The sequence below is a fragment of the Anolis sagrei genome, chromosome 6 (assembly GCF_037176765.1).
Source record: "Anolis sagrei isolate rAnoSag1 chromosome 6, rAnoSag1.mat, whole genome shotgun sequence".
Classification (NCBI taxonomy): Eukaryota; Metazoa; Chordata; class Lepidosauria; order Squamata; family Dactyloidae; genus Anolis; species Anolis sagrei.
Genome location: NC_090026.1, coordinates 40,869,370 through 41,013,548, shown reverse-complemented (window position 1 = coordinate 41,013,548; position 144,179 = coordinate 40,869,370). Strand labels below are relative to the sequence as shown.

Genomic DNA, 144,179 nt, shown 5'->3' with positions numbered 1-144,179 from the left:
AAATGCAATCCCCAATACACAATATATATGTAGAATTCCATCCATCCTTCCACATTCTAATCACGAAGGCCACATCAGTGTGAAACCATCTAATTCAATATAGGCACTTTAAAATTGGCAACATGCATTACTAAGGTAGGGAATACAAAGTCAGTCAGGCCCCTTCTACATTGGCATATAAAATCCAGGTTATTTGCTTTGAACTATATTATATGGCAGTGTAGAGGCATATACTCCAGTTCAAAGCAAATAATGTGGATTATCCTCTTTAATAATATGGATTATATAGCACTGTAGAAAGGGGCTCTATTGAAGTGTATTTGATTAAACAAACTGGGTCATTATACTACCCATTTCACATTTTTAATTAAATTTATTATTTATTTATTTCCCATATTTATACCCCGCTCTTCTCACCCTGAGCAGTTTACAGATTGGCCACTTCAGTGCCACATTATAGTACAAAATATATAAAATACAACACATTAAAACATCAACAAAATAAACATACAAATACATAAATAGTTAAAACCTGTTAAAACCAGATAGCAGGCCCGTAGCCAGAGGGGGGGGGGGGCTTGAGGGCTTCAGCCCCCCCCCCCCCGAAATTCTCAGGGTGGTCTGCAAGAAGGCCTTACTGGTACATTATTTAAACTGTTATGTTCATTCATATCATAATCTGATCACCATGCTCAATATATCCCATATGCATGGGAGTATTGGGACAATGATACAAAAGGTTTGCTCGGGTAGATCCTGAACCCCTCCCGAATCAAACTCATCCCCCCCAAATCAAAATCAGCCCTCCCCCCCCCGAAACAAAATCCTGGCAACGGACCTGCCAGATAGCTAAAACCATGGTCATCCTTTATGTTGCTGGACGTCAATTCTGTGTTGCACTATTCCCGAATGCCCGATCCGAGAGCCAGGACTTAACTTTTTTTCTGAAGACAAGGAGGGAGGGAACCAAGCTAATAACATTGGGGAGGGATTCCCACAGTTGAGGGGCCACCAGCGAGAAGGCCATCTCTCATCCCCACCCGTCGCACTTGTGATGGGGGTGGGACTGAGAGCAGGGCCTCCCAGGCAGATCTAAATGTTCTAGCTGGTTCATAGGAGGAGATACGTTCGGACAGGTAAGTTGGACTGGAACCATGTAGGGCTTTATAGACTAAAGTCAGCACTTTGAATTGTGCCTGGTAGGAAACTGGCAGCGAGTGGAGCTGACGTAACAGGGAAGTTGTATCTCACTGTACATTAGTCCAGTGAGACCTGGCTACAGCCCGTTGGACTTCTTGGAGCTTCTGAACAGTCTTCAAAGGCAACCCATGAAGAGCTTGTTGCAGTAGTCCATTCAGGATGTAACAAGAGTATGAACCATCATTGTCAAGTCAGACTTCCCAAGGTATGGGCACAACTGGTGCACAAGTTTTCATTGTGCCAAAGCTCCCCTGGCCACCGCCAAAACCTGGGGTTCCAGGCTCAGTGATGAATCCAGGAGAATGATTGGTCCCACAAAACCCTCTTATAGTGCCAAGGAAGGGGAGAGGCTGACTACCCACAAAAGGTACAACAAGCTTCCTGACTGCTGCTTTTCCTCCTCCTCCCTCCCACTAGCACTTGGAAGTGGGGGTGCCTTGGTGTCTTTAGGTCTTCTCCTGGGGTTATTTGGGATGCTGATTCAGAAAATTGCATTGGATAAACTACATCAGCTCTAGATTATTAAATATGGTTTTCTCTGGATGAGCAGATGGTAGCTACTGTATGGCATATGTTCTGTATCAGAAACTAGAGCTGATGTGGTCTAGCCAATGCAATTTTCTGAATCAGCACCACAAATAACCAAACTGAATCTGAAGTTGACCAGAACTTGATTAATAGCCCTTTTGGTACTAATGGTGGGAACGAGAGAGAGGGCCTTCTCCGTGGTCGCCCCCTCTCCTTGAACTTTCTCCCTAAAGAAATTAAGCTGCCCACCTTCTTCCTCTCCTTCAAAGAACAACTGAAAACCTACTTATGCTCACTAGCATATGGAGAGGGGGAGGATTAGATAATGAGAGATTATGGTAAGAACTATTTATTATTTTTTTATTTATTTCGGGTATTTCTACCCGCCCTTCTCAATCCCCGAAGGGGGACTCAGGGCGGCTTCCAACTGGCATACGTTGATGCCTACAATTCACACAGTAAAATACATTTATTTATTTATTTATTTATTTATTTATTTATTTATTTAGAAGTTTTGTATACCGGCCTTCTCACCTCTCTTGAGGGACTCAGACCGGTTTCCAACCATAATATCACATACAATCAATAAAACATCATAATGCATATTACAGTAAAACATTAAAACAGCAATTACAATCAATAACTATAATGGTCAGTCGTCACACTAAAATCGTTGCTCATCATCCTCCATCCATATCTCAGGGTGTTGGCTCACTCGTCGAATGCCTGTCTCCATAACCAAGTCTTCACCTGTTTCCTAAATGTCAGGATAGAAGGGGCGGTTCTGATCTCCAGTGGGAGAGAGTTCCAGAGTCGAGGGGCCACCACCGAGAAGGCCCTGTCCCTCGTCCCTACCAGACGCACTTGCGAGGCCGGTGGGACCGAGAGCAGGGCCTCTCCAGACGATCTTAATAATCTTGATGGTTCATAGGGGAGAATACGTTCGGAGAGGTAAACAGGGCCGGAGTCATTAGGGCTTTATAGGTTAACACCAGCACTTTGAATTGTGCTCAGAAGCTAATTGGCAGCCAGTGGAGCTGGTGTAACAGCGGAGTGGTGTGCTCCCTGTACCCAGCACCCGTTAGTAGTCTGGCTGCCGAGCGTTGGACTAGCTGCAGCTTCCGGGCAGTCTTCAGAGGCAACCCCACGTAGAGAGTGTTGTAGTAGTCTAAACGGGATGTAACCAAAGCGTGGACCACCGTGGCCAAGTCAGACTTCCCAAGGTATGGGCACAGCTGGCGCACAAGTTTTAATTGTGCGAAAGCTCCCCTGACCACCGCCGAAACCTGGGGCTCCAGGCTCAGCGATGAATCTAGGAGAACTCCCAGACTGCGTACCTGCGCCTTCAGGGGGAGTGTAACCCCGTCCAGCACAGGCTGTAACCCTGTGCCCTGTACATAGTAACAATAAATTATAACAGTTAAAACATTACATTAATACAATAAAAATACAATAAAATGCCAGCCTGGTGGCCATCGTTTTGCCAAGTCTGTAATTAAGTCTGTAATTAATTCCGCTTATCATAGTCAGTTTCCAAAGCTTTAGTTGTCATTGTCCATTTGTCAGTCTGCCAGATTATCCAAAGGCCTGGTCCCATATCCATGTTTTTAATTTCCTTCCAAAAGAGAGGATGGATGACGATGATCTAATTTCCCTGTTTTTAATGGGATGAATGTATTAGGAAATAAAGCAAACCCACTGAAATAAATCGGGCTTGAATTAAATGTGTGATAACCTGCTGAGTGGACAGGTGACTTTGACTTGGGCTCCTTCTACACTGCCATATAATCCAGATTAGTAAAATCTGCTTTGAACTGGATTATATGAGTCTACACAAGATACTCCACTTAGGCAGAAAAAAACAAAATGCAAAGATACAGAATGGGGGACAGTGCCTGGCTTGAGAGCAGTACGTGTGAAAAAGACCTTGGAGTCCTCGTGGACAACAAGTTAAACATGAGCCAACAATGTGATGTGGCGGCAAAAAAAGCCAATGAGATTCTGGCCTGCATCAATAGGAGCATAGTGTCTAGGTCCAGGGAAGTAATGCTACCCCTCTATTCTGCTCTGGTTAGACCACACCTGGAATATTGTGTCCAATTCTGGGCACCACAATTCAAGAGAGATATTGACAAGCTGGAATGTGTCCAGAGGAGGGCGATTAAAATGATCAAGGGTCTGGAGAACAAGCCCTATGAGGAGCGGCTTAAGGAGCTGGGCATCTTTAGCCTGAAGAAGAGAAGGCTGAGAGGAGATTTATTTATTTATTTATTTATTTATTTATTTATTTATTTAAAAGTTTTGTATACCGACCTTCTCACCTCTCTTGAGGGACTCAGGGCGGTTTCCAACCATAATATCACATACAGTCCAAAAAACATCATAATTCATATTACAGTAAAACATTAAAACAGCAATTACATACAGTCGTCACACTAAAATCGTTGTTCATCATCCTCCATCCATATCTCAGGGTGTTGGCTCATTCGTCGAATGCCTGTCTCCATAACCACGTGTTCACCTGTTTCCTAAATGTCAGGATAGAAGGGGCGGTTCTGATCTCCAGTGGGAGAGAGTTCCAGAGTCGAGGGGCCACCACCGAGAAGGCCCTGTCCCTCGTCCCCACCAGACGTACTTGCGAGGCCGGTGGGACCGAGAGCAAGGCCTCTCCAGACGATCTTAATAATCTTGATGGTTCATAGGGGAGAATACGTTCAGAGAGATATGATAGCCATGTATAAATATATGAGAGGAAGCCACAGGGAGGAGGGAGCAAGCTTGTTTTCTGCTTCCTAGGAGACTAGGACGCGGAACTATGGCTTCAAACTACAAGAGAGGAGATTCCATCTGAACATGAGGAAGAACTTCCTGACTGTGAGAGCCGTTCAGCAGTGGAACTCTCTGCCCCAGAGTGTGGTGGAGGCTCCTTCTTTGGAGGCTTTTAAACAGAGGCTGGATGGGCATCTGTTGGGGGTGCTTTGAATGCGATTGTCCTGCTTCTTGGAAGGAGGTTGGACTGGATGGCCCATGAGGTCCCTTCCAACTCTTTGATTCTTTGATTCTATGATTCTATGACTGCGCTCCATGCAGTCATGCTGGCCGCTTGACCTTGGAAGTGTCTACGGACAATGCTGGCCCTTTGGCTTAGAGTTGGACACGACTGAACTTAATGTCAGTGGAAAACCTTTTTTTATCTTTACACTGTCATATAATCCAAAGCAGTCATGCTGGCCACTTGACCTTGGAAGTGTCTACGGACAATGCTGGCCCTTCGGCTAAGAATTGGACACGACTGGACTTAATGTCAGTGGAAAACCTTTTTTTACCTTTACACTGTCATACAATCCAAAGCAGTCATGCTGGCCACTTGACCTTGGAAGTGTCTACGGACAATGCTGGCTCTTCGGCTTAAGAGTTGGACACGACTGGACTTAATATCAGTGGAAAACCTTTTTTTACCTTTACACTGTCATATAATCCAAAGCAGTCATGCTGGCCGCTTGACCTTGGAAGTGTCTACGGACAATGCTGGCTCTTCGGCTTAGAGTTGGACACGACTGGACTTAATGTCAGTGGAAAACCTATTTTACCTTTACACTGTCATATAATCCAAAGCAGTCATGCTGGCCGCTTGACCTTGGAAGTGTCTACGGACAATGCTGGCCCTTTGGCTTAGAGTTGGACACGACTGAACTTAATGTCAGTGGAAAACCTTTTTTTACCTTTACACTGTCATATAATCCAAAGCAGTCATGCTGCCCGCTTGACCTTGGAAGTGTCTACGGACAATGCCGGCTCTTCGGCTTAGAGTTGGACACGACTGGACTTAATATCAGTGGAAAACCTTTTTTTACCTTTACACTGTCATATAATCCAAAGCAGTCATGCTGCCCGCTTGACCTTGGAAGTGTCTACGGACAATGTCGGCTCTTCGGCTTAGAGTTGGACACGACTGGACTTAATGTCAGGGGAAAACCTTTTTTTTTACCTTTACACTGTCATATAATCCAAAGCAGTCATGCTGGCCGCTTGATCTTGGAAGTGTCTACGGACAATGCTGGCCCTTTGGCTTAGAGTTGGACACGACTGAACTTAATGTCAGTGGAAAACCTTTTTTTATCTTTACACTGTCATATAATCCAAAGCAGTCATGCTGGCCGCTTGACCTTGGAAGTGTCTACGGACAATGCTGGCTCTTCGGCTTAGAGTTGGACACAACTGGACTTAATGTCAGTGGAAAACTTTTTTTACCTTTACATTGTCATATAATCCAAAGCAGATAATCTGGATTTTATATGGCGGTGTAGAAGGGGCCCTGAAGGCAGATGTATATAGATATTCAAATTAGATTTGTCCTCAAAGAAAATTTACCAGAATCCCAGCCTAGTAAGCCTTCCCCCTCCTAGCTTATTATAACAAAAAAAAAATGACACCCTTTTTTCCCCTTTTCACAATTAATGGCCACACCTTTCACCTTCGTTGGAATTTCCTCAAACTCCATTATAAATACCCCTCATGGCCGAGGAAGGCTTTCACAGTCGCCTTTGGACACAGCCAGGGCCAAATCTCTCTCCTCTGGCTTCCCAGCAGTTGCAGAGCCAAACGTCAGAGGCAGCCACCTAAAAAGAAAAAAAAGAAAAGGAAGAAAGGGAGGAGGAAATCCGCAGCCAAGAGAAGGATGAAGTCAGCAGCACAAAGTAAGTAGTAGGACTTTGGCCAGTTCCCTTCTCTCGCAACAGCGGGTAAGTTCTCTTGTTCTCTTGCGGCTCACTTTTGGAAAGGCGCTTTCCCAAACTCTTTGGGCACATCTGGATTATTTCCGACTAGGGTTAAAAAGCCAGGAGAAGGTACCTTTTTGGTCCACATTCAAAGACTTCATTGCTGAGTTACTATATAGAATATCAGCATGCAAACTTAGTAGTGCAAACTTTCCTAAACTTTAGACTGTTGCTTCAGTTGTGCTTCTCTCCCAGGCTCCAATGTGCGACAAGATCTCTTTGGCAGGCTCTATCTTCATGTTTGCAATAGAAAGGAAGGTGTTTTGTTGTGTTTTGTTAGACAAATAAGGTTTTAAATGAAAGGAATGATGTCTCCAGACACATGCCATCCCTCCAATGGGGGAAATAGGCCAGGCTTTATTGTGGGAAAGGTGCTGAGCTGTCCCAGCTGGTTTTAAAGGGTCATAAAATCATTGATTCTCTTGTTTGGCTAGTTCTTCTTCACTAAAGGGCTGATTCTTCCTTTAGTGTGAAAAAACCGAAAGGTTTTTGGAAGAAAAACTTTTCTCTCTCTTCGCAGTGCAATCTTGTGCCTGCCTTAGGAAACATCTACAGTCTAGAATAAATGTATTTTGGCTTCATTTGCCATAGTTAAACAGTATGGAATCATTGGAGTTACAGTTTTACAAGGTCTCGAGACTTCTCTTCCAGAGAGTGTTGATGCCTCACTACAAATCTACAAATTCCATAGCATTGATTCCATAGTGCAGTGTTTCTCAACCTTCCTAATGTCGTGACCCTTTAATACAGTTCCTCATGTTATGGTGAACCTCACCTATAAAATTATTTTTGTTGCTACTTCATTACTGTAATTATGAATCATAATGTAAATATCTGATATGCAGGATGTATTTTCATTCACTACTCCAAATTTGGCACAAATACCTGATATGCCCAAATTTGAATACTGGTAGGGATGAAGAGGGGGTTGATTTTGTCATTTGTAAGTTGTAGTTGCTGGGATTTATAGTTCACCGACAATCAAATTTGGCATACAGAACTCCCATAACCAATAGAAAATACTTGGTGGGCACTGACCTTGAGTTTTGGAGTTGTAGTTCACCTACATCCAGAGAGCACTGTGGTGTCAAACAATGATGGATCTGGACCAAACTTGGCACAAATTCTCAATATGCCCAAATGTGAACACTGGTGGGGTTTGGAGAAAATAGACCTTGATATTTGGGAGTTGTAGTTGCTAGGATTTATAGTTCATTTACAATCAAAGAGCATTCTGAACTTCACCAATGATGGGATTCAACCAGACTTGGTACACAGGACTCCCATGTCCAAAAGAAAATACTGGGCACTGACCTTGAGTTTTGGAGTTGTAGTTTACCTACATCCAGAGAGCACTGTGGACTCAAACAATGATGGATCTGGACCAAACTTGGCACAAATACTCAATATGCCCAAATGTGAACATTGGTGGACTTTGGAGAAAATAGACCTTGACATTTGGGAGTTGTAGTTGCTGGGATTTATAGTTCACTTACAATCAAAGAGTATTCTGAACCCCACCAATGATAGAATTGGGTCAGACTTTCCACACAGAACCCCCATGACCAACAGAAAATACTGTGTTTTCTGATGGTCTTTGGTAATCCCTCTGACACCCCCTCACAACCCTCCCAGGGGTCTCAACCCCCAGGTTGAGAAACGCTGCCATAGTGTTTTGAACTGTATTCATCTTGCAGTATAGCTGGCACTTTCTGCCATTGATAGGTCAACATGCCAGAGTCAGATATAAAACCTCTCTCTTTGCATTGCATCTAGTTTAAATATTTTGATAGACTTGTAGTTTTATAAGGTTTGGAGCCTTCTCTGGCAAAGAGTGACAAACCACAACTCCCATTATTCCATAGCATTGAACCATGGCAGGTAATCTGGTGTCAAACTGTGTTAATTCTACAGTATGGATGCATCCGTAGTTGTTAATTGCTGTCTGACCAACTTTGACTTCTGAATACAAGCTCTCCGAAGTCGTCCTATCATCAATGGTTCAATGGGGCTTTGTATCAAATGAATTTCTCTAAAAGTGTAGCCTAATCTCGTTTATATGCCTCTCCAACAATATTTTTGGACATCTTATGTTTTATGTAATTCATCTTCACACTTGTTTTATACTTGTGTATCTATGCCTTCAAGCCACTTGTCCACCTATGAATTTCATTGGGTTTTCTTACGCAAGGAATACTCCAAAGTTGTTTTACTAGTTCCTTTCTCTGAAGCCTATTCGCTTGCAGCACTTGGTATCTAGTAGCTTGGCACACTCCCATCCAAATACTAACCAAGGCTGATCCTGCTTCCAAGATCAGACAGAATCTGGTGCCTTTAGGATATTTAGGCTTGAGGCTACCAAAGTCTTGATTTGCCCAAAGCTGCCCAATCAGGCCAAAGCCACTCCCAAAACTTAACCGCATGTCTGTGGTTAAATCATGCCTCACATTGAGCTTTTAAAAGACGAAACAGAATCCCAAGGCTGGAAGTTTCACGGAAGTTGTGGAGCAAGTTATTCTTTGCTCACAAATGAACCCAGCTTATTTGCAGCAGTCTGCAGAAGCTTGAGTGGGCTGTGCTAAGTAATGGGTGACCTTTACACATGAAAATATTGGAGGGTTGATTCCAATTTCCTTTCTGCTGTACGCAAACTGCTTCAATTTTTTTAAGTGTCAGGGAGGAAAGAAGGAATCCTGTGGCACTTTTGAAACTTAGACCAAATCTGCACTGCCATTTAAAATCCAGATCATCTGCTTTGAACTGGATTATATGAGTCTAATCCAGCTCAAAGCAAATAATCTGGATTTTACATGTCAGTGTAGATGGGGGCCTTACTTTATTTCCATATAAGGTTTCTTTAGGCATCTACATTGCCATGTCATGCAGTTTGAACTGCGTGGTATGGTCAGTGCAGACCCATATCATGCAGTTAAAACTGTATTGTATGGGACTACACTGACTATATAATGAAGTTCAAACTGAACTGTAGAGCCAGCCATAGACTACAGCCCACATCTTCAGAGGCATTTGAAAAGGTGTCCTTATGCAGCCTTTCTTTCCTTTATTTATTTGTTTGTTTGTTTGTTTATTATGTTTATATTATATTTATTTATACCTGGCTTTTTCTATCCACAAAGGAGATTCAAAGCAGCTTAAATTAAAAGCATAAGGTTTATCGGTTGTTGTAGGTTTTTTCAGGCTGTATGGCCATGTTTTAGAGGCATTCTCTCCTGACGTTTCGCCTGCATCTATGGCAAGCATACTCAGAGATAGTGAGTTAGTGCCATAGATGCAGGCGAAACGTCAGGAGAGAATGCCTCTAGAACAGTGTTTCTCAACCTGGGGGTCGGGACCCCTGGAGGGGTCGTGAGCAGGTGTCAGAGGGGTCACCAAAGACCATTAGAAAACACAGTATTTTTTTTTTGGTCATGTCTGGGAAGTTTGGTCTAATTCTATCATTGGTGAGGTTCAGAATGCTCTTTGATTGTAAGTGAACTATAAATCCCAGCAACTACAACTCACAAATGTCAAGGTTTATTTTCCTCAAACTCCACCAGTGTTCACATTTGGGCATATGGAGTATTTGTGCCAAGTTTGGTCGAATTCCATCATTGTTTGAGTCCACAGTGCTCTAGCTGGAGGTAGGTGAACTACAACTCCAAAACTCAAGGTCAATGCCCACCAACCCCCTCCAGTACTTTTTGTTGGTTGTGGGAGTTCTGTGTGCCAAGTTTGGTTCAGTTCCCTCATTGGTGGAGTCCAGGATGCTCTTTGATTGTAGGTGAACTATAAATCTCAGCAAGTACAACTCACAAATGACAAAATCAATTCTCCCTCCAACCACACCAGTATTCAAATTTTGGCATATTGGGTAAGGTAAGGTAAAAGCTTTCCACCGACATTAAGTCCATTAGTGTCCAACTCTGGGGGTTGGTGCTCAGTTTCTAGGCCAAAGAGCCAGTGTTGTCCATAGACACCTCCAAGATCATGTGGCCAGCATGACTGGATGGAGCGCCGTTATTGGGTATTTGTGCCAAATTTGGTCCAGTGAATGAAAATACATCCTGCATTTCAGATATTTACATCATGATTCATAACAGTAACACAATTAACATTAGGAAGTAGCAACAATAATAATTTTATGGTTGGGGGTCACCACAACATGAGGCACTGTAGAAAGGGGTCGCGGCATTAGGAAGGTTGAGAACCACTGCTCTGGACCATGGCCATATCGCCCGAAAAAACCTACAACAACCCAGTGATTCCGGCCATAAAAGCCTTCGACAATACATATGGTTTATACTATATGTTAATGTTTTAACTATATTTTATGTTGATGGCGGCATTGAATCATGCCGATTGTAAACCAGCCTTCGGGTTGAGAAAGGTGGTATATACATATGGTAAATAAATAAAACTACTTAAAATCTACAAATATACAAACATTGTGAAACAATGGAATAGCAAGCATTTTTAAAAAAATATCACCGTTAAAATCCATGAAAACTGATTAAAAACAAAGCTAAAAGCAGGTAAAAGGTGGAACAGAGTCAGAAACCTATACTGAAACAGGTAAAAGTTGTTATCTTTTAAAAGAAAATCATACCAGTATTTCTTAAAGTTTTGCGCAATTTTTGATCACGTGATGAAAGATTTTACTAGGAAAATAAATAGAGGCATTCTGGACACACCATCACTGATTGGTGAAGTGAAGTGAGATGGACTTCACAAGAATTTGCACTAGAATAACATTAAGGCCCCTTCTACACTGACAGATAATCTAGGTTATCAAAGCAGAAAATTCACATCTGATTTGAACTGGATTGATTATCTTAGTCTACACTGCCATATAATCCAGTTCAAAGCAGATAATGTGGATTTTATATGGCAGTGTAAAAGGGGCCAAGGGCCCTTCCACACAGTCATATAACCCAGAATGTCAAGGCAGAAAATCCCACAATATCTGCTTAGAACTCGGTTATCTGAGTCCACACTGTCATATATCCCAGTTCAAAACAGATATTGTGGGATTGTATTCAGCTGTGTGGAAGAGGCCTTCCAGACAGGCCCTATATCCCAGGAGCAGATCCCAAGTTTTCTGCTTTAACCTGGATTATATGAGTCCCCACTGCCAGATAATCTGTGATAAATAGAAAACCTTGGGATGAGATGGGATATAGGACCTGTCTGGAAGGTCCCTTAGAGGACAATTGATGCTTGCCTGGGATTTAAAGAACTTTACTAGGTGCATGAAATGACTTCTATTCAATGAGAACATTATGGAGCCTCCGGTAGCGCAGTGGGTTAAACCCCTGTGCCAGCAGCACTGAAGACCGACAGATGGCAGGTTCGATTCCGGGGAGAAGCGGATGAGCTCCCTCTATCAGCTCCAGCTCCTTATGCGGGGACATGAGAGAAGCCTCTCACAAGGATGATAAAAACATCAAATCATCCGGGCATCCCCTGGGCAACGTCCTTGCAGACGGCCAATTCTCTCACACCAGAAGCGACTTGCAGTTTCTCAAGTTACTCCTGGCACGACAAAAAAAATGAGAACATTTGCAACAACCAAAAAGTGTCACAAATACTTAAGATGTCATCCTTGTGTTTGTTTATTCTGTTGCTAGATTCAAAACTGAACATGTTGTATTTCACATTCATCTGCAAACCTGCTTCCTGCAACTTAAATTCATTATTATCTTCATATAGTAATGGGTGACCTAAGGTCCCTTAAGATGTTTCTGAACTGAACTGCAGCGCCCACACTTCACTGTTCTAATAAACTCCTCTGATGTGAGCTGCAGTCAATGAAACCAAGGGCCCCTTCTACACTGCGATATAAAATCCAGATTATCTGCTTTGAACTGGATTATATGGCAGTGTAGACTCATATAACCCAATACTCCAAAAAGATAAATTCCCTGTCCCTAATTCTTCTAGAGAAGACAATTATGCTGGGGGAAATGGAAGGAAAAAAGGAAGAGGGGCCGACCAAGGGCAGGATGGATGGCATCCTTGAAGTGACTGGCTTGACTCTGAAGGAGCTGGGGGAGGTGACGGTCAATAGGGAGCTCTGGCGTGGGCTGGTCCATGAGGTCACAAAGAGTTGGAAATGACTGAATGAATGAACAACAATTCTAATGGATATTAACATGGTTGATAGTTTTATGATTTTTTTGTAATGCCACCACCTTTTCTTCTTCCAGGTGGTATTCTTTCTCTCATTTGCATTGCACTTTGGTCATTCTTGACGTGCTCGGCTGCACCCTTGCCCGAGTCCTCTGGGGACCCAGAACTCATCCAGTTTAAATGGAAAAACAAAGAATTTGTCGCCAGGATGAAGAGCGAGATCAGTGACTTGAAAGAATCGATGGTAAGCTCATACTGCCTTGGACTTGAAGTTGAAATCCAAAAAATCTGATGGATCAAAGGGTGAAAAGTAGATCTGAACACTACTGAAATCAGTCCTGGAAAAAACTGCCATCTACTTATATTACCTATTGACATCTAATTGTTAGGAAAGCAACTACATATAAAGAGGTCCTAATGTACTAATCTTGATTGGGCAAACATGATTTAAAATGGCTCATTCTTGCCAAGTTGAGTTCTCAGATAAACAAAATAGTTGGCAAGCCATTCTGCCGAGGGACTCCTCTTCTAGCCATTTCCTCTAAATTACAGTTTGCTCCTCCAAGAACTCTTAATCCCATATAGAGTGTCGCTTTCACTTTTCCTAGTATTGTGAATTTGGTCAAGCCCCGATTTAATCCCTACAAATTTATTGGTTTCGAACTTCCCGGCATCTGTGAGTTTTTGCCAACCCGGAAAGGTCACCATTCACTGACAAAAGGAGCAAAATGGTTTGCAAACATGAACTGGTAAAGCGTTGGCCTTCTCATTCGCTTCCTTTTGGGGGCCAGTTTGACTAGATCTGTCAAATCAAAATGAAATGTATTTCATATTGCTCTTTATCTGTTAATCTGAAAGAAAAATTACACCACAAGGGGAGTTGCTTGCTACTCATTTTGCAACCATTTAAATTCTTTAGTCTGGATGGTGCAGGTAGGTTGGCAAAGGCCTTTGGAAGGAGCCGGCATAATGTAGTAGTCTGAGCATTGGATTTCGACTCTGAATTTAGCTCTTTATGGGAAATAAACCCCAATATATTGTTCAGACGATCTAAACTCAGTACCCAGAAAGCTGTTTTCTGTACAGTGGATAAAAATTGTATAGTTCACAGTTTTTCGGTGGTCTTGGGGAATCCTCTTATTCACGCACTTTTGCCATCTTTGCAAGTGCATTCCAAATTATTCCACAGATAAAGCTGAGCATCATTGAGATATACACTCCTCCAATATGAACATCTTGTTCTAGTTGGGATGCTGAGTTCTGGGGAGAAGGACAACTCTGTTTATTCGAAACCTAACCTGTTTACTTAGGATTTGTCAAGACTTCCTCATGGCACCACGACAACTAAAAGAATTGCCAAAAAATCATGGGTGTTGTCTGGTGGAGAGAAGGAAGTCTGATTCCATTTTAATATTTACCCTTTGTCTGTTTTTAATGGCATTGCTTTTGAAGTATGGGTTGCTTTGGGTCTCAATGTCGAGAGAAAAAAGGGCAATGATTGTATAATAATAATAATAATAATAATAATAATAATAATAATAATTTGAAGGGTTTTTTATTTTGCGTCAAAAGCATTGCATAAATAAATAAGTTTAAAACTGATAAAATAAAGGGAGCTAAATAAGTTTAGACCAAAAATGGGTAATAGCGACTGAATTGTCTGTAGCTTTAAAGAGTTTTTCCTCTGTGCATGAGGCAGGGCATTATGAGCAAGCATACAGATGTTTGTTCTGCTCCACAGCCACACAAGGCGGAGGATTCTTCTAGTGCTATTTTGGTAGGTTGTTTTTTGATCTGCCAACTCCACTTCTAAGTCTGTTCAGGGACTTCCACATTGCCCATTCTTGGTTTGTCCCTGGAGGCAGACCCTTTTGAGCATCACCCAGTTGGAATTGCCTGATTTTGCTGTCCACAGCTGGAGGAACATTTAGAGAAGTGGTGGTTCTCACGAAACGTTTCCTTGATTTAAGTCTACTGGGAGGAGGCTGATAGCCATACAGTGGATGGCTTTCACAGTGTTCAACCTTATTTCTTTGCGATTAGCAGCAACTTTCTGTCGCACATTGGGGAGGAGTGGGGGGGGGCAATGCCAGCTACCTTATAAAGTCTATCAGCAGGTGTAGGTTTGAGACAATAATTTGAAGTGTGATATGTTGAGCACGTTATACATTTGTACCAGGCAATTGCTCGTTCTGACTACAATTCCTTGTTTATTCCTCTGTCTTCTAGCGTACAGATTTCAGCCTCGGCACCGATGATCAGTTTCTCTTCATGCAGGATTTCCTGAGCATTGAGCAAGTGGATCATTCCCATTGCCAGAAAGCAACCTGCGATCTGGTGAGTAGCAGTTACTATTTATTTAAGCCCATTTCCCTTAATGGACAGAAAGTTCTTGGTTAACATTTTACTTTCCCTCGTGTGCAGTTACACTTGAGTTGGTTCATAAAACAATACTATACTAGTAGGTATAAATAACTAGGGATAAAGCAGTGGTAGTTCCAGAACTTCAAAACTACTTCTCTGGACTACAAGTGATAGAATCCAAAGATAGAATGGACACAGACAATGGTGTCTGCAGGATTCTGGGAGTTGCTGGCCAAACATAATGTTTCCAAGTTCTTGTTTTCGCATGCTATTTAAAAGCACCTTTTTTCTCACAAAGGATTTGGTACTTGACCTCTAATTTAAAAGCTGGCTACTTTCAGTCATAGGATCAAATCCAGCCAAACTACTCTATTGCAAAACAAACAGCAGTTTATTTAAGTAGCTCCTTTGGGTTAAAGCACCATTATATCCCCTGAACATACCCAGTCTCATATGATTTCAAAAGCTAAGCAAGTTTTGGGCCTTGTTCTTACTTGGATGGGAGAGCAACACAGAATGCTGCAGATCTACAGGTAGGGCTAGGAGGCATGGTGTGAGTCTAAGCGCCACACTTTTAACTTATCAGTGTGATGATAGCCATACATTAGTTTTCATAAGCCACCCATAACAAGAAGCCAACTATGATTCAGGTTCTCCAGTAGCAATGATCTATGTATTAGATAAAATTTTAGCCAGGCCTCATTTACACTGCCATATAATCCAGTTTCTGAATCCAGATTATCTGCTTCGAAATGGATTATCGAATAGATCCAGCTCCATTCCTCATAAAGTTCACCATAAATTACTCATTTTTGTTTCCTTCCCGGTAAATCCAGCACAGTAAAACTTGGAACAAGAGAGAGGGAATAATTGAGTGTGTGCCTTTTGCAAGCCTTATTCGTTTATTTATAAACACATCTTGGATAATGACAGTTCATGTGATTCAGTTTCCTGACCTTAGTTACCAAAATTGGGGGCAGGGGAAGGGGTTCTTCTTGGTAACCAAACTCAGAGGGAAATGAATCGACTTGGAGATGGAATTGTGTAATCCTTGTTCAGCACTTTTGAAAGTTTTAAGATACACGTTAGCAAGGTTGAAAGGCATTCGGAGAGGAGATTAGATAAGGAGCACAGTCGAACAGAAGAGGCTGGTCCAACTGGAGAAACAAGACTCCGGATCTGAAATTGTCTTTTCCCCCCTACAATACCTATAAGATGGGAATTGGTGGGATTTTTTTGGAATATTGTTTCCGAGTGTCATTTTGACATTATCCATTTTTAAAAAATGTAGTCCTACTACTTCAGAACAGAATAGGTTTAATGTAGCGATCTGAGTGTTGAACTAGGATTCTGGAGACCAGGGTTCAAATCCTCACTTGGAACCTCATCACACTAGAGAATGACTCCACTTTAAATCCAGTTGCTGCCTTCTGCAGAATTCTGGGTTTTGCAGTTTAGGAAGGAGCCTTTAACAGTCTCACTAAACTACAAACCCCAGAATTCTGCAGGAGGCAGAAACCGGATTTGAAGTTTATTCATTCTCTAGTGTGATAAGGAAACTTACTCTTTTGGATTTAGAGAAAGTCAAAGATTCACCTTGTCTGAATAAATCTTAAGATCTTCTGGAGAGGCCCTGCTCTTGGTCCCACCATCTTCGCAGGCGTATTTGGTGGGGATGAGAGACAGGGCCTTCTCTGTGGTGGCCCCATGGCTATGCAACTCTCTCCCTGGCAAGATTAGGTCTGCCTTCTCTCTCCTGTCATTCAGGAAGCAGCTAAAATCTTGGCTTTGGAGGCAGGCATTTGCAGATTGATGAATGATTTGATATAGACAGTGTTTGGGGCTGAGTTGGATGTTGTTTTTAATGTGATGAATTGTTTTTATATGTATTTTAGAACTTATTTATTGTATGTTGTTTTATGACATTATTTATTGTATAGCATTGAATTTTCGTGTTAGCCGTTCTGAGTCCCTCCACGGAGGTACAGAAGAACAGGATACAAAAGTTCTAAATAAATACATTATGCGTTCACCAACTTTAAAATGCATAACCAAACTATTCCAAAATGGTAACTATGAAGCAAAATAGAAGCAAATACTTCACGCCCTGCTCCCACCTGCCTTGGCTATGTCCTCTCATTCAAAATGCATTTAGGTTGAAACATCATTCATAATGGGTTTTGTGTCTTATTTCGAGGAAGTGTAGTCCATAGGCCAAATGCATCCAAACCTACATTAGCTTTGAATGCATTCGCCCCATGGACTACATGATTTTGTGTCTCCAGTAACCAACTCTACAATGATCATTATGGAGTCTAACATCTTGCAGTATATTTCATTCAACCCTTCCAAAGGAAGATTACCAAACAGCTAAATAAATATTGGTGATAACAGCATTCAAGGGAACTCCCCTTATCTGTTTTCCCAGCAAATATTTCTTAATGATCTAACAACTCCTAGCATACAAAGTGAGTGCTGGGAGAATTGAGAAGGTCGGAGCATTAACAGAGCTACCCGGATTTTTTTTAACAAAATCAAATTCTTGGTGCATATGGGGAAATCCTCTCCTTGCTTTCACCTCGTATAACCTAATTAATATATCCGTCCTTAATATATCAATTTATAGCTTCTTTTTAAGTTGTTCTTTGATACAGATGGAAGCTGAGTGTCCTAAAAGTCTATAGTATTCTCTTTTAATTTCTGTGTTCATCCCACTCAATCACAACCCAAACATGTAATACATATCTGTCCCAATTGGGCCATGTCTCATGTCTGTGGAACTCCCTGCCTAGGGATATTAGATCACCCCCCTTCCTCCTGACCTTTAGAAAAAGAGTGAAAATCTGGCTCTTTGAGTAAGTGTTTGGAACCATGGCATGACCAAAAACTCAAATCGGAAAATAAATTAGGAATGGCTAAGACGATGGAACGGTTGAGGATTTGAACAAGAAGACATAGTTTTTATAATTTCTATTATTCATTGTTTTTGTGGTTTTTAAATGTATTTTGATTTTTTTTCTATTTACCGATGTATGTATTTTTATATATGGCATCTAATTGTTGCTGACTTGTACGCCGCCCTGAATCGCCTTCAGGCTGATATGGGCGGGATACAAATGTCGTAAATAAATAAATGTCTCGTATTTCATCCTAGGAAGTCAGTGTGGTTGGTTAACTACTCGCCCCTATATCACATATGTCGTATGTAAATATCTGACTGATTTAAAACCTAAAACTATTTTGAGACATCACTTTGCATGCTAAATTACATGTGCGCACACATTTCTCTCTCCTTTCCTCTCCCAATACCTCGCATGTATTCCCACCCTCTTGTCAAAACTGCTATGATTTTGAAACAACACCAATCCCTTAGAATATGTCTGTCTACTGTCCTTTGTTTTATTTATTTAGTGTGTTCTATAAATATACTAAAATAAATATCTACGAAACCAGCACTCCAGGAAGTGTGTGCAGTTATGCTCTCCAGCCTAAATAGTGTTGCCAATGGGCCGAAAACTGAGGTGGAAGGAGAGGTCTGGCCACATGAAAGACTTATTTTTTCTTTCTTTCCTTTTTAAATCTTTTCCTTGCAGGGAAATTGTTTCAAGCAATTGCGGGCAGGCCTGCACACCTACTATGGCTACCTCTCACACATTAAACAGATCCTGCCAAATTACATGAACAGAGTATCCAGTCTCCAGCTGGACACCTCAAACCTCTCCACCAACATCCAACTGCAGGTGAGAAACTGGTGTATAGCTTGCTCCAACCATGTTGGGGAAAGGAAAGAATATTATCATGAGTCACAGAGTAAATGGAGAGACTTTGAGCCTTTCCACACAACCCAGAATATGAAGGCAGAAAACCACACAATATCTGCTTTGAACTGGGTTATCTAAGTCCACACTGCCATACATTCCAGTTCAAAGCAGAACATGTGGGTTTTTATTCAGCTACGTGGAAGGGGCCTTTGCCTCTAGCAGAGGAACAGAAGTGTTGGAGCAGGCAGTGTGAAGGAGCAGTGGCTTGCTATGATTAGGACCTCATCACAAAGATCCTGGTGAGGATCATGGAGAGCCTGTCACTTCACGTCCTGCATCGTGCAAATTAGCAGGGACCCCATCTTATGGGGGAAGCATTGCTATCTGGCTTCTCCCCATTGTCCTAAAGGCAACACGGGAAGCCTCCCATGTACTTGCCGCGGTAGCGGCATACGCCGCTTACTCTCCCCTTTCTGGATGGAGTCTAGCTGAAAGTACGCATGGGTCGTGTAATGGGCTTCATCGGGAAAGAGGAGAGGAAGCAGTATATGATGGGTAAAGGAGCTTATCTGATAACATACTTAGTGCATTGAACTGAATATAAATGTTATTGAGGACTTCATCAGAGTTACCAATTTAAGCATCCTAGGACGCTTGCCAGCCAGTTGAGAAACAGATGGGCATGCAGCTCATCATATGATGTCCCGGCAGAGCCTCCCCTCTCCAACCAGCATGGAAGCACCCTAGGATGCTTCCTGTTCAACACGGGAAGGATGCCCTGGTTGAGTGACATGCCAGAACAGTGCACGGGGCAATTTCACCATGTTTGCTGACAAAGCGGCACATGTGTGTGTGTGATAAGGTCCTTAATTGGTTAGTTGCTTTCTGTCCTGATAGCAGATAATCTGGATTTTGTATGGCAGTGTAGATGGGGCCTTGATCAACGGTATGCAGAGCTAGAAGTGTACCAACTATAAAAATAGTGTTTTTGTCCTTGTCCTTCATGATGGCTAAGAGGATCATGTGCCCTCCAGACATCCTAATTAAGCCTCTCTCACCCCACTTTTTCATATGTTATTATAATTTCCCCGTCTCTCTTCTCAGTCTCCTCTCATGACCTTAATTCTCTCATGACTTTAATTCCTGTAAACCGAGTCCAAAGTGCAAAAGTAGTTTGTGCTCAGCAAGAAGAAAGGAGAGTGAAATCTTATCCTTCCCAGTTGGCTCAGGCAAAAGCAAACTGCTTGCAAACGTGTCCTGATTTGTGTGTTCTTCCTTGGGTAGTCACTTCTGCTGTGTCCTGGTTTTCATGTGTGAAATGTTGAAGGGGATGGCAGCACTGCCTCAAAAGACATATCTCCTTAAATAAAGGAGTATGTGACTCCTTTCTTTCCTTCCTTCCTTCCTTCTTTCTTTCTCTTCTTCTGCTTCTTCTTCTTCTTCTTCTTCTTCTTCTTCTTCTTCTTCTTCTTCTTCTTCTTCTTCTTCTTCTTTCGGAGACCTTATCAAACATCAAGTGTTCTTTTCGCCACCAAATGAGATAAAGTGGATGACTTTAGATCACATTAATGTATTTCTAAACTTCGGGAATTAGGGTCTCTATTCAGATTCAGGTTAAAAACTAATATGAGGTTTTTCTCTTCTTTCTCTTCTGCAGTTTGAAGAAAGTAGCCTGCCTGTTGTCACCTATCCACAAGCAGAAAACCAGTCCAACATTTTTCAGGCACAAAGAGAAATTGGAAGCTATCTTGTCCTCCGCAAATTCATGCTGTTCATGGATGTCATTACACGAGCGCTAAACCATTGCATTGTGTAATTTGAAGGGAGGCGTGAAGGATTCTCCCGGGAGGATGCTCCTGATTGACTTCTCTTTGACCAAAGATGCAGACTGAAGGGAGATGGATGCCCTTTTCCTGACAGAATTGCTTAGACTGACAGGGCCGCTGAATTTTATTATTTATTCATTTTTAAACACGTCAAAATATATTTTATTTAAAGTGGTGGTAGAATAAAACAGGGTTTTAATACAGGCAGCAACCAAAGGCCATTTTTACTGGCTTATTGGGGTTCTCCTCTGCCGTTTTCTTTTGACAGGAAATAATGTGGATTATATTTTTGCTACTGAACTAATCCTTTTTATCATTGTGCCCACAACTTCATACTGAATTTTAACCCAGTTGGTGAAGTTCTTCCAAACACATGTTTGAAACTTTGATTGGCAAAAATACCCAATGAACAATGCTGTAATGGTAGTTCTTGTAATTTTCAAACTCTGATGACCTCAGAGGCTAAAATATAATGAATCTTCTAGCAGCATTTTCTTGATCATAAAGTATTAACTCTTTCCTCTTTCTGCAAAAGCGCAGGTTGTATACAATCCATATAGGTACTTGGAGCCGTGTGGCGCAATGGGTTAAAACTCTTGTGCCGGCTGAACTGCTGACCTGAAGACCTTAAGGTTGGCGGTTCGAATCCGTGAAATAGGGTGAGCTCCTGTCTGTTATCCCCAGCTTCCCATATGGGAACATGAGAGAAGCCTCCCGCAGGATGGTAACACATCTGGGCATCCCCTGGCCACATCTTTGTAGATGGCCGATTCTCTCACACCAGAAGCAACTTGCGGTATATTCTCAATTCCCTTCTGACACGATTATATATATACACACACACACATACATACGTAGGTACTATTTGAATGTCGGGCATTTGGATTTGAGTCATCTAAACATTTCTTAGAAATTCTCACTTCAAATATTTTGCTACATGACAGCTTTGGATGAACTTCAGCAAATGTATCTGTGATTGCAACTCAACTTTTGCATGGAAAACCCTTAAGTTATTTTCATTGCCAAATTTCTAATGGTTTAGCCTTTTGGCAATCTCTTCCTAAGTTATTTGGTTTTTTTTTAATTTATTAGGTTTATTTATTTGTATTTATTGTATGTGTTATGTGTTAGAAACATGTCAAATCTTCAGTTTGGACTATAGAGCTTTAATGTCATTGGTACCACAGTATTTATCACTTATTTAATATTTATAACAGTGCTAGCAATACAATCCTTAGGTTTTTTAAAAGTGATTATCCAAATACACTTTCGTCTTGGCAAGCCATAGACATGCAGGGTGTGATTTCCTGCAATTTTGCTGTGGCGTGTATGTTGAGATGTGCAACATTAAACTACTGTTTAATATTTAAACATAAAAGTACTGCCTGTGTTAGTAGGTAGACTAAATTGCAAGGTGACGAACAAGGGAGTTCCATGTTCTCACCTCTGAAAATCTCTTGAGCGCACTATGTAATGCATCTCTTTCGTTACACATAGAATATACTTAATGTGGGGCTGCATCCTGATTTAGTTGTACTTACAACAGACTCATCACAAAAGTTGCTTTTTGAACTATTTCCACCTTATCTTGCATCAGTCAGGCTGGTTAGGGATTTTGTCGTGCATATTTTGCCACTGACCCACTGATTCCAAAAGTGGCATCAATTTCCCCCATCAGCTCTAGTTTTTGAGATACTGAACATATGTTATATACCAGTCTTAATCTATTTGCACACAAAAAATCACAAAGACCATATCTAAGGAACTAGAGCTGATGCTGCCTCTCCAATGCAATTTTCTGAATCAGTGCCCCAAATAAACCCAGGAATAGCCCTAAAAACCAAGCCAATGAAAGTCCCCAATGTGATGAGATCTTGATCCACCCCCTGGATTGCAAGCATACATATGCTGCATGTTTAGAAAGGGTTAGTACAGAGTTATTTTGAAATTACTTGCTGGTATAGTATTTACCTTTTGGACTCAATGCATTCTTCCATCTGCAAATAGCAATACTTTATTGTTAAGCAGAGATGGTGAACCAGGGATTCTTGATGTTGTTGGGCATCAACTCCTATCACTTCCTGGAAGTGCTGCCTTAAGTTGATGGGCATTGCAGTCAACCAGCATCTAGGGCAGTGGTTCTCAACCTGTGGGTCCCCAGATGTTTTGGCTTACAACTCTCAGAAATCCCAGCTAGCTTACCAGCTGTTAGGATTTCTGGGAGTTGAAGGCCAAAACATCTGGAGGCCCAAAAGTTGTGAGCCACTGTTCTAGCGGCTATTTGTTTCCATGTCTAAAACATTTGTTGCCTTGGCTGTAATCAGTTGCTATCTTCATCAGTCTAAGGGCAGAGAACCACGGGCTTCTAGATATTTTGGCCTATATCTCCCACCAATGTGGATTGTAGAAATAGTCTAAAATATCTTGGTGGAGCAAGATTCTTATCCCTTTATCTAGCAACCCAAGAATATTTCAAGGTTTTAGGTGGCAGTGGTGGTAGACCAACAGGCTTCACTATTTTGAATGGCATTTTCACATAGGTGTGTCCATCTGGTATTGAGATATATAAGTCAAGCCTTAAAAGACATAGATGTACAAGTCACTAATTTTCTGTTGCCAGAAAAAAATATCAGTTTTATTAAGTCCAGTTTGTGTGATTACCTTGTGTTTTTTATGTGGAATGGTCTTATTTAATTTTTGTCACCTGTGATTGTAACTTATTAAAATCAAGAATTGTGTCAAATTGGTTTGAATAGAATTCCACTCTGTTCCCAAATTGCTTTGCCTCAGTGGTTCCCAACCTTTGGACCTCCAGGTGTTTTGGATATAAATTCCCACAAATCCTTTCAGTTGGTAAGATGACTGGGATTTCCGGGAGTTGAAGTCAGAAAACACCTGGAGGCCCAAAAGGTTGGGAACCACTGTGAGATGCTAGTCCAGTGGTTCTCAACCTGGGGTCCCCAGATGTTTTTGGCCTTCAACTCCCAGAAGGATCCCCCAGTGGCATAGTGGGTTAAACCCCTGTGCCGGCAGGACTGAAGACCGACAGGTCGCAGGTTCGAATCCGGGGAGAGGCGAATGAGCTCCCTCTATCAGCTCCAGCTCCTCATGAGGGGACATGAGAGAAGCCTCCCACAAGGATGATAAAAACATCCAATCATCCGGGCATCCCCTGGGCAACGTCCTTGCAGACGGCCAATTCTCTCACACCAGAAGCAACTTGCAGTTTCTCAAGTCACTCCTGACACGACAAAAAAAAAAACAAACTCCCAGAAATCCTAACAGCTGGTAAACTGGCTGGGATTTCTGGGAATTGTAGGCCAAAAAAATCTGGGGACCCAAGATTGAGAACCACTGTGCTAATCCTTCAAGAATAACAATGGCCAACACACATTTTGGTGCCTCAAATGTTTGACCTGTTTCTGAGTATATTTGACCTGCTGATTCCAAAAATGGTACCAGTTTTCTCCAATCAGCTCTAGTTTTTGAGATATAGTACATATGCCATATATCAGTCTTCAACAGCTTGCCCATAGAAAATCCTGATAAGCATATCTAAGAAACTAGAGCTGATGCAGTGTATCCAATCAATTTTCTGAATCAGCGCTCCAAATAACTCAAAGAACAGGTTAGACTCCAAGAACATTGTTGTTGGGCTATGTAATGCTTCTTCCATCCAAAGCTTGCAGAGCACTCTTAGCTTCACATCCCAATATCGGCAGCAGAAGGCTGTTCGAGTCATCTATCTACAACACAATCAAGCAAAACGATTGAGAAATAGCTGGCATCATCCTCAGAACATATTCGGGTGAAATATTTTGCAACTTTCCATCTAAATGCGGTTTCTTTCATGTTTGTATTGAACGGCTATGTGAATATTTTACCAGATTTCAGTGCTTCTGTTATATCAGTGAACTGCCTCAGTTACAACCGATCTGCTTGGATGGAAGAAGTAAAAGAATAATGATAGAAATACCAGCAACTAAAACTTTTGAAAGTGTTCTGTGTGGCCACTCAGTGAATATGACAATGCAACATTTAAAGGAGAAGTAATAATTGGATTGTTCAATGGAGACTGTTAGTGTTTACAGTCTCTACTTCTGTTGTATGACCTATCCGTTTTTTAAATCATGGCTAATGTTAAATGTTTCTCTAGTCCCGAAAATGTAATGTATGTATGAATTCATAACTACACGAACAGAAATAAAATGCATCCTTTTTATGCCATCAAACATGTGTTATACTTGTGAATGCGTCAGGATCAAGTTCAACATGAATGAGAAGAAATCAGAAATGGGAGTAACCCTTATGGAAAGTGGAATGCTCACTTGATAGTTGCAAGTATAAACATGGAAATCCCAAAGTGGCTGCAACGTTAGGACAACTATTCTGACTCATTTCCCTCCTCTGCGGAAATTCAGAGAAAACAGGTCAGTTTACAGAGCTGCTTAAACAAATAGTTAATGGCTTGGGTCCAGATTCAGGTAGAGGAACTTGGTATTGGAGTCAGCAGCAAAGAGGTCAAGTATCCACACATGGGAAAGTCCAGAGCTATTGAGGTTAATGCAACTTGCTACAGCAGAGTTTCTGTTACAATCACTTTTAAGGAAACCTATGATAGCAGGTATTGCATTTATTTAATTTATATGATGTCATTCTCCCAGCATGGGACCCAAAGAGGCTTACAGAAGCTAAAGCTATAAGGTTAAAAACATTTTAAAAGTATATCTCTATTTTTTTTAAAAAATATAGTTAAAACTACCCCTCTATTCTGCTTTGGTTAGACCACACCTGGAATATTGTGTCCAATTCTGGGCACCACAATTCAAGAGAGATATTGACAAGCTGGAATGTGTCCAGAGGAGGGCGACTAAAATGATCAAGGGTCTGGAGAACAAGCCCTATGAGGAGCGGCTTAAGGAGCTGAGCATGTTTAACCTGAAAAAGAGAAGGGTGAGAGGAGATATGATGTATAAATACGTGAGAGGAAGCCACAGGGAGGAGGGAGCAAGCTTGTTTACTGCTTCCATGGAGATTAGGAAAAGGAACAATGGCTTCAAACTACAACAAAAGGAGATTCCATCTGAACATGAGGAAGAACTTCCTGACTGTGAGAACCGTACAGCAGTGGAACTCTCTGCCCCGGAGTGTGGTGGAGGCTCATTCTTTGGAAGCTTTTAAACAGAGGCTGGATGGCCATCTGTCAGGGGTGATTTGAATGCAATATTCATGCTTCTTGGCAGGGGGTTGGACTGGATGGTCATGAGGTCTCTTCCAACTCTTTGATTCTTTGATTCTATGACTGCGCCCAGAAGATCTTAACCTCCGAGTTGGTTCATAGAGGGAGATACGTTTGGACAAGTAAGATGGGCTGGAACTGTTTGTGGCTTTATAGGCTAAAGCCAGCACTTTGAGTTGTGCTCAGTATCAGACTGCCAGCCAGTTGAAGTGGCATAGAAGGGGGGTTGTATGCTCCCTGTAAAGAGCAACTAGCAACCAATTAATCATGAAAATTGGTTTGAGAAAACCCTGAGGCTTCTTGGAAGGTTTATGTAGGGAGATGAAAAATCTCCCAAACAAAAATGCCTTATGTTAAGGTATAACTGTTAAAGACAAAATTGATAACTCCTGAAGACAAGGAGACAACTAACAAAAGAAATAGTCCCACTGTCCGTTTGGATGCTTCCATGGGTTCTGCCAGGTTTCCTAGTTCCTACTTGATAGAGTATTGTTGCTATGTGCCTTCAAATAATTTCCAAATTGTAGGTACTTTAGATAGGGCTTCTTAATCTTTTCTGCTCATCACCCTTTTCTTCTCATTTTTTATATGACTCCAGGTATATGGATAGGTAAAATATATATAAAAAACAAACATTTACTGATAATAAATAAGTGAAGCAATGGGTTAAACCCTTACGCCGGCTGAACTGCTAACCTGAAGGTCAGAGGTTTGGATCTGTGAGATGGGGTGAGCTCCTGTCTGTCAGCTCCAGCTGTAGGGAAGGAGAGGCAGGTAATGCAAAAGGAGCAGAAATTAAATAAATAAATAAAGAGGAAGGAAACTCGTGGACCAGATTTTTGTTCTCGTAGCCCACTGGTGGTCTGTGGCCCACAGTTTAAGAACCAGTGATCTACATGATCGATTATTATTATTATTATTATTATTATTATTATTATTTTAAACTTTTATATCCCGATCTTCTCACCTCCATAGAGGGACTCAGACCGGCTTACAGCAAGGATTCAATGCTACTAATACAAGTTAAAACATCATACAATACAAGATTAAAATACATATAGATAAAATACATAGATACCAAATCGCCAAGGTAAAATCATGTTCAACTCAGTCCGCAGATATGGTCACTCACTTTGGTCTGTAACCAGTCTCAGCCATTATTCTGGGTATGCTTTGTTCCATAACCAGAATTTCACTAGCCTCCTGAAGGACAAGAGGGAGGGGGCAGATTTAATCTCACTCGGGAGAGAGTTCCATAGTTGAGGGGCCACCACAGAGAAGGCCCTGTCTCTCGTTCCCACCAAACGTACTTGCGAAGGTAGTGGGACCGAGAGCAGGGCCTCTCCGGAAGATCTTAACGTCCTTGATGGTTCATAGGGGAGAATATGAACCATCAAGAATCAATGTAGTTTCACATCCCAGGTCTCAATGCTATCAATTCAGGGTGTCTTGTAGTTTGAAAAAGCACCAGCACTCTTTGGCAGAGAAGGCTAAAGACCTTGCAAAACTACATCCCCCATGATGTGATAACATTGAGCCATGGTAGTTAAATTGGCAGCAACTGCATTAATTCTACAATATAGATCTGGCATGGGCAAACTTGGGCCCTCCAGGTGTTTTGGACTTCAACTCCCACAATTCCTAACAGCCTGCCGGCTGTTAGGAATTGTGGGAGTTAAAGTCCAAAACACCTGGAGGGCCCAAGTTTGCCCATGCCTGATATAGTTGCACCCACAGCCAAAGGGGCCCAGAGTCTGGCAATGTGATATGAACATGACTATTGATTAGCCTTTCTGCCATTCTCTATCTTTCCAGGAAGAAGGCTTAAAAAGATGTTTGTGTCATTGCTTATGTGTTTGTGTCATTATGTATTTGAGCTCCCCTCTCCTGGGCCAGATTTCACATTTCAGGCTTTCAAATACATACTTTTGTTGTTTGAGTTCTCATGGGCTGTAACTCACAGGTGGAGATTGTGAAATACCTGTCTGTCTTTGTGATTTTAAAATCCTGTTCAGCCTCTCCAAAGTTGTGGCTGTGGTTTTGACTTCCTTATGGGTAGTTCAGTATGTTAACAACTGACTCACTATCTGGATGATGGAGCGTCAATGTATACCAGGTGCTGGAAGCTATATTTCAGAGGAAGGAACTGGCAAAACCACCTTGCCTAGGAAAATACTTTCAAAGTCACGAGTCGCCATAAATCAACAGGTGACACACACACACTTTCTTGTTTAAAAATCCCGAGACTTGTTTGGAAATGGTGCAGTGCTTGGGCTTCCTTAAAAATGCCCTTCGGTCTTTGTTTGTTTGTTTATTTATTTATTTCACGCATTTCTACCCCGCCCTTCTCAACCCCCGAGAGGGGACTCAGGGCGGCTTACAAAAAAGGCACAATTCGATGCCAACACAAACAATAAAAGAAAAACATATATCAACAACAATTATAAAACAATTAAACCATCAATTATACATCACAATCAATAAAACCAGTCTAATGCTCAATGTTCGCCAACTCAGAATCTGTAAATTCATTCCACATTGTCAAATCTTATCAATTCTAGTCGTCGTTGTCCTTTATCTATCTGCCAGATTACCCAAAAGGCCTGGTCCCATATCCATGTTTTTAGTTTCCTTCTAAAAGAGAGGAGGGATGCCGATGACCTAATTTCCCCGGGAAGTGAATTCCACAGGCGAGGGGCCACCACTGAGAAGGCCCTGCTCCTCGTCCTCACCAAACTCACTTGTGATAGAGGTGGGGCTGAGAGCAGGACCTCCCCAGAAGATCTTAAACTCCGAGGCGGGATGTAGAAGGAGATGCGTTTGGACAGATACGCTGGGCCGGAACCATATAGGGTTTTGTAGGTCAAAACCAGCACTTTGAATTGTGCTCGGAACTGGATCGGCAGCCAGTGGAGCTGACATAACAGAGGGGTGGTATGCTCCCTGTATGACGCTCTGGTGAGTAATCTGGCTGCCACCCGCTGGACTAATTCAAGTTTCTGAACAGTCTTCAAAGGCAACCCCATGTAGAGTGTGTTGCAGTAATCTATTCAGGATGTAAAAAGAGCGTGGACCACTGTGGTGTTCAGTTTCCATCAGATCTTTCGCAGCGAAAATCGAAACGTATTTAGATTAAAAGGTCCATACCATGAAAAGAATATATTCTACAACATTTCACTGATGGTAAATGTGAGCAACATCACAATGAGCTCAAAATGGCAAAAGTTATTGAGGAAGAACATACAAGCTTGGAGGGCAAGGTTCTCCCCATTCCTCTCCTGCTACTGAGACCCCTTCTAAGTACTATCTGCTTTGAAATGGATTATATGGCATTGAAGACTCATATGATCCAGTTCAAAGGTTGTCCCTACCATATTAGGAAGACTAGGTAGGTATGGTAGGATTGGTAGGTATGAATGACGCTAGAAGCTAGATAGCAGATGGTAGATATGTATGTATGTACACACACACACATATACAAGGGTTATCTGGAAAGTAAGGTTACAAGGCATGTAGCTCTCATGGGAAATTTCTCAGGGGAAGTTGGTATCACTGCTGTGTAGTGGGAAGCCAGTGGAAACGATCGAGCAGTGCCAGTCATCAGTAGCTCATCAACTGGCTTTGTAGTGAAGGTTAGAGATGAGCATCCTCATTCCGTTTCCCTCCAAGTGCACAGTTTGTGCAGTAATATGCTACCTAAATGCTAAGGGCATGACCGCCACTGCAATTCATCACTAAATCGTTTCAGTATATGGAGAGGGCGTAATGTCAAGAAACCATATAACAAAATGGGTACGGAATATATTGTGAGACCATGAAGAAACTTCGCAGAACCATCCAAAACAAATGTCATTGGATGCTGATGGCAGGAGTCAGTCTCCTTCATGACAATGCGTGTTCGCACACCACTCATGCAACACAAGAGTTGTTGACTTCATTTAGTTGGGATGTTTTAAGCCACCCTTCTCACAGCCCCAATCTCACACCCAGTGACTATCATCTGTTCACTAAATTGAAGGAATGCCTTGGTGGAAAACTCTTTTCTGATAATGACAAGGTGAAAATCAGTGATGAACTGGCTGAAAAAGGTGGAGGGAAAGTTCTATGACACAGGCATCAAAAACTCATCCCACAGATGACAAAATATATTGAACTGAATGGTGATTATATGGAAAAATAATGTAATACCTATGCTACAATCCATGTAAGTTTTATTAAAATATTTTCATTCTTTGTATTTTAAAAATTGCAACTTTACTTTCCAGATAACCCTCGTATATATTCATTTCTTGTGTGTTGGATTAGGACTGGGAGAGGAGAATTCGAATTCCAGCTCAGTCAAGGAATCCAGTGACAGACCTCAGACAAGATATTCTCTCTTGGCTTAAGAGGAAACCCATGGCAAAAAAAAAAAAACCTGAACAAACTTTCCCATGGTTTCTTCACCATGAGTCAGAAACAACATGGAGACACCCAACATCATACTTTTATATATATGTACTAGCTTATGTGCACAGCATTGTCCTGGTTAGGAATTTTGTGATGCTATTTATTAGAATAATGTAACAGTATAATGCTACTAATGTAACAGTATAATGTATCCTGAAAATGTAACAGTATCCAGAAGTCCAAGGCTCAGCCAGCTCCCCGGGCATAGCCCAACCAATCAGCTTTGTGCATCTTATTTTACAGTTCTCACACACACATTAACTGATTTTTTTTTTACATGCTTCAACAAAATATACATATTAATAAACATATTTGAGTTTTATATAGAGAGATTTGATTATTGCGTTCCTATCATTCCTCACAAAAAGGTCAAAGTAGTGTGATACCATTTAGAATTCCACGTTTAAACCCAAAAATATTGGAAAGCTGTAGTCCAAAAATAAAAAATAAAAACCCCTTAAATTTTCCTAGTTTTGTTGTGTGTTTGTGGAGCGTTCAATATAACCAGAAAGGAATCCAGTTCTACCTGGAAACTGCTGACACTTTTTATGCCAAGATGGGTATGAAAGATAACAGAGAACGTGGCTGCATTGCTAAAAGGAGAGGGACGGTGAGGAAGAGATGTCTAAAAATGCTTCCAAGGTGTAACACTAGGATTACATCGCATCCAGCCGCAGTGGCTGGGTCACAAGATTAGATCTCTGTTGAGGCTTGTTGGTTGGTATCTGCTTTCCCACTTCCCAATCTTCTCACCATGACGTCATAGCCCTTAACAAGAAAGCTTTCCAGCATTGCCTCATTGATGGGCGGCACTTCCTTTTCCTTACCTTACTGAGTAACACAGCCAAAGACATGCAGAAGTATTTATTTTTTTTAAAAAACAGAAGATTTTGTGATCATGATTGGTCAGAAATGAGCCTTATTTGATTCAATGGGGCCAACTCCTAGGGAATTCTGTATTACATTATAGACATATTCTTCCAAGATACTATGTGCATATAATCAAAGAGATGGCATTGTCAAACATCATCCCACTCAGCATTTTGTATCTGCCGTCTTTCTTTAGTGAATTTCCCTTCTCAAGCTTTTTGAATAATATTTAAGATTTGGGTCCATTTCAATCTGATGACCCAATAGGTTGTAGAAGCAAGATAATTTTGAATAAATCTGGCACTGCTTTATTCATTTTTATTTCGCTAGATGTTTTATTCCTATTTATTAGGGGAAAGGTTGGGCATAAATCAAATCAAATGAATGGATAGATGCTGAGATAGAAGTGGAACTCTCTGCCTCAAAGTGTGGTGAAAGCTCCTTCCTTGGAAGCCTTTAAACAGAGGCTGGATGGCCATCTGTCAGGGGTACTTTGTGCTTTTCCTGTATGGCATGGGGTTGGACTAGATCAGTGGTTCCCAACCTGTGGTCCGTGCACCACCAGTGGTCCCCAAGAACTAAAATATGGTCTGTGGCCTCATTGTTACTACACCATTGCAATGAGAGTGACAGGTCTCATGGAACACTCTTATAGTGCCGAGGCAATGAGGATGTCGGGAGGGGAGAGGCAGACTACCCACATAAGGCATAACAACAAACCTCCTGACTGCTGCTTCTCCTCCTCCTCCCGCCCCCTGAAGGGAGCCATTTTTTGCAGCACCTGGAAGTAGAGGCACCTTGGTGTCTTCATTTTTAAGCCTGTTCCTGAGGTTATTTGGGGTACTGATTCAACAAACTGCATTGGATACAGACCACATCAACTCTAGATTATTAAACATGACATAAACTTGATTACGGTCCATGGATCTGCAACTGCTAAACAAATAACATACAGGAGTTATCACTCATAACCGGGGAAATATGTATACAGACACATACTACCCTGTGTCAGGTAATGCCCTGATCGGAGACTAGGCTCTTTCTCAGCCTTGCTGCCACTGCAAGGAACTGTGCCACTGTGAGGGTCTCCACGTGGTGCTTCTCCTCCATAAGATGTCTGACCTTTGCTTGCGGGGAATGGTCAGCCAATAGGGACAGGATTGGGTGTAAGAGTTGGCCTTGTTGACCTGAGTAATAGCGACACTGGAACAAGATGTGCTCTAATGATTCTATTTCATTTCCACCGCACAGGCATGTAGCTGGGGGGGGGGGGGGGGGCTTGAGGGGCTTCAGCCCCCCCCCCCCCCGAATTCTCATGGTGGTCCACGAGAAGGCCTTACTGGTACATTATTTAAACTGTTATGTTTATTCATATCATGATGTGATCACCATGCTCAATATATCCCATATGTATGGGGGTATTGGGGTAACAATACAAAAGGTTTGCTAGGGTAGACCCTCTTTCACTCAGACTCAGTCGTGTCCCGTCCCCCCCCCCCCGAATCAAACTCAGCTCCCCCCGAATCAAAATCCTAGCTACGGGCCTGTGCACGGGCATAATCTTTGGGAGTAGGGCATACCAGATCGTCTGTCATTTAGCAGCTCTGATGGAAATACATTTAGTCTCGCTTTTGTGAAGAGTATGAAGTAATTAGACACTGCAAGATCGTTAAGATATTTACATGACTTGAATGGCTCCGTGTAAAGTAAATTCAAGGATCTAGGACAGGGTCCTCAAACTAAGGTCCGAGGGCCGGATACGGCCCTCAAAGATCATTTACCTGGCCCTCACTCAGGGTCAACCTAAGTCTGAAATGACTTGAAAGCACACATCAACAATCCTATCTCATCAGCCAAAAGCAGGGCCATGCTTCCCATTGAAATACCAATAAGTCTATATTTGTTAAAATTGTTCTTCATTTTAATTATTGCTTTTAAGTGTTTTTTGCACTACAAATAAGATATGTGCGGTGTGCATAGGAATTCGTTCAAGTTTTTTTTTTCAAATTATAATCTGGCCCTCCAACAGTTTGAGGAACTGTGACCTGGCCCTCTGTTTAAAAGGTTTGAGGACTCCTGATCTAGGGGAACAAGATGAATTTGAGCGGGCTCTGAGCTCCCCCAGGGCAATGTCCCTCATCCATTACTTCAGTGATTCCTGTGCCATTTTGAAACCTAGGTGCAGCAAAAGGGGCGCTGATAGACCAATTGAGGTTGCTTTCTGATTGGCCCTGCTTGCCCAAAAGGCTTGAATGGTTTCGGAAGGGATAAAATGTGATAGGCTCGTTCCTAATTTGAATACAATTGTTTTCAGCCAGAGATTCATTTTCAGAAAACAGGCCCTTTTGCTTAGTGGGCATTCACCCGTTTCTAGTAACAGGACCACATTAGGAACACAGTATGGCACATTTAACAGGTCTTTTTTAAATATGGTTTTCTATGGGTGAGGCAGATGGCCACTACTGGATGGCATATGTTCTGTATCAAAAAGTTGATGTGGTCTAGCCAATGCGATTTTCTGAATCAGCACCCCAAACAACCAAACTGAATCTTAAGTTGACCAAAAACTGATTCGTAATCCTTTTGGTACTAATGTTGAAGAGTCATCCCCAGTCAAAGTGGTCCCTGGTCAAGTAGTCCCTGGCCAACAAAAGTTAGGGAATCATTGGACTATGTGGTCTTTTCCAACTCCATTATTCTATTATTATTATTATTCTTTGATTCTAAGTGGTCTCGGTTGGTTCTGCAAAGTGGCCAAACTAATAAGAATTTTCATTTAAGTTAGGGGTGGCGATACAGCTATTCTCCAAGTATAGCTCGTTTGACTCGGGCTGGAGCTAACAAGTCCAGATTAATTACTTTTAACTGAGTTATATGAGTCCAAACTGCCACACAATCAAGTTCAAATCAGGTAATCTAGATTTTATATGACAGTGTACACTGTCATATAAAATCCAGATTATCTGATTTCCTTCTTTCTCACCATTGAGAAGGAAAATCCCTTCTGGTTGGAGAGATAAAGGAAGCTAAATTTCTCACATTTGAGTAACCACCGGTTCGTCTCCCTCATTCTTTCCTGTTAGTTCCTCCTCCAAACGGTCACATCCTGGCACTCTCCCACACCCCAAAGCCAAACTCCTTCCCTAAGCATGAATGAACATGCCATCTCATCTTGCCTCGTGCCTTTTCTGCATCCAGGGCTTTTCTATGGTTTCCTCTTTTTTACCAAGCTGCAATATGCTGACATGACTTGGCTAGACTAAGTTCTTAGAAAGCAAGAGGATTTCCTTTTGCTTTCAAAAGGTCCTGGTGATGCCTGCTGAGTGCACATTTCCTGGGCAACACAACTCACTTTCCACAAAGCAGGGCCACATTTCCTGCGCCACACAACTCAATGTAGACATGACATATGATTGGTTCTAAAGCATAAGCACTGATTCCAGCCATTAGTCAATCACAAGAAGAATCACAAGGTCCTCTGGAGCTTCCCAGTAACTCCAGCATGACCACAGTGTTTTTAAGGTGTGGACAGCTGGGCTTGGCCCCATCCAGGACAATCCAGTGTCCAGATATCAAAAAGGCTCACTGCTGTTTTGTCGACCAGAAAACAGCTCCATGGCAGACCTTTACTGGCAACGTTGCTTCTGGTGGTGTCCTGATGAGACCTCAACATTAGCAATGTTGCCAGCAAGGCTCTACCAGTGGTTCCCAACCTTTGGTCCTTCAACTCCCAGAAATCCCAGCCAGCTTACCTGCTGTTAGGAATTGAGTGACCTGAAGTCCAAAACACCTGAAGGACCACAGGTTGGGAACCACTGCTTTACACAGAGCTTCTTCTGGACATGAGAGGACAGTTTGCTGGTGCTGATACACTGTTGGCACAGCTAATTGTATAGACCAGGGGTCCTCAAACTAAGGCTCGGGGGCCAGATACGGCCCTCCAAGGTCATTTACCCAACCCTCGCTCAGGGTCAATCTAAGTCTGAAATGACTTGAAAGCACACAACAACAACAACAACAACAACAACAACAACAACAACAACAACAATCTTATCAGCCAAAAACAAGCCCACACTTCCCATTGAAATACTAATGTTTTTATTTGTTAAAATTGTTCTTTGTTTTAATTATTGTATTGTTTTAAAGTGGTTTTTTGCACTACAAATAAGATATGTGCAGTGTGCATAGGAATTCATTCATGGGTTTTTTTTCAAATTATAATCCGCCCCTCCAACACCTGGCCCTCTGTTTAAAAAGTTTGAGGACCCCTGGTATAGACTATAAGAGAACTCTGTGGTGTATCTGTTGCAGCTCCAGAGCAGACTACTCCAGAATATTTTGCCTGGTGTAGACACCATCTAAAATTTCCTGAAGAAGTTCACATTCTAGGCTATGATTGAGGAAAAATCTCAGATTGCAAGATGGTGGAAAACTAAGGTTACCAAGAGCCTCTTATTGCAAGGTAAATGTCTCTTATTTGAGGGTTGGAAAAGTTGTCACTTTTTGCACAATTGTTCCTTATTATTACGGGCCTCCCCTATTTGAGGATTAGGAAGCTTTCCCTTTATATAAATGCAAAAAACCCTGAATTTTCCTGGGTAATTTCATCAGAAAGATGGTCATGTGCACACCATTCTTGTTATACATGTGGACAGACTGTCAATTTATAGAGAACTCCATCTTAGATCCCAGTTTTAAAGAAAAGACAAGGTATACCGCTAAGGGCTCTGCGGAGCACACTTTGAGAACCACTGCTTTAGAAGATTACTATTTGCACATGATCCATCACTTTGGCCAGTTTAGGTCGCAACTGTTTCTGTGACAACTTTAATCAAGCTTTTGGAAAACCAAAATCAGGGTACCACAGTGATGACAAGAGTTATGTGTTTCCTAAAAACTTCAAAAGACACTCTTATGCTGACTAGTTGTGTAACAATTCCATAGAAAGTCAGCGTAAGAAGGTAATGAGAGTTCACTTGTGGCATTTTCTTGTTCTATCTGGAATAAATAGAGGAGAAGAAATGGGGCAAAGTGCATCTCATATGTCCTTTGAAGGCTCTTTTAGTATTTCCAATTGATGCCATGCAATAGTTGGACCACTTACTTACTGTCTGTTTGCCTTTGCTATTGGTTGATAAAATGCATGCTATGGCAAAAACAACATATGCATTTCCCTTTGTACTCCCACTGATGAAGGGCAAGATACATGTGTGATGAAATAAATTAATAGTTTTTTTTACTTTTGGGAGTAGGAAAGAAATTCATATTATTTAGAACCTTTTAATGATGATATCCAGTGAGCAAGCTGTGAGACTATCAGCAAAAATATAATAATAATAACAACAACAACAACAACAACAACAACAACAACAGGATTGAAGAGAAACAACTGGAAAAGCTGACATGAGGATTAAAGATCGAACTGCAAAGACTCTGGCACAAGCCAGTCAAGGTGGTCCCAGTGGTGACCGGCACACTGGGTGCAGTGCCTAAAGACCTTGGCCTGCACTTAAACATAATCGGTGCTGACAAAATTACCATCTGTCCACTGCAAAAGGCCACCTTACTGGGATCTGCACGCATTATTCACCGATACATCACACAGTCCTAGACACTTGGGAAGTGTCAGATGTGTGATCCAATACAACAGCCAGCAGAGTGATCTTGTTTGCTGTGGACTCATCTTGTTGTGTTTCAAATAATAATAATTTATTTCTCATTTTGAAGGGGCTCAGGACAGTTTACAGACACAAAACAAAAAGCAAACAGTCAATGCCTCAAAAGAATACAAACACATCAAAATAATACAAGATAATGCACAGAAACAACAGTAAACTTACAATAAAGAATTAAACATCAAGATGAAAATAATAAAAAACGATCCAATAAGACATAATAAACTAAGACATGAGTAAAACATTACAACATATACACTAAAATCAATTAGAATACAATAACATTAAAATGGCTTTAAAATGGCTAATATCAGTATTCATTTAAGATGTATCATAGCAGCCATAGAAGTGGGTTAGCCAGTGTACCAATGGGTTAAAATTTCCTAATCCTCCTCCTCTCCATACGCCAATGTACATAAGTGCGTTTTCAGAAGTTTCTTAAAGGAGAGGAGGGTGGGGACTGTTTTTATTTCTTTAGGAAGGGAGCTTCAGAGATGGGGAGCAAAAACAGAGAAGGCCCCATCTGTCTTTTAAAAAATACTGAGTTTGCCATTTTAATGGCTTTGAAAATATATGGTGAGTGGGGCCAGCAAAGGCTTTCTTAGAGGAAGTTGTGCAAGTTTCACGCATTGGATTCTACGAAAATGTTTAACAAAGAAACGTTTTCAAATTCCAATTATGTAGGATATTGTGACAATTTAATGAAAGGATGTGGTTGGAGACCTAACTCTAAATTTTGTAGGGATTACTACTCTATGTTTAGAGATGTGAAACATGTTGGACTTGTGGTGGTAACTGACTTAGCTTAAATATTTTACTAGAGAGTTTATCTTCACAATTCTATCCCTGTTCTAGATCTTTTCACTTTAGCTAACCCAGAACATTTGAACCAAAACATGGTAGCTAAGCATGGATAATAGAGATTTCTTAGTTAAGACAGTTGAGCATCCATATAACATATTGAGTATCTAACTCAGTGGATCCCAACTTTTTTGTTGACCTGGGACCATTTGACCTGGGACCACTTTAGCCAGGGACCACTTGGCCAGGGACTACTCTGACAAGGGACCATTTGACCAGGGACCACTTTGACCAGGGACCACTTTGGCCAGGGACCACTTGACAAGGAACCACTTTGACAAGGGACCACTTGACCAGGGACCACTTTGACCAGGGACCACTTGACCAGGAAACACTTTGACCAGGGACCACTTGATCAGGGATCACTTTGACCAGGGACCATTTGACCAGGGACCACTTGACCAGGGACCATTTGACCAGGGACCACTTTGACCAGGGACCACTTGACCAGGGCTCACTTTGACCAGGGACTACTTGACCAGGAAACACTTTGACCAGGGACCACTTGACCAGGGACCACTTTAACCAGGGACCATTTGACCAGGGATCACTTTGACAAGAAACCATTTGACCAGGGACCACTTTGGCCAGGGACCACTTGACAAGGAACCACTTTGACAAGGGACCACTTGACCAGGGACCACTTTGACCAGGGACCACTTGACCAGGAAACACTTTGACCAGGGACCACTTGATCAGGGATCACTTTGACCAGGGACCATTTGACCAGAGATCACTTTGACCAGGGACCACTTGACCAGGGACCATTTGACCAGGGACCACTTTGACCAGGGACCACTTGACCAGGGCTCACTTTGACCAGGAAACACTTTGACCAGGGACCACTTGACCAGGGACCACTTTAACCAGGGGCCATTTGACCAGGGATCACTTTGACAAGAAACCATTTGACCAGGGACCACTTTGACCAGGGTCCACTTGACCAGAGACCACTTTGACCAGGGACCATTTGACCAACGTAACAAAAGGGTTACAAATTGGTTTTTGGTCAACTTTAGATTTGGTTTGGTTATTTGGGGAGCTAATTCAGAAAATTGCATTGAATAGACCACATCAGCTGCAGTTTCTGAACATATATCCAGCAGTCACCATCTGCTAACTCATAGAAAACCATATTGAATTATCTAGAGCTGATGTGGTCTATCACATGCAATTTTCTGAATCAGCATCCCAAATAACCCCAGGAAAGGGCCTAAAAACTAAGACACCAAGATGTCCCTGCTTCCAGGCACCACATGGAATGGCTCCACTCAGGGGGAGGAGGAGGAGGAGGAGAAGAAGCAGCCATCAGAAGGCTAGTTGTCATGCCTTTCATGGGTAATCAGCCTCTCTTCTCTTGACATCCCAGTTGCCTCGGCACTGTAAGAGGGTTTTATGAGACCAGTTGCTCTCGTTGCAACCGTGTAGTAATGGTGAGGCAGTGGACCATATTTTAGTTTTTGGGGACCACTAGTGTTCCATGGACCACAGGTTGGGAACCACTGATCTAACCCTATTACTACAGCCCACTGTGAAACACTAATCAGGCTTCAGTGCTAAGCGTTGTTGCATTTCCAACAAAGAAGTCATGTACGTATCACTATAAATGGCTGATATCACCTTAAGGGAAGGAAAAAAGCGGATCTCTGAGCATCTGACTGTTGAAAACTTTCAGAGCTCTTTACAGCAGGCCTGCACAACCTGTGGCCCTCCAGATGTTTGGAACTCCAATTTCCAGAAGCCATAGCCAGCTTGCCTTATGGTCTGAAATTTTGGGACCTAAAACCAAAACACCTGGAGGGCCACAGGTAGTGCAGACCTACTATAGAGCAATTTCAACCCTTTCCAAAATAGGTGAATTGTCACCTACCCACTGAGAAAACGACAAATCCACACTCCTGCCTTCTCAAGCCTTGACCCCATCCAGGAGCACATCCTTGCTTCCAGGTACTTGTGCAGCCATATCTGAATCAGATTACAAAAAATATAAAGCATGAGAGCAAACTGAAGAATGAGTGAACTTGTTGCCTCTTTGGAAGCTATGGAATTCTCTAACCTTGAAAAGCAGAGCTAATGGCTTTTTGGAAATCTAGCATGTTGGTCTTTACCTTTGATACAGATTCCATGAGAAGTCTCAATTCACACTGTGTACCACCCTGCCACAGTGACATTAAATTCAGCTCAGGAGCTGAATTTTGCTTTGGGAAAGGTCTTTATGGGCCACATCCATGACCAGGTAACAGGGCGGTTAGGGAAAAGTACAGAGATTAGGAGCACATGCATTCTTACCAATTAAGAAATGTCCCTACCCAGTGTACAATGTATATTTCTGTTCAATACGTGCCTTATATGGGCCCTGCAAGTTCTGTTCCATGGACCCTTTCACACTACACTGTTACTACTACACCTACACTACTCGTACGATTCTATCACAAGGAATACCAGGATTTGTAGTTTGGTGAGGTTGTCTGTGGCTCTTGTGTTGGCCTTCAACTCATGTCCAACTTATGGTGCCCTAAGACGAACCTACTATGGAGTTTTCTCAGCAAAACAAGTTTAGAAATTGTTTACCTTTGCCCTCTGCTGAGGCTGAGACTGTTTGAACTTGCCCAAGATCACCATGGTCAAACAGAGGTTCAAATCCTGCTCTCCAGCATCAGCTTAGCCTATACCACACTACATTGCATTGGTTTTCTTAAAATTCTGAATGCCCTCCCTAAACTGCAGATTCCAGGATTCCATATGATGCCACCATGACAGTTAGTGGAATCACAGTGCTATTGTTTTTTTTTTAGTGTGAATGGGTTCATATAGCAGCTGTCCAAGCTGCAAACCAGAGCAAACACCATGCAGTAGGTTCCTAGGCTGCGAACCCACGCTCAACAATAGAAGATGCATTACAAAATAACTTCTGTAAAAAAATGATGACATTTTATTGTGAAAATCATTTTATGTAGTAGCATAAGGAATAAGCAAATGTAAGTAAGTTACTCATTTTTACTTCTTCCTAGAAAGGGAGACTATGGAAATGTACAACTGGGAAATATCTTAATAATTGGATAGTTGCTTTAGAGGACTATCATTCACAGGACGATCTGACAGCATGGCCACTGGCCATAGAGGACTATGGAGACTGTAGTCACCAAAAGTAATTTTTCCCAGGTTCTGTAGCAGATGCATCTGCAGGCAGTGAAAAAAAAGAGGGTTCAACAGAGGATGCCTAGATCCAGACAACCTTTTGGCAAGAAGATTGATGTGCTGGAAACTGTGATCTGACGTTGGAAGCTGGCAGTACAATATGCTTTGTTTCAGTGTCCAACTCTCATCCCAAAAGTATTAGAAATTTGGACCATGGCTTGCAATTGCCACAGGAGGATAGTTAGTAATAATGTCATCATTAACAGGATTCATGCATTTGTTTTTGAGACTTAACATGAAATTGAATTTAACACTCAAAAGCACTATATAAACACAGTTATATTATTTTTGCCACTGACCCTTAATCCCACTCGGCTTCCTCCTTTTTTTCCTTTTTTTTCTGCCCAGTGTTGACATTTAGTCTGCAAACCCTTTAAGACAGAGATCTATTTCTTTTGCTTCAGGGTTTTTATAAAGCACCACATATACACTGTATTCATAAATTTTAAGCACATCTTCTGAGTAATTGAATACCTAACTCTATTGTCCAGGAAGCATCTGGTAAGAGCAACACACCTAGCAGAGGATGCAATGTTGCCAAACACTTTGTGTATTCCATGCTTCATTCTTGAGGGGAGGGGAGTCTGCATGGCATACATGTTCTTCCTCCCCATTTTCACCCTCAAAACTATCCCATGAACTAGGACCTTATTCTCTCCAGTCTTGATCCTTTCCTTAGCAGTATATGACAGTAATTGATTGGCAACTGATAATTGTTGGGATTCCAACTTCTATCATCTTCTAAGCTTAATAAAAGTTGTGAAGTTCCAAAACTCTTGATGATGCAGAGGTTGCCCTTCCATGCTTTACAGCAGTGGTTCCCAACCTGTGGTCTGTGGCCCCAGTGGTTCATAAGAACAAAAATATGGTCCATGACCTCACTATTACTGCACTTTTGCCTCGAAACCACGAGGCAATGAGAGTGACTGATCTCGCAAAACCCTCTTATAGTGCCAAGGCAACTGGGATGTCGAGAGGGGAGAGTCTGACTACCCACGAAAGATTACTACTACCACATCAGCTCTAGATTATTAAGTATGTTTTTTGCGGTTGAGCAGATGGCAACTACTGGATGTTTTGTATGAGAAACTAGAGCTGATATCATCTATCCAATGCAATTTTCTGAATCAGCACCCCAAATAACCAAACTAAATAGAAAGTTGACCAAAAACTGATTCATAACACTTTTGGTACTAACGTTGGGGAGTGGTCCCTGGTCAAAGTGGTCCCTAGTTAAAAAAAACACATTAGAAACCACTGATTTACATGAATGAGGGTGGAGAGGAAATACTAATATTTTGTGGATTGTCTGGATACAATAGAAAGCCAGTGTGGTACAACAGCTCGAGTGCTGAGTGTAGAAGGTCAGGGCACAAATCCCCAGTTAGCAATGGAAATTCACTAGGTGACCTTGGGCAAGACACGCTTTCAGCTTTACAGGAAGGCAAAGCTCAAGAAAAGCCTCAAATAGGTTCACCATGAATCAGAGTTGACGTGAAGGCACTTCACAAAACAATGAATGATACAATGTGCAACTTTTACAGTCTTAATACTGCCCTTTCATCCTAGAACTTAAGCAATGCAGATGTGTACATTCCACATGCCAAAGATCTCCATCATATCCCATTCATCAGCTTAACAACCCGAGTTTCTATCTACCCCATCACTCTGATGACATTGGTCAACCACTGTCTCAAGACAGCAATCCTTGACCACCCATCTGGTTGCAATGCTTCTGTCAGTCATTTCTCAAAAGCCAAACCAACTCCAGGAGGTGAAGTTACATAAGATTTAGACTGACCAGTCATCCTTCTATTTTTATCTCTCCAGCAGGAACTAAGAAGAAAACCCACAAAAATACGCAAGTAAGCATTTTCCAATACGAGGTGTAAGCTCCTTGGACTTGAGTCAGCCTAAGATGATTCCATATGTAAAAGCTGCCAAAATGATGTTCCGCACAACTATTTGGGCCCAATTGCAGCTTCCTTCTGCAGCCAAACAGGAAGGAAACACAAATCACGCTGCAAAGGCAAGATGCTTGCCATATCTACTCGAAGCTCTTTTGAAATATTACCAACCGGGCCAACAAATGTCCTACACATCACATCAAAAACATAGTTCTTGTCGGACTTCCTCATCTAGACTACGTCAGCACTGTCCCAGTGGAAAAAAACTGGTTGATCCTTCCAGAAGTGATGTCCACTGGCTGGCTGCGTATTTCTGATACATAAAAATGTTGCTATGTGCAAGCCAAACAAACATCTTGGAATCTGATTGAAAATCCTGCAAGTTCCCAATTTCCCTGAGTCTTTGCAGCTCATCTCCAGCAATTCGGAGAGGCAACGGCGGAAGGGTTTTCCCTGTCCCCTGCTTATGACGGGATTATCTCATTGAAATACAGATTTCCGCAGGCAGTGGGAATTAAGCAGGGAATGGGTTTTTCCCTCTGATGGTTCATGTTGGTAACCATATTGAGTCAAATGTACAAGAGATGCTGAGCCTCAAGATATCCTGAACAGAAGACTTCTGGGGATGTAATTCCAAACCACACTCAGAAGATTGTAATCATGTTCCATTGGGGATTATAAAGCATTTATGCACCCCGACTAAGAACATAGGAATTGTTCCTTTCTCTTCCCTATCACAGACAGGATATTAGGAGAAACAGACTCAGATCTAGTCACAATTCCTTTGGGGAGACTTTGGATGCCTCACAAAAGTCCAAAATGTGGCAAAGAATGTCTAAACAATCTAAGCATCTTCTTTCCATGCTTTTAGCTAATGTCCTGCCCAATGACTTGGCTCCTCTGCTGTGAGGGCCATGAACAATTTCTAGATGTACATCCCAGCTGAGGCTTGATCTTCACATATTGTGAGCTTGGATAGGAATTGGGAATACTGTAACATATTATAAATGTTACTCAACTGTCCCTGCAAAATAAACAAATAGGAAAATAGAGAGATGTGGCCATAAACTTTCTCCTTACTGTTTTGTTTGCAGGGAAGTTTTTAAAAAAATGATTATACATAAGAGAAGAAATTCAGTAATTGCATTTCTGAATTGCATTGTGAAGTGGAACAGTGTATTCTAGCATCTCCTTCCACAACATCAGTGGTTCCCAACCAATAGTCCGCGGACCACCAGTGGTCTGCAAGAACTAAAATATGGTCCATGGAACATTAAATTTTTTAGATTTTTATTCATTTTAATGAATCCGTTGCTGCGTGGGTGGCGCCAGTGAGTAGAACGTTGGGCGAGCACGAGAGGCCGGGGGGACGGCAAGCGATTGACGTCATGTGTCACGTACTCGTGTCGCCTAGCATCAGTCAGTCGCACACATTATTTTGTCTTGCTCAGCTGTGTCAGTGATTCTATTTTGCTGTTTAGTGATTTGCCAGCTCCAGTAGTTTTACTAACCATGAGTCCTCAATATTCATATTAATTTTTGACATCTTTAATGTTTATTGAAATTGGAGAAGTTGCAGAAGAAATCCAGGAAGAGCTCATTGAATTTCAAAAAGGTTGAAACTGTAAGGATGTGTTTGAACCTGATTCTTTTGAGGAGTTTTGGTTCAAGGAATCGTCTTGCGCTATCTTATGCTCTTCTCCACAACTGCTTTGCTAGAAATTAAAAACAATTCCAGGAATCGATTGAAAGTAAGTGATGATATGTGTGTAGTTTTGAGCAATAATATTAGCCCCAGGATTACCCAACTTGTAAAGAAGATCTGAGCTCAAAAATCACAGTGATATAAACCAAATTTATTTTTCTATTAAAGATGTTCTTTTTTATATTATAATTTTGACCAGTGGTCTCTGGTCAAAAAAAGTTTGGGAACCACTGCATTACTTGCTGTAAGCAAAGTATCTGATAATTTTCACCTATTACACCTCTTTCACCTGTCGTTTACCTATTAGAGTTCTGTATCCAAATGCCGATCCCATCTTATTTCAATTTTTATCAGTCTTGACCCAGCCTTTTTAATTGTCCTGACCCATTCAGGCAGCATTTTTTCCTTTTAATATTGATGTGTTGTTGGGTAATTCCATGCTTATATTGCTGTTACTGTTATTTTTTTTTGTTTATGTTGTGACTCTGTATGTTTGATGTTGTTGCTTGGAAACTGCCCTGAGTCCCCATAAGGAGATAGAAAAGTAAATAAATAAATAAATAAATAAATAAATAAATAAATAAATATTATTAAAGTAGAACAAGTAGCAGATAGAGCGGTATATAAATAAAGTATTATTATTATTTCAGTGGAACAAGTAGCAGATATTTATAGCACACACTACTTAAAAGATTAAGAATTCACTCAGTGCATTTCCTTTTCAGCACATGATGGCCAAAATCATACATTAACCAAACCAAGCACAATGCTCTCCCCATGCAATCCCATGTCCTTTCCCTAACCCTCTGGCCTCAGGAAAAGCTGGTGCTTATTCATGAGGGAGGGATAGAAGAAAGACAGAAATCAGATGGTGAAGATGCAACTGCTTTAAGACTTGAGACACAGATGAAGTCACCCTCTTTTTCTTTCCCCCTGAGGCCAAGAAAGCCTTCATCATTCTCCTTCTCTCACTTTAGAAAAAAAAGCAACAGTGACCCTTCTGGAGTTTGACACCTGCCTGTGGTGGAAGTTTTTGAACTGGGCTGTTGTAGGTTTTTCGGACTATATGGCCATGTTCTAGAAGCATTCTCTCCTCTGATGTTTCACCTGCATTTATGGCAAGCATCCTCAGATGTTGTGACCTCACAATCTCTGAGGATGCTTGCCATAGATGGAGGCGAAACGTCAGGAGAGAATGCTTCTAGAACATGGCCATATAGCCCTAAAAACCGACAACAGCCCAGTGATTCCAGCCATGAAAGCCTTTGACAATACATCGTTTTCGAACTGGGTGCAAAGAGCTATAGAATAGCTCCCTGTGATGTCCAAAGAAGAGATTTATGTATGTCTTCAAGTTGCCCATCAACTGACCAATAAATTTCATAGGGTTTTCTTGGACAAGGAATAATCAGAGATCATTGTCCCAGTTGCTTTTCTTGAAAATAATGCCCACAGCACAGAGATATAAATGCATCCAATTCAAACGTGCACGTGTAAGTCTACAGCAGGTTCCTCCCTTATGCCCAAGGCTGCCTTTGGCAAATGCATTTTGGATCAAGGATGGATTCATACTGGAATTCACATGCTTTCTCTAAGCCACTGCAGTTGCCTCTAAGCATGTTTACTTTATTAGACAGCTTGACTTGAGTAGAAATAAACACTTTTTTATCCAAATAAAGCAGTAAGATTTTGCTTCTCATGACCTATATATGATGACAATGCAACCAGAGTAATCTCTGTAACTTGGTTCCAGGCAATATCCTCATTCACAAAGAAATATACACTGCTTGAGGGCAAGATGGGGCTCTAGCCACTACGCCTGTCATTTTGCCAAGCTGATGCCATCATGCAACAGGTATGGAAGGAAGTAGGGTGGGGTAAACTGGGGTTATGTTTTGGACCTGTATGCTTTTGTGTTCCGTTTTTCCTCTAGCACAGTATTTCTCAACCTGGGGGTTCAGGACTCCTAGGAGGGTTGTGAGGCGGATGTCAGGGGGTTACCAAAGATCACCAGAAAAAACAGTATTTTCCATTGGTCATGGGGGTTCTGTATGGGAAGTTTGGGCCAATTCCATCGTTGGTGGGGTTCAGAATGCTCTTTGATTGTGAGCATTACTATAAATCCCAGGAACTACAACTCCCACATTTTCTCCAAACTCCACCAATGTTCACATTTTGGCATATTGAGTATTTGTGCCAAGTTTGATCCACATCTATCATTGTTTGAGTCCACAGTGCTCTCTGGATGTAGCTGAGTTACAACTCCAAAACTCAAGGTCAATCCCCACCAAACCCTTCCAGTATTTTCTGTTGATCGTGTGAGTTCTGTGTGCCAAGTTTGGCTCAATTCAATCGTTGGTGGTGTTCAGAATGCTCTTTCATTGTAGTTTAATTACAAATTCCAGCAACTAGAACTCCTAAATGACAAAATCCCTCTTCAACCTCACCAGTATTCAAATTTGGGCATATTGGGTATCTGTGCCAAATTTGGTCCAATGAATGAAAATACATCCTGCACGTCAGTTAATTACATTACGATTCATGACAGTAGCAAAATTATAGTTTTGAAGTAGCAATGAAAATAATTTTATGGTTGGGGAATCACCACAACATGAGGAACTGTATTAAGGGGTCGCGGCATTCAGAAGGTTGAGAACCACTACTCTACACAAGGAAATAGAGATATACGCCAACAAGCATAATCCTGTTGGCTTTCATCAGCAAACTGTGCACAGCTTTTTCTAAAAAGGTGCTTCTGGTGTGTGTTAGTCAGACTCTCCCTCTTTAACTCCCATTTCACAAGTTACCCAGCTCTCTCTGTGCCCTGCTCCGTGTCTCAAATACGAGGGGTATTTTTAAGTAAGGTCCGTTTTGTTGCAGACACTAGTAGTTTGCGCGCATATTGCAACGAGCGTGTGTGTCGTGTACAGGCATGCCTCGGGAACAACTGTGCTCAGTTTACGCTCTGTAGCTAACCTGTACGGTTCTGTTCTGTGCTTTAAAAATGTTTAAGACTATCAACTCACCCGCCGCATGTGAGGTTCGCTCAGTGATACTGTTTTTGTCAGCAAGGAACCTGCCTGCTGCAGAAATTCATCGACAGATTTGTGAAGTGTACGGTGATACTGTTATGAGTGAAAGCAAAGTGCATAAGTGGGTACGACAATTCAAAGATGGCCGTGGCAACGTCCATGATGAGGGCCGCTCCAGTCGCCCTTCTTTGATTACAGACGATTTGGTGGCTTCAGATGAAGCAAGGATTCGTGAAGAGGGTATTTTAAAATTGGTTCAGAGGTATGATAAGTGTTTGAACAAACTTGGCAACTATGTCGAAAAATAAAGTGAAGTATGTACTTTCTGAAAATAAATTTACTTTTTTGAAATAAACTTTCGTTGTGTACTTATGTTCAAACGGACCTTACTTTAAAAATATCCCTCGTACTTTTTCTCTGGGTAGAGAGGTGCTTTGATCATTCAAAACCATAAAAACCTGTTGACCACTGTAGCTACCCCATTCTGATCATTATTCAGAACCTGATATATGCAGGTTGAGCATTTTTATCGGGAAATCCAAAATGCTCCTGTATCCAAAATTGTTCACATTAGTTGCTGAGAAAGTGACACCTTTGCTTTCTGATCATTCAATATGCACAAACTTTGTTTCATGCACAAAAATAAAAATAGTGTACAAAGTTACCCTCAGGTTATGTGTATATGACATATATGAAACATAATTGAATTTCATGTTTAGATTTTGCTCCCAACTCCAAGGAATCTCATTATCTGTATGCAAATATTCTAAAATCCCCCCAAATCCAAAACAACTTCCAGTCTCAAGCATTACAGATAAGTGATACTTAACCTGAATAGGTATACACTTGAGTGAAGAACTTCAAACATTTATAAAACTCATTCACCCCTAGCCAGGGAAGTGCAACAAGGAAGAACGTGAAAGGAGCTGCCTGTTACTCATGCATCCAATGAAAGGCAGATGGCTTACGATGAGCCATTGTATTGACAAATTCTGGAATTTCAACAGTATTGGGAATTTTGAATGCATTTCCTCATTTACAACAATTCTAGGTTACAACTGTGAAACCAATTTTAAAGCTGGTGTATATTCCATAAAACTTGGTTTTTCTTCTTGGCTACTTCCACCTCAAAGACTGCAAAAATGTTGCATCCAATGCTGAAGATTCTTTAACTCAAGATACTTTACTGAAAATAAGGCTCACTGAAAGACATTAGTCCCTTCACCATTTAAGGTTAGCAGGGAAATGTGTTGATATCAGTCCATATTCTATACCAAAAAAATGTGCAATGATGACTTCAGCAGAAATGCATATATATATACTTACGCATACAGTTGGCCCTCTGTATCCACAGGTTCTGCATCCACAAGCTCTATCAATCACCGCTTGTAATTTTTAAAAATCCAGTAAACAAATGTTGGATTTTGCTATATGTTGAGCTACACTGATTATCATCATAGGCAACACTTTATGGCAAACTATGACTGTCTTCTAGAAGTAGAGTATTGGCAATGGGTCCATAAGTGACTGTAGACACTTTTTCTGGATATGCAGTTTTTAAAGTTAGCTTTAAGCCCATATTTATTTATTTATTTACCACACTTTTATCCCGCCCTTTTCGACCCGAAGGCGACTGAGGGTGGCATAAAGGCTGGCAACAATCAGATGCTGAACACACATAAATACATTGTTTAAACCAGGTTAAACCACATAATAAAATTCATATTAAAAACATTTTGAACTATAAAAATCAATGACTTAAATCCATGTCTCTTCTCCTGTCCACCAACATTTCATTTTCCATGTATTGTCGAAGTCTTTCATGGCCGGAATCACTGGGTTGTTGTAGGTTTTTTCGGGCTATGGCAAGCATCCTCACTACCTCTCAGGATGCTTGCCATAGATGCAGGCGAAATGTCAGGAGAGAATGCCTCTGGACCATGGCCATATAGCCCGAAAAAACCTACAACAACCCATTTCATTTTCCATTCTTGAGTTGGGAATATAGTAACTGCTTTGGAAGATGGTGATCAGGCATTTGGACAACGAAAAATGCTGCACTCACAGAGCTGAGACGGTGCAGTATTTCGGTGGATGTCTTCTGAGATAGGTAAAAGGTGATTTGCAAAGACTTTCCTAGTGGAGGTTAGAAGGGAGATATCTCAATAGTTTCTGCAGTCTGTTCTTTCCCCCTTTTTGAAAAGGGTGATAATGGTGATATCCCTGAAGTCTGCTGGGATTTTCTCAGTTGCCCACACTTTTTCAATGAGCTGGTGGAGTTGACGTGTCAATTCACATCCACCCTCTTTAAAGATTTCAGCAGGGATCCCATCAGTTCTGCTGGCTTTATTTTTAGTTGATTGATGGCTTTGCTGACTTCCTCCAAACTAGGCAATGCTGCAATTTCATCCCTGGTTTGTTGTTGTGGGATTTGCAGGAGAATCTCTTTGGTCAAGTTGGAGCTGTTGTTAGAGAGGTTATGTTCCTTTTCTTATAAATTAACTGTTGGATTTCGTTATCATTTTCATCAAGCCAGTCTTGATGTTTCTTAGTTCAATATCTGATGTGCAGGCATACCCTGCAGTAGACACCCACAATTTCACAGATGCTCATGCTCCCTCTAGCATTTGTTTGAGTTATTCACCATCTTACTATACCATTGTATACAGGCAATCCCCAAATTATGTAGGTTTGTTCTTAAGTTGAATTTGTATGCAAGTCAGAACAGGTATTGTTAGGTGTAACTCCACACACACACACCTACATGCATCCTTTGGATAGTATAGGGAAGGGTGGTGTTTGTTTTGCTGTCTGCGCCCTTGTTCAGAAGATTTCACCCCACTTTCTGTCTCTTTGATAATTGGATTTTGAAAAACGTGGCTTGTTGCGGAAACAAGGATTAGTGACAAAATTTCAGTGGAGAAACCTTTTTACCATAACTCTTTCAGGAGTGAATTTCCCTTCAAAGGGGTAGATTTTCCTCATTTCCTGTTCCCTCACCTTTGTTCTTAACTATGAGTTGTTTGTAAGTCGATGCTTATAACTCAGGGACTGCTTCTATAATGAGATTTGAGCATCACCAGATTTGGTATCTATTGGAAGTCGTAGAACCAACTCCAAGCAGATGCTAGAGCCCACTCTCTATGCTTATTTTGTATTGAACCAAGTAGCATAACATTAAAAAACCACCCACACTTTGATCTCTCAAGACCATGTTCAGCATTGCAACTCTATTTCGCCCTTGGTACTGGGATTTCAAAGTCTAGTTCTGCAGCTCTCACTCAACCTATTCAACTTGTATGCAGAACACATGCGATGTGTGGGGATTGATGAATGCAAGGCTGGGGTAAAGAAACATTAACAACCTTCGATATGCAGATGATACCACTTTGATGGCTGAAAGCGAGGAGGAGCTGAGGTGAAAGAAGAAAGCACAAAAGCTGGGTTGCAGCTAAACATAAAAAAACCCCAAGATTATGGCAACAAGAATGATTGATAACTGGGAAATAGAGGGAGAAAACGTGGAGGCAGTGACAGACTTTGTATTTCTAGGTGAAAAGATTACTGAAGATGCAGACTGCAGCCAGGAAATCAGGAGATGCTTACTTCTTGGGAGGAGAGCAATGTCCAATCTCGATAAAATAGTGAAGACTAGAGACATCACACTGGCAACCAAGATCCGCATAGTTAAAGCAATGTTATTCCCCATAGTCACCGACGGATGTGAGAACTGGACCATAGGGAAGGCTGAGCAAAGGAAGATAGACGCTTTTGAACTGTGGTGTTGGAGGAAAGTGCTGAGAATGCCTTGGACCGCGAGAAGATCCAACCAGTCCATACTTCAGGAAATAAAGCCCAACTGCTCATTGGAGGGAAGGATAGTAGAGGCAAAGATGAAGTACTTTGGCCACATCATGAGAAGAAAGGAAAGCTTAGAAAAGACCATGATGCTAGGGAAAATGGAAGGAAAAAGAAAGAGGGGCCGACCAAGGACAAGATGGATGGATGGCATCCTTGAAGTGACTGGATTGACCTTGAAGGAGCTGGGGGTGGTGACAGCTGACAGCGAGCTCTGGCGTGGGCTAGTCCATGAGGTCACAAAGAGTTGTAAACGACTGAACGAATGAACAACAACAACAGTTCTGTAGCTATAAGAACTTGGAACTCAATGAGAATAATTCAATACTGATTTTGTTTCTCTATGGTTTTCCATCTTCATAGTGAGGAAAAAGTCACAGCTGAATTTTTATCACAAATTTACTCACTCTCCATGGATTTCTAGAAAGCAGAAAGAAGGCGGCTTATAAATTTAGAAATTTATAAAATATAATCACTTCACAAAAAATAGCTATATACACAAAGGCAAAGAAAATTGACAGTCCATTAGATTATCATGGTCACCTTGTGAAATGCAGCCTCTTATTGAAAAAAAAGCTATTGTGGTGCTTTTAAATGGCAGTTCTGCAATCATTTTGATCACTACTGATAAAATGTCAACTAAAATGATGCTTTGGAGACATGTTTTAACAATACATGTAACAGAATGATAAACAGGAAAACTAAACGAGAAATAATAACTTAATATTAGTAGACACATTCTGAAAAATGTCATGATGTCAAGAAGCAGTGATATTGTTTATGAAGAACAATAAAGCTGGGGATAGCAACCATCCATTGCGGGTCTAAGTCTGACTGAAAGGACTTCATAGGAGAAACTGAGACCAATTCATAATCTTCTCTCACTCATCTTTGTCTGTTGCAGTGCAGTTCACAGATGCTACGTGGCAACTTTAAAACAGTGCCCGAATTCATAGAGTTCTGTCCATGGGAGGCTCATAAGGCAGCAATAGCTTTGGCAGCCACTCTGCGGCCCAAAGGCAAGCTGAGGTCTGTGATGGCCAACACGATTTTGGGGCTGGACATTGTGGACGCTTTCACCAACTCCGAGACCTGCCCAGGAATAAAAGCAGAGAATGAAATCAAAGAAGAAGCAACAGAGACAACCAAGTATGAGCAGAAACAGCTCAGGAGCGGGATCTGTGTGTGAGGTCATCTTTTAAGTGGAGTCATTTTCTTACCATTGCAATAATAAGAAGAAAAAACAACTTTTATAGGTATTATCCAGAAATATAACCTGTTTCTCATAGTGCATGTGTGTGTGTTTGTGAAATAGCTTTTTTATCGTGTCAAAACCTACTTGAGAAATTGCACGTCGCTTCTGGTGTGAGAGAATTGGCCATCTGCAAGGGCGTTGCCCAGGGAATACCCAGGTGTTTTACTATCCTATGGGAGGCTTCTCTCATGTCCCTGCATGAAAAACTGGGGCTGACAGACAGGAGCACACTCCCTCTCACGGATTTGAACTGCCGACCTTCAGGTCAGCAGTTCAGCCAGCACAAGGGTTTAAAAAACCATTGCACCACCGCGGCTCCTTATTAAATAGTTTATTTATTCTATCTGTAAATGCTGTCTCCAAAATGATTACCTGAAAAGCAGGAAATGACTTATTTTGTATACAATTCAATACAATTCTTGAGCAAACAGATATAGTAACACTAACAATTCTCAAATACATTGACAAAATTGCACAATAGAAGGCTTATTCAGGACCTGACAACATTGGAAGATGGGGAGAGAGAAGTGCTTGGATTTACCCGCTTAGACTACTGCAACGCTCTCTACGTGGGGTTGCCTTTGAAGACTGCCCGGAAGCTGCAACAAGTCCAACGCGCGGCAGCCAGATTACTAACGGGGGCTGGGTACAGGGAGCACACCACTCCACTGTTACACCAGCTCCACTGGCTGCCAATTAGCTTCCGAGCACAATTCAAAGTGCTGGTGTTGACCTATAAAGCCCTAAACGACTCCGGCCCTGTTTACCTCTCCGAACGTATTCTCCCCTACGAACCATCAAGATTATTAAGATCATCTGGAGAGGCCCTGCTCTCGGTCCCACCGGCCTCGCAAGCGCGCCTGGTGGGGACGAGGGACAGGGTCTTCTCGGTGGTGGCCCCGCGACTCTGGAACTCTCTCCCTCTGGAGGCCAGAACTGCCCCATCCATCCTAACATTTAGGAAACGGGTGAAGACGTGGCTGTGGAGTCAGGCCTTCGATGAATGAGACAACACCATAGGACTCTGGATGGAAGTTGATGTAGATCCATCTTAATAGGACGACTGACCACTGTAGTTTTATATATAGTGTTTTAAAAGTTGTTTTTGTAATTGTGATATATGATATTTTAATGAGTGTATATGTTTTTTATGGCTGGAAACCGGGCTGAGTCCCTCAATGAGGTTGAGAAGCTCGGTATAGAAAACTGTGAAATAAATAATTAATAAATATAAGAGGTCACTGTAGCCATGGAAGGGATGTATCCCCAACGAAGACTTACGTCTTAATGTATTGTCGAAGGCTTTCATGGCTGGAATCACTGGGTTGTTGTAGGTTTTTTCAGGCTATATGGCCATGTTCTAGAGGCATTCTCTCCTGACGTTTCGCCTGCATCTATGGCAAGCATCCTCAGAGGTAGATGATATTGTTTATCACTTCATAAACAATATCAATTCATAAACTATATCACTACCTCTGAGGATGCTTGCCATAGATGCAGGCAAAACGTCAGGAGAGAATGCCTATAGAACATGGCCATATAGCCCGAAAAAAACTACAACAACCCACATATGTCTTAAATTACCCCATGATGGGATTGATAGTATCTAAAGTATTATGATATGGACTGTATAGAACAGTGGTTCCCAACCTGTGGCCCATGGACCACCAGTGAATCATAGAGTTGGAAGAGACCTCATGGGCCATCCAGTCCAACCCCCTGCCAAGAAGCAGGAATACTGCAGTCAAAGCACCCCTGACAGATGGCCATCCAGCCTCTCTTTAAAAGCTTCCAAAGACGGAGCCTCCACTACACCCCGGGGCAGAGAGTTCCACTGCTGAACGGCTCTCACAGTCAGGAAGTTCTTCCTAATGTTCAGATGGAATCTCCTTTCTTGTAGTTTGAATCCATTGTTCCACGTCCTGGTCTCCAGGGCAGCAGAAAACAAGCTTGCTCCCTCCTCCCAGTGGTCCACAAGAACTAAAATTTGATCTGCAGCGTCACAATTACTACATCGTTGCAATGAGACCGACTGTTCTCATGAAACCCTCTTATAGTGCCAAGGGTTATTAAATATGGTTTTCTGTGGGCAAGGAGATGGCAACTACTGGATGACATGTGTCCTGTACAGAAACTAGAGCTGATGTGGTCTATCCAACACAATTTTCTGAATCAGCACCCCAAATAACCAAACCAAATCCAAAGTTGACCAAAAACTGTTTTGGAACCCTTTTGGTAATAATGTTGGAGAGTGGTATTAAAGTTGGAGAATGGTCCCTAATCAAAGTAGTCCCTGGTCAAAAAAAGATTGGGAACAACTGTTCTAGAACCTCTAGTTGGGGTATCTCTGCCAAATGCATTCTAACAATACATATTATCTGACTTTCTATGAGGCACCATCGCTTACAATGGACCCAATTGCATTGCTATCCAACTGCTTTTCTACAAGTATATGTTCTTAAATGAATCTATAGACTCCAAGACAAAATGGCTCCCCCTAGTGTCAGGAAAGTCAAATAGGAAAAAAAGAAAGTTACTGTATTTCTTCAATTCTAAGACGAACTTTTCCCCCGTATAAACATCTCTAAAACTGGGATGAATTTTACAATTGCAGATGTGTGCATTGCATACATGTATGTATATATGACATTTATAACACAGGGACAAAAATAGTGTTACATAGTGCTATCAACCTCATTAAGAAAGCATGCATTCATGTGTCAATTTCAATGTAAAGTGCTACAGTTAGTTGAGTCATGTACTACAAATTTGAATTGCTGGTTAGAATTGAGAGAATTCAAATAAACACAGACACACACCTTTCAGATGTAATGAACACCAGTTTTTTTAAAAAAGGTTTTGCTAATTATCTTTCAAAAGAAATCTCCATAGACGTCTGAGAGTGCTCACCATGGTAAAAGGCATGAACTGTAGGATGCTGCCACGGCTTCCCTGTTCCAAGCAATCCACACATTCTTCCATGAACCACTGGACAAACTGTGTGTGCGTCCCAGCCGTCTTGGCTCCCAAGATGGAGGCAATCAGGAGGAAGAGGTTGGCTGAAGAGCCGAAAGGGAAAGAAAGCAATGTCTTATGAGCTGGAACCTTATAGAACTTTCTTCATAACCTGTTTAGAATTGAAAAGGCTTACCTAGTACTCTGTTGAGAGGATCTCTCATGCTGACTGTGTGGAGCTGCGAAGCAGACAATGAACTGCTCATAGTGCGGTCTGCTGAAAGAGACGAAAAGAACTCAGTCGATTGACCAGGGATCCAGTGTAACACATTTACTTGAATCCTTGAAATGAAATGCCCTTCAACCATACCTCCCATTCCTTGTGTAGTGTCTACCTTGAATACTCAGATGCCAAAGCATTGTGGCAAAGAGTTTTTGCTTTACCAGGCTTTGGCAGGTCTATTTGAATATGTAGGCTGTCACTCTCAATTCTTCACAAGATCATTCCTATGTGGTGTTCCCCTATATCAGGGGTCCTCAAACTTTTTAAACAGAGGGCTAGGTCATAGTCCCTCAAACTGTTGGAGGGCCGGATTATAATTTGAAAAAAAAAATGAATTAATTCCTATGCACACTGCACATATCTTATTTGTAGTGCAAAAAACACTTTAAAATAATACAATAATTAAAATGAAGAACAATTTTAACAAATATAAACTTATTAGCATTTAAATGGGAAGTGTGAACTTGTTTCTGGCTGATGAGATTAGACTGTTGTTGTTGTTTTGTGCTTTCAAGTCATTTCAGACTTAGGTTGACCCTGAGTTAGGGCTGGGTAAATGACCTTGGAGGGCCGTATTCGGCCCTTGGGCCTTAGTTTGAGGACCCCTGCCCTACATGGTGCTCACAGGTATGCCCACACCTGCCAAGCCAAGCTGAGGAAGCCACCAAGTAAATATTTCCCTGTGTTGTCGAAGGCTTTCATGGCCTGATCACTGGGTTGCTAAATTTTCTGGGCTGTATGCCAATGTTCCAGAAGCATTCTTTCCTAATGTTTCACCCACATCTATGGCAGTAGGTGCCCCCGGTGGCGCAGTGGGTTAAACCCCTGTGCAGGCAGGACTGAAAACCAACAGGTCGCAAGTTCGAATCCGGGGAGAGGCGGATGAGCTTCCTCTATCAACTCCAGCTCCTCTTGCGGGGACATGCGAAAAGTCTCCCACAAGGATGATAAAAACATCAAATCATTCGGGCGTCCCCTGGGCAACATCCTTGCAGACGGCTAATTCTCTCACACCAGAAGGGACTTGCAGTTTCTCAAGTCGCTCCTGACACGACCAAAAAAAAAAAAAATTTTTATGGCAGCTAACGCCTCCCAACAAAGGATTCCCCCAGGCGGGAAGCAGCCAGGTTTTGAGGTTGCAGGGCCATTTCAATGGTAATCAAGATGGCCAATTGCAACATTCTCACTTGCCTCAAACAGACAAGAGTTATTTCTCCCATTCTGGACATTCCACAGATATATAAACCCCACTCGCCTAGTTTTCAACAGACCTCACAACCCCTGAAGATGTCTGATATAGATGTGGGCAAAACGTCAGGAGAGAATGCTTCTGCAACATGGCCATACAGCCTGGAAAACTCACAGCAAGCCAAATATTTTCCCTCTGCAAATAAGAAAGTAATTGCTCGATTTTCTTGCAGAGTGAAAAGGGATGAGCTATCCATCTTGAAAAAACAATGAAAAATGTTCGAAACCTATCTTTACTAAGGACTTTTCAGATTGGAGGTATGTCAGTAGTAAGTGCAGTTCTCCTCCACTATCTCATCCATTTTTCCACAGAACCATTTCCCCTTCCCATTTAAGAGAAGAAGGGGGGGGGGTGTATCCTATTGAAATAATTAGCTTGAGAGGAGAAGGCCATCTCCTGCTTTGAGATTCTTAGCCATTAAGAAAGCCTTTGCAGTGTATTGCTCTAACTGGGTAGCTTCAATTAAAGCATCCTCTCTCAACCATAGGCCCGAATTTAAAATTAGAGCGCATAGATTACTAATTCCGACCTTGCTGAATTTTGGGGGGAAATACAACATGATAATGCATGTAAAGCATTTTGAATCCAAATGCTAACAATATTATCATGGCTGTGGGATGTTAGCAGATCAGGTCTAGGTAAGACAGACATTTCCATTTGTGACAGTGATCTGTGATCATGTGCTGAGTGTGATCCCATTTTTCAAGAGATTCCTGTCCTCTACACCTTTCTTAGTTTACTAGGTCCTTTATATACTTAGGAAAAAACATTATCAATAACTGACTATTTCAAAAACAGGCTTGCTCCCTCCGCCCTATGAAATACGTGAGAGGAAGTCATAGGGAGGAGGGAGCAAGCTTGTTTTCTGTTGATCTGGAGACTAGGATGTGGAACAATGGCTTCAAACTACAAGAAAGGAGATTCCATCTGAACATTAGGAAGACCTTCCTGACTTTGAGAGCTGTTCAGCAGTGGAACTCTCTGCCCCGGAGTGTGGTGGAGGCTCCTTCTTTGGAAGGTTTTAAACAGAGGCTGGATGGCCATCTGTTGGGGGTGCTTTGAATGCAATTTTCCTGCTTCTTGGCAAGGGGTTGGACTGGATGGCCCAAGAGGTCTCTTCCAACTCTATGATTCTATGACAGTGCAGACTGAAACAAGTTTTATCACACTTCAACTCATAATAGAATAAGAGAAAAATCAACAAAACTGTGTGGTGATTCTCTTTACATTATTTGTTGAAAACTAGATATATTCTGAAAGAAAAAAGGAAATGAACCCTGAGATTCCTCTAAAGCAGTTATTCTAAGGGCAAACCTACATGCAATGCCGCTGGGGAGGAAGGAAGTGAAATCCTGAAACTCCCTAGTTATGAATCACAGCTGGATCAAAAATGGAAGCATTTTTGCATGCTCATCTTTTGTTTTCTAGTTGCAATTCATCTTGCGCATACCTCAAAGAAGAGAGGAAATAGGAGTGCCAGCTCATTGCGATTACAGAACTAGAGGGTGGAAACCCACATATTGCATTGTCACGGTGGAAACAAAAAAATATGCAAATAACTAAAATGGAATAAGGGAAAATTACAAACACAAAAGTCTTGAGATTAATGGAAACATAGAGGATCTCTGACTCACTGGGCAAAAATCCCAGGTGATAAACAATGATCATCTGCATCTATATAAAACATGGGTAAGCAGTGTATTATCCTAGTTAGTGGTGCTAATATTTATTATTAATTATTTATTTCCAAAATTTCTACCCAGTCCTTCTCAACCCCCTAAATGGGACTGAGGGTGGCTTACAACGGCAGCAATTTGATGCCAACAACATACAAAACCACATTACAAACAACATAGTATTCAAGTGTTCCATCCTTGCATGTAATTCATGCATTGTGGAATTCAACAAAGAATTGTGTGCCGTTTCTACATCTTATTTGCCCATCCTACATGCCAAAAATAGTGTTTTTGCACAAACCCCATTGTACAGAATGGTTTCCCAAAATGTATTGAGATTTGAGAATAACAGGAAAACCTATGAAATTATCATTTGTGTGTTATTCTTCCATGTATCTTGAGCATGATTTTTAATCTCAGAAACAAACAAACAATTCCTCCTATTCCTGCTTCTGGCATTTACTTCTCATTTAATGCACACACACACATCCTACCAGCCTGAAATCAGAGGGTCAGAAAAACTCTTTAAAAAATCTATGCTGCTTTTATATGAATTTGGATTTTTAAACCCAGAAGTAACATCGCGTTTGCTCCACCATGCAATGTTTTCACACCTAGCTTTGACATTTTGGTATAAAATGAAGAAATCAATACTGAAATCAATAATGATCTCTGTGAAATAACAATCTCTGTGTGTATGACATTTTGTGTGTTGCTTTTTAATGCAGCACCTAAAAACACATCAAAAGCAGCTACAATATTGAAAAGAAAAAGCTTCACAGGCCTGATTCTGTAGGTGGAGTGGATATGTTTTTGAATGTTTTCATGCAAAAACGTATCCATTGTTGGTTTTGGGGTAAAATTGCCCCAAAATTGGACCACCTTTTTGTTTAAAAATGGGGTGAGGGAAGTTGGGAGAACTTGGCGGACTGATGGAGGTTTTTGAGGCCCAAATCCAATTGTTATTCCCAAGTAGAGCAAACTCATTGAATCAATGGAACTTGGTAAAACAACATGTATCTAACATCCACTGATTTAATTAGTTTACTTTAGTAGGGACTAACAATTAGTCTTGTGCATTTGTGTTGCAAAAGCAGGTTCCCAGATTAGTTTAGTGTTTACACCTTATTTTATTTTTCTGGTAATTTAATATTTAATGTTTATTTTACTTAAGTAACATTTGTCTTTACTGTTATAATGTAGCACAAATCCTATGTAAAATCATACTCCATATTTTTGACATTAATATTGAAATCTGAAATATATACAGAAAGTATTTACTTTACTTTATTGCTATCCGTTTTGTTTGTTTCATTCGTAAGGCCCCCTTTTTGCTTTTGATAACATCTCCCGAAAACAGGTGCCTTTCCAAATGAACTTTTTTGTTCCAGGTACAAAAGAACAAAAATTTTTGGGCCAACATGGCCAACCTTCCCAGGCTCCTGTTCCTCTCAGTTTTAGGGCTTGAGGGGTGAAAATTGCCACACATGGAGGGCACATCTACCACTCTTAGCCCAACAAGTTTTATAATATTTGGGCCATTCCCCAATTTTTACGATTTTCTTTCTTTCTATAAATAAAATCTTAAAAACATTCCCTCTCCCGCCGCCCCCACTGACCGCACCCTCTAATTTGTCCAGGAGCAGCAGTAGGCAGGAGGCGGGCAGGGCACCATTCCTTTCTGCCAAATGATGCTCCACACACACCACACACAGAGCTCAGTGCCCAACCCCACTCATTTCTTCTTTAATAGGTGGCAATTGGAGGGGGTAGGAATTATCCTCCCCTTCCCATCATTTTTGGCAATGGCATGGTTTGTCTTGGAGCTGCCGCCTTAGGTCCTTGCTTGCTGCTGTTGCTGCTGTGCTGGGCGCCCTCCTCCTTCTCCTCTGCCTCTCATGCAAGGAGGGTGCCTCCAGTCCTCTCCTCTTCCTCTTTCACACCTCTTACCCTCCTCTTTCCTCTTCCTCAGCTCTTGGAGCTGCTGCCAGTGCCTTGGGTAGTTGCTGCTGCTTCCTGGCTTACTCTAAAGTAAGAGGCGTGAAGGAGGAAGAGGAGGGGGGCTGGAGGAGGCGCCTTCCTTGCATGAGAGACGAAGCAACACTGCAACAGCAGCAGCAACAAATGACCCAAGATGGCAGCTCCAAGAGCCAAGGAGGAGGAGCCATGCACTCTCCAAAGCACTTTAAGGAGGTTGCCCACTTCCAGATAAGGAAGAGAGATGTCCTCCTGGAAGAGGATAGTAAATGAAAGTTTACTTTTTGTTTGCTGGGGGATTAATAAAAAAAGATTAAATTGTGTTCATGAAAAGCAGGAAAGGAAACTGTACCCGCTCCCGCTTTCTTTCGTTTTGAGCTAATTTTCGTTCCGTGTGTGTGTTCCCGTTTCATCTTCCGGCCCGAAACAAGAGGAACAAAAGAATGAATGAAATGGCAGAAATGAGTGCCACACACAACTCTAAAAACAACTGACTTTAGACCTATATCTATTGGTACTTAGAACAAAACAAATTATATTTCTGCTCATTCCCTGCTGTTTATACTTCCTCTGGAGAAAGTAGAGGTTACAATATATAGCCTTATTGATTTAAAGAACATTATATATTCTAAAATATATTACGACCCCCATATCTATGATATGGCTTCACTTAAGCAAGGTTTCACTTATTCACTCAGAGCCTTCTGTACAAGCTACACTTTTTTTCACTACCCCTATTATTCATCCTATTGAAAATAATAGGATTTGCTATTATCCATGGTTTCACATATATATTTTGGGGGGGGGGGGCATACTTTGTATCAATCTAATTTGAATACTCATTAAAAAGGTATTGCTCTGACTTTGCTTAAGGAAGGATGAAATAGAACATGTCATAGTGAACTGGTGGGTGTTTGGACCCACTTTAATTCCAGGAAAGGTTCCTCACCGTGATTCCACTTACTGGGGCTGGACAGGATGGTGGTGTCTTCCTCATTGGAGCTGAGCAGGCGCATGAGCTTGGATGGCTGTGTGTCATCCAGAGGGAAGAGGCTGATGTAATCCTGGAAATAGGGACCACAAAAGGAGAGGAAGAGCCAGCTGTGATTATTAATAAAAATGAACAAGGAAGGCATCCTGTGCCTTTCATTCATGCCTGGCCTTGCACTCTAAATTAATGGTCTCTCTCTTAACCCTTCTTCTCAAACAGCCTGATTAAGGGTGATTCATGCACTTCATTTCTATAATTCCTTCTTTGCAAAAGATTTTATTTCATTATATACAAGGAGGCTGGTAGTTGAAAGGAAATGCACAACTTTGCACAAATTCTTACGTTCTCAGTCCTCAGAATCAGACAACCTTTTGGTGTAATTTCCCTCTAAACCACTGGTCTCCAACCTTTGGTCCTCCAGATGTTTGGGATGTTAACTTACAAAATTAAGGTGCATTTGTCATACTAACTAGGACTTCTAGGAGTTGAAGTCTGAAACATCTGAGGGGGCAATGGTTGAGTCAATCAATCAATAGGATGACCTGTTCGTGACTATTACTGTCTTCCAAAGGTGGTCTCTTGGTGGTGGGTTCATAAGTGACTGTGGAGACCTATTCTGCATCCACATGGTCGTTCATAATGAGGACATCAATTTCCAGATGGAAGGCAGTCATGACAAGAATTCACCTGATGTGCTTTCCTCTCTGCACTTTTCTCCCTTTCGTCTTCTATTGATTATTATGTGATTAGTGTAGCTATTTTCTATGTGATTATTTGTATCTTGTTTTTCATTTTGATGTCAATTTTTATACAGTAAGTTCACTGTCATTACTGACCAACTTTGCACAAATTGACCTCAGAAGCACTTTATTTTATGGTTCGTGCAATTAAATCCTTCCTTATCCCTGGATCCTCCTCCCCGATAATTTACATTGTCCTATCTCCCAGGGTTTTTTAAAAAATAGATTTTTGAATTTGGCCCTGCCCAGTGAAAATCTTTTGTGTTTTAATAGTTGATTTTATATTGTCGTGTCGTTTATTATATTGGTTTTCTATTTTATGTATTTTATTTTCTGGTTTTGTTATGCTTTTGTGTTATGTTGTGTGTATTGTACTGACGGGCATGGCCTCATGTAAACCACACTGAGTCCCCCTGGGGGAGATGGAGTGGGGTATAAATAAAGTATTATTATTATTATTATTATTATTATTATTGTTTATTATATTGCATTAGTGTAAAAAAATTGCATTTGTCTGGGCATTGAATGTTTGCCTTTTTATATTGTAAACCATCCTGAGCCCCCTTGGGGAGAGAGGGTGATCTCTAAATAGTTATATTATTGTTATTATTATTTGTGCCTCTTCAAAATCCATAGCACTGTTGGTAAGAGCTGGCCTCCTGTTACAATGCTCAAGTGCAAGGGCTTCTCAGTATTTATACTACATTTTTATGTCACCTTTTAGGCCATCTTTAAATCTCTTTTGTTGTCCACTGACATTCCATTTACAGTTCTCATGTTGAAAATGGCTGAATACCACTATGCTAAATTGCTGTATCCTATCAGATATAACGATATCAGAAGCATATCTCTTTTGCCAAAGCTATCAAACACGTGCAAAGGGAGACTCCAAATCAAAGTCACAGAATGCTCCTGGCAAAAGAGTTGTGCTGCTCTCCTCAGCCTATCTCTTCCTTCCTTTGATCAAATTCACTCTGATCACTGTGCTCTGTTCTTCCTCAAATGCATCCTTACTGAATGACGAAGGAGGAATGACAGCTTACTTCTATATCTTCTCGGTGCCTCTTGCGTTGCCAAGCAGACATCTGTCCTCGATTGTGGGAGGTGTAGGAACTGGAGGCACACCATACAGACAGCCTGAGGAAAAAAATAGGGGGGAAATATCAGATCCAGAGGATACACAAGTGAATTACATGGAACCTCCAACATCATATTTACTGCAGATGAGCAACCCCCAAATGTTGGCTCTGGGCTGCAAAATTGTTTCTTTTTTACTGCTTCAAATTATACATAGTGATGGGTGATTGTAAAAACATGGCTTTGAAGATGGACTGAGGTCTTCTAATTCCCAGGCCCTGTGCTATAAGGGTCTAACATCTGAGATGGAAGATAATCCTCCTATATTCTAATCCCAACTAACAACTGTGATTTTTTATACTTCCTTGTCTTCTTGAATCTTTTCTTTATCCTTCTGAGTACCAACATTTAACAGAATGCTTTCATCTTACTTCAAAATAAACTATCATGAAAAGGTATGGACAATCCTAATGAAAAGAGACTTTCCAGAGTTGAAACAAGGCTTTGTTGCTCTGGCACAAAGTTTTCCCTTTCTCATTACAAAGCAAACCATGCAAAAACAAGAAACTACGTCTGTGCTTCAGTGGTAGTCAGGGAGGCCAGGGGTCAATTTCACCTTCAGAAATATCCACATGCTGCGCCTTACAGTGAGCTGGAATACATTATAGCAATTCTTGATAGAATTTTGAGACTGTTAAAGGAAGTTGCAATATTTGTGGATAATACGGAGTTATAGGGTTCCCTTTTCACATGATGGGGATGATTTCTGCATGCCTTTACGGGGCAAATTCCACCCAAAGTCATTTTTTAAATTGGGGGAGGGGGAGGTTGGAAGACCTGAGGGACTGTTGGGAGCTTTAAGTGCAACAAAATAGGTGTCCAGGCACTGCAAAGTCCTGATTTACATTAAGTATTACCTTACAGATATCAATGTTTGGATACAGAATTTGATTTTAGTACTGTCTCTTACTTGGCAAGAGCCTTGCCAGGAGGGTCCATCAACATATGCCACTTGGAGGAGTCTGTGAGGAGATTGGGCAGGATGTGGCCCAGCAGGGTGAGTGTCAATTGCTGCATATCCAGGCAAAAAATTGAATACAGCAACTCCACAGCCCGCATCGCATGCTCTTTCCGTGTCTCTTTCAGGAGTTCCTAAAAGATAAGCGAGAGAACAAATGAATTGAACTGGGAGGTCCCCTTGGAGGTGATGTTGGCTCATTGTCTAATAACATAGTCTAAAATACTGTCTTAAAAAACCGATTGGGTATACTACTTCTCTGAATCTGCCCAACTTTCCTCTAACAGTTGCTAATAACATGGAGACAAAAACAGGGCCCTTCCATTTTATAGGATAATCACAAGGCTTATTGAAATACTGTAAGAATTGTATTGTCGAAGGCTTTCATGGCTGGAATCACTGGGTTGTTGTAGGTTTTTTCGGGCTATATGACCATGTTCTAGAGACGTTTTGCCCGCATCTATCAATCAGAGACAACTAATCACCTCTCAACAAAAGATTCCCCCAGGCACTAACAAGCCACACCAAAAAACTGCCAGGCCATCAAATGCTAATCAAGGTGGTCAGTTGAAACATTCACACCTAGTTCCAGCAGACAAGAGTTCTTTGTCCCACCCTGGATATTCCACAGATATATAAACCCAATTTTCCTAGTTCCAACAGACCTCACTACCTCTGAGGATACTTGCAGGCGAAACATCAGGACAGAATGCCTCTAGAACATGGCCATATAGCCCGAAAAAACCTACAACAACCCACTGTAAGAATTTACTAGGACTCCCAACACAATTTTGTGACAATATGTGGAGGAAGCATACCATAGAATCGCCAGAAGGGCCGAGCAAATTCCTAGAGATATCACTTTTCTCTGTGTGCAGCTAAGTGAAATCATGAATACAGACTCCACCATTACAGGAGTCTTACTGTAAATGTCAAATGAAGAGCTAAATCTTATAAATTACTAAAATCAAAACTATTGCAATGGTTCATTTTAGTATTTTTTTAACTTGCTTTTTAGGCTGGAGCACAACCAGTCCATACCCACAACCTCTATTATCCATCTTACATGTAATAAATATGCTAAGATCAGCATAACTATCAAGAAAGAACTCAAGTACAACCATGCTCAATCACGTTGACAGTGCATCTTATAAAGTATTCTGTTTCATCATGCCCAAGCAAGTATGTATAATAAATTTTGCATTCTACAGACACAACAGTGACAACCCCTTACTTACTCCTGTTCCCTAGAAACCAGAGCTGCCTCTGATCACAGAGCTAATATTTATTAATACTAGTTACCCCAATTAATAATTTATATCCTGACTTTCTCCAAACATGGAGCCACTGTGGCATACTGTTGGAAATAGCAACCTTCTCGAGCCTCTACTATTTGTTTGTTATGTACATAATTGCTTACTGTACTGTATGTGTGTATTGCTTTGCAATTTTACCTGACCTCTTTGTTGTGGGAGGGGCTGCAGACTATATGATCAGAACTGGGCATGTTCAAGACTCAAGGGTCCATTTTAGTTCAGTTTGCTTTAGACTTCAGTGGAAGTAGAAGTGTTAGACTCTTAGAGAGAGAAGATATCTGTATGTTTTTAGAAGTTTTATGAGTAAACCAACTCTGTTACTTTTTTAAAAGACTCTTTATTTTGTCTCTTGAGATTAAGATTTAAAGAGAAATATATTTTAAGGGAGAGTAGATGTTATTGGACAACTTTAAGTAACACTTCTGTAACTCTGCTGAATATAGATGTGTTTGTGCATTGGCATGTCTTTGTCCCTAGCAGTTCAAAGACATACCTAGGTACATCAGTTTAACAGTCGAGAGACCTAGTTGCCTCGCATGAGTGCTGGTGAACATCATTTTACAAAAAATGATGTGACTTCTAACAAGGTCATTCCTTTCTTGTAACTAGTGATTTTCCCAAAAGGTTATGAATCCCATTTCCCAAATGGTTATATTCACATTTTCCAAAACATAGAATGTTTTAAAGACATGATACGATTTCAAAAACTCTCAATGTAAATGTTAAAACACAAACTAAATTTCTATTAAAAAAAAATAAAAATAGCATTAATGGTTATTTAAAATTAATAAATAAAAACACAAGATAATACATACAACTGCTGCTCATTGACAAGCTTATTCCCTATGAATTGGTCTAATTCTCCAAGTGATTGGCCATCATTAGTCCTCACTGCCCCAACGTACCTTGACAAGGTTGTTGCAGAACCAGTAGACCCCGCCCATGTGCAAAAGCGTGTCAAAAATGTGGATGGAGCGGCTGTCCACCCAGCCTTTTTCTAGCACTTTGGAAAATACACTTGTCAGCACCTCTTTAATAGGCTTCTTGGGTGGGAGGAGGTTCCAGTAGGGCATGGGGTCTGCTCCAGTGGCCGGGAACTTGATCTGTGCAGCTGTCTGTTGTACAACATCAGCACACATGTGCTCAAGGATCGAACTCATGATAAGTACCCTGGATAAGGGAAAGAAGATGTTTACTGGAGTTTTTACACATCAAAGTTTGCTTGGATGTTGTCAAGTTACTATGCATGTGCCTGTGCATTTAAGTCGCCTGTTGATTTGCAGCAATCCCATGAATTCCATAGGGTTCTTTAAAGGTAAGGGATATTCAAAGGTGATTCTGAAATATAGCCTACAGCTCCCAGTATTAATTGGCCTGCTTACCTCAAAAGATCATGCAGGAGCTCATGCCTTTAGGATATTTTAGGGTTCCCAAATTTATAATCAGATTCAAAAGGATAAAACCCTTGGGCAACCAGAGCCTACAACTTTTGGGTTTCCTTCCTGGATGAAAACAGGAAGGGGTAGTGGTTCAATTCAATGTCTTCAATGACTATTTTGCTCACTCTTAGGTCAGTGGTTCTCAACCTGTGGGTCCCCAGGTGGTTTGGCCTACAACTCCCAGAAATCTCAGCCAGTTCACCAGATGTTAGGATTTCTGGGAGTTGAAGGCAAAAACATCTGGGGACCAACAGGTTGAGAACCACTGTCTTAGGTGGACATTTATGGTCCTCCAAATGTTGATGGGCTACATCTCAAGCTATGTATAACTATAAGCTACATTAGCTTAGGGTGAAAGGAGCTGCAGTTCACCCACCTCTGAAGGGACATAGCTGCCCACTTCAGTTGGATAGGCGACACATATGATACTCACCTTTCACTGTAGAACTGAAGGGTGTTCTCGCCATACAGGGGTGTTCCCAACTGCCTGATCATCTGCAATGACTTTTCCCTCTCATCCAAGCCTAACATACGGACATGGGCCACGAGCCAGGCCACTGCACATACAGCCATGCTGCACACTTTGCCCTTGATGTTATCTGTAATTTTCTAGGGAAAGGAAGTGAAGTGAAGAGAGAAAATAGGTAGCTACAGAGTTTTGCAAAGAATGAAAAAGATACATACTTGGAAACAGAAGAAAACTGAAATTCAGGCAGGTGTTGTTTTTTTTGTTTTTTTGTCCTTAGACTTTGTTAGTTGACATGAGTGTGAGGAACATAAAGCTTTGCTGGAGAAGGCTCAATATGAAGACCTGGCTATTTCACTCTACATGCCAGAAATCTACAAGTTCAGCTACATCTTTAGTGGGCATATCACACCCCTTTGAGAAGTTTCTGTTGGAAACACAGTTGAATATGCATATCTATTATACACAATAGCATAGTAAAATGGTGTCCCTTATAGAGAATGGCAAAGGTTCCCCCCCCCCCGCCTTTTTTTTAAATTCTTGTTAATATTTTCAAGCTATGGATGGGTGAATTTTTTGATGCAAAATCCATGGATATGGAGGAATATTTCGGTCATGAAACCTGCCCTATCTTGATACAGGACCATATTAGTTCAATGCCATGGTTATTCTGAGTACACCCAGATTTTCAAAGGCCAATAATGTCCAATTTTAATGTTCACAGTCACACTAGAAAAGGGACCTCTTGAACTGAATACCTGGACTGATTCAAAGGTGAGAACTCCATTCTCCCAGGCATTCAGGATCTCCAGGATGGCTGCAGAGATGCTCATACATGCTTCTTGCCATTTCATCTGTCTATTGTGATGGAGGCAAAAAATCAAAACAGAAAACTTGATCAGGAATCCAGTCCATCATTAGGCATTATTTTTCACCCTGCTTCCAAAACCTCAGTCTAGAATTGTATGAGGGAAGGAGGACAGGATAATGTTTGTTAGGATCCAAGCTGAAATCAGATGTTAGAAGTGAGTAGTTGCAAATAGCTACTTCTTTGTATTTAGTTCTCTCTTCTATTAACTAAGTTACAACTACAATATAACTGTAACACAAAGACAAACAACAGGCAGAGAATCTATCACAGGGGTCCACAAACTTTTTAAACAGAGGGCCAGGTCACAATCCCTCAAACTGTTGGAGGGCCGGATTATAATTTGAAAAAATAATATGAATGAATTCCTATGCACACTGCACGTATCTTATTTATAGTGCAAAAAACATTTAAAACTAATACAATAATTAAAATGAGGAACAATGTTAACAAATATAAACTTATTAGTATTTTAATGGGAAATGTGGGCCTGCTTTTGGCTGATGAGATAGGATTGTTGTGTGCTTTCAAGCCGTTTCAGACTAAGGTTGACCCTGAGCGAGGGCCGGGTAAATGATCTTGGAGGGCTGCATCCAGCCCCCGGGCCTTAGTTTGAGGACCCCTGATCTATCATCTGGAAATCCAAATTTCAAAATATTCCAAAATTCAAAATTGTCCACATGCTGAGAGTGGTGACTTTGTTTTTTGATGCTTCAATATATGCACATTTGTTTTATGCACAAAATGATTTAAAAGATCGTGTATAAAATTACCTCCAGGCTATATATGTAAGGGGTCTATGAAACACACATCAATGTAATGTATAGACTTTTGTCCCATCTTCATTATATATCCTCATGTATAGTATATGCATATATTCCAAATTATATTTTAAAAAATTCCAAAATCTGAAATACTTCTGACCTCAAGCACTTTGGGTAAGAGTTATTGAACCTGTAATAGATGTCAAATTCAGAGAATGAAAGGTTCCAGCATCCCCTTCCTGAATAAGCAAAAACAGATCTCCTTGGCTCAAAATGTAACTTATTCTTAAAGGTAAAGGTTTCCCCTTGACATTAATTCTAGCTGTGTCAGACTCTGGGGAGTGGTATTTATTTCAATTTTTAAGAGCCAGCATTGTCCATAGACACCTCCAAGGTCATGTGGCCAGCATGACTGCATGGAGCATTGTTACCTTCCCACAGAAGCAGTACCTATTGATCTACTCACATCTGCATGTTTTCAAACTGCTAGGTTGGCAGGAACTGGGGCTAACAGTGGAAGCTCACCCTGTTCCCCGGATTTGAACCGCCAACCTTTTGGTCAGCAAGTTCAGCAGCTCAGCAGTTTAACCCACTGCACCACCTTGTAGTTAGCACTATATTCTTCCCAGAACCCTGTTTAAACAAACTGAATGCCCAAGAAATTTATGAATCCACCTGCAACATCACGGAAACAGAAGAGAATGAACAGCCATGTGACGTAAGTAGTGCATGTGTAGCTTGCTTTCTTGCCTGACATCTCGCAATAATTCAGCTACTTACACCAACTTCATTTCGGAGGAATTGTTAAGCAAAGCCACTAATGATTCCACCTTGGTGGAATCAGGCCGGAAGCAAGGATGGTCAGGATTGAGGATCTTCCCTTCTTCTGGCATGCAGTTCTGCATCCAGATCTCAAAGAAAGGCACTTCCCCTGGAGGGCCAGCTTCCGAAAGGATCACCTGAGGGACAAGCAGTCAAGAAGAACTTCAACCACGACTGTTGGGGCCCTCGAACTATAGCTTGAAAAAAAACATAGCCTGATTTTGGGGACACCTGCTCTAGGTTCTCTAGCATGACTTGAGAAAGTTGACCATAATAATACTGGAAGACCTAGAGATTTCAGGGGATAACATTTTAAATCAAATCTGTGAATAATCAAATCCACTAAAGTAAAAACTGCAAAGGTGGAGAGACACTTGTATGATGGGAAGAGAAGGGGAAAAATTATCTAGATGTGGAGATGAAGGGAAAAAACTCCGAGATTCACCTATACATACAAGTTTCCACAAATTACCACGCGTTGTCAGGACAATTTGGAATAACACGTATGAGGCAATTACGCTTTGTTGGTCTGCCAGTTTTTTATTGCTCATAATGTCTTATTACGTATTTGGAACCATTGCTTTGCTATAGCACTGGATGTCCCTTCAAGCAATCTGTCTGGACAAATGACTCATATAATAACAATAAATAAATAGTATGCCTTTTCAAGTACAAGAAGTAATTCTTGGAATTTATTTTTGAACAAGACATGCCTCAAGTAAGCCTTCTCAGCCTCAATCTCTCCCTCTGCAGTGCTGATAATACTAATGCTGATTTATTTCACTGAGTTGCTGTAAGGAACTGAACTGAATGATGCACATAAAGTACTACAAACACTTTAAAGTACTATACAAGGCTTAAGTATTAGAGTGATAGTTCCTGATCTCGTTGCAGAAAAGTATTCTGCATAAACTCAGAAATAAGTGCCGTTTTATGTGCCTGAGGACATAATCTGAGTCCTTATCTCATTGCTGCCTCTTCCCTGTAACACGGAGATCAGAAAATCCTTACCTCAGAGCCATATGTCTGAGCAACATGACACAGCATAAGGAAGGAGATGTCAAAGAGAAGCGCTCTGACTGAAGCTGCTTTGGCTGGAGAAAAAAAGAAGACAATTTATAACAATTCCTCTTATAAAACAAAAAAAAAGATGTATATTCTCAAAGGATTTCATGGCTGGAATCACTGGGTTACTGAGTTTTCAAGGCTGTATGGCCACATTACAGAAGCATTCTCTCCTGATGTTTCACCTACATCTATGGAGGCATCCTCTGAGGTTACAAGGTATATTGGAAACTAAGCAAGGGAGGTTTATGTATCTGTAGCAGAAAGAATTCTTGTCAGTTGGAGGCAGGTGTGAATGTTGCAATTAATTACCTTGATTAGCATCTCAAAGTCTTGCAGCTTCAAAGCCTGGTTGCTTCCTGCATGGGGGAATCCTTTGTTGGGAGGTGTTAGCTGGCCCTGATTGTTTCATGTCTAGAATCCCCCTGTTTTCAGAGTGTTGTTCTTTATTTACTGTCCTAATTTTAGAGTTTTTTAATACTGGTAGCCAGTAATAAAAAATATTGGCTCAAACTGACAAGAGTTCTTTCTCCCACCCTGGACCTTCCACAGATATATAAAACTCCCTTGCTTAGTTTCCAATATACCTCACAACCTCTGAGGATGCCTGCCATAGATGTGGGTGAAACGTCAGGAGAGATTTATTTACTTATTTATTTCAAGCATTTGTACCCTGTCCTTCTCAACCCCCGAGGGGGGGACAGGGCGGCTTACACTGGCAACAATTCTATGCCAACACATTCAAAACACAGTATAACACAATATCACATATTAAGTAAAACATTAGATCAAAAGTCCATTTAAAGCATTATTATCATCCATATAGGCTTATCCAAGTCCAATTCAGAGTCCAAAGACTTAATCCAGAGCTTGTCCATTATTATTTATTTATTTACTTTATTTATATACCGCTTTTCTCAGCCCTCAGGTGACTCAAAGCGGTGAACAACATCAATACAAAACACCACGAGACAAGTATAGGTCAATTAAAAACAATTGTAACATAAATCATTAAACATCAGTATAACAATCATTAGCGCCTCAACAGTAAAATCAGAATCCAGTCTCATCATCCACTATTCCGTATTCCTATGTTCAATTACACTGTTTCATCATTGTCAGTTCATGTAAACATTGCAATTACTAATGAGCCTGCTACCCAAATGCCTGGTCCCAGAACCATGACTTGAACGTCTTTCTAAAGAAAAAGAAGGATGGAGCTGACTTAAATTCACTAGGAAGCAGGGAGCTACCACTGAGACGCCCCTGTCTCTCATCCCCGCCAAACGTGTTTGCGAGACAGGCAAGACTGAGAGCAGGGCCTCCCCGGATTATCTAAAACTCCGAGGCAGGAGAATGCTATTGGTACATCGCCATACAGTCTGGAAAACTCACAAAAACCCAAAGATGTGTATGTTTTATTATAACAATTAATCATCTTTGATATACAAAAAGATCCTTTGTAATTGTCTTGTTCATTCTACCAAGACTATCAGGACTAGAATTGTGGATAAATGCTCTGTACAAGCTCACCAATACATATTTATTAAAATAATAATTAAAAATGGTGCCAGTAATCCTCCACATAAAAAGATGAATTCTAGAAGCCAAATCTTCTGTGAGACAAAATATTTCAGGAGAAATGCTTGCTTTTGGAGACTTCAGATCTATTTTCCCTCTCACATTTTTAAGCTCAATCTTATGGACACAAACGGACACAAATCTATTAGAATCATTTATTGTCTTTCTTGCAGTTAAAGGGAAGACAGTTTAACATAATATGTTATTAAAAGCCGACTTTGTGCCCTTTTAAAATCTCCAAACGTTTTATCAGATCTTTGTGGAAACGATTAAGAATGTTTAAACCCTCCAAATCTCTAGAGAAGTGAAGGAAGAATAATACAGAAAGTCTCAAAAGCTGGGAGCTTTTCTCCATAGTCCAGTGGAAGGTCAGAGAGCCTTTTGCGTGTTTAATCACATGCAAATATACTCAGAATCCTTATCTTAGGGTGAGTGGGATGCAAACATCATTCCTTCCAAAGGAGTTGAGCAAAATGGGTGCACAGAGGCTAAGAGATCCATTGGCTCAGTTGGGAATGGAGGCTAGAAAGCAGGCTCACAGCTGCAGATTAACTCTTTGCCTCCCAAAGTTGAGATCCCCACCCAACAGCACAAAGTCACTATTCTCTGGGGTAGGGGAGAAAGGGAGGATGCACGTGGTAACCCAAAAGACAAAGAGACCCCAGTCATAACTTGAATATCCCCCTTGTTGCATCAGGAATGCCAGGGCCAGCGTTGCCTACGCTGCCAGGCACCATGGCTCAATTTCAACTCTTCTTCATGAGCTTCCCCCCTCTCCTACCCCCCAGATCTTCCAACTTAAAAACTAAAGTCACAGTGGGAGTCTTCGCAGCATTTGACTTTCAAAATAAAACCCCCAAAAGAGTTCAAGAAGACAAGGGACTTACAGCCTTCGCCACTGATGTGTTTGGTAAATTCATTGAGCCTAATATGAGAAGACAAGGGAAACAAAAGAGAAACAGTTAAAGGATGCTTTTGCGTAATCAGATCTCTTAAATAACCCAACGTTTTGATAATTTTCATGTGTGATGTGCAAGGCAGTCCAAAAATATTGACTCCCATTTTGCAGATAAGGAAAAGCCGTGGCCAGGCATCCCTAGACTTGAAAGTGCGACTCAGACACAATGGGAATTTGGGCTCTGCTCCAACAGAGTGATCCTCTGCTCTTTGAGCTAATCTGATCCAGACACAACCTTCTTAGCTAATCCTTGCCTCCCATCTTCTTCTTTTAGTCTGGCTCCCCACCACCCCCATTTTTTTCTCAGTTCAGATTTTCATACATAAGCCTTACCATCCAGGCAATTCACCCACTTGCTCGGGATGCTCCCATAAAAGGAAATGTGTTAAAGTTACACATAAAACTTCTAGCATCTATTGCTACAATACTTTCAAGGAAACCAACCCAAGCACTTTGATTAATTTACTAGGATAGTGGAGAAGGTAAGTTAGGAGATGTGAATTATTATGTTTTTATTACTCTTGTTGTGGTTTTGTATCATGTTTAATGTTTTGAATGCTTTATGATGTTTTTGGGCACCGAAGGGTTGCCTCTGTAAACTGCCCTGAGTCACCTGAAAGGCTGAGAAGGGCAGTATACAAATATCTATATAAATAAAAATGTAATGTTCCATTTGTGGGATTAACAGAACTCAAAAACCAGTGAGCCAATTGACACCAAATTTGGACAGCATACGCCTAACAACCCAATGTATATCCTTCACTCAATTTTTTTTTATTTTGTCATTTGGGAGTTGGAGTTGCTGGGATTTATAGTTCACTTACAAACAAAGAGCATTCTGAACTCCACCAATTATGGCATTGAACCAAACGTGGCATACAGGACTCCCATGACCAACAGAAAACATTAGAAGGGTTTGGTGGGCATTGACCTTGAGTTTGGGAGTTGTAGTTCACCTACATCCAGAGAGCACTGTGGACTCAAACAATGATGGATCTGGACCAAACTTGGCACAAATATTCCATATGCCCAAATATGAACACAGATGGCGTTTGGGGGAAATACACCTTGATATTTGGGAGTTGTAGTTACTGGGTTTTTTAGTTCACCTACAATCAAAGAGCATGCTGAACCCCACCAACAACAGAAGTGGGGCAAACTTCCCACACAGAACCCCCATACTTAAGGCCATCCAGTCCAACTCCTTTCACCAGGGCAAGAAAACGTAATCAAAGCCCTCCTGACAAAGAGCCATCCAGCCATAGATATAGATGTATATGATTCACACACATACATATAGTATTTATAGATTTGAAAGGGACCCTAAAGAAGAACAATGATATGTTGCATATTCCAGAATAGGCAAACCAGACACTCCCCACATCAACACTGACAAACAAACAACAAGAAATACTGTTTACCCACAAACATAAAGAAATTACATATATTGGAAACCAACATTTTCTCATTACTTTATTTTCCAGATCACCAGACTGGGCCACAGCAACACGTGGCAGGGGACAGCCAGTCATAAATAAATAAATAAATAAATAAATAAGTTGGGAAGTCTCAATCGACAACCACACTCAAAGTCATGCGCTGTCACTGGCCAACCTCACTCCACAGTGGATTGCCATATATGATCACCAAGTGTTGGCCACCAGCTTCCAGCGTCTATGGCAGGCATCCTCAGAGGTTGCACCAGGACTGTGGCGGAGCTGGCTGGGAGTCAGTTGCATTAAGATCACTACTGACTGAAAGGTCATGAGCTCGAAGCCAGCCCGGGTCAGAGTGAGCATCCGACCAATTTGTGTAGCTTGCTGTTAGACCTTTGCAGGCCGAAAGACAGTTGTATCTGTCAAGTAGGAAATTTAGGTACCACTTATGCAAGGAGGCTAATTTAACTAATTTATGAGGCCATAAAATTCTCCAGCAAACATGCAAAAGAATGAGAAAGTACTTCATCAGTGTCACAAATCGGCGGTGAAGCGACAGCTCCCCTGGTGGCCAGAATACCCTCATGAAAAGCTGGAAAGTTAAATAGCCTCTATGTCTATATATGTTGTGTGTCTGTGGCATTAAATGTTTGCCATGTATATGTACATTGTTATCCACCCTGAGTTCCCTGCAGGGTGAGAAGGGCGGAATATAAATACTGCAAATAAATAAATAAATAAATATAGAAAACTCAGTTTCTCATTTGTGAAAGACGCATTGCACAGCCACAATTTCACGCTACATCTCTCATGTTTTCACTCTTTTTAGAAGAATGTAACAGATTTACTTAGACCAAAGACTTGTGACAGAAAAATACATCATCACATGACTTCCAGTCCCCCTCCCCATTTCCTTTTCCTAGCACGAGACAGCAAAAACAAATCTGCTTTTCCCTTAAAGGAGAAATGGCTGCCTCTTGCATAGGGCAAGGAAAGAAGTCCTCATATTACTTGATTTGCTCAGGAACAACAAGGTCTGAGTATGCTTGTAAATAGCCACTTCTGGGAGGCCTAATAGCTCTAAGAGTGGCCATCTAATAAGTGCTTCAGTGAAGCAAAGACAGAAATGGATTTAGAAAAGATGCAGCAGTCTCCAGTGGAACTAGCAGGAGGTGGGTGGATGGGAGGAGAATGGAGGCAAGTAAACTACTCTTCTCTCTTGGGGTGGAATAAGAGGTGCAAGTGAGCCTATGGCTAAGAGGAAGTAAGTACCTACATTCCATTAGCACTGGACCGAAGAATTTACAGTCTTCAAGGTTTGGAGCTAAGGCTAGAGAGTGAAATGCAAGGAGAGATGTCTGGATTCCACTGAAAGCAACAGCTCAACATTTCATCCATCATCTCTCTCTAAAGGTAAAGGTTTCCCTTGACACTAAATCTAGTCATATCTGACTCTGGGTGGTGGTGTTCATCTCTATTTCTAAGCCAAAGACCCAGCAGACAACTCCAAAATCATGTGGCCAGAATGACTCCACAAAGCGCCATTATCTTCCTGCGGGAGAGGTACCTATTGATCTACTCACATTTGAATGTTTTCGAACTGCTAGGTTGGCAGAAGCTGGGGCTATCAGCAGGAACTCACCCCACTGCCTGTATTTGAACCGCTGACCTTTTGGTCAGCAAGTTCAGCAACTCTGTGGTTTAACCCGCTCTGCCACCGGTGGCTCCCATTTCTCTCCGAATGAGCATAAATCAAACAAACAATGTCAGCAGACTGCAAATCTTCCTGCCTTCACTCTACTTCTTTGACTATCACTTGCAAGGGGGAGAAACTAACCATACATAGGTTTTTTTGGTTTCTGTTTTATTTTGGAGACTAGCTGTACCCACCATGCATTGCTTCCTCTTTCTCTCCTTTCTTTCTCTCCTTCCTTCTCTCCTTCCTTCCTTCCTTCCTTCCTTCCTTCCTTCCTTCCTTCCTTCCCTTTTTTCTTTCCTTCTCTCCTTCTTTCCTTCCTTCTCTTCCTCTTCCCTTCCTTCCCCCCTTTTCTTTCCCTTCCTCTTTCTCCCCTTTCTTCCTTCTCTACCTATTCTTGGACTGCAACTCCCAGCAGTCCTACTGATCGATCTATCTACCTACCTATCAATATCTAATCTATCTATGTGGAGGATTTCTGGGAGTTGCAGTCTGGGAATAGGAAATGGGAAATATGCAGGAACTGGGATGCTCTCAAAGAAATCCAAGGAGAAGAAAGCTTGCATCTTGGAAGCAGTGCATTTGGATCACCCTCCTCTCCTAAAAGGCCTGGTCTAGGGGATGTTGGGAGCTGTAATCCAGAAGAGAGTGTAGATATCCTACTGTGTGTTTTGTTTGTCGGGGAGTTGTTTTTGTACATGTGCTGTAGCATCTTTTTGCTTTTTTGGCTTTTTAAGTCCCTTCCACTGTGTTTTTCAGTGTTTTTATGAGTGATGGTCACTCATTGGCCTGATAGGTGTATTGTGTCCAAATTTGGTGTCAATTGGTCCAGTGGTTTTTGAGTTATGTTAATCCCACGAACGAACATTATATTTTTATTTATATAGATGAGGGTGAAATCTCAAGGAGCTTCTATTTTCAGCTCAACCTCCTAGCTCTTGCTGTGTCTCAAACCAACCAAAAGTACCTCTTGCGCTTGGGCCACAGCTTAACTGATTAAACAACCAAACCATGATTGAATAAGCCATGTTTTTTACTCATGTTCTATTTTGAAATGGTCATATGACTGGTCAAATAAATAAATAAATATTATTATTGGTTGAATAAGCCAGGATATGCATATGCTTCCTTTTGAAAGAGGCCTGATTCCCTACTCCTGTCTCTTTGATTGAGGTCCTTGCCACTTGTCAATTAATCTAGATTCTCTCCTATATCCCATTATCAACTTTTGTCCAACAGTCTCCAATTCATGATGATGGTTAGACCAGACAGTCAGATCAACACTTCACTCAAACATTCTTAAGTACTGGAATCTCAGGATATTTACAAGGCAAATGAAGAGTCTCCTTGGTAATGTTTGGGCTATATTATGCACCCGCATAGATATACATGCATGCATCTTTCCTTTAAGGAGAAACATAGACATATAGATATCTAGGCTCTGAGTATTCACTACATTACAGTGGAGTCTCTATATGTACAGTTTCTGCATCCACAGATTCTGCATCAACCAAACATTTCTTCTATTTTTTAATCCAAAAATCACAAACTTTCTGAAGAAAATTATTAAACTTAACTTATGCATCTATTTTCATCTTCCTTACATTTTTGCATATGTTTCAATGTTTATTTATTGTTTTAAGAATACTTATTCATCTGTTGAGGACCTAGTTTATAACTGCATTCATCACACTATAAGCTTATTAATGAACCAGTCATTACAAACATAATGAGGTATCTGTCTATTTATCTATTTTATCACAACTTTCCCAGAATTAGTGTACACCCACATAATAGGGCAGTTTGTCAGCATATTAGCCTATCAGGAACAACCTAGTTGACTGACACATCAAACCACCTCAGTGGAGATATGCCACAAAGGTAATGTAATCTGGGGCTATTTATTTTGTCTTTAGCTTCGCCCAGTTTATCAGTTATCCAATCAAAACAAATGTGTCAACTGTATGTTGCTTATACTTATCCAATCAAAGCAAATACCTTTGTCTTTTAAGTAAGAATTTTTAGCTGCATGTCATCTTGATTACATCAACCTGTGAACTAGCTGGGAAGGTTACTCTATCTCTATCTACTGGATGCCTGCTAAGACTTATTATAGGCTACCTCTGCTCATGTTTCACAAGATGAGGCTAGAAGCACTGACAGTCACATCTCTTATCTTGTTTGCATTCCAGTAAGCATTTTCCTAATCATTGATGCAGGTTGATCTCTTACAGACTCTCGTAAATATAGCTTCATGTATTACATCTTCTAGGATATGCTAAGGTTACAGTTAACATCTAAATATTCTGGTCTGGTAGGTGGGGGAAATAGGGATTTGGGAACTTCCAGTACATTTCACATATTTTATTTTATTTTATTTTGAGTTCCACTACCCTACTTTCCGACTTTGCTTTACATCCGATTTGTTCCCCCACTTTTATTGTTATTGGAAATTGTTGCAAATAAAAATGATTAAATATATATGTGTGTGTGTGTGTGTGTGTGTGTGTGTGTAGGACTGTAACTAACATTTTATTCTTGTCTGCATGTAAGCCAGTCAGCCCCAGTTAATCAAAAATACAGAAACTACAGGGTGAGGCAGAATAACTTCCTTTTTAAAAATGCGCGCCATTCAGTCGGTTGAAGTTGTAGTGGAGCGCTAGTGGTCTCGTTCGAGAGGCGAGAGTATAAAGTTTTTTCCTGACACAGTTCAGTCGCCATCATGCGTTGGAACAGTGAGGAGCGTGCTTTTGCTGTTGAGGCCTACTTTTCAAGCGGATTTGGAGTAGCTTTCCAGATTTGGTCCTTGTGATTTTTTTCTATGAGGTTTTTTGAAATCCCGTGTTTATATGAACCGTCCAAGGATCCTACAAGATTTGAAGACCAACATCCAGGAAGAAATTGCCAACATAACGCCTGCTATGCTGGCAAGAGTCATGACAAACACCAGAAATCGGTTTACTCAGTGTATGGAGAATGGGGGACGTCACCTACCTAATTTGATCTTCAAAACTACGTAAAACAAAACTTTAGGTATGGGCCTACATAATAAAAAAAATTCTGATTCAAACAATGAGTTTTATTAAGTTTTGAAAAAAGGAAGTTATGCTCCCGCACCCTGTATGTTTCCTTTCAAAACTGATTTAGGTCCTGCACTGGAATAAATGTAGGATATAAATAAATGAATATTCATAGAATCATAGAGTTGGAAGAGACCTCATAGGCCATCCAGTCCAACCCCCCCTCAAGAAGTAGGAAAGTTGCATTCAAAGCACCCCTGACAGATGGCCATCCACCCTCTGCTTAAAAGCCTCCAAAGAAGGAGTCTCCAGGGCAGAGAGTTCCACTGCTGAACAACTCTTACAGTTAGGATGTTTTTTCTAATGTTCAGGTAGACTCTCCTTTTCTGTAGTTTGAAGCCATTGTTCCACCTCTCAGTCTCCAGGGAAGCAGAAAACAAGCCTGCTCCCTCCTCCCTATGACTTCCCCTCACATATTTATACATGGCCACCATGTCTCCTCTCAGCCTTCTCTTCTGAAGGCTAAACTTGCCCAGCTCTTTAAGCCACTCCTCATAGGGCATGTTCTCCAGACCCTTGATCATTTTAATCGTCCTCCTCTGGACACATTCCAACTTGTCAATATTTCCCTTAAATTGCAGTGCCAAGAATTGGGCACAGTATTCCAGGTGTGGTCTGACCAAGGCAGAATAGAGGGGTAGTGTAACTTCCTCTCTTTGCAAACTTTGAAAAGAAACCAGTAATTGGAAACTAGCTATGGCTTCATTTTATGACTTGTGATTAGTTTATTAATTAGATTCACACTATCAACAGAATGGAAAACTAAGGCTATCTATAGCTTCTTGGTTTGTTTACTTGCTTGTAGGCAAGGAAGAGTAAAAGGAGAGACCAAAGCAGGTGAGTGAAGCACAAAGTCATGCATTTCACAGAGGCTTACTTCACAAACCGATTGATCAGATAGGCAACACTCTGAATCCTGGTAAAATCAAAATGCTTATATCCTGCCTCACTGTGTTTGAGGGAGTGGGAAGAACAGGAGATCCGTGTAAAAACAAGAAGGGCACTATTTGTGCTTTCTATTACTTTTTAATTATTAATAACTGAAAATACTTTCCTCAGCCTCCTTCAGCCTTCTTTATTGGTCCCTCGTTCAAATGTGCCTAAAGGTAAGGTGATGGCTGCAAGCTCCAAAAAAAAAAAAAACCCCTACATAGATGTAGGTACCGCAAGGAGGCCAAGAAGAAATATTTAAAAATTACGTATATCAAAATATAAAGCAGGTACTTGGATAGCAAAATTTCAGACTTTGCAAAACTAAATTTTTATTTCACAAAATGTGAAGAGTGGAAATAGCTTTGCAATATGTTCTTCAAGCCTATTTTTATTAAGGGGAAACATCTGGGCTGTTGTGTGCTCAAGCACTGGGGTGGAAAAGCACACATCTTTAATAAGCAACTCTAGATTTTGTAATTAAGATTTTTACATTCCAGCTCCAAAACTCTCTTATTTAACTCACTCCCATACATACATAAATACATACACACTCACTTGATGAATTTCCGAGCAAAGGATTTCAGCTTTCCTGTAGCTGCTGCAGCTGCCAACAAGAGATCCAAGCTCTTCCCAGACAGCATATGTCCCAAAACGCCCAACAGCCCTTCTGGGGATTTTGAGTGGTCTGAATCCATTGTCTGTGGAGGAAGAAATATGTAAAGAGGAAAATGTTGTGGAGGAAGATTTCCGATCAGTAGCCATCCCAACAGAACACAAGCTGTGGAGTTTTGTAAGAGAGAGACTAGTTCCTGCTTTCTTGACAAAATGGCCACTAGCATTTCTAAGCAACCACATAATATATTATCCAGCAAAGAACAACTTGTATTGTCGAAGGCTTTCATGGCCGGAATCACTGGGTTGTTGTAGGTTTTTCTGGGCTATATGGCCATGTTCTAGAGGCATTCTCTCCTGACGTTTCGCCTGCATCTATGGCAAGCATCCTCAGAGGTAGTGAGATCTGTTGGAACTAGAAAAAAGAGTTTATATATCTGTGGAATGACCAGGATGGGACAAAGGACGCTTGTCTGTTGGAGCTAGGTGTGAATGTTTCAACTGACCACCTTGATTAGCATTTGATGGCCTGGCAGTGCCTGGGGCAATCTTTTGTTGGGAGGTGATGAGATGTCCCAGATTGTTACCTCTCTGTTGCCTTGCTGTTGTAATTTCAGAGTTTTTTTTAATATTGAGACCCTCGCCAATGACTAATCAAGACAAAACTTGGCACACGGAGCCCCAATTACCCACTCTACATCCTGGTGCAGTTTGGAGGAGGACAGACCATGGATGATGGGACTTCAAGTACCTCCACTCCCTTCCCAAGATTGCTGCAACCCTCATCTAATGACCAATCAAGACCAAACTTGGCACACAGAGCCCCCATGACCCACTCTACATCCTGCTGCAGTTTTGGAGGAGGATGGACTTTGGATGATGGGACTTGCAGTACCTTCACTCACTTACTGAAACCACTGCCACCCTCATCCAATGACTGATAAAGACCAAACTTGGCACACAGAGCCCCCATGACCCACTCTATATCCTGCTGCTGTTTGGAAGAGGGTGGACCATGGATGATGGGACTTTAAGTACCTTCACTCACTTCCTGAAAACAATGCAACCATCATCCAATGACCAATAATGACCAAACTTGGCATACAGAACCGCCATTACCCACTAGCCGGGTCCCCAAGCTAGTTATTATTATTATTATTATTATTATTATTATTATTTTATTATTATTATTAATATACTGCCACCACTTCCCAAAGGGGACTTGGAGCGGCTTACAAGACACTGCAATGTAGTATATAATACAGTGGTTCTCAACTTGTGGTTCCCCAGATGTTTTGGCATTCAACCCCAGAAATCCTATCAACGGGTAAACTGGCTCGGATTTCTGGGAGCTGTGGAATCTGGGAACCCACAGATTGAGAACCACTGATATAACATAAACAGTACATGAATATAACACCATAATGTTTGATTAGTGCTGTACACTGCTTTGAGATGTTTATGTGTAAGGAATTTATAAATACACATCAATAAATAATGTCTGAATTAACAAGGCACTTATAGTGATTGATCAACAAGCCAGAATTAGAAATGATAGTTTTAATAGGGTTTACTAATCATACTGCGTCAACTATGCTTTGGCGTGGTAGCTGAATGGAATAATCCTAATTACAACAACTGTTCTGCCTTTTAAAAAAGGATGCTGCTGCACCATAGAGACAAGGAGAAAGTGCTAAGATGAATACTAAAATGATAGGGGGGAAAGGCATGAAACTTGCTTACTAGCAACAGAAAAGTTCTCTTTCCATCCAACATAATCTCACAACAATGCTTTGAGACAGATGTTCTGAGTTTTTTTTGGGAGAAGGCTAAAAACAAATACAGTTGAGAACATTATCCCAATTTCCATCCAAATAAAAAATACACTAAATAAAATACACCTCTCTGAGTTCATTACTTCCAGATAAGCTTATATATAATCAAAAACCTTAGTAGTAGTAAAAGGTTAACATTTTGTGTAAGATAAATGTTTTTTTCTGTGAACAGGATGATATCACTAAAGTAGGACCTACTTTGAGGATATTGGTGACGGTGGGCTCTGCCCGCAGGATGAGGCTTGGGTTGGGCTGGATATTAGCATTCTCTGCAGATTTTAAGCGTGGGGCATGTTCTCGATCAGCAGTCCTGGGTAAAGTGGGGAAAAAAACATCAGAGGTTTTAATGATAGCCTGGAAGAACTCTTAATAAAAATATAACTGATCGTTGTAATGATCACCTGTTCATTCTCTATCCCGCATATACGAGGTTCAGATATCAAACTGCTGCTTAAGATTGAGAACATTTTGTATAGGAACTTAGTTAAATACAGGTATATATAATTCCTATTCATTGGCTGACTGCTAATGGGTGTAATAAAGGAAGTTAAAATGAAAATGTCTTAAGAAAGAGGATTCCTCCAAATACCGAGGGAAAGTTTTATTGAACTTGTTGAAACAACATCCCACCAGTACCAATACACTTTAATACTTAGAATAATAGATTTGGAAGAGACCCCGTGGACCACCCAGTCCAACCCCCTGCCATGAAGCAAGAAAATCTATACGGTTCTGGCCCAGCTTACTTGTCCAAACGCATCCACCCCTACGTCCCACCTCAAAATCTAAGATCATCCGGGGAGGCCCTGCTCTTCATCCTGCCAGCAGCACAAATGCGCCTGGCGGGGATGAGAGACAGGGCCTTCTCGGCGGTGGCCCCCCGCCTATGGAACACACTCCCAACTGAGGTAAGATCGGCCATCTCCCTCCTAACTTTTCATAAGAAATTAAAGGCATGGTTTTGGGACCAAGCTTTTGGACAATAGATGCAAACCACACTTTAAGGGAATGTGACTGGAACGAAGATATGGCTGATGAGACTGTTTTTCTGTTTTAATGAAGGCTTATGTATTGTTAATTATGGTTTGATGTTTAATTGTGGTTTTAATTACTGTAATTTGTTGTGTAATGGCTTCGTAACGGGGCCCATTGTAAGCCGTGCTGAGTCTCCCTTCGGGGGTTGAGAAGGATGGGATAAAATGCAATAAATAAATGAATGAAATCGCATTTAACACACTTAAATAAAAAGCATATATTTATGAACAAACAGATGGGAGATAGGTGGTTATTATGTAATAACAGGAGAAAGATAGTAATGGTCATATGTACTGCTGCACTTCAGGGAAAATCTATGAAATGGACAAATTTACTTACACTGGCCAGTTGGTAGGTTGGTTATGTATTCATACATGGTTGCATAGAAACTGAAAGCTAAGTGCTTTCTCTCCCTTCTCTTTTAAATGAGAACCTAACATTCAACAAATGGTTCAGGTAAGGTCTGACAGCAGCCTCAGCCAATCCTTTTTACTGATCCCTGTTGCTAGAATTTGTAGACAAAGCGAAATAAAGCATACCTTTTGTCTGTAAGGTTATTCATGTTGGGTTCAGAAAGCAGGCCTTGTTTGCTACATTCCTGAAGGAGGAGACTTATGCAATCACAGCTGGAAAGCAAGGAAACATGTATGAATACTAGAATGAAAAACAGCATACAAGGAGAGGAAAGCATGATAATACTGGACATTTACGAAAAGAACACTAGATGTCACATAGTGATTACTCAGACACACAAACAACGTATGTTTTCAAAGTAGAATTCATTCCCTAGGCCCGCCATGTCATTTTAACCTTATTATTACTACATTAGGAATACTTTGTGTAAATAGTGGTTCTCAACCTGTGGGTTCCCAGATGTTTTGGCCTTCAACTCCCAGAAATCCTAACACTTGGTAAACTGGCTGGGATTTCTGGGAGTTGTAGGCCAAAACACCTGGGATTGAGAACCACTGGTATAGATTGATGGAGAATAAACAGGTTATTTACTTTCTTAAGGAGCCCCTGGTGGCACAGTGGGATAAACCAATGAGCTGCTGAGCTTGTTGACCAAAAGGTTGCAGGTTCGAATCTGGGGAGTGACATGAGCTTCCGCTGTCAGCCCCAGCTTCTGCCAACCTAGCAGTTCGAAAATATGCAAATGTGAGTAAATCAATAAGTACTGCTCCAGTGGGAAGGTAATGGAGCTCCATGCAGTCATGCAGGCCACATGACCTTGGAGGTGTCTACGGACAACACTGGCTCTTCAGCTTAGAAATGGAGATGAGTGCCAACCCCCAGAGTTGGACAAGACTGGACTTAATGTCAGGGGACAACCTTTACCTTACCTTGCTTTCTTAACAACTATATATAACAAAATGGTTGCTATCCCGTTTGTATTCCATATCCGCATAGGAAACATCCCTGAACTTGGCATGGAATCAGGAAATCACAGATAATAGTGAATCCTATTGAAAGAAACAAATTCCACCACATGTTTCCAGAGAGCTGCACTGGGAGACCTAGAAAAGTCCTATAGAAGAATTTGCGATTGTGACTCTATTGTAACATCCAATAGAAGCATACCACAAAAAATGCCTGAGGAAGTCAGAAAATTCCCACAGAGGACATAATTTGTCAAATGCTACAACAGTAGTTACATACAGAAGCAGCTCTTCTCTGCAGTCCAAGTCTGTTTTGTAAACATAACACATTTTCATGTTCTTGCTTGTTTTGCATAGACTATACTTCTCTTATCAGCTATTTGGAAATGGACTGGAACCAAGGGAAATCCTGCTCAGACCTTATGGGGCTTCTGAACCAAACATTTTCAAGGTTAACAGTTGCATAGGAGCCTATTACACTTCTTGTTTTACAAAATGAAAATAAAAGTCAGGATTTTTACAATGCTAACATCTTTGACAGGCAGCTTGTTCTGTATGTATTACTGATTCAATATCTGATTCTGGCTAAAGGATTGCATATGAGAAAGAAACAGCTAGGTTTAGCATAACAGAACAAATCGTTCAAAGCTGAACATAAGAAAACTGGACCCAATTGTTTTGAAATGTTATTTTATGCAAGAGCAATGTTTCACAGTTTGGTGAGGTTTGGTCCTAATCTATCATGCAGAACAAAGAGTTCTAGTTGTGACAACGTCAGCAACAACCTGAGCATGATGGACTGTGTTTACAAGGCTATCCGTCGCTGCTGGCCCTTCCCCAGATTCAATCATCTCTGATGTTCCATGCCACAGAAGAGGGAAAGTATTCGTGATTTGCCTTGAAAAAGCCTCATTTCAGAAAAAGATGGCACTGACGTCTGTTTTTCAGATGAACATGCTGGCCAGTATAATGAGAAATATAAGCAATGTGGCCACAGGGCTACAAATTCCTATTTTTGCTAGATCGCAAATATCAATAGTTCACCGCAGACAAATATAGATAAAGATAAAGGTTTCCCCTTGACATTAAGTCTAGTCGAATCCGACTCTGGGGGGTGTTGTTTATCTCCATTTCTAAGCCGAAGAACCAGTGTTGTGCAAAGACATCTCCAAGGTCATGTGGCCAGTATGAGTGCATGGAGCGCCATTACCTTCCCACCGGAGTGGTACCTATTGATCTACTCACATTTTCATGTTTTCGAACTGCTAGGTTGGCAGAAACTAGGGCTAACAGCGGAAGCTCACCCCGCTCTGCGCATTTGTACCGCTGACCTTTTGGTCAGCAAGTTCCACAGCTCAGTGGTATAACCCGCTGCACCACTGCGGCCCCAAGACAAGTATATCTCTCTCCAATAAATCTGAGAGAAACATTTGTGGCCAGTTGTCCAAGATCAATAAGAAAGGCTCATCATGGGTGTCCTTCTAAGGATGGGATAATTCCAGCAAATTTCAAGACCTTTCCTATTAACATCCTACGTATAACTCTGGAATCCTATAGTTAGTGTAATCTGCAGTAGAGTATCTGTTCTGGGATTTGGAAGCCCTGTAAAACTTTTCTGTTAAAGCAAGAATCCTAGAAAAAGTGGGTAATTCAACTCAGATCTTTTGAAGTTCAGTTTCTAGTAGTTTTTCTTGGGATCACTGTGTTGTTGGGGGAAAATGCAGTTTAAAAGTACATAAATGTAAAACTAGTTTGCAAGGCTGTTATAAGAACCACGTTGAAGCCAGCAGTAACACAGTCATGATTAAACATTTTTTCATTTTTTAAAAAAATGAGGCACTAAATTGACCACAATATACAATATTTTAGTGTGAAATATAGGCTTTTATAGCAGGTATGTGTGACATATGCATGCACATATAATTATATGTACAGGCAGTCTTCAAGTTACAAACACCCAACTTACTTAAAGTTTCTAGTTATAAACAGGGGCAAGAAAACAGAAGATGAGAGGGAATCTACCCCTAGGAAGGGAGTCACTCCTGAAAGCGTTTTCACAGGGAAAAAGATTTCTCCACTGAAGCTTTATTACCAATTCTTGTTTTCACGACAGTACAAAGTTTTCATCAACCAATTGTTACAGGGACAGAAAGTGAGGTGAAATCTTCTGAACAGGGGCACAGACAGCAAAATAAACACCACAGGGATGTTAACTCATCTCTGTATTCAAAGCTAGATGTGTGTGTGTGTTTGGCTAGAGTTTCATTTGAAAAATGTACCTGTTCTCACTCAAGTTCTGACTGTTCTGATTCAATTTAAAAACAAACCTACAGAATGTATCTTGTTCATAACCTGGGACTGCCGGTATATAAAAATGATAGGAGGCTCATAGCTAGCCCTATTTATGATGCTATGCTATACATTCTAATGGCGTTACTATGCTTTCTTTTGTAACTAATGCTGCTGTCCTTTAAATAATTATTTTCATTCAGTGAAGTATATCATTAAGTAATGTGTGCTAGCTAGCAAGTACAGAGTAGGAGAAGATAAACTAAAGTATCAATGGGCAGAGCATTTAATAAGACATAGAGTGGGAATCAAACATCTACTGGTGTTTGATTCAAGGAGCCTTATAGACATCAAGATCCAAGGATGCTCAAGTCCCACTATATATATTGTAAAATGGTGTCTCTTAAATAAAATTGCAACATCAAGATTTGTTTTTTGGAATTTTTGTTGAAAAGTTTCAAGCCATATATGGATGAATCCATTGATACAGAAGGCCAACTATAGAGCTACAGGTAGTCTGGACAGAACAGGAAGTAGTCTGGACAGAACAGGAAGTACGTGGGGTTGCCTATGAAGACTGCCTGGAAGCGCCAACTAGTCCAACGTGTGGCAGCCAGAATGCTAACACGAGCAGGGTATAGGGAGCATACTACTCGTCTGTTGCGCCAGCTCCATTGGCTGCCAATTAGCTTCCGAGCACAATTCAAAGTGCTGGTGTTAACCTATAAAGCCCTAAACGACTCCGGCCCAGTTTACCTGTCTGAACGTATTCTCCCCTATGAACCATCTAGGTTGTTAAGATCGTCTGGAGGGGCCCTGCTCTCGGTCCCACCGGCCTCTCAGGCGCGTCTGGTGGGGACGAGGGACAGGGCCTTCTCGGTGGTGGCCCCTTGACTCTGGAACTCTCTCCCACTGGAGATCAGAACTGCCCCCTCCATTCTGCCATTCAGAAAACGGGTGAAAACCTGGCTATGGGGTTTGGCTTTCGACGAGTGAATCAATATTTCTGTGATCGGATAGATGACGATGAATGATGGACAACGAATACACTATGACGACTGACCATTGTTATTATGTGATTGCATTTTGCTGTTATAACGTTTTAATTGAATATGTTATATGATGTTTTTAATGATTGTTTTGTGATTTTATTGTTGGAAACCGGCCCGAGTCCCCCGATAGAGGGGAGAAGACCGGTATACAAAATTGCTAAATAAATAAATAAATAAATAAATAAAAGTCTACATCTTTCACAAGTCTCTGCTAACCAGGGAAGTCCTCACTTCACCCATCTGATTGGCTACCAATGTTCAAATCTGTTCCCTAGCTGGAATAACCCTATGATCTCCCCAAAGTAGTTTCCTTTGGTTTTCTTTTTATATTAAACATCTCTTGTTATTTAACCCTACTCAACCCTGTAATGTAATTTAAGAATTCCTATCTTAACCTCACTCCTGCTCTCACTCTGCTCCACCTGTTCTTAATCAGATTGCTCTGGAATCCCACAGCAAAATGAACAGCTCCCTTAAACCCAACTTTTTACCCTACCAGTCAAACTGAAGTTGTCAGATACCGTAACTTTTTGTGTCTCAGCTTCAAGGAGTAGAGCTTGAGAACTAAGGGACCAGTGAGCTGAATCTGGTGAACATGAAAATGAAACTTACACTTACAACCCTCAAATCAGCTCTATATAAAGGTTGGTTCTTGATTCAGGCCAGAAAGAATGGGAACCTACTTGCAGCGTTGATCAGCCTTGTCCAGCAGTGGGGTCAGCTTCAGGAGGAACTCAAAGGCACAATTCACATCTTCCGTGAAATCCTACAATTGTACAAGATTTTCTCTTTTAGACTTTGCACACTGTGCATTATAAAATTGCAATCCCTTATTAAAAACAGAAGAAAGATAACACATTGCAATAATACTGGCAGGCAAATTAAGGTCTTTTTGATATTAGTGGGGTATAAAGCAATACCTTTAATCTATGACAAACTGGAAAAATGTCTACCCATTTATGTGCCATTTAAAGGTATTATGGTGAAAGGTCACTTTTTTTGTGTGGCTTGCTCTTTGCAAGAGATATATTAGGCTTTGTGTTTCATACAATTATCTCAGTAGAAGTAATTATCAAGGTAGCTGAAGAACTGTCTTTCTGAATCAAACCAAACGATCCACTTAAGTGTTCTGCTTCTTACTAGGCAACGGACCAAATGTTGCCACAAGGTTCACAAACCCTGGAGACTGTATTGTTTCTAAAAACCTAATCACTAGAGGTATCCTTCCTCCGGGAGATAATGTAATTCTTTAACTTCATGGTTAGCAAACATTGTGAAATATTTTCTTTCTGAATGTATCTGATGCTATAAACACCACCTCTAATCCCAGCACTTGACAGTCATTGTGAGGACTTGTTTCACTTTTTTTCACTTTCCTTATAAACATTTGGCCTAGACAACACAAAAGCATGCTTTTACCTTTTCTCCTTGGGGATATTTTTTCAGTTTCACCAGTACTTGTGGAATCTGAAAAAGAGTAAATGAGATATTGTCATGACCCACCTCATTTTCTTTGTGATTTTCTGGCTTACATGTTGGGACAGGTAAACTTCCCTTATCTTTGGAAGTATTACTTCAGAATGAATGCAGTTTGACACCACTTTGAATACCAAGGCTCAATGCTATGGAACCATGGGAGCTGGAGTTTGACAAAGTCTTTAACCTTCTCTAGTTCCTCACCAAACCACAAATCCTAGGATTCCATATCACTGTGCCATGTGAGTAAAGTTTACTGATTAGTTCTCTGATCATATTAACAGTAAAGACAAAAAAACAACCCAAAAACAAAACAAAAAATACACAAATAGACACTAATCACTGTCCTAAAACTTCTGTAATAGTGAACATACATTAAAACACAGTTAAAACTTGATTCAGTTAAAAATTAAAGATAATTAAAAATATCATCATTAAAGTGACAAGGTAAAACTTCATACCACATGACGAAGGTTAAAACAAAAGTTAAAATAGTCCAGCTATTACACAATCCCAATCCAGTTCAGGTATCTGTGTCACCCCTACAGTTTACCCCAATTGCCTCCAAATATGCAGTTCTCAGCTGTTGCTCTATGTAGAAAAAGGGCCGTTTGGTGTATTATCTTAAGATAACACTGTGCCATGGTTGTTAAAGCGATGTCTAACTGCATTAACTCTGCAATCTAGATCAGTGGTTCTCAACCTATTGGCCTACAACTCCCAGAAATCCCAGCCAGTTTACCAGCTTTTAGGATTTCTGGGAGTTGAAGGCCAAAACATCTGGGGACCCAAAGGGTTGAGAACCACTGATCTAGATGCACTCTGAACCTTATCTTTATGCCCTGTGAAGAGCTACCTCTCCCTAGTCTCCTTTAAAATGCATTGCTTTTCAACATTATGTTACTGGGTTATTTATTTATTTATTTATTTATTGGTATTTGTTACGATTCTTCCCCCTGAAAGTTGGAATATCAATGAACATTCCATGGTATTAAAGTAGCTCATTCAAAAGCTCAGGACAAATTCAGACTCTCTTGCTGTTGCTTTCTGTTAGAGGAAACAAAGCTGTAATTTGACCTAACCTTTTCAATTATCTAATGAAAACAGGTGTTAATGTGATAGGAAATATGGGATGTGAAGTTGCGACAGCTAAGGTTTCAAATCTCTATTTGATTATGAAACAGATTAGGTGGTATCAACTGTTCCTCTTGGTGTAATCTTTCCAAAGATAAAGAGTTCTAAAGCCCTCCGCACACCAAATTATGAAGAAAAAACAAAACAAAAGCAAAAATAAGAGGTCTGTAGCTTGAACTTGATGTTCCCATGAGGCAATACATTCTGGCGGCTGTTTCTTACATCTTTTGTTTTGTTCTAGAACATTCCAACTTAATAATCCAGGATGCACGCGTGTGTATGTGTGTGGATGCATATCTATTGGTCCCTTTCTTATTTCTTAATTTATTCCTCTCTCCGTGGATGATCAATTACACAATGTACTTGAGCTGCAGTTAAGATTTACTTGAGCAGGCAGGGAATGCTAAGTTGCAATTTGTTGAGTCTCTTTTGGGGAATCTACCAGCGTCAGAGAATGTTTACCGAGAAGCCAGGGAGAAGAAAGGCAGAAGCCATCTGGCTTATGTTTACACAGAGCGAAAAAATTATACAGCTAAATGGAGAGACTCCTCCAGGCTGTACCAAAAACAACAGTTCAGAAAGACAGAAAGCAAAAACATCTTAGGAAGATTATTTTATATACTCCAGATCACAACAATTGTAGTGCACTACACAGGGCACTACTTGTATATTTCTGACCACATATATTGAACCAAAGAAAGAAGTCACAGCTATAAAAGTTAACTGAGGAAAAGGTCAGGCCGCAGTGTGTGGGAAAGGCCTCTCACATAGATCCTGCAGGGCCTTGAAATAATCTGCTTTTTTTATTTTACAGCAAGTTTCTGATCTCCAAAATATGCAGCTGTATTGTGTTAGGACTGGTTCAGAGACAGTGACACCTGATCTAGATTAGCAATGTGTTTTCCAAACCAAGGTTCCAAGGGGACTGGAATACAACAGGATGAAGGCACTGCTCTGGTAACAAGACAACAATACAAAGCCTTGTATATAAATAGCAATCCTGTATATCCACACCGGCCAATCCAGAAATATTATATAGCCTGCCAAGTGTAGGAGTTGCTGCTATACTTCTAGTCAATGCATTCTGTGTTAAAACACAAAGGCAGAGGGTGCTCATTTCGATAATACCTATACTCTGATTTCTGGTTGAAGCCTTGAAGCCACCACATACTGAGATTATCTCTCAAGAAGAAACATTCTTAATTTCTATTCTTCTTGAAGTCACTTTTTCAGTTCTTGATTTTAATATGAAATTGAATGTTTTAAATCTCTAATATGTATTAATTTTAACCTTTTTTTCATTTTAATATTTTGGAATTGTATGTGTTTTAAGGCATTGAATAATTGCCTCTGTTGTAAGCTTCCTTGAGTCCCCTTCGGGGTAGAGCAGTGGTTCTCAACCTGTGGTACCCAGATGTTTTTGGCCTACAACTCCCAGAAATCCCAGCTAGTTTACCAGCTGTTAGGATTTCTGGGAGTTGTAGGCAAAAACATCTGGGGACCCTAGGTTGAGAACCACTGGGGTAGAGAAAGGTGGGGTATAAATAGGGTAAATACTTTAATAATAAATAAAATTCATAAGGAAAAAGGGGAAGCAACCTTGAATGTAGAAGCAGCATTTCTAACAAAATCACAAAGAGTCACACTAAGGCCCCTTCCTCACTGCTGAATAAAATCCCACATTTTCTGCTTTGAACTGGAATATATGGCAGTGTGGACTCAGATAACCCAGTTCAAATCAGATATTTATATTTTGGGTTATATGGCTATGTGGAAGGGCCCAAAGGCCTTTGTCCCAGAATATCAAGGCAGGAAATCCTACATTATCTGAATGTGGACTCAGATAACCCAGTTCAAAGCAGATATTGTGGGATTTTCTGCCTTGATATTCTGGGATGTAAGGCTGTGTGGGAGGGCCCTAGGATAAACCAGTTCAAAGCAGATATTGTGGGATTTTCTGCCTTGATATTCTGGGATGTAAGGCTGTGTGGGAAGGCCCTAGGATAAACCAGTTCAAAGCAGATATTGTGGGATTTTCTGCCTTGATATTCTGGGTTATATGGCTGTGTGGAAGGGCCCTGAGTCCAAACTGCCATATATCATAGTTCAAACCATTTAATGTGGGATTTTATTCAGGGGCCAAAGTCAGGAGACAACAGCAACTTTCTCTGGCCTTTCCACACAACTGAATAAAATCCAACATTTTCTAGGAAACTGTCTATGCCTCTAAGCTCAGTACTGTTTGCACTGACTGGCAGTGAGACATCTCAGACAAAGTTATTTCCCAATCCTATCGTACAATGTTAGAGACTGATAAAGGGCAAAACATTTTTTCTACTACATAGCTGCAATCTGCTCTCCTTCCTGAGGACCCATGACGGCTATGAAACCACTTCTTGGGATGTTACAGTAACACCTGGCTTGCATCATAATACCAAGTTGTTCAAACCTAGCCCTCGTATATATCCTTCTTAAGGGTAATGGAAATGGGATAGTCAGATAGTTTTCTAAATGAATATTTCTTCTGTGAGAAGCTAAAAACCTTTGTCTAAAGAACCAAGTCCAGCATAGCCAAAAGTCATCATGGATAGTGGCTCTAAATAATAAGTTGGCTAAAATCAGCCTGCCTTTACAATTTCTGAACTATCTAGGACCTAAGGCAAAACAAGTACATCTATGCTCAACTGGACCTAACAAGCATAGGTAGGTCTTCTGCCACAAGTTTTTTAGCTTCTCACACAATAAATATTCATTTAGAACACTATCTGATTATCTCACTTCCTTTACCCTTAAGAAGAATATATACTAGGGCTAGGTTTGAACAACTCGATATTATGATGCAAACCGGGCGTTACTGTAACTTCCCAAGAAGTGAGAGATTCTACGTATGGGGAGAACAAACAGTGGAAGATATCGAACATTTTTTAATTGACTATCCAGCATATGCTGAACTGCGATACTGATATTTACATCCAATATTATCCAACTGCAGGTCCCCCAACAGAAATGATCTTCTGACATTTTTCTTGCAAGGACAAGAAAGATCCACCATAGTCAGAGTAAGCCTTTTTATTCTGAAAGCTATCAAGAAAAGAGCACATTTCCTGAAAGAAGAAACAGGAAAATAAGATTCTGACTGTAAATAGAAGGTCAGCTACTGTCCTCTCCTTTTTGCCTTGTCTTTTACTCATGTTGTATTTTAAAATGGTCATATGACTACTCAAATAAATAAATAATTATTAGCTATGAAACGATTCAACTCTTCACACTTCTTTAGCTGCTGTTCACGAACCTGAAAAACTCAACTTGTATGAAGGACCTGAACCTGGTTCTTTTATCCCAGCACAAAGGCCCAAGGATGCCTTACCTTAAGGAAAGTGAAGGCTGTCCATTTCAGCTCCTCTGTGCCTTCAGGAGACTCAATCAGCCCCACAAAGCATGCTTTCCAGATTTCCAGAATGAAAAGTGGGGTTGGGATGTGCTAGTGGGGAAGAGAATGATAGATGGTGAAAGCAGACCTTTCTCGGGGCAGATAATTTATACCCATAGCAGCCCAGCCTTCATGATCGGCACAACATGAGGTCTAGAGCACACCCATGGGCTTAGCTGACATTCCCAACCCCTCCTCACCCAACCTCTTATATAAAGCATGCTGAGTTTCATAGACTCCTATAGCTTGGAATGGTTCCCAATGACAATTTGTACTAGCCAACATTAACAAGGATGTTACTGGGTGGGGGACAAAGAGATAAGAAACATGCCACAAGAAAACTTTGCTTCCTAACCTGCCTGCTGTGTTGAAGGAATAACAACTGTGATGGCTGCTATGCAGAGAAGTCATCAGGTTTATCAAGTTCATCAAGTTCCGAATGGCCAGGAAAAGGCAACACATCCCTAATTCTTCTATTAGCCCAAATTAGAATAATTGAATTAACTGGATTTGCCTATGTGTTGACTCACCAACCAAGCATTGACTGAGTCGAATTTAGTTAGAACTAAATAGAAGGATTATAACCATATCTCTTCTCTTTCAATTCCCAAACTACTTGAATATCAAGCAAAAAGAGGGTGCTAGAAATATCATAAGAAAGTTGACTGGCACAACCTGGGGTCACAACCAGACACAGTGACGACATCTGCCCTTGTGCTTTGCTACTCTGCTGCTAAATACGAATGCCCAGTGTGGAATACATTTCACCATGTTAAAACACTGGCTATGGCTCTTAATAAGACATGCCGCATTATCACAGGATGTCTACACCCTACACTAATGGAGAAAGTATACTGTTTAGCCAATATTGCACCACCTGACATCCGTTGGGACGTAGCGGTCTGTATTGAAAGGACCAAGGCATTGACATCTCCGTTCCACTCTCTGTTTTGATATCAGCCAGCAAGCCTTAAATCAAGAAACACTTTCCTAAGATCTACAGAGATACTCTCAGGAACATCTCAGCAAGTGAGAGTCCAAAAGTGGCAGGCTAAAACCTGGAACCTCAATCAGTGTCTGATACTGAAGAGAGACTCCCTCCTGGGCACACAGAAGACTTGGAAGGAGCTGAACAAAGTGAGCTCTGACACTACGAGATGCAGCACCAACCTTAAGAAATGGGGCTACAAAGTGGAGTCCAGAACATGTGAGTGTGGAGGAGAGCAAACCACAGACCACTTATTACAATGCAACCTGAGCCCTGCCACATGCACAGTAGAGTGCCTTCTAACAGTGACACCAGAGGCACTCCAAGTGGCCAGCTTCTGGTCAAAGGAAATATAGTATAATGCCAAGTTTTTAACTTTGTTTGTGGTTTTTCTATACATTATAACTGTCGCTTCTGACGTTTTAAATAAATAAATAAATAAATAAATAAACTGCTTTATTGTTATTTCTAGAGAATGCTACAGGGATGTCCAGTCTTAAGAAATGGTTCCAGCCTCACTACCTCTGAGGATGCTTGCCATAGATGCAGGTGAAACATCAGGAGAGAATGCCTCTAGACCATGGCCATATAGCCCGAAAAAACCTACAACCCAGTGATTCCAGCCGTGAAAGCCTTCGACAATACATCGGTTCCAGCCTCTCTCTTACATGCTACATGTCAGATGTTTTTGATGCGAACGGAAGGAGATAGAAGCAGTAACACAGAAGATCCCTTCTGTTGTTCGGTCTTACCTGCATTCTTTTAACCATCATGAGCTGTTCCACCAATGGATGCGGATCTCCAGTCAAGTTCATTGTCCCCTCAAGAAGCACCACAGCATGGACGGTAGGGAAACCAGTTTTGTTCGGTTGTTCTGAATGCACTGAGAGCATGGAGGGGATACTAGGGAGAAAATAAGGACCAAGGTAGGGGACAGATTTTAAATTCCAATTTCATTTGCTTCAAATCCTTCACTTCTTGCACTGTTGATGTGGCCTACTCACGTCTTGACAAGACTGATGCACTCTTCAGCTTGGTTTCTCAACTGATTGTTGCTGATGTGCCCCAAATTTTCTGCTAACTTAGCAAGCGACTGTTCAACTGGATTCCAAGAAGCTGGAAATGAAAAATAGGGGTTTTAAATTTTTATCAAGTAATTCCCAATTCAGCTAAAAGTAGTAGAGATTAAAATCTATGTCTAGTTTATTACCAGAAATGTAACATCTGACATAATGGCCTAAACTCAACTGTTACCCAAAATGAATCAGCTAAATCAACAATGATAATCTCAGGCTGAATTTACACTGTCCTATAGCCCAGGATCTGATCCCAGGTTATCTTTTTTTTCCACTGGATTATATGAGACTCCACTGCCAGATAATCTAGGATCAGATCCTGAGATATAGGACACTATAGATCCAGCCTCACTGATAAACTCTAATTGGGACTAACTCAGGGCTGTTCTACACTGCCATATAATCCAGAATATCAAGGCAGATAGTTCACATTATCTGCTTTGAGCTGGATTATCTGAGTCTATACTGCCATATAATCCAGTTCAAAGCAGATAATCTAGATTTTATACAGTTGTCTGGAAAGGGCCTCAATTGAGACTCAGCAGAATGAAATGTAGGAGAGAGAAAAGGCCCAATAACACAAAATATTTATATTTCCTGGCCCACAAACAATATAGGTCAGAATCATAAACAAATATGGAAAATACCTTATGTGCAATATTTTATCTATGTTAACGTCTTCACAGATGCAAGTTTTGTGGGATTCAAGAAATACAAAATGATCTCCCAAGCAATGGTCATCTTTAACTACCAAAGCTCTTAGTCTATAATACAGATCTTTCCTACCTTTGCTTCTTGGAGATGCAACTGTTTGAATTAAAGACCACCTACATATAAATGTATGCTCTGCTTCCAGAATTATCTTTCTTCAAATTCAGGCTTTTATCAAAATCGAACGCATGCTATTTCTGCCTTAAAAGTTTAAAAGCAAAGAAATAAATGCAAATATTAATTCTGTTGAGGGATAGCTGGAAATTAAAAAAAACTTGCTGGAAGAGAAAATAGCAATGCCAGCCCATGTAGGCAGAGTCCAGTGTGGTCCTACATCAGATTGTATAATAGGGTTCAACACGGATATTCTTAATCAAGGGCTGCAAGTGAATCCTAAGCTCCAGCACATGAATCTAGAACTTACATCTTATGTGATTAATATTAATATTAATAATAATAATAATTGGGAAGTGTCCGATGTGTGATCCAATTCAACAGCCAGCAGAGTGTCTGCTGTGGACTCATCTTGTTGTGATAATAATAATAATAATAATAATAATAATAATAATAATGCATCAGTTACATACGTGTCTCTTCCAGCTTAGCTATATGAATCAGAGCCCTGTTCTTGGTGCTGGACAGGATCTTGACAAGTCGGTCCAGGCACATCTTGAGTTGGTTCTCTGCAACGCCTTGCTCCAGTGGCTCTTTCATCTTCTCTGTGTAGAAAGTAGCACAGCGGAGCATCCAATTGAGGATATTTACCAGAGCACGGCAGAGGCCAATACATTCTTCTGCCTTGCCATGGCAGCTGCGGGGAGAAAAAGCAGGGGGCAAAAAGTATGGCAATGAGACTATTTTAATTTTCTCACCTACAGTGATGCAAGTTCTGTGGCGTTCCACCATGGAAACAGCCATGTATAAAATTTCTAATCTACACTAATTTGTTCACTCTAGGCTTCACATACATTTAGGAAGAGCTCAAAGAGATTCAGTGACCCAAAACTCAAAATACACAGTCCCATCAGAGAGTTAGATATCATGCAGTTTCTCTAAATAGAAGGGTGGGAAGAGCAGACACAACTAATCCTGATGGGAACACATGAGGAGGTAATGGCTTTTCTTTCTTGAGTTTACTAACCAAAAGAAACAGATGGGAGAGGAAGCCTGAACTCATCAAAGAAACAACTAGATCCCAACAGTGATAGGAAAGAGATACAGTGGGCCCATTCTTGAGAGCACCAAGGATCTTATAAATATAGCAGACGGGAAGCAACAACTTGTATTATATGGAAATGTTAAGCCAGGGTGAGCAAGGTGTGGTCTTTTAATGTTCCCTCAAGTTTGTTTATTTTTGTACTTATTTTTTGCAAAAAAAGGTTTACTCTTTTGAAACAAAATGTCCCCACTCTGCTTAGGTTTTTTATTTTTTTATTTATTTACCACGTTTGTATACTGCCTTTCTCAGCTAGAGGCAACTTAAGACGGTTCACAGTCAGCAACAATTCAATGCCATAACAAATTATAAAGATACATTTAAAACAATTATAAAAGCAATTAAAATGTTTAAAATGTGATATAAAAACAATACAGCCTGTAAAAACAAAATCCTCAGACTCTCCTTACTAAAATAATTGTCCAATTGCATTGTCGTTGGTTCCATATATGTATATTTGTCTATTTATGCTCCAGTAGTATAAGCTTGCTCAAAGAGCCAGGTCTTAACCTTTTTTACGGAATGTTAGAAGGGAAGGAACTGATCTTATATCCCTGGGAAGAGCATTTCATAGCCGAGGAGCCACCACTGAGAAGGCCTGGTCTCTCGTTCCTGTCAAACATATCTCCGAGGAAGGCAGGATCGAGAGCAGGGCCTCCCCAGACCATCTTAAGGTCCTAGGCGGTTCATAAGGGGAGATACGTTTGGATAGGTAAGCCGGACTGGAACCGTTTGGGCTTTAGCTAAAGCCAGCACTTCTTGGTAGCAAAAAACCTGCTTTCTTGGTGCTAAAACAGCTTGGGAGAGGGACTCAACCCATAAATTCCTATGAGGTGTGTGAATTTCAGAGATATTTGCTGTTGTGTGACTAGAATAAAATGGAAGTCAGGGGGGGAAAATCCCTGGTTTCTCCTCTAACAAGCCAGTATTATTAATATGGGGAAAATAATACTCATCTACCTTACACAAAGGTTTTAAAGGTTACTGATATAAAGGATGGGTTCATGCACCAGCAAGTTGGAATTCTTGAGGAACTTCAGTTTGCCATGGGATATTTTCCTGGCTTGTGAATGGAGAAACAAGCCAGACTTTCAGGTCTGGACATCATAAAACAATCCAGATTAAATGTCCTAGGTTTGTTTAGCAACATATAATTTTAAGGGAAGAAATCTGGTGGCCAGTAGTCTTGTGCATTTATATAGAATCGCTCTCTGTTTCTGTTTGTTTCATTCATATAGCCCAGGAGTCCCCAAACTAAGGCCCTCCAAGGTCATTTACCCGGCCCTCACTCAGGGTCAACCTAAGTCTGAAATGACTTGAAAGCACACAACAATAACAACAATCCTATCTTATCAGCCACAAGCAGGCCCATACTTCCCTTTGAAATACTAATAATTTTATATTTGTGCAGTATGCATAGAAATACAATTTTTTTTCAAATTATAATCCGGCCCTCCAACAGTTTCTTAAAAATAAAGAAATAAAAATATGCCAGCAGCCAAGTACAAGGAGCCAAGCTAAGGCAAAAATCTGTGGCTGGCTGGCAGCAAAGCAAGCAGGCACAAGAGCGAGCTCCAGCACCAACAGACACGCATCACACAATGAGCACTTTGGGGGCGATCAGGAGAGGTTCTACTCCTCTGATTGGCCCAACTGGGTTCAGAGGTAAGGCAACGTAGAAATACTCCCTGGGCCACACAACGTGGCCTGAAATGCAGGCAACCACATAGTTACTGTTGCAACTTTCCTTTTCAATTCACTATTATTTTCGTACCATGGGGAGTTGAACTGTTTTGTACCATTCAAATGAAAACAACGGAATGAAAACACAAAATAAATGGATGAAACGATAACCCGGCCCAAGACTAGTGGCCAGTATGCATTAGCACACTGACATTATGAACGTAGACCAGAATTTTCAATTATCCTGGCTTGCCATGATGCCAGATCATGCCCAACCTATATAGAATTATCCCAAAAGCACATGAAAATACAAAGTCGTACTTATTGTCATCACACAGCAGTATCTAGGGCAGAACAGACCCAAGAGAAGGATCAAAGCAAAAGATGTGCCCAATCTCCTTAAACTAAAAAGAAAGGGGGGGGGGGAACACTGGTCAATCTCCTCTTGACCATTGTTTCACAGAAAACACCAGAAGCAAGAAAATGAGGGATTTCTCCTATCAGATGTAAGTACAAAAATCTACAACGAGGAGAAAAAAAAGCGTCTGTGGTTTGCGTAGTGTGGCACGACAGCGTACACTGCCACATTCACAATCACTACAGTACTCTCCTTTGTTTAAACAAATTTAAAATAGGGGGAAAGGAATATTATCCAGGCCTGCGATTAAAATGGCTTGCTCCAAAAACGCGAGGATTGAAGAAGAAACCCTGTCGATGGGACGAACGCTACTGCAACTGGCACAAATAATCCCAGAACTGAAGCGTTTCGATCAAATGAAAAAACAGAAGATTGAATTAACCAGGGCAAGGATTAAGTAGTGGATTTGTATCTGGCGGAGAACAGCTGTTTATCAGCATTTTGGTGACAGGTTAATATTCATTGTTTCTATTTTCTTGTACAAAAGGAAGGTTGCCATTTCCTCACATTTCTCTCCACATGAGTGTACCCACCTGTCAGTTCTAAATTAAGGGCATTCAAATGAAGGATTCTGTCATTTTTTAGAAAGGCAGGGTTTTTAGAAAGGATTCGTTTGTTGAAATAAAAGACGAACTCAGAGATAAATGAGTAGCTTGGAAGGCTGTGATCTCTTGCAAAAGTGGGATTCCAGGCAACTCCTATGTTTCCTTTTGCAGCAGGCTCATTTTTAGGCATTTAGAAAACATATGCCTCGTCCTAATGGTTATGGAGATAATACTTGCAATATTAATCACTTCATGAAATACGGGGCTTGTTTAGTGCACACTGCCGCCTAATCTGTTCTTTTCACTCCAGAGATCCCTCTCTTACAAAACCCAAAACGTAGCAGTCTCTTCAGGTTTGGGAGGGCTGTGTATATATTTTCTGTCTCAATCTGACACTGGGCACTGAAGGAGGCAATTAATGAATGTCTGAAACAACAGCCAGTTATCACAGCTAGGCAAAAGGGCTCTTTCAGTGGTTCCCCACTGCTTTATAACACACTTCCAGTTGCTGATTGGGAGTTATAAAAGCTGTAATACTTCTAGCCAACGTTTACAAGAAAACTGGAATCTCCATCACAGTCTCCTGCACCAAACAAGAACACATATTAAACACTTTCTGGATTAGGTAGCCGTCAGTATGAGTTTGGAAAACATGTTTATGTTCTTAAGCAGGAATGGATACGCAGTACAGGTTAATTGCCACATAAACCCATGTATAAGTAACTCATGTATAAGTCATGAGCAAGGTTTGGGGCCAAAATCATGGATTGTGATCTCACCTATGGATATGTTTGAAGCTCATTCCAATTTAAGAAATATTAATAAGTTGAAGAGGAGAAGGAAGCAGTGCCATATTGGAGAAAATAGAGTGGAATTGTGGTATTTTTTAAATGTCTTCCAGGATGAAGTAGATCAGGGGTCCTCAAACTAAGGTCCGGGGGCCGGATACGGCCCCCCTAGGTCATTTACTCGGCCCTCGCTCAGGGTCAGCCTAAGTCTGAAATGACTTGAAAGCACACAACAACAACAACGGTATCTCATCACCCAAAAGCAGGCCCATACTTACCACTGAAATACTAATAAGTTTATATTTGTTAAAAATGTTCTTCATTTTAATTATTGTATTTTTAAGTGTTGTTGCACTACAAATAAGATATGTGCAATGTGCATAGGAATTCATTCATTTTTCTTCCAAATTATAATCCGGCCTTCCAACAGTTTGAGGGACTGTGACCTAGTCCTCTGTTTAAAATGTTTGTGGACCCCTGGACTAGATTTTCACTTTCAATCACTCTACTTTTGTTTGTGTTAGGAGCAACTTGAGAAACTGCAAGTCGCTTCTGGTGTTTTAGATGGATTAGGAATCAGCTGGTTTTCCCTGTAACAGGCAGTAAGACCACCTAAAGCTTCGGAGAACTTCTATTCAACAATTTCAAAGCTGCCTGCTTAAGCGGTGATAGCACAATCATCACTGTAGATGAAACTCTCTGTCCCTTCTGGCAGTCGCTGGTCATTTGTGTAAATGTTAAGCATTGATGGAGCAAGCATGCTTCCCTGAGGCAGGCCATTCTTGTTAAGTTCCACTCTGGCCCTGGAACTTACCAAAAAAAGCTAATTTTTGACTAAAATTCCTAGATTTATATATGAGCCTCAACCTCAGAGGCCAAGAAATTCTGGGGAACCCCTGCTCTCGGTCGCACCTCCTTCCCAGGTGCAGATGGTGAGGACGGACAAGAGACAGGGCCTTCTCAGTGATTGGCCCTCAACTATGGAACTCCCTTCCCAGTGAAATCAGATCAGCTCCCTCCCTCCTGACCTTTAGAAAGAAATTAAAAACCTTGCTGTGGAGCCAAGCTTTCGGAGAGTAATCAGTGCAATAGATGGCTATGAAGTAATTGTAACATGATTGGAATGGCTCCTGGATTATCACTTCGGATCTTGTGTGGTTTCAATAGTTGATGTTAATGTTTATTTTTTATCGTGTCAGGCAATTGTAAGACAATGTAAGACAATTGTATTACATTTCTAACAGAACAAAACAAACAAACAGACAGACAAATGTTGATATGCTATGATTTTTTTTTACTGATTTTAATGCATGTGTATGTTTGCATGGCATTGAATTATTGCCAATTTGGAAGCCACTCTGTCTCCTTTGGGGTGGGATAGAGCGGGATAAAAATACTGTAAATAAATCAATAAATAAATTAGGGTAATTTTAGTCTCAGAATGTAATGGCCTTATAGCAACTCACTGCAGTCCACACTGTTGACTTGCAGCTCCCACTATTGAGCTGCTGCTGGGACCTGCTGCTGGGACCTGAAATTCAACAATATTTGGGAGGCAAAAAGATCTCCACCCCTGCTTTAGATAGCCATACGAATTCCTTGCGCTGGGAAGCATACAACTAGCATTTTCTCTTCTACCCACCACCATCACCACATGCTTTAGCACTGTTTATACATTCCCAATCTGTCGAAGTACAGTTTGCCAACCTTAATTTAAAGGATATTTTGAGCATTTTGCAGTTGCACTTTTTAAAACCAATTTATATTACAGCACCACCATGACTACAGAAATAACAAAAAGTTTGCTTCTGTGGCCTTGATGGTAAACATATACTTGATAATAAAACACCACAATGTTGTTAAAAAGGATACTACATATTGAAAGCAACAATAATAAAAAGAGCATCTGCAATCATCTTTATGCCCAGCATGTTGCTTCTGGCTATATAATGTGTTTATGAATAAGAGGAACTGCAGTAAGCAGGGATGTCCTCTGCCTAGATGCTGATACTGAACATGTTTGTTACAGCGCCATCACATGTGATGCTCTGAGGCCATTTGTTGGCCCTGCTCAGCAGTAGGGTCCTAGACGCTGACCTCAGTTTATTCCACTGGTTAGGTAATCCATATGCTTTTAGATATTAGCTGTGTCTTTATGTCTGGAGGGCACCAATTTCATTAATGTGTGATCCACTTTTTCCCTTTTAGTAGGAATTCTTTGTTCACTCGTGACTTTACAATTTATAATGAAGACGTGCATAGCAGAAGTCTAGCTACAGGGGTTCTCAAGATGAATTCTATCTCACCTGTGGTTTTACTTTTGTTCCACATTTTAGCATTGCAGTAATTTAATTATTCAGTTGATCTTTTCGAAATACAATTTACGTTTCCAAAGAAAAGGGGCAGCAAAGAATAACTAAGAAAATGCAAAGACTGCAAATGTAAGAGTTTGTAGAAGTGGATAATTTTAAATGTCTCACTCTGTCCAATGCCAGAAATGTGGAGATTTGAAGAACATTTCATTCAAAGCAGAATTCTTATTAGGGGCATAATACTCTGATTTGACACCTTTCAACTACACTCCTGGTTCATACCAAGGATCTCCTAACAGTTAAGGCACAGGTAATATGTATTAAATGGCACTGATTATATGCTCTTACATCGGGGGGGGGGGGGGGGGGGAAATACTTTGCAAAGCTGTATCACTTAAAAATAAATTCTCACTGCTTACTCAGATCCATCAAGCTGCCTGAAAAGCACCAAAGTGCCTGATGGTATATTTGGCACATTGGTATATTGTATTCATATGTTTTTATGTAATTATGATGCTGTTGCTTGTTGCTTATATTTTTGGTTTTATTTTGTTGTAATATGTTGTCTGGGCTTGGCCTCATGTAAGCCACGCCGAGTCCCCATTGGGGAGATGGTGGCAGGGTATAAATAAAGATTATTATTATTATTATTATTATTATTATTATTATTATTGGCAGATTCTGTACAGTAAGTTACAACCCAGATCACATCATGAGCATCTGCCATCCTGCTACATAAATGAACCCAAATTATTTACAAAAATTGATAAGGAAAGAAAGTTGTTCTTCAGCAACTTATAAAAGACCTCTATTATTTATTTATTTATTTATTTGCAGTATTTATTTTCTGCACTTCTCATCCCGAAGGAGACTCAGGGCAGATCACAGAACACATATATGGCAAACATTCAATGGCGATTATAACAATAACAAGACAGACAACATCTTCTTTCCCATCTTTCAGCATCTTTGGAGGCTGTGCTCGGTTCCAGCCACCCAGGGATACTGTCCCTCCATCTCCCTGCTGAAGATCTTTCTTTGTTTGTAAACTTCCTCCGTTTTCTGATCGAAAGGCGAAGCCTAAATACCTCCCTGCTTTAATGCAGTTCCTATTTATCTACTCACATTTGTTTTCAAACTGCTAGGTAGGCAGAAGCTGGGCCCAAGGTCAGGAGCTCACCCTGACTCAGACCTCGAACTCTCAACCTTCCGGTTGGCAAGATTTATTGTGGCTTGGTGATTAATCTGCTGTGCTAAAGCCCGGCTCTACCAACCAGAGAAGTTCCGAAACAGTGTGGAAAGAAGATCATGCACCTGGCAGCCATGATTGGGGTCCCAAATCCTATGTTGTTTTCACTGTCTCTGGGACCCAAAAACAGGACATGCTGTATAAGCCACAATAGACAACAGCACTCAAAGCATGTGTAACAAGTTCTGATCTGGTACCATGCCAGTGTACAAGGATGACTATGTGCTAAAAATGCAATGATTCTACACTACCATTTGCAGGAATGGCTGTTTCACCCACTCAGTTAGACTAAGTATCATTTAATTCAACTGAGTTGGAGCAGCTTCTAAGAAAGAAAATTTTTAAGATGGTCATCAGAAGCACTTTAACTACATGTTGGGTTGCTCTCCCTACATTATCCTTTAAAACCCTCCTGCTTAGATATATCCTACCTCTGTTCACGCCCAGTGTTTATTTTAAAATTTTAATCTATTACATCTGGCCCGGCCATTAGGTTTTAAATTTTTGTGAATTATTGCTTATATGTATTGTTGTATCTGCTTACTGCTTTGTTTGTTTTACTGATGTGTTGTTGGGCTTGGCCTCATGTAAGCCGCCCCGAGTCCCCTTGGGGTGGGTTATAAATAAAGTATTATTATTATTATTATTGTTATTATTATTATTATTATTATTATCAACAAGAGGGGGAATACTGAGACATGTCTAGATTTCCTCGTTAACATACTAGCTTACCTGTATGACAAATTTATTGAAAAGGGCACAATTTTATATACTTATAATCTCATATTGTAGTTTTCATGTTATTTCAATTAATTAATTAATTACCTTATTTATTCCCCGTCTTTCTCAACCCCATAGAGAAAGGCGTTGCCATATATGTAAGGCAGCTTACATATATGGCAATGATTCAATGCCGTGTTAACAAACTTTCACAAAAACAAATAAACAAATATGTTAAAATAAACATTAAAAATATCAATCTTAAAACACTTATGAAAACCACATTAACCAAAATGGTAATCTGTGACCTTTCCAAATTGTCATTGCACTATTCTGTGTCACTGCACGCTTGATCCCACCACGTCCTTAGCCTTTTTCTGAATGTCAGGAGGGAGGAGGCTGATCTGACCTCATTAGGGAGGGAGTTCCATAGCTGAGGGGCCACCACTGAGAAGGCCCTGTCTCTCGTCCCCACCAATCGCATATGCGAAGGAGGCGGGACCGAGAGCAGGGCCTCCCCAGAAGATCTAAACCTCTGAGATGGTTCATAGAGGGAGATACATTTGGACAGGTATTATTTGTTATGTCAGGGCAACCAGTCAATTATATTACATTTCTAACAGAAACAAAGCAAACAAACAGACAAAATACAAAATTTGTGAGTTTGGTAGTTGATTAAATGTCCTTTGGACAGGTAAGCTGGGCCAGAACCGTTTAGGGCTTTATAGGCTAAAGCCAACACTTTGAGTAGCAGACTGGCTGCTGTGCCCATTCCCTGGGACATCAGACTTGGCCACGGTGGTCCACGCTCTCGTTACATCTAGGATAGACTACTGCAACACACTCTACGTGGGGTTGCCTTTGAAGGCTGCTCGGAAGCTTCAAATAGTCCACCAAGAGGCAGCCAGGTTAATAACTGGGGCGACATACAGGGAACATACAACTCACTGTTACGCCAGCTCCACTGGCTGCCTGTTTGCTACTGGGCACAATTCAAAATGCTTGCTTTGGCATATAAAGCCCTAAACGGCCCCGGCCAAATTTACCTCTCCGAACGCATCTCCCCCTATGAACCATCACGGAGATTAAGATCTTCTGGGGAGGCCCTGCTTTTCATCCCGCCATTATCACAGGCGCGATTGGTGGGGACAAGAGACAGGGCCTTCTCGGTGATTGCTCCCCGGCTATGGAACTCCCTTCCTGGTGAGATCAGGTCAGCCCCCTCCCTCCTGTCCTTTAGAAGGACGGTAAAAACTTGGCTGTGGGACCAACCAAGACAGGGCAATAAAGCAGCAATGTGAAAGATGACCAGGCCAATTAGATTTGATGCAGATGACTAGGACGGTTTTAAATGGTGTATTTTAATATTGAGATAAATGTTTTTAATGTTTATTTATGCGTATATGAATTTGTGTCCCGGCATTGAATGTTGCCATATATATGCTGTGCTCCGCCTTGAGTCCCCTTCGGGGTGAGAAGGGCGGAATATAAATGTTTAAAATAAATAAATAAATAGTGGACCTGACACAACAGGGTAGTTGTGTGCTCCCTGTACCATGCAGTAGTGAAAAATCTGGCTGCTGCCCGTTGGACTACTTGAAGCTTTCGTATAGTCTTCAAAGGCAACCCCACTTAGAGTGTGTTGCAGTAGCCTATTCTCAATGTAACCAGAATGTGGACCACCGTGGCCAAGTCTGACTTCCCAAGGTACGGGCACAGCTCGTGCGACTGACCAGGAGAACCTCTGTCTTGGCTGGTATTTCTATGTTTTGTTGTAATATGGAGAAATTTGGGGGGGGGGGGGGGTGGAGAGAGAGTGTAAGAGAATCCCAGCAAAAAGGTGTTTAGTTTTTCATTGGCTGGCATGGTCTACCATCTGTCCTTCCTAATGTATGGCATGCTGTCACCTCCCTCCTTCCCCTACTCAACATAATGGTCACTCCTTACCTGAGCCGGTCACAGAACATGTCCATAATTCCCAGCAACGCCTGAACACAGAAGCTTCGGGAGAAGTCATCAAACTGAGAGAAGCAAGACAAAATCAAGAGATGTGAGCTCAAGAGAAACGAGGAAAAACACAAAAATATTAAAATATTGATATATATTTTAAAAAAACTGACATGGTATTATCTACAGGTTTTTAAATCCTTGTGTGTTACTGTTTATTAGTTATTGTATATATGTGATTTATATTAATTGTATTGTATATATTGTTTTTTGTTTATTCCTTTTCGTTTTTATTCATGTGTAGTTGGGCTTGGCCTCATGTAAGCTCTGAGTCCCTTGGGGAGATGGTGGCGGGATATAAATAAAGATGATGATGATGATGATGATGATTATTATTATTATTACCTACAAGGAAATAAAGCTTGTTAGTCCATTGGCAAAGGATGCTTTGCATTATAGGTGCAACTCAAGAGGGAAAGGGAAGGCTAGAGCTAAGAGCAGCCTGAAGTTACAAATCTGTTCCCAAGAAGGCAGGATAATATTTCTCAAATTCACCGTGTCACCAACCAACAGCACCTTCGTCTTGTTTACCTCTTACCCTAGCTCTCAATTAATACTATCCAAAAGTGATTCTGAATGTCCTTGGTGTGAAATCTCATTGCAGGGGAAAGATACACACGGATTAGTTCATTATGAACAGCTTTGTCCCCTGTCCCCTGTGGCACGTAAGTTTGAAGTAAGCCTGTCTTGTAAATTCTTTAGCAGCTGTCAAAAGCAACTTCACAGGGAAGGGTTAGAGGAAATGTACTCTATTCTTCACCCTATGGGAAACATCTGGATTGTTGTTGGCCATTTCTTGCCAATTTTCCCCCAGCCAATGTTTAGACGGGAGGGCTGGAAACACATTAGTAAAAGATATTTTGAAAAGCCAGCTTGAAGGGATCTCAAAATTACCATGGGATGTGACTCTAGAGGGAGTGAACTCAGCTTTTATATCTGAACAATGATATGGAGCTCTTTTTTCTGTTATTGCTTCGGGATAAGCAAGAGCCCTGAAAGGTGGTACTTGCAAATCTTCCATTCAGCAAAGAGGAAATGGGTTTAGTACCCATGTAAGTGCCCACCCCATCACTATGGGAATAAGTAGGGCTAATTGATGTTTCTGTGTTTTAAAAGGTAAAGACTTCTCATTGGCATTATGTCTAATTGTGTCCAACTCTGGGGAGTGGTGCTCATCTCCATTTCTAAGCCTAAGAGCCGGCGTTGTCTGTAGACAAGGTCATGTGACCGACATGACTGCATGGAGTGCCGCTACCTTCCCACCAAAACAGTACCTATTGATCTATTCACATTTGCATTTGCTGGGTTGGCAGAAGCTGGGGCTAACAGCAGGAGCTCACCCCACTCCCCAGATTCTGACAATCAACCTATCAGTCAGCAAGTTCAGCAGCTCAGCGCTTTAACCCGCTGCACCACCAGGGGCTGTATTTTAGTTTTGACTAGCGGTCCCCTGCCATGCGTTGCTGACCCAGTCTAATGATCTGGAAAATAAAGTAACGAGAAAGTGTTGGTTTCTAATATATGTAATTTCTTTTTGCTATTGGGTAAACAGTGTTTCTTGTTGTTTCTTTGTCTACTCTATCAAATCTATGATACTATGTCATATACATATATATTTTTGTGCGTGAATCATATATCTATCTATATCTATGGTTGGATGGCTCTTTGTCAGAAGGGCTTTGATTATGTTTTCTTGCCCTGGTGAAGGGAGTTAGACGGGAGGACCTTAAGGCAGCATTTCTCAGCCTGGGGTTCGGGATCCCTCAGGGGGTTGTGAGGGGGTGTTAGAGGGGTCACCAAAAACCACCAGAAAACACAGTATTTTCTGTTCATCATGTGGGTTCTATGTGGGAACTTTGGCCCAATTTTATCATTGATGGGGTTCAGAATGCTCTTTGGTTGTAGGTGAACTATAAATCACAGTAACTACAACTCCCAAATGTTAACATCTATTTTCCCCAAACTCCATCTGTTTCCATAATTGGGCATAGGGAGTATTCGTACCAAGTTTGATCTAGATCCTTCATTGTTTGAGTCCATTGTGCTCTCTGGATGTAGGTGAACTACAACTCCCAAAACTCAACGTTCGTGCCCACCAAACCCTTTTAGTCTTTTCTGTTGGTCAAGGGAATCTTCTGTACCAAGCTTGGTTCAATACCATCGTTAGTGGAGTTCAGAATACTCTTTGATTGTAGGTGAACTATAAATCCCAGCAACTACAACTCCCAAATGACAAAATCAATTTTTTTTTTTGCATGATGGTCACTCCTTGGCTTAGTATGCGTCTTGTGGCCAAATTTGGCAGCAATCTGTCCAGCGGATTTTGAGTTATGATGTCACTCAAAACGAACAGAACATTTTTATATATATAGATTAATTAATTTTATTCAGATCTATGAGCTATATATTTTTTCTCTTTGTGACGAGTTAATAAAAGGTGATGGGAAAAGAGGAGTAGGAAAACAGGAACAAGAATAACAAGTGAAAAAAAGTACCTTTCCCTCACAAATGTTCAGTTTTAATGTTTGGAAAACATTTCCAAGTGTTCGTGTTTAGGCAGTTTTCAGGCTTCAGGCATCAATATTTTTAAAAATATCTTTTATACACTACTATGAAAACTGAAAATTGCCATGACTTTAAGATAAACCAGACATTCTCCTAAATTTGCAAAAGTTGCTAGACTTTTGAGACTTTTTTTTTTTTGAGGGGCTGAGGATCCTTTGGTCCTTGAACGCAAACTGATCACTCTTATGTGAGGATTTTAGAAAGGAAAATGATGGCTGAAGTTGCAGAAAGAAGTCTCTGAATGTTACCTTGCTGATGGCCATCAGAACACTAGAGGACGACACCATCTGTAACCAAAACAAGAGAAAGGGAGACAAGTGGTTACTAGCAAATGCTAAGATTTTTTTGAAAAACATTTCCAAACCCACAAACAAGCCCTGCCATTTCAACCGCCATGGGGGGCGACAAGGTCACTTAACAGCGTCGCAGCTTGTTGCTCGAGCACTGGTCTGGCACAAATTTAAACAGACATTTTTAGGTGATGGCATATTTGCTTCACATCAACTTTGTAGTGAGCAACTCAAGAAACAAAAGGTTAAAAAGCATCCAAAAAAGATTCTCTCTGTTGTAAGATTTTGCAAAAAAATCACGGTACACTTTCAGCAATAGAAGAGGGATGCTACTTGTCTTTCTCACTTTGGACGCACTACATAAATTGACATGTTGTCGTGGTTGTTGTTGTGTGCCTTCCCTTAATTTCCAACATATGGTGACCCTTAGGTGAACTTATCACAAGGGTTTTTTGAGGATGAGAGAGTGCAACTTGTCCAGGGTCACCTAGTGTGTTTCCATGGCCAAGCAAGGAATTGAACCCTGATCTCCAGAACCACAGTCCAAAACTCAAACCACTGAGCAAGACCTTCAAGAATCAATGTATTGTCGAAGGCTTTCATGGCCGGAATCACTGGGTTGTTGTAGGTTTTTTTGGGATATATGGCCACAACAACCTACAACAACCCACTGATTCCAGCCATGAAAGCCTTCGACAATACATTGAACATCTCTACGGGGAGAAATTGTTCCAAGACACAATCTCTGAGAATGCTTGCCATAGATGCAGGCGAAACGTCAGGAGAAAATGCCTCTAGAACATGGCCATATAGCCCGGAAAAAACCTACAACAACCCTTCAAGAATAATTTTAATTTCATTGCTTATTTTGATGTTATCAACTAGCCACAAAACTGCTTGTTGCAATTTCCAGGTCATCCAATGGATTGAAGAGCTCCACAACAAAACTGGCCAGAAAATAAGATAAGCAGTGATCACTGCAAAAATCACCAGGAGCGCAGGATATTGCTTCCTGAGATTTCTTATGGATGTAAAGTTATTTATTTATTTGTTTATTTATTTATTTAAAACATTTATATTCCACCCTTCTCACCTCAAAGGGGATTCAGGGTAGAGCACAACATATATACAGCAAACATTCAATGCCATTCTATTACTGCCTCATTGCATTGCCCCAAAGGCTTGGTACCACAGCCAGGTCTTCACTATTCTTCTGAAGGACAGGACAGGAGGGGGGGGGGGGAGGTTGATTTAATATTGCCAGGAAGGGAGTTCCATAACTGGGGGCAATCACTGAGAAGGCCCTGTCTCTCATTCCCGCCAAACATGCCTGTTATTTAAGTTATACTTAAAATCAAGCAGGCAATGATTTTGGACATCTCAAAAGACTAAGATTAGAGATTCAGTGCTTAACGCAGTCGATTTCCCATGATGTAGCAAAACCAAAATGAAAGATATTTTATAAAGAAAACTGCTTTTGAGGCATGTACATTAAGAAAAACGAGCTGAATCAGTCCAGTATTACAAAAAGGAAAAGAACAAGAAAATCCTGCTAAAATTTTTTAATTTTTTTTAAAGTGTACATAAATTATCCAAGTGAAAGTAATGATTCATCCCACGAACATCTATTTATGTCCTCCGAAGATGAAAGTCCCTACCATGGGATTATTACCTGGGAACTGATGGCATATTTCAGGTAGGACAGGATCAGTGGGTTTGGCGCTAGGCCAGTCATGGCTTGTTCAAGAAGTGCTTCTGCAATGAAAAAAAGAAAGAAAGAAAATGAAGAAGAGGGGGAAATCAACTTAAGTAATGTGTATATACTCTCATGAAAAATAATAAAAAATATGGGGTACTCTTAGGAGCTTCCAAGTTCCCATAATTTTGGAGGAGTAAATAATGAGGGAGTAGGGGGAGGTAGGTCATTGTTTCACAAGAAATTCTGGGTCAGAAATGGACACCACTGTCACACCATCCCCTCCCCATATGCTGAATATGCTGTGATCGATGCACATGACCTTCACATAGACCTCTGTAGCCTCAACTAGTATGCAGCACTTCTCGGAAAAGCATCTCTGCTACCCAGCAGTATGTGTCAAACGCTTCCGAAGATTGAAGGAGAGAAAGTGGAGAGGATTTTGGAGGCCTGGCACATAGAACCTCTCCGCAGAATGCGGGTCGACTGCTGGCACGCATTTCCCTGTGGCATCCTGCCAACATGCCAGATTTGGCAAGACAGGAAGGGGCAGCGTACGCCCTATCTGCTCAGTCAAGCTTTTAATTAACAGTTTGAATAACTCTATAGATGAGTACTGGGGCAGGAAGGGAGCTTCATCTCAGTCCAGCTGTTTTACAGTCTTCTACATAAGAATCCCAAGAATCATGCCCACCTTTCATAATTCATTATTTACTATTGTGAGGTGGGCCATTTCCTCACTACACATACCACCAAGACCCCTAATGTGCCCAATGGTAATCTGTGTTATATAGGCTGAATTCTGTCATAAAATCCAGATGTTTGTTTGTTTGTTTGTTTACTGTATTTGTGTATCGCCTTTCTCAGCCAATCGGCGACTCAAGGCAATTTCCAACAAATCAGTACATATAAAAACATAATTCAGATTAAAACATTAAACAATATAAATACACTACAAAAGCAATAAAGACAACATCATTAGCGTCTCATTATTATCATGCATTGTCCAGTTCCATTGTCAAATGTTCAAAGTAGATAGTCCATATTATCTGCTCTGAACTGGATTATGTGAGTCTACACTGCCAAATAATCCAGTTCAAAGCAAATAATCTGGATTTTATATGACAGTGTGGATGGGCCCTTAGCTATAAAACAGTGGTTCTCAACCTGTGGACCCCCAGATGTTTTGGCCTTCCACTCCCAGAAATACTAACAGCTGGTAAACAAGCTAGGATTTCTGGGACTTATGGACCAAAACACCTGGGGACTCACAGGTTGAGAACCAATGTTAAGGATTTCAGAATTACACAGATTTCATAACAACAGTGCTGGATAGAGGTCCCTTTTCATGGAGGTGGTTATTATAGAACAAGTCTTAATAGACATGTTCTATAATAATGAATTTCACTGTACAGTATTACACTTTGGCAACAGAAATGAAATGCACATATTTAAGATGGCGGATACCGGTCTTGAAAACAACACACGTGAAAGGGATCTAGAAGTCTTTGTAGGCCACAAGCTGAAAATGACTCAACAGTAATGCAGCAGCTGAAAGAGCCAATGCAATCCTAGGCTGCATCTATAGGAGTATAGTGTCCAGGTCGAAGGAAGTCACAATTCCACTCAATTCTACTTTGATCAACCTCATCTGGAATACTGTGTCCAGTTCTAGGCCCTGCAATTCAAGAAGGATATTGACTATCCTTCAAGAAAGATATTGACTGCTCAATGGAAGGAAGGATATTAGAGGCAAAGATTAAGTACTTTGGCCACATAATGAGAAAACAGGAAAGCTTGGAGAAGGTAATGATGCTGGGGAAAATGGAAGGAAAAAGGAAGAGGGGCCAACTGACAGCTCTGGCGAGGGCTGGTCCATGAGGTTATGAAGAGTCGGAAGCGACTGAACAAATAAACAACAACATTGACTATCTGGCATGTGTCCAGAGAAAGGCGACCAAATTATCAAAGGTTTGGAAACCATGCCCTATGAGGAATGGCTTCTACAGCTGGGTATGCTTAGCTTGGAGAAAAGAAGGATGGGGGTCATATTTAAATATTTGAAAAGATGTCACATTGAAGAGAGGGCAAGCTTGTTTTCTGATGCTCTGGAGACTAAGACACAAGCAACGGAGTCAAAATGCAGGAAAAGAGATTCCACCTAAACATTAGGAAGACTTTCCTGTCGATAAGAGCTATCCGAGAGTGGAATATGCTGCCTAAGAGGGTGGTGGAATCTCTTTCTCTGTAGGATTTTAAACGGAGGCTGGATGACCATCTGTCAGGGATGCTTTGATTGTGTGTTCTTGTATGGCAAGGTGTTGTACTGGATGGCCCTTGTGGTCTCTTCCAACTCTATGGTTCTATGAAAAGTGGCCTATACTCAGCACTATCCAGGCTGCCTGTAATTCCAGTACTTCCAGCTCTTCACATTTATCCACATTCTGAGGTTGCATGAAGCAGTAACCAACATGGATGCTCATATTTTAAGATAAAAAAAGCCGTTTTTCCTTCATAAGGTGCCCCTTTGGTGTTTTCCCTATCAACCAATGGTACCATCTATTGCCCAGATGTTCACGGCATCAGGGCAGCCAACAGTAACTGCTAGGAATTGTCAGGTTCGGTCAGAATCTTCGTAATTCAAATAAATTTGGAAATATTTCCTTTTTGAAGCGATTTCGAAGTTTTTAAGGAAACCAAACGTCCCTTTGCCCTTCCGAAGCTTTTACCGCCATTTCTCTTACGAATCAGTAAATAAGTCAGAAATGATTCAGCTTTTCCCATCATTTCCTTTCCCTCACAAGTCAGTTTTGGATGAGAGAAGCAGTTTAATCCAGTTTGGATGGATACCCTTCGGTTTCCTTTCCCTCCCACATCAGTCTTGGGCAAGAGAAGCAGTTTAACCCAGTTTGGATGGATTCCCTTCGTTTCCTTTCCTTCCCTTGCCAGTTTTCAGCGAGAGAAGCAGTTTAACCCAGTTTGGATGGATTCCGTTCGGCTTCCTTTCCCTCCCAAGTCAGTTTTCGGCGAGAGAAGCAGTTAACCCAGTTTGGATGGATTCCCTTCGGTTTCCTTTTCCCCTCCCACGTCAGTCTTGGGCGAGAGAAGCAATTTAAACCAGAGTAGATGGATTTCTTCTCCTTGCTCCCCCTTTCTGGAATAAAACAACTACTTTCAAAGTAAAGATCACCCAATGAAACAGGAAATAACACTTTGAAACCATTAACGAAGGATTCGGAAGTCTCGGAAGTTTTGAAAAGTTTTGAACTTTTTTTTCTGTGAAAATCGGAACTGACTTTACATCCGAACCACCACCGAAACGAGTTTTGAACTCATAACTGTCCTATAGCTATCCCCCAACACTATTTTAGAGGTATCTGTGTCAATTTCTTAATATTTCCCCAACCAACTACTGCACCAACCCAGAATATAACCTACCTTAATAATGGTCCATATAGCCCTTGCATATTTTCCACAACCTTTGCAGACACAAAGTTGTCATGTCTAAGGAATGAGCCAAAAGTCCTCCTCTGAATCTCAGCTGGAAAACTACAACAGTCCCACAGACGTATTAATAATCATCCCCGTTGTTTATGTTTCATCATTAATCCACATGGTATGTTACAAAATTAAACAGAACAGATCCCAGCTTTAAAAGCTTTACAGTCTTTTTTTAAAAGAAGTGCTGAGCAAACTTAAAATTCCACGAATTTGTACCATACAAGCAAGGATACTAGAATTAACATAAAAAGCTTCATTTTGCTCTTCAAAGCAGATAAAACCAAAGAGGAGGAAGGGAGGAATGCAAACATCAGCCAATGATGAGTGTAGCGATAACATAAACTCAATAATTTATATGCAAAATTCCAAAGTTCATAAACTTCTCCCTCTCTTTAATTTCTAGCCCCTTTTGCTATGAGCAAAGCATGACAATTTGTGGGAAACGTCTACTTAAGTGTCCAGATCTGGAAAGGGACATCACGCAGCTTAAAAACATCCAAAGGTGCAGTCATATTACAAAATCTGTTTGATATCTGTCTGTTTCACTGCTTTCCAAACCAAACATAATTACGTGATTAAGAAGATCATAACCCCCTCCCGCTGGCACAGCTGCAAGCAGGTTGAAGGTTTTCGTTTCCATTTTCTAAATTATGCATATTTCAAAAGTATGTTTGAGTTGAGACAAACCGCAATTGGGTTTACTCACTGAAATGAGCCAACTGCAACAATGGCTTATTAAGCTTGCTTCAGTAAACCACATTTAACATTAAACATAGTGTGTTCAAGTTGAGATATTACACCAAACTACAATTTGGGCCCCTTGGTGGCACAGTGGGTTAAACCACTGAGCTGCTGAATTTGCTGACCAAAATGTTGGTGGTTTGAATCCAGGGTGAGCTCCTGCTGTTAACCCCAGCTTCTGCCAACCTAGAAGTTTGAAAACATGCAAGTGTGAGTAGATCAATAAGTACCGCTTCTGTGGGAAGGTAATAGCGCTTCATGCAGTCATGCCAGCCACATGACCTTGGAGGTGTCTACGGACAACGCCAGCTCTTCAGCTTAGAAATGGAGATGAGCACCATATCCCAGAGTCAGACACAACTAGACTTAATGTCAGGGGAAACCTTTACCTTTACTTTTTACAGTTAGTTTACAATGGCAATGAAAGCCTTCAGTCTCCTTCCTATGGCTACATTGAGGCAGGAACAAAAAGATGGGAGAACGCAAGCCCAAGCTTTGTGAACTTAAACCATGATTTTCCCTATCTGTGGCTGCATCTACATGTAGAATTAATGCAGTTTGATACTACTTACCTACTATGGTTCAATGTAATGGACTCATGGAGTTGTCCATCCTTCTCTGCCAGAGAGCTGGACCCTCACCAAACCACAAGTCCTATAATTCCACAGAACTGGGCCAAGTCAATTAAAGTGGTATCGAACTGCATAAATTTTACAGTGTAGAAGCACCCTGTGTCTTCTAAACAACATTCAAAATTAGTTTTATGTGACAGGTGAACTGCAGAAACCACAGTCTCTTCACAGAACTGGATATTTTCCATCATTCATTATTTGGGAGTGGTTCCAAGCCATTGGGGTAATGGAAACAACCATTTACTTGTAGGCCTGTCCTTGCTTACAGACAATTTGAAAAAAATATTCAACAGCAACAAGACTTTGCAATAGAGTGATACACCAGAAGCCTGAACCAATGGAAAACCCAGAGGATCTACTACTACCATATCCACTTGGTTAATGCTATTAAAGGACCACATAGTATCATTCAAACTTTTAGGAGTACACATTTATCCAATATGTTATACTGTACATAACTGTAGATATGTCAACCTCATGCAAAAGTCAAAAGCAGATTGGGGGACAGGGAAATTAAGGATTTTGATATATCCTGTGGATAAAGGATAGATCCACAAAGAAGGGGAAAGCACCTATGCTGCCTTGGGAAGCCAACCACTTCAGACCACTGCATCTATTTTCCCACCCAGGGATTCAAAAAGGTTAGAAACAGGGCCATAGCAGAGAAAGTTGAGAAGGTTGATGCTCATTTTAGGTTCCCCAGGGATGAACTAAGCTCTTGTCTTTTGCCATTCTAGTTAGGTAAAGGTTTTCCCTGACACTAAGTCTAATCGTGTCCAACTATGGGGGTGGTGCCCATCTCCATTTCTAAGCCAAAGAGCTAGCGTTGTTCATAGGCACCTCCAAGGTCATGAGGCCAGCATGACTGCATGGAACACCGTTACATTCCCGCAGATGCGATTCCTATTAATCTCCTCACATTTGTATGTTTTCGAACTGCTAGGTTGGCAGAAGCTGGGACTAACAGCGGGAGCTCACCCTGCTCTCCGGATTCGAACCACCAACCTTTTGGTCAGCAAGTTCAGCAGCTCAGCGGTTTAACCCACTGTGCTACCAGGGGGAGAAGGACATTATTCCTTTTTTTATAAGAGTTAAGGTATATTACTTCACACACTGATTCTTGGAGAAATCATTCCTAGTTTTGGAGATCGATTTTTTTTACTAAAATATCTAGGCATACACATGAGTACATACAGAATGTCATTATTTGACAACAATGCCCTTCTGCATTTTACAGAGGACAAAACAGTTTCTACACCAAAGAACAAACAATTTTTAAACAATTACATTAAAGAAATACTATCCCCAAAGCGGAAGAAAAGGCATTCATTGTCCTAGGACCCATAGATCCAGATAGTAACTTGTGTATGCATCAGACCCTTTTAAAACAGGGAGGGCTCTTCTCTTTGCCCAAGAACTGCATTTCCCCTGGCAGCTGTCAAATTTTGGGAAGGATTCCTGCTGCTCCTTCTTACGAGAGGGAAGGGTGCATCAGACCATGAAGACCTGACTGCTCTGAATTCTTCAGTGAAGGAAAGGATGGGCGCACTTCAATTGAGAGTGCATTGCCATTTCTCCCCCAAGCAGTTAAGATAAGACAAACTGCTTCCTATGATCTGAATTGCCCCCCTAAGCTATTATGTCAAGGGACCCTTCCCAGCATCCGATAGCTGCTAAGAGATTGGAGAACAAGAAATTGCATGGGAAGAGACACATGTGCCTATCTTAGCCATTGTCTCCAACCTGTAAGTAGCCATTATTTAAGGAAAGGATAGAACCCAGAAGGAAAAAGCTGAACAAAAGGTTTAATACCATATACTCATGTATAAACCAACCTCATGGTGAGGGCAAGGGTCATTTATGAATTGGGGAAAAAACATGTATCATCTTTTTTGAAAGGTACAATATTCATATTGATCCATGGTTTTTTGAACTGATTTTATTCACTAAAATTTTTCAACACATACATCAGTGTTATACGGCATTTATGTCTCAAATAGGAGTAAAGTAAGGGTGGGCAAAGTGTGTCCAATGGACAATTTTATGGCCCCCAGGTCCTCCAGAAGAAAAAGTCCCAAAATGCCCTCTAGGAGGCACTATAGCCACTTCTGAGAGGCATCTTATTACCTCCCGGACCCCAATTACACAGCCATGTATTGCTGTTTCAGAATGCAGATTAACTGCATTATATGTGTCTAAAAAGGTAAAAGGAAGAGGGGCCAACCAAGGGCAAGATGGATGGATGGCATCCTTGAAGTGACTGGACTGACCTTGAAGGAGCTGGGGGTGGTGATGGCCGACAGGGAGCTCTGGCGTGGGCTGGTCCATGAGGTCACGAAGAGTCAGAGATGACTGAACGAATGAACAACAACAACATGTGTCTCTATGACCAAATAATCCAGTTCAAACTGTAGATGGGGGCCCAGAGACTGCATTTTTTAAAACAGGAAGTCTAAAATAAAATAAATCAGAGGAGACTTAAGACATGGTGAAATTTTGTCCATGCATGCTAGACATCATTGGGGCGAGGAAGAAATTATTTTATGCGTTGGAGTGTGCAGCCTTCCAAGGTCTCATTGGGAGCTAAACTTGTCTACTACAGTTCCCTACTTCTGGAACAAAGGTTTTCTTGTCGTCGCAGGCTTGTTAACTGGCCACTATTTGTCAATTCTCTGCTTATAGTTTTAACATTTTCTATTATTATTTTTGATTACAATCCTGCACTCACTATAGTTTATTGACAGCAGTGTTTCTCAACCTGGTGGTTAGGACCCCTGAAGGGGGGTCACAAGGGTGGTTTCAGAGGAGTCACCAAAGACCATCAGAAAACACATATATCCGATGGTCTTAGGAACCCCCTTCAGCAGAGAAGGCTGAAGATCTCTCTGCCTGTACTTCTCTTCCTTTTTGGAAACAGACAGAGAATCCTCCAGCCAAAAGCCCTCCTCTACTGCGATTGGCTGGCCTCTCAGGCAAGGGGAGGGCTGTTTCTGAGACTCCAGGTGGGGGAGGGGGGAGAGCAGGCGTGCTCTCCCCTAAATCACTGTCAATTCCTCCCAAATCCCTCCAGTATTTTCTGTTGGTCGCGGGGGTTCAGTGTGTGAAGTTTGGCCCAATTCTATCACTGGTGAGGTTCAAGGGACTCTTTGATTGTAGGTGAACTATAAATCCCAGCAACTACAACTCCCAAATGACAAAATCAAATCCCCCCACCCTGCTCAACCCCACCAGTATCCAAATTTGGGAGTATTGGGTATTTTGTGCCAAATTTGGTCCAGTGAATGAAAATACATCCTGCATATCAGATTATGATTCATAACAGTAGCAAAATCACAGTCATGATGCAGCAACAAAAATAATTTTATAGTTGGGGGTTGCGGCGTTAGGAAGCTTGAGAATGACTGATCTACATGCTAACCTCGACATCTTGCTTTCGGAATGGACGAAGAATTTTCATTACCATACTACTTATCTGTGCCAAAATGCATCAAGTGTGGTATAATGGTTATCATACGAAAGCTGACTGGCACAACCTGGGGATCACAACCAGATACAGTGAAGACATCTGCCCTTGCACTGTGCTACTCTGCTGCTGAGTATGCATGCCCACTGTGGAACACATCTCACCATACTAAAACAGTGGATGTGGCTCTTAATGAGACATGCCGCATTATCACGGGGTGTCTGCGCCCTACACCACTGGAGAAATTACACTGCTTAGCCGGTATTGCACCACCTGACATCTGCCGGGAAGTAGCAGCCAATAGTGAAAGGACCAAGGCAGAGACATCTCCAGCTCATCCCCTGTTTGGGTATCAGCCAGCACGCCAACTACTTAAATCTAGACATAGTTTTCTAAGATCTACAGAGACACTCGCTGGAACACCTCAGCAAGCGAGAGTCCAAAAGTGGCAGGCTCAAACCCAGAACTTCAACCAATGGCTGATACCAAATGAGAGACTCCCTCCTGGGCACACAGAAGACTGGGCGACTTGGAAGGCATTGAACAGACTGCGCTCTGGCACCACGAGATGCAGAGCCAACCTTCAGAAATGGGGCTACAAAGTAGAATCCTCGACATGCGAGTGTGGAGAAGAGCAAACCACTGACCACCTGCTGCAATGCAACCTGAGCCCTGCCACATGCACAATGGAGGACCTTCTTGCAGCAACACTGGAAGCACTCCAAGTGGCCAGATACTGGTCAAAGGACATTTAACCAGCTACCAAACTCACAAGTTGTGTATTTTTCTGTTTGTTTGCTTTGTTCTGTTAGAAATGTAATATAATGGACTGGCTGCTCTGACACGACAAATAAATAGTATAATGGTTTAAGTGTGGGACTAGGATTCTGGGAAACAGAGTACAAATGCCTGCTCAGCCAAAGAAGGTCAAATCACACCCAGCCTAAGGAGAAAGCAATGGCAAACCTCCTCTGAAGAGATCTTGTTAAAAAACCCTATGAGAAGTCAATGGCAACTTGAAGTCTCCTAACAGCAACAGTATATATGATGTCCTTCTTGCTTCTCAAACACTGAACAGATGCCAAGGGTACAAATGCTGATGCTTCTCCTAACGATGCTTGTTTAACAATTATCGACTGTGCCAGAATACATATGTATATACATGCTCCAAAGAGGCAACATCATGTATCTAATAAAATGAGGCATGGTAATTAAATGTGGTACTCTAACTCTACAGTGTAGATGCACCTCAGATTTCTGGTAAATCAAAAGAAATTTGTCTGCCACCCAATCAACTCAGTTTTAAAGATGACCACTGCAAAATAGAAAGCTGTGCATTCTTATATGTTTTCTGCCAATTATATACATGGATCTATTTTGTGTAGACAATAAGAAGAAGAACAGAAAACAATAACAATGGTAAGTAGAAAACCAAGCAGCAAGAATAACTTCGGTTTAAGCAGACCAAGGAGGGATGTGTCATCTGGTACAAATTCATACATTTCAAGCCCACCTTTCCCAAACCAAAGCCCGTAATACAACACTCAAAATAGAAAACAAAAAAGGAATACATAATGTTTAACTACAAGTTCAATTTCACTAATTATCTTTTGTAACATTTGAGTTCACCATTCTAAGGTGATTCACACATTTTACTGTTCTAAATTCAGACCCAATACACACTTCAAAAAGCAATAATGCCTCTGTGTAAATTTAACTTTGCAGGTAGCACAGCATGTAAAAGTACAGATGAGACACTTTGAAAAATTGTAGCAACCACCTAATTAAGGTACCTGTTTCATAATGTGGAACTGTCAAGTTGCTAAAGAATGGACACACATAACCAAAACACAGAACATTTGTTTTAGGAAGAAAGCAGTGGTTGCTCCAAATCTGCAAAACTACCTGCATCTTTCTAACATGACACCACTGATGGATCATCATGTCGTAACTAAACTTGATTTAGTACAGCACTTAAAAGGAACTGGAAACCATTGTAGTGGCTGGGGTATTTTCAGAAGCCAAACAGTGGTTGAGCACTAATGCATATACTGTCAAAACAATAGGCAATGAAGTCTGTACTGCAAAGAGCACACTGTGTAGGGAAACAACCCATAACTGAGCACTTATGATCTGTGCTAACTATAAACCAGACCTGCTAAATTCAGAATGTCCCACGTGGTTCCCTTGGGGAAGAATTTCTTCATGTTTATGGCCCATTGGTAATCACTCCACCTTTCTTTCCAAGCATGGAGGATGGCTTGCTTGAGGTTGACCACTTTCATCATCTTCTTATCCTGTTAAGAAAAAGGAAAACTTGACACAGCAATTCCATCATGTATCCCTATCAAGCTTCCAAGACTCCAGTTTGATAAACAAATCTACATCATGGCTCACGTCCAGGCTATTTGGCAAATCCTATCTCCCTATATCAGTGGTTCCCAACCTGTGGTCCATGGACCACCAATGGTTCACAAGAATGAAAATATGGTCCACAGCCTCACCATTACTACACAGTTGCCTCGAAACCATGCGGCAATGAGAGTGACTGGTCTTGCAGTGCCAAGGCAACAGGGATGTCGAGAGGGAAGAGGCTGACTACCCACGAAAGATTACTACTGCCAAATCAGCTCTAGATTTTAAAATATGGTTTTCTGTGGGCAAGCAGATGGCGACTACTGGATGGCCTATGTTCTGTATCAGAAACCAGACCTGATGTGGTCTATCCAAGGCAATGTTTTGAATCAGCACCTCAAATAACCAAATAGAATCTAAAGTTGACCAAAAACTGATTCATAACTCTTTTGATACTAATATTGGAGAGTCGTCCCTCGTCAACATGGTCCCTGGTCAAAAAAAGTTGGGTACCACTGCCCTATATGAACTAGACTGAGCTCCAAGATCATCAAGAGAGATCCATTTTTCAGTCACACCACCATCACAAGCCTGGTTGGCAAGGATGAAAGAAAAGGCCTTCTCAGTGGCCAGAATGGTTTCCTTCCTGGTTTTTTGTTTGTTTGCTTGTTTTTGCAGGCTAAAACTTTTATTCAAACAGAATTTTTAAAATTCAAAATGCTGTTAGAAAATGGGTTGAGGGTGCTACATTGTTGTAGCCGAAGCTATTTTATTTATTTATATTTTATTTACAGTATTTATATTCCGCCCTTCTCACCCCGCAGGGGACTCAGGGCAGATTACAATGGACATATACATGGCAAACATTCAATGCCATAGACACACAACATATATAGACAGACACTCAGAGGCTATTAACATTTCAGCTTTGGGCCACCAGGGGAGCTGTTGCTTCCTCATTCTTTGCATATTTCCTGGAGATTTTTATGGCCTCGTAAATCAGTTAAATTAGCCTCCCCACAAAGTGGCACCTAATTTTCCTATTGATAGATGCAACTGTCTTTCGGGCTGCAAAGGTCAACAACAAGCTACACAATTTTGGTCAGGAGCTCACTCTGACTCGGGTTGCCTTCGACCTCATGACCTTTTGGTCAGTAGTGATCTTAATCTTAATGCAGCTGACTCCCAGCCAGCTGCGCCACAATCCCGCTTTTTATTTTTAACTACATATTAACTGAATTGATTTATTAATTGTAACACTGGTCTGTGGTTATTAAGGTCCAAGGAAGGCCTTTTCAGTAACTACTGTTTCTTTTAAACAAAATTGCAACTTCCCCTCCCTGAGAGCTGCATTAATAATTTATTGTATTTGAAATCGAAATGCATCTCTCCTCAAGAGGGGTAGTGATCAAGAAAGCACATCTTCTCTTTAGAAATGTCTAGAATGCTTGGAGGAAAATGACCACAGAGTCACACTGGAAGTTCCAGTGATTCCTAGAGAGAATAAAATCCTCAAATATTCAAATATGCATATGTCTAAACCACAAATGTGGAGGGACAACTATGTTTTATGATTTACTTTTTGTATGTTTTTAAATGTAGTGTTTTTAAAGTTGTAAGCCCTTTTGTGTTCCAAACCTGGAAAAATGGGGGTAAAAATAAATAACAACAACAAAAACAATAATGGTCTTCAAAACGTATCTCTCATTTTGCTAAAGAAATACATTCTCAATGCCAACCATGCCATTTGTGACTACCTGTGTATTTGGCAAGAGGTTCCCAACACCAATATCCAAACTCAATCTCCTGCATTATACCACACCCCGTATATAGTTTAAATCTGTGGTTCTCGACCTGTGGGTCTCCAGGTGTTTTGGACTACAACTCCCAGAAATCCCAGCCAGTTTACCAGTTGTTAGGATTTCTGGGAGTTGAAGGCCAAAACATCTGGAGACCCACAGGTTGAGAACCACTGTTTTAAATATTCAAATGTGAATATTTAATTATGGTTTCTGAAAACCTAGGAATTAGCAAAACCCAGAACTTATTCAACAGGCCAGCAACCCTGAGGGACCAAAGTCACATTTTCCATTTCAACTTCTCAAGACTACATCTTAAAGTATATGTTGGTGATAGGACTTTTACCTTGCTCACATTGAAAAGCATTCAGAGTCATAAATATAAAATATGAATATAAGTACTTTATAAGTCCTTTAGCCAGGCCTCTATCATTAATGTACATTTCGTTATGCACACAAACACAAAAACTTTCTCAAGTTTCACAAAATATGTCACAATTCTGCAGGAACCATTCTGTGTTTTGCTGGTTATTTTCTCTTATCCCAGGAGAAGAAGATGGCCTTTCAGATGCCGTGGAACTGCAATTCCCATCATCCCTACCTGGAACATCCAATGGCAAAGAATGCAAGAAATTGTAATTCAGTAAAAACTCCCATTACTACGAGTCATTTACCTATTTATGCCACATGATTCTAATTCCTATCTGTGATAAATCAGAAAACCCACTGTGTCTAACAGGACTTCCTCCTTAGATTGCAATCTGAATGAGGATTGATATAAATAATAGCACGGCATGCATGAAGACATACATTCCTTTGCCATTAGAATGCTCTTTACATAGGACGGTTATTTTGGAATTTTTAACTACCCAAATAAATAAAAAATAGTTCTTTGAATCTCATATACTCATACAAAAACACACAGCAAATCTAAAACAGCTAATCAATTAGGATTAGTAGGTCCTGTGCTCTTCCTTTTTGAATGATGGAGCGTATCATTTCTTGAAGATTAATGGGTGGTACAGGAAGTGAGGAACTGAATTCCTTGTTTATAGTTCAAGTCTAGGAAAGAAGCACAGTTTACTACGCCTGTGATTTCTAATGGGTTTATTAGTACAAAGTAGAACTGAGTAACACATTTGTAAACCAATTCTTTCTAATTTATAGGTCAGATCTGAGTAACTTAGGACCAGAAATGAACTTGTGAAAACTGGATCTGTTGGACATGCTGCATCATGCAGAGTGGAATTTTTTGCAAAATGGAAAATTTCCAGTGCTTTACTTTGCCTTGGAAAATTTCCAATTCCTCCACACACAGTGACATATACATTTATTCATAGTTGTCTGGGCTGCTGTACTGAAATCAATCAAGTTAGATGGGCTAACTATAGGATATGAACTTCCAATTATTCCTCCCTCCACAGAACCAAGTCTTGACAAGCCTGATGCTTAGAGGAATAAACTAGACACATTGCAAAGTTTGTTTCTATTTCGCAAAACTTCCTATATCCCAAACAGTCAAGACAAAGTGTAAAAGGTTGCCTGTGACCATAGATTCTCATCCAGCCTTTAGTAAGACTGAAGTTGAATTAAATCAGACGTTTCTCAAAATGAAAACGCTGCAGTGATATCTCTGCAATTGTGGATGTAAGATATATCTGTTTCGGTTCTGTGCAGTGTTGTTTTGGAAACTTTGGCTGTTTGTACATATTGCACTTATCATTGTAAACTCCGCAAGCAACTTTCATTGCAAACTGCAGTACAACTCCCATATCCAGAGGGATACATTCTTGGACTTCAGGTGGAAACAAAACTGGCAGAATCATACCATAGAATGGTACTGGAGGGCCTAAAAATGCCTCAAGATAACACCTCTCTAGGACTTTTAGGTCCTCCAGAGCAACTACTGTCAACTTCTAGCAGACGCCTACCATAGAATCATGATGGAGTATGTTTTTGGACATAAGCAAGTGGAACCTCAGCTATTTGTCCAGCGCATAAGGGAGCCCTACTTATATGCTGTATCTGTTTCATTATTACTCCTATTCCAATGGGGAAAAATTCCACATTAACCTTTAGAAGTTTGTCAATGAGACATGCTAAATAATGTATTCTTATTAAGAACACTGGAAACATTTCTACTTTTCAGGAAAACCCACATTACTGATATGAATTAGGCTTGTTTTCACCTATGCTTGAAACCTTGTTCTGCCCTTCCTTCTGACCAGTTAGGAGAACTCCAGAAATTTATTTTGATTTTCCCTTAAACTTGGTTTATTGGGAACCACATCAGCTGTAGAAGCCACAATAGGAAATCAGATAGCTTTGAAACAAACTATAGTTGAGGGAAAACCATGACCCCTGTTTGAACACAAATTGAAAATTAGTTTGTGGAATCCTGGAATTTGTAATTGGGGGAGGGGGGGCACCAGCATCCTTTGGCAACAAAAGCTCAAGACCCTATGAAAGTACAACTCCTGTGATTTCACAGCACTGAGTCATGGCAGTTCAAGTGATACCAAACTTCATCAATTCCACAGTGTAGATGCACCCTAAGCCATGCTGTTAATATTCACAAATGATCTGAAAAAGCAAGAAGAGGCTGGTAACGAAATTATTCAGACCCAATTGTTTGCTTGAAAGTAATGTATAACATTATTTCTTGTCACCTCTAGGGGTACTGAAGGCATGGCTTCTTTTGTTTTGTTTTTAAAGAAAATAATGGTTCCTTTTAAAAAAATACTATTTATTCATTACTCGTAAAACACTGCTATTGTACGAAGCATTTGGTGATATATCTTGTCCTTTAAAATGTATGTTAATAGGAATACAAAATACCTAAAAAGCAAAACAATAGTAAGTAGTAGCATCAGCAGCAACTGTAACCAATTTCTTTTTTAAAAAAACATTCCAAGCCCAGTTCAGAATGGAAGAATCCAAAATGACTAACAATTCCAAACAGATCTCTCCAAACTGGTTAAACAGGCAAAAATCAGGTGAAGTTCACTGGTCCAGTGTGACATACATGTACACAGATTCACAATGTGGTGAACAAATTAAAAATTATGGGTGGATTGATGCACTCTGAATCATTTTGTAAAGGTCATCATAGCAAGTTCAAATAAACAATCCAAATATGCATGATAACAGTAAAAATGGCATATTTCATAGCCTAAACCCTAACTAGAAAGGATCCCAAATTTGTTCAGAAGAGGTTAGCCTTTTCCGTCCTCTGAGACTGAGGCCCCTTCTACACTGCCACATAATCCAGATTATCAAAGCAGATGATCCACATTATTTGCTTTGAACTGGATTATATGAGCCTACATTGCCATATAATCCAGTTCAAAGCAGATTTTATATGGCAGTATATAAGGGGCCTAAAAGAGTATGACTTGCTCAAGGTCATTAAATGGGTTCCATGGCCGAGAAGGGATTCAAACCTAGTTTCCAGAGTCATAATCCAATGCTCAAGCCACTGAACCACACTTGGCTCACAAGTGTGGTCATTCAGGAGTGATGGAAAGCTCCTCTGGGAATTTCAATCAATTGGTCTTAACCCTGACAAAGGCTAAGACCTATTGATTTGGGCCACTTGAGAGCTTGTTTTTATTTTTGTTGGGAAATTTAATTTATAGTCCTAGCCCCCTTCCACACAACTGCATAAAATCCACATTGAACTGGATTATATGTGTGGACTCAGATAATCCAGTTCAAAGCACATACTGTGGATTGTCTACTTTGATATTCTGGGTTATACAGCTGTGCAGAAGGACCCCTATGGATACATACTTCAGGTACAAGGTCATTTTGCATTTTTGATCCTTCTCTTTAAAAATCAACTGAAGCTGGATTTACACTGCCATATAATCCAGTTCAAAGCAGATAATCTGGATTTTATATGGCAGTGTACATGGAGCCTGGGAAAATATATACCAGAGGGTGTACCCACTGTAGAAATAATGTATTTTGACAACATTTTACCTGCTGTGGCTCAATGCTGTGGTTTCACAAAGCCTTCAGCCTTCTCTGCCAAAGGGGGCTAGTGCCCCCAACCAGACTATAACTCCCATAACATAGCGCCATAGCAGTTAAAGTGATATCAAGTTGATTAGACTGTAAATGTAGGCTGAGAGGCTACATATCTCCTACCACCGGTTTCTTGAAAGCTAATTTCATCTGGATCATATGCTTACAAGGAATCTTACAAAATAGAAAAAAATAAAATATTAGCCTATGGAGACCTAAGAGCTGACACTCACGACCCTTTCACACCACCATATAACCCAGAATATAAAGGCGGAAAATCCCAAAATATTTGCTTTGAACTGGGTTAGAGAGAAGGATATTAGAGGCAAAGATGAAGTACTTTGGCCACATAATAAGATAGGAACGCTTGGAGAAGATAATGATGCTGGGGAAAATGATGCTGGGAGAAAGGAAGATGGGCCAACTAAGGACCAGATGGATGGATGGTATCCTTGAAGTGACTGGCTTGACTTTGAAGGAGCTGGGGGTGGCCACAGCCAATAGGGAGCTCTGGAGTGCTGGTCCATGAGGTCACGAAGAGTCAGAAGCAACTGAATAAATAAACAACAAGTATTATCTGAGTCCACACTGCCTTATATTCCAGTTCAAAGCAGAAAATGGGGGCTTTATTTAGCTGTGTAGAAGGAGCCTCAGTGTACATCTACACCGTGGAATTGATGCTGTCTGATACCACTCAAATGTTATGGAATGATGGGAAATGTAGTTTCACAAGGTCATTCACCCTCTCTGCTAAAGGGTGTTGGGCTTTCACCAAATCACAATTCCCAGAATTCAACAGCATTCATCCAAGGCAGTTAAACTAGTAACTAACTGCATTAAGAGTATGGAAAGAAAAGGGGAAAAACATTATTTAGTATCACATAAAACTCACTGTGGTAGTTAGGTTGCAATATCATACAATCATATTTAGAAAGCCCAATTTAAGGTGCAGGTGCTTACCTACAAAGCCCTAAACGGTTTGGGACCATCCTACCTGTGTGACCGCATCTCCGTTTATGAACCCACGCGCACACTTCGTTCATCCGGAGAGGCCCTGCTCGTGATTCCGCCTGCGTTGCAGGCGCGTTTGGTGGGGACGTGAGACTGGGCCTTTTCTGTGGTGGCCCCCCGACTCTGGAACACCCTCCCCAAAGATCTTAGGCAGGTCCCTATATTGGCAGGCTTTAGAAAGAACTTGAAGACCTGGCTGTTCCGATGTGCCTTTCCAGAATAGGAAAACTCCAATAACAAGTCCCAGAAGCACTTTATTAGAATTAAGACTACTGCACACCGCACACTGCACTTACCCTATAATCCTTACATATCACCTGTCACATCAGCACTTTTAATTCTGTACCCATTACTCTTGCCCGGCCCAGTTTTATTGTGTCTTGGTGTATTGTTTATTGCTTGTTGTTTAATATTGCTTTGATTGTTTTTAATTTGCTTTAGGTTTTGTATTGTTGTGTTGTTTTTTGAAGCCTTGGCCTTTGTAAGCCACATCGAGTCCTTCGGGAGATGCTAGCGGGGTACAAATAAAGTTAATAATAATAATAATAATAATAATAATAGAAAATGCCTTGTTTTTGAATAGACATGTAGAACTGCTCTGGCAAAGTTTACATTTTGCATTAAACTTAAGTTACATCGTAAGACCATGTGGATTCTAGTAAAACAAACTCCTTGCAAGACTAAAAACAGGTCACTCATATAGTGAACAAAACTCAAGAGGCCCCTTCTACACTGCCATATAATCCAGATTATCAAAGCAAATAATACACATTATCTGCTTTGAACTGGATTATCCGAGTCTACACTGCCATATAATCCAGTTGAAAACAGAGAATCTGGATTTTATCTGGCAGTGTAAAAGGGGCAGACATAATAACCAAAGGGGGTTTGGTTATTAAAGTGGAGAAAAACTGAGGATTCTTCATTGTTTTCCTTTGGTCCACTTACCTATTCCTTTCCCTATACAAAGAAACACACGCCTCTCAGTTCCTGGATTCCGCCATTTTCCCACTTCGCAAAGAGCCGTGCGCTAATTGGCTGGCGCGATCCCTAAGGCGCAAGGGCTGGTGGGGGATGTAGTTTATTTGAATCCAATGGAGTGTAATGGGGTTTTTGAAGGAATTATTCTATTTGAGGGAGAAAAAGAACATAATAGAAAGGCCATAATAATACCAAGGAGCACAGCTACAGTCTGCTTACTATAATGAACTCACACAAACTAAAGTAATAAATAAAGAAAATAAATCTGCAAACTCCATACTAACTATCCTTTATTATGTGAATACTTTTAAATGAGATAATATATACACACACACACACACACAATTTTATATATATATATATATATATATATATATATATATATACCCTGTGGCGCAGTGGGTTAAAGCACTGAGCTGCTCAACTTGTTGACCGAAAGGTCGCAAGTTCAAATCCAGGGAGCAGGGTGAGTTCCCGCTGTTAGCCCCAGCTTCTGTCAACCTATTAGTTCAAAAACATGCAAATGTGAGTAGATCAATAGGTACCGCTCCGACAGTAAGGTAACAGCGCACCTTGCAGTCATGCCAGCCACTTGACCTAGGAGATGTCTATGGATAACGCCGGCTCTTCGGCTTAGAAATGGAGATGAGCACCACACCCCAGAGTCGGACACGACTGGACTTAATGTCAGGGGAAAACCTTTACCTTTACCTTATATATATATATATATAGAGAGAGAGAGAGAGAGAGAGAGAGCTCTCGGTTAATCAGCACCCATGAGGATTAGTAGATGTCAAATAAACATAATTTCTGCTTGCTTGAGAGTTACTATTAAAATTGACCTAACTAATACTACATCCCATACTATGTCATATCATAAGCTCTGTACTGACTTGATATTGAAATACAGTCACTGAAATCAAATAAAAACAAATGTAATGTAACACAGTTTTACTGTTTTACTGTATCACACTTTTAAAATGTAAATAATAATAAGAGGAAGAATAATTTTATTTTTCTACCGCCTCACCTCGTGGCTCGAGGCGGGTTACAGAATAATTGGAACACATTGTTTTGTTGATTCCGTCGCTTCCGACTCTTCGTGACCTCGTGGACCAGCCTATGCCAGAGCTCCCTGTTAGCCGTGGCCACCCTCAGCTCCTTAAAGGTCAATCCAGTCACTTCAAGGATACCATCCATCCACCTTGCCCTTGGTCGGCCCCTCTTCCTTTTTCCTTCCTTTTTCCCCAGCATCATTGTCCTCTCTACTCTTTCCTTTCTTCTCATGATGTGGCCAAAGTATTCCATCTTTGCGTCTAATATCCTTCCCTCCAATGAGCAGTCGGGCTTTATTTCCTGAATTATGGACTGGTTGGATTTTCTCGCAGACCAAGGCACTCTCAGAATTTTCCTTCAACAACAGAGTTCAACAGCGTCTATCTTCTTTCACTCAGTCTTCCTTATGGTCCAGCTCTCACATCCATAGGTTACTACGGGAAATATCACTGCTTTAACTATGCAGACCTTAGTTGTCAGTGTATTGTTTCTACTCTTCACTAATTTATCGAGACTGGTCGTTGCTCCCCTCCGAAGAAGTAAATGTCTTCTGATTTCCTGGCTGCAGTCTGCGTCTGCAGTAATCTTTGCACCTAGAAATACAAAGTCTGTCACTCCTTCCACGTTTTCTCCCTCTATTTGCCAGTTGTCAATCAGACTGACTGCCATAAACTTGGTTTTTTGATGTTTCACTGCAACCCAGCTTTTGCACTTTTTTCTTTCAACTTGATTAGAAGGCTCCTCAGCTCCTCCTCGCTTTCAGTCATCAAAGTGGTATCATCTGCATATCTAAGGTTGTTAATGTTTCGTCTGGCAATTTTAACTCCAGCCTTGAATTCATCAAGCCACACATATCGCATGATGTGTTCTGCATACAAGTTGAATAGGTAAATATTGTAAAAATGCCACTGATACACATACTAAAATGTATTTATATAAAAGATACATAATTTAAATGTAAAACATTATTTCTTTTTTTAAAAAATGCCAGTTGCTTGAGTTGCGGGCCCCTTCCAGACAGGCCCTATATCCCAGGATCTGATCTCAGGTTTACTGCTTTCAACTGGATTATATGAGTCTGCATGGAGCCCCTGGTGGGTTAAACCTCTGAGCTGCTGAACGTGCTGACCGAAAGGTTGGTGGTTCGAATCCAGGGGGCAGAGTGTGCTCCTCCTGTTAGCCCCAGCTCTGCCAACCTAGCAGTTCGAAAACATGCAAATGTGAGTAGATCAATAGGAAGGCAACAGCACTCCATGCAGTCATGCTAGTCTATTCGGCTTAGAAATTGAGATGAGCACCACCCCCAGAGTTGGACACAACTAGACTTAATGTCAAGGGGACAGCTTCACCTTATATGTGCCTGCACTACTAGATAATCTGGGATAAACAGAAAACCTGGGATCCGATCCTGGGTTATAGGGCCTGTCTGGAAGGGCCCCCAGTTAATGGAGGTCCCTTTCACAGAGCTGTATAAAATCCACATTGAACTGGATTATATGGCAATGCGAACTCTGATAATCCAGTTCAAAGCAGATATTGTGGATTAAATTTCCAAAGGAATATTTGCAAAGAAGAGTTTATTAGAGGCTTCTAAAAAAATAAGAGTTAAAGTTAAGGAAGAACACTTAAACCAACTGATATGGCATAATACAACCTAAAGAACATAATCACAGAATTTAAAGATAATGTAAAAATAGATTTTGTACAACTAAGCCTATTTGACTAGGAGCCAGAAGAACTCTGGACTGAATCCAGAGTGGAAAAGACGAAGAGGAAGGTGGGGGGAGAGAAATAATATCTGAATCCAAAAAGAAAAAAGAGAAGCCTTAACACAACTCTTTATCAATGGATATATGTAACTCTTCAAGCAGTTAAGGACAAACATGGAGCAAAGTAAAAGGCAACAAGTAATAGAGTCAAAACCATGAATGTAACTGTTAAATTACTTGTGTACAAAGACAAGGAGAACTACTATCATAATCAATGCAAATAAATAAAAGGTAAAAACAAAACAGGAAGCCCATGAGACCTATTCTACAAGATCTAAGAGTTAAAGGGAAATTTAAACCAAGATTAGGGGTGCTCTATAACCAGAAGGGGAACGCATTATATGACCAAGAAAAAATGAAAAGATAATGGAGACAATATACTGCTGGATTATATAAAAGAGATGAAAGGATGGCAGATTTATTCAATGAAGAACATTTTGTATTTGACCTTATACTTTTAGAAAGAAGAATTGAAGCTACACTCAAGACACTTTGGGCCCTTCCACACAGCCATATAATCCAGGGCCTTTCCACACAGTCCTATAACCCAGAATACCAAGGCAGAAAATCCCACATTATCTAAGTGTGGACTCTGATAACCCAGTTCAAAGCAGATATTGTGAAATTTTCTGCCTTGATATGCTGGGATATCGGGCTGTGTGGAACGACCCCCAAAATATCAAGGAAGATAATCCACAATATCTGCTTTGAACTGGATTATCTTAGTCCACGCTGTCAGATAATTCAGTTCAATGTGGATTTTATATAGCTGTTTGAAAGGGGTATTGGAAGAAATTAATCACCAGGACCAAATTATATCCCCAGAGACCTGCTTCAGACTAAGAGAAATAATAAATTTTTACTGGAATAATGCATGAAGCCGTTATTAACTGTGAAATTTTACTGTAAGTGTGATGATTGTTGTGATGATTGTTGTGATATTGGCATCTATTTGTTGCCTTACTGTGTAAGCCGCCCTGGGTCCCCTTCGGGGTGAGAAGGGCGGGGTAAAAGAACCCCAAATAAATAAATAATAAATAAATATACTAGCTAAGAGAAAGAATATATAATCATGCTGACAAAAATCTGACAACAAATATGAAAAACAAAGCAATGGCTCACAGATTGGAAATATTCAATGTTCATTTCAATTTCCAAGAAAGGAGACACTGGTGAGTACCATAACTGTAGGACCTTTGCATTAATTTCTCATGTAAGCGAAATAAAATTATTCAACACAAGCTTTTACCAGAAATTAAGCAAGAAATCCCAGAAGTCCAAGCTGGGTGTTCAGGAAAGGAAGAGGTACTAAGGATCACATTGCATGCCTATGCGAGATAATGAAACACACAAACGAATTTCAGGAAAAGCCTCTGATTTATAGATTATAGCAAAGACTTCGATTGCGTAGATGATGAAAAATCTGGGGTTAATTTTAAATAACTGGATGTTGCATAACTTGTACTCAGGATAAGAAGCTACCATCAGGACAGAAACCAAGGCTGTCCCACATTATCTAGGGATTTCCGATCCTTAATGCTGGGTATTTATTTATCGTGTCAGGCAACCGAACAGTTGCATTACATTTTTAACATAACAAACAAACATACAAAAAGTTTGCAAGCTTGGTAGTTGACTAAATGTCCTTTGACCAGTAGCTGGCCACTTGGAGTGCTTCTGGTGTTGCCGCAAGGAGGTCCTCCATTGTGCATGTGGCAGGGCTCAGGTTGCATTGCAGTAGGTGGTCTGTAGTTTGCTCTTCTCCACACTCGCATGTTGTGGATTCCACTTTGTAGCACCATTTCCTAAGGTTGGCTCTGCATCTCGTAATGCCAGAGCACAGTCTGTTCAGCGCCTTCCAAGTCACCCAGTTTTCTGTGTGCCCAGGGGGGAGTCTCTCATTTGGTATCAGCCATTGATTGAGGCTCTGGGTTTGAGTCTGCCACTTTTGGACTCTCGCTTGCTGGGGTGTTCCAGCGAGTGTCTCTGTAGATCTTAGGAAACTATTTCTTGATTTAAATCTGGGTTAGCCCAATTTACCCAGCATTTAAGTCGCTTCAACCAGAAGCGACTTAAATGCTGGGTAAATTGGGCAAACCCAGTTTAACCCAGCACTAAACAAAGTCAACAAATGGGAAAAAGACAAAATGGCATAGTTTAGAGCAGCCCTGTACTTAAGGGTGTATGTAGACAGTACAACAGGCTGCAATCCAAACCAGTTCACTGTCCACATGAGCCACGGCCGCTATTCCCTTTTCCCTGCACTTAGTGGTGCAAGGAAAAGAGGATGGATTGGGGACACATGATTGCCATTATTATTATTATTATTATTATTAACTTTATTTGTACCCCGCTAGCATCTCCCGAAGGACTCGATGCGGCTTACACGGGCCGAAGCCTCAAATACAATACAATAGAAAACATAACACAACAATAAACAAAGCAAATCAAAACAATTAAGCAAAATAACCACAATGACAATACATCAAGACACTATTAAAACTGGTTCGGCCAGCGCAATGGGGTACAGGGTTAAAAGTGCTGAGATGGCAGGAGGAACGTAAGATTAAAAGTGCGGTGTGCAGCAACAATAGTTGTGCTAAAGTGCATCTAGGACTTGGGATGGGGATTCCTAATCTGCGAAGGCACAACGGAACAGCCAAGTTTTTAGGTTCCTTCTGAAAACTGCTAGAGTAGGGGCCTGACGAAGCTCTTTTGGAAGGGCAATCCAAAGTCGGGGGGCCGCCACAGAGAAGGCCCTGTCCCGTGTCCCCACCAAGCGCGCTTGCGACGTAGGTGGGATCACGAGCAGGGCCTCTCCAGATGACCGGAGTGAGCGTGTGGGTTCGTAGATGGAGATGCGGTCACGCCACAACAGATGGATGCGGCCATTGCCACAACAGATGGATGGAGATCTCTTAGTTATCACTGGGCAGCTTCCCTCTATCGCTGTCTGCTGTGGCAATAAAAACAAGACAGCCTAGCAGTGCCAAACCAGCTTGTGTGGTTGGACTCCACCCCACTACTGCCACAGGTCAGAGACAGAGCATCTCTATCGCATCCAGTGCCTTTGACAACACATGCTTCAGTACTTTCTATGGCCTGGAATATGACCTAAGGGCAGCAGGCTATCTTACAGCATGAAAGGGAAGGTTAGAAAACCCATTCTGTCTTTCCTTAGCTTCCTGCCACCAGCATCTCCTGCATAAAAGCAGCATTTGGGCTCTGTTTAATATGAAGCACAGCTATATTTCACCAGTAAGGATATTAAAGACGGACACCGTTTCACTGGATAAAAAGCCTGCTTTTCCCATCAAGGAATTTGATAACATTTTCTTTCAATCTCATCTTCCGTGCCTTTCCAGAAAGTCACATTCTGTCTGTCTGTGGTTCTCACGTCTCTGACTATTCCAGCATCCATCTCTGTCATGTGCTGGTCTGTTTCTAGTGGAGGACTCTGCAGTGTTCGCCATCTGCCTGGAAAAATCAAGCAGCAACATGAAAATGAAAGTGAGGAGGTGGAGATTGATTCACCGAACGCGGGAGCCTGCTGAGCTGTCGGCTTCCTTGCCCAAGGAATGGATGTTGCCACAGATGTGACCTAGACTTTCTTGGAAGATAGTTTACACAGTGAAAGAGATCATGATTTTGACAATGTCAAGAGGCCATCTCCTGCAGTCCCCTATCCCCAAAATGAGGGCTGTGTGTTGGTCACAATTCTGTGGGATGGCAAAATCTGTCTGTGATACAGTGTAGAATTTCATTTATAGAGTACTAGCTGTACTCGCCACGCATTGCTGTGGCCAACCTTCCCTCCTTCCTTCCCTCTCTCTTTTTCTTTCCCTTCTACTTTCTCTTCTTCTTTCTTCCTTCTCTAACTGTTTCTTTCCCCCCTTCCTTTGCTCTTTGGTTCTATCCTTCCTTGTCTCTTTCCTTCCTTCCTTCCTTCCTTCCTTCCTTCCTTCCTTCCCTCTTTCTCTCTTTCATTCCTTCTCTCCTTCCTTCCCTCTCTTTCTTTCCTTCTTTCACTTTTTTATTTCCTTCTCTCCTTCCTTTTCTACCTTTCTTTCTTTCCTTCCTTCTCTCCTTCACTCCTTCTTTCCCTCTTTTTCTTCTTCCTTCCCCCTTTCTGTGTGTATGTGTTTTGTGTGTGTATATATGAATATATGTGTATATATTTATTTGTGTATATATGTTTATTTGTGTATTTGCATGTATATATGTGATTTTGCGCATGCGTTGTAATATATACAGAGTTTTCTGTTGGTCATGGGGGTTCTGTGTGGGATGTTTAGCCCAATTCCATCATTGGTGGGGTTTGGAATGCTCTTTGATTGTAGGTAAACTATAAATCCCAGCAACTACAACTCCCAAATGACAAAATCATAATTTTTGAGTGATGGTCACTCCTTGTGTAGTGAGACGTTTTGTTGCCAAATTTGGTGTGATTTCGTTCATTTGTTCTTTTGTTTTTAAGGTACTCATTATGCACCGAGCATTTTTATATATATAGATTGAAGCTTGAGACGAAAAGAAAATCCTAAAGTGTCAAGTCCTTGTGATTGTGAAAAAATATTTTTACATTACATTAACAATACTCATTCAATCTCAAAATGCCTAAGAGACCAAACAAAAGTTCCAGTACAGCAGTAGATTTTCAGTGCCAACATTTTGTGCCTCCCTCCAGCTGGCTGTAGCAAAATACATTAAATGTATCTTTAAAAGGAAAGAAGAAAATGAATATATACATTGCATACAATAGTAATCTATCAAAGTTACTTTACTTGTACAATAAAATGGTCAAAACATTTGTGCCCCATCTACATTGGCCATTTATTGCAGTTTGAAGCTAGCTGCAGACTGTCGCAGCCAGGCAACAAACACCTACAAAACAGGCAAAAGAAAGCTTTTAATGCACATCAATGCTCTGGTTTATGTAATCAGCAATTCAGACTGATAGAGTTTTGGAGCACAATACTCCTGACCTCATGATCGTGTTAAAAAACAAAGTATGAATCGTCCATGTCGCAATCCCAGGTGACAGCATGATATGAGGATTTAAAAATCAAACTGCAAAGACTCTGGCACAAGCCAGTAAAGGTGGTCCCAGTGGGTGCAGCGCCTAAAGACCTTGGCCTGCACTTAAACAGAATTGGCGCCGACAAAATTACCATTTGCCATCCCCTACTGGGATCTGCACACATTATTCACCGATAGATCACACAGTCCTAGACACTTGGGAAGTGTCCGACGTGTGATCCAATACAACAGCCAGCAGAGTGATCTTGTCTGCTGTGGACTCATCTTGTTGTGTTTCTAATAATAATAATAATAATAATAATAATAATAATAATAATAATAATAATAATCTTTATTTATATGCTGCCACCATCTCACAAGCACTCAAAGGTGCTAACACATACTCAAAGGTGTTAACAAACAAAATACATCAAGTGCATAAACAATAAACAATGACACAAAAACAATAACAATAACAACCATAAAGTAAGTGTACGTGTGCCCTTGATTCCAATACCACCCATAAATATCAAAATCAGTGGCTGCTCAAGTCTCATGATCTACTGTCACATAGTAAATTGAAGTCTCTTATATAAAACGGCAAATGCAAGGTTTGTTTGTTTTTTGGATTTTTAAAAAAATTAAAGCCCTGGGTGAACAATTTGTGGATATGGAGGGCTGACATAGAGAAAGGAGAATACATTGTTTTTCTTCTACTTTTGCTATTTATATCTCTATTTTAATAAATGTCTCATATTGCTCTACTTGTTGATCTTTTCCCCCCTTCTAAAGCTGCCTTTTGGCAGAGAATACACAAAATCATGCCAAAAGACAACACTTCAGTCCCTCAATAAATTAGTGTAGTCATTGATATTTTCCCGCAGGAGAAATCTTTTGATTCTGTCAATAAAACAGATTGTTTATCCAATCTGGAGTTCCGGCCCATTTGTAGAACTGAAAATGTCTTAGTTGCTTCGTGGATGGTAAATAACTAGAGGAAGACAAACCATTGAAACCCTGTCCCAGCCAAGAGTGAAAATAATTAACACTTAAAATTCATATTAACTAGGTTCACATCCCCTTGTTAACTTTGGTTGTCTAAATTGTAATTCTCAATGCTCAGCTGAAATGCTAGTGCACCTGAGGGCCCTTCCACACAGCCCCATATCCCAGAATATCAAGACATGTTCTGCGTTGAAGTGGAATATATGGTTGTGTGGACTCAGATAACCCAGTTCAAACCAGATATTGTGGGATTTTCTGCCTTGATATTCTGGGATATAGGGCTGAAGGAAAAAAAATATTGGGAAGGTAGCAGAATTCTTCCCTCTTTGAAAGGTAGTCCAGTCAATCCATTTTAAAGACAAAGAATAATCTGATGTGAATATTGGGACCCCGAATTTGCCATTTAACATATGACTCCTATAAATAATAATAATAATAATAATAATAATAATACTTTATTTATACCCCGCCACCATCTCCCCAAGGGGACTCGGGGCGGCTTACATGAGGCCAAGCCCAACAACACATCAGTAAAACAACAGAGCAGACTGAGTAAGCACTTACAGCAGTGTTTCTCAACCTGGGGGTTGGGACCCCTCTGGGGGTCGCAAGGGAGTGTCAGAGGGTCGCCAAAGACCATCAGAAAACATAGTATTTTCTGTTGGTCATGGGGGTTCTGTGTGGGAAGTTTGGCCCAATTCTATCCTTGGTGGAGAACAGAATACTCTGATTGTAGGTGAACTATAATCCCAACAACTACAACAATGTCAATGTCTATTTTCCCCAAACTCCACCAGCGTTCACATTTGGGCATATTGAGTATTTGTGCCAAGTTTGGTCCAGATCCATCATTGTTTGAGTGCACAGTGCTCTCTGAGTGTAGGAGAACTACAACTCCCAAACTCAAGGTCAATGCCCACCAAACCCTTCCAGTATTTTCTGTTTCTGTCGTGGGAGTTCTGTGTGCAAAATTTGGTTCAATTCCATTGTTGGTGGATTTTAGAATGCTCTTTGATTGGAGGTGAACTATAAATCTCAGCAACTACAACTCCCAAATGACAAAATCAATCCTCTCCACAACCCCACCAGTATTCAAATTTGTTTGTATTATTGGATATTTGTGCCCAGTTTGGTCCCGTGAATGCAAATATATCCTGCATATCAGATGTTTACATTACGATTCATAATAGGAGCACAATTATAGTTGTGAAGTAGCAACAGAAATAATGTTATGGTTGGGGGTCATCACAACATGAAGAACTGTATTAAGGGGTCGCGGCATTAGGAAGGTTGAGAAACACTGACTTACAGAATAGTAACAACATTACAGTTTCTGGTGTAAAATATTATGTGTAGGGTCGTCCGGGGAGAATTTTGCCCATGTTATACATTTACTTATACATGTTATACATTTACTTGTATTTACATGTATTTACTTATACATGTTATACATTTACATGTATGTTATACATTTACTTATACTTATAAATGTTATACATTTAGGAGCCCCCGGTGGCGCAGTGGGTTAAAGCACTAAGCTGCTGAGCTTGTTGATCGAAAGGTCGCAGGTTCGATTCCGGGGAGCGGCATGAGCTTCCGCTGTCAGCCCTAGCTTCTGCCAACCTAGCAGTTCGAAAACATGCAAATGTGAGTAGATCAATAGGTACCGCTCCAGCAGGAAGGTAACAGCGCTCGATGCAGTCATGCCGGCCACATGACCTTGGAGGTGTCTACGGACAACGCTGGCTCTTCGGCTTAGAAATGGAGATGAGCACCACACCCTAGAGTCAGACATGACTGGACTTAATGTCAAGGGACTACCTTTACCTTTACCTATACATTTACTTGCTGGAGGAAATCACAAACAAACATGTTTACCTTTGAGCAATGAGAACCAAAATAAGATACCACGCAGACACTATCCGCAAGTAAACGGAGCACATTTCTTTTTTAATGCAACATTCCAGACTCTGGGTGGGGATGTAATTGGATGCAAAAAAAAGTCAGATAGTAGATTGGAGCCAGGTGAGCATTCCATAGAAGCAATGCTAGACAGGCGTGCAAGAAGGTATAAAGGTAGGAAGTCAAACCGCAGCCTGCGCCTTGTCAATTCAGACAGTTGCTCTGGGCTAAACTAGACATCACATTGCATGCATGGCTCTCCTTCAACGCTCCTCTCGTCTTCTCCGCAGATCTAATAGACGGTAAAAGTGCCATAATATTCTAAGTCTCTTAACTTGCCCACTGACTGTAATAACAACTCGTGAAGTGGATCATAGGAAACACAGACTGTTGCAATATCTGCACACAAAGGCACACATAAAGTCGAAAGGAGGAGTTAGATATATATTGAATGTCTAACAAAAGGGTAGTGCTGAGGATAAGCTTTGAAGGCTTATCCTTCAAAGACGAGCAACTCTTAAGATTTCCACTTTAAGAGGAAGTGGCTGTAACACTGAGAGAAAAATATGGTGTGAAGCTGTCAGTCCTAGATTTATTAATGGAAACCTTTTTAAAATAATGATCCTAAACATGCCTACTCAGTAAGAATCATGTTAAATTCAGTGCAGCATGCTCTAAGGTAACCGGGTATATTATTATTGCTTCTGAAGGCTGGTTATTTAGAAGATAATGTATTTGATATTGGTAAATTTTCATTATTGGTGTAGAATATTAAGATGACATCTGTGCCTTTTTATAATGACTAAATGAGAGAATTAACTTGTCTTGTGATTAATCATTCCGGTTTGGTGAATTGAAGTTATATTACTCTTTTGATGCCTTTTCATTGTTGTTCATTCATTCAGTTGCTTCCGACACTTTGTGACCGCATGAACCAGCCCACGCCAGAGCTTCCTGTCAGCTGTCACCACCCCCAGCTCCTTCAAGGTCAAGCCAGTCACTTCATGGATGCCATCCATCCATCTTGCCCTTGGTCGGCCCCTCTTCCTTTTTCCTTCCATTTGAACTTCTGATTGTGTGGAAGCTGCCTTGCTGAAAACATCAACCTCCTGCACAGCAGCTAAAACAAATGCCTGGGATAATTAGGGAAGGAATCAAAAGTAAATCTGACAATATCATAATGGATCTCATCTGGTATAGTATGTACAGTTCTAGTCACTGCATATCAGCAAGGATATTGTAAAAGTTGAAAAGGGTCACCTTTTTACATGGCACTTTGTAAATAAAATCACTTGTAAAATCTATGCTAATTTGGCTGCCATCAATTTATATTGGTCCAGTGGACATAACATTGGTCTCTATTTGAACAGTTGCAATAGATTTCA

The 144,179-nt window shown here is 40.9% G+C and overlaps 2 protein-coding genes and 1 non-coding gene across 6 annotated transcripts; 1 reads left to right on the top strand and 2 right to left on the bottom strand.

Annotated features, from left to right (window-relative positions):
- Positions 1-6,214: 6,214 nt before the first annotated feature.
- On the top strand, positions 6,215-21,402 carry LOC132779454 (myelomonocytic growth factor-like). The gene is made up of 5 exons (XM_060783146.2): positions 6,215-6,425; positions 12,713-12,879; positions 14,865-14,972; positions 18,593-18,739; positions 20,418-21,402. Exons 1-5 carry the CDS (start codon positions 6,407-6,409, stop codon positions 20,574-20,576), a joined length of 600 nt encoding a protein of 199 aa, XP_060639129.2. The 5' UTR covers positions 6,215-6,406; the 3' UTR covers positions 20,577-21,402.
- A 30,363-nt stretch (positions 21,403-51,765) lies between these two features.
- Positions 51,766-132,082, bottom strand: MED24 (mediator complex subunit 24). Of its 4 annotated transcripts, none has more exons than XM_060781051.2 (26): positions 132,011-132,082; positions 124,024-124,165; positions 113,508-113,590; positions 111,794-111,832; positions 108,921-108,994; positions 98,630-98,853; positions 97,260-97,371; positions 97,008-97,158; positions 95,205-95,318; positions 90,647-90,694; positions 89,911-89,993; positions 85,047-85,133; positions 83,671-83,782; positions 81,581-81,723; positions 73,810-73,847; positions 71,288-71,370; positions 70,235-70,413; positions 68,581-68,680; positions 67,790-67,965; positions 66,823-67,087; positions 64,554-64,735; positions 63,550-63,643; positions 61,725-61,839; positions 55,787-55,867; positions 55,546-55,694; positions 51,766-52,472 (listed from the first exon to the last, which is right to left on the bottom strand). In XM_060781051.2, the coding sequence occupies exons 2-26, from the start codon at positions 124,154-124,156 to the stop codon at positions 52,356-52,358; spliced, it is 2,982 nt and encodes a 993-aa protein (XP_060637034.1). In that variant the 5' UTR covers positions 124,157-124,165; positions 132,011-132,082; the 3' UTR covers positions 51,766-52,355. The 4 variants fall into 4 exon arrangements, with proteins under 4 accessions (XP_060637034.1, XP_060637035.1, XP_060637036.1 ...); XM_060781052.2 differs by having other exon boundaries at positions 55,787-55,864; XM_060781053.2 differs by having other exon boundaries at positions 61,740-61,839.
- LOC132779880 (small nucleolar RNA SNORD124) lies at positions 73,276-73,388 on the bottom strand. Its single transcript, XR_009631867.1, has one exon. It is a non-coding gene; the product is annotated as a small nucleolar RNA SNORD124 (small nucleolar RNA).
- Positions 132,083-144,179: the final 12,097 nt, after the last annotated feature.

Excerpts from the sequence above, each read along its gene's own strand:
- LOC132779454 (XM_060783146.2), top strand. Across the intron at positions 12,880-14,864 it reads GTGACTTGAAAGAATCGATG|CGTACAGATTTCAGCCTCGG; the intron begins GTAAGCTCATAC and ends TCTGTCTTCTAG. Across the intron at positions 18,740-20,417 it reads CCACCAACATCCAACTGCAG|TTTGAAGAAAGTAGCCTGCC; the intron begins GTGAGAAACTGG and ends TCTCTTCTGCAG.
- MED24 (XM_060781051.2), bottom strand. The coding sequence starts at position 124,156 with ATGATGAAAGTGGTCAACCTCAAGCAAGCCATCCTCCATGCTTGGAAA. Across the intron at positions 85,134-89,910 it reads AAGGCTGATCAACGCTGCAA|CTGTGATTGCATAAGTCTCC; the intron begins GTAGGTTCCCAT and ends CTTGCTTTCCAG. Across the intron at positions 83,783-85,046 it reads AATAACCTTACAGACAAAAG|GACTGCTGATCGAGAACATG; the intron begins GTATGCTTTATT and ends CACTTTACCCAG.